This window comes from Furipterus horrens, unplaced genomic scaffold, assembly GCF_987537825.1.
Source record: "Furipterus horrens unplaced genomic scaffold, mFurHor1.1.pri manual_scaffold_1, whole genome shotgun sequence".
Lineage (NCBI taxonomy): Eukaryota > Metazoa > Chordata > Mammalia > Chiroptera > Furipteridae > Furipterus > Furipterus horrens.
The window spans coordinates 1,072,096-1,209,767 of record NW_028327171.1 but is presented as its reverse complement, the minus strand read 5'-3'; the positions used below and the strand labels follow the sequence as shown (position 1 = coordinate 1,209,767).

At 62.8% G+C, this 137,672-nt stretch overlaps 1 protein-coding gene across 1 annotated transcript; it reads left to right on the top strand.

Annotated features, from left to right (window-relative positions):
• The first annotated feature begins 32,013 nt into the window (after positions 1-32,013).
• TIAM1 (TIAM Rac1 associated GEF 1) lies at positions 32,014-116,706 on the top strand. The gene is given in 26 exon segments (XM_090271355.1): positions 32,014-32,947; positions 45,224-45,689; positions 48,624-48,796; positions 59,973-60,197; positions 61,717-61,902; positions 65,224-65,370; positions 66,312-66,386; positions 68,606-68,776; positions 73,976-74,080; positions 81,101-81,182; positions 83,944-84,030; positions 87,818-88,042; positions 90,391-90,494; positions 96,989-97,025; positions 97,028-97,167; positions 97,987-98,055; positions 98,290-98,415; positions 100,827-100,935; positions 101,614-101,793; positions 102,061-102,179; positions 105,549-105,657; positions 108,869-108,927; positions 109,340-109,442; positions 110,883-110,970; positions 112,642-112,814; positions 115,741-116,706. Coding segments are annotated over 26 exon segments (4,770 nt in total). The 5' UTR covers positions 32,014-32,020; the 3' UTR covers positions 116,226-116,706.
• The last annotated feature ends 20,966 nt before the right edge of the window (positions 116,707-137,672 follow it).

The window sequence follows — 137,672 nt, the reverse complement described above, 5'->3', positions numbered from 1 at the left end:
GCCCCGTCAGTGAGACCGCGCTGACATAGATTCAAGGGGACATGTGCTGGCCCCAGATTGGACAGGGACGGCTGGGCTTGGGGACAGGCAGACCCAGTGAGTGGCCACAGAGAGGCCTCCTCTGTCCTCCGTCCCGGTGTCCCCCGTTTCCAGAGTCGTTTTTCTCAGTCTGGCTTGAATTGGCAGCGACGCAGCTGCCAGAGCTTTAGGTGGACGGTCTCGGTGGGGGCTCCCAGAGGCCAGCCCCTGAGTCCGGGGCTGGGGGTTCCGTCGCTCCCCCGCCGGGGTGGCCGGGGTGGGGAGGAGGGGAGGGTGGAGTTGCACTGAGCACAGCAGGTTAGTGATGCCGGAGGGCAGGGGACAGCCCACCCAGTCCCGGCAGCACGGGCGCCAGAGACCTTGGCGGGCCCGCTGTGCAGGCTGGAAACTCCTCAGGAAATACAGCCACCGCCGCGTGCAGGTCAGAGGGACAAGCTCAGTGCCCCGAGCCGTGATGGGTGGGCCTTTCTTTAAACATGGAAGTGTACCATCTTCATGGGTAACGGGTGCGTCCATGGGAGACAAGGGGCAGACCGTGCTGGATGGGTAGCTGGAATCTTGGGGCTCAGTGTGGGGCTGACCACATGCCCCCCCTTCTTTCTGGTGCCCGTGGGTGGTCAGCATCAGGTCTGAGGCTCGTCCAACCAGTGATGCTGGGGGCGGGGGAGGCCGCCGAGCCTGCTCTTAAGTGCTTCTCGCTTTTAAGTGAAGTCCTGGCGAAAGGTGTAGTCTTAGGCTGGGCCTACACACACACCCACACACCCACACATGTATATATATGTCTGTGTCCATACATGGGCATATACATACCTGTCATTTACTCATCCATCCATCCATCCACCCAGTCATCTTCCTGATGATGTTCCTTAAAGGAGAGTCACCGAATGTGTAACCGTGCGGCCCCTCCCTCCTTCCACGGTGACAGGAGCTGGCCCCGTGAGCTCAGCATCGCCGTTAGCCAGCGTGTTACCTGCGCATCGGCCGCCGCACTCGCTGAACTGGCAGAGGTTTTATGACGCAGGGCCATTCATACAGGGTTTTGTCTCTACAACTTTCTGTTTGGGGAGGGGCTGATATTTGGTGGGAAATGGTTTTCTCCCAGGTCGTTAATGTTCGTGTGGATTTATGAACTCACTTGGGTCGAGGAGCGGGCCGGCACCCAGAGAGCCTGCCTGGGATGGGGTTCCCCCCAATTCCAGAGACACAGACCTGTGGGTGTGTTTATTCTTCCTCTGGCCACGCCAGCTGGTGGGGCCTGCACCCGTGCCAGTCCGTGCCTGCGGCGCTGGGCGGACGGGCCGCTCAGTGGCGGCTGGACTGGACCGTTGGGGGCGGGCCCCCGGCTGGTGTCCCTCCGGCCCGGCCGCCCCGACCACTGTTTGCCAACAGAGAGTTGCACAGGCAGGGCGTCCACGGGCCGCATCCCCCTGAGGCCAGAAACAAGGACTAGGGTTCTCGGGGCGCAGGGCTTTGGGGGGATGGAGAAGGTGGGGGCCTGAGCCGGAGCTGGGGCGAGGTGGCAGAGATGGCTTATCAAGGTCTCGGCTGGGCGGCCGGTGGCCCTGTGCTCGGATGCCGGGAAGTTCATTCTCAGGACCTGTCACCTGGGAGTCACCGGGGAGGGGAAGGCCGCTGTGGTCACGTGATCTGAGGAGGTGCACATCCGCCTGCTTCCTGGCCCCCCCCACCGACCTGCAGGCATGTGACGCGAGCCCCTGTGCGCAGACCAGTGTCAACAGTGAGTCACCTGCTTCGTCTCAGTGGGATGTCTGGTTGAGGTCGCACAAGGTTCTGTTCATCATGGGTTTCCTTGGATTGTGAATGACCTTGAAGCAGGTTGGTGTGCACTTCCAGGCGGCGGTGAATGATGTCGGTCAGGCCTTGAACTTGCTCCTCGCAGGAGACCGTGGCTCTGCGCCGGGACCTGGTGGCTCCGTGTGTGAGTCCCCTGCACAAGCATCATGCACGTTCTTCGCCGCTTGCCCAGTGGGACTTGCTTATCCTGGAGTCCTCTTCAGTCATCTTTCCCAGACTGAGTGGTCACCTCCCCGGAGCCTCAGGACAAGCCCTGCCGCTCACCGCTGGCCTCTGTGTTGCCTGGACAGCGCAGGGAACCCCGAGTGAGCGTTGACTTCGGGGACCCGCCTCCACCCTCTGACTTTGTCAGCCCAGAACCTGTGACGGTGGTGACGGTAATAGAATCAAACGGGACCAATGCCAGGGCTCCCAGGTGACGAGACGGCAGGCCAGGCGTGGCAGGGAGGCGGGGCGGCGGGGTCCTGGCTCCCAGAGACCAGGCTGGAGCTTCAGAGGCCACCTCCTGTGGAGCAGCGGCCTTGGGGGCTTACGCTGCCCTTCTGGGCCTCAGTGTCTCCTCATCTGCACGTGGCTCTAGGGACAGTTACCCTGCGGACCGGCCCCCCACCCCGGGCCGTCCCAGGTGCGCGCTCCGCAGGGGGTCCTGACAGGGGAGGCGCTCCGTGCCCCCGCCCACTCCGCAGCTGGCGTCTGCGGCTCCACGGGGCCTAGGTGCCGGGCTTGGAGCTGGGAGCTCTGTTCCGTGCGTGGTGTTTAGTAGCCTCAGTGGCCGCCGGAGTTTGATGTTTCCCCCCACGTGTCTGGTTCTGGACTCAGACCCGGCCCTTTCTGGTTTGTGCATCTGCTTTGGGGCTGGGGTCGGGGACGGGGACGGGTGGGGGAAGCAGACCCACGGCGGGGGCGGGAGGTCCCGTGCAGACCGAGGGCTCTCGCTGGAAGGCGGTGCCTTGCTCTTGCCTCGTCACCACAGGGGTTTGACCTGAGACCTGGACGGCCCCCCTTCCTCTCGTAGCCGGAGGACCTTGCTCCTCCGGGCGGGGTTCAGGCGAGGGAGCTGGGAGAGGGAGGCGCGCTTCACAGCTTCGCCGCTGTGCCTGCAGCCAAGTTCGGGCGCCTCCTTGCTTTCGGCGGCGGTATTTTGGAAAGCTCCATGTACCCGAGCCAGCGTTTTGAAAATGATGTGGCTTTTTTTAATCTTAAAAAATTGTGGTGAAAAGTGTCACATAAAATTTGCCCCTTGAACCACTGTGATTTGCCATCCGGGGGGTTCACGACGCCCGCAGCACAGTCCCATGGCCAGCGCCGTGCGGGCCCGGAGCTCTTCCGTCGCCCGGAACAGAAACACGGCAGGAGCTCCCCGTTCTGGCCCCCCCGCCCGTCAGCCTCCCGCAACCTCTCCTGTCCTTCCTGTCGCTCTGAGTTTGACCGTGCTAGGTGTTCCGCGTGCCCGAAGTCCTGCCGCGGCCGTCTGTTTGTGTCTGGCGTCCTCACGCCATAGGACATGCCAGCATTTCACCCCTTTTCCTGGCTGAGTAATATTCTGCCGCCTGCTGGTGGCTGCCTGGGCTGTTCCCACCTTCGCCTGTTCTGAGTAGTGTCCCCGTGGACAGTCGTGTACAAGTGAGAGCGATGGCGTTGTGCAGCATCTGCAGACATGTTTTAACTCCCTGGCACTCGGGGAGCAGGGCTTCCGTCACTGGGGGGGGGGGGGCTGTCTTCGTTAGGGCGCCCGTGGGCGTGTGTGGATTTGTCCGGGCTGTGTCTGCAGGCTTGCCGAACCTGTCCCTGCGGTTTTCTGGGAAGTGCGGGCGGGTGACTCAGACGCTCTTGGCCCTCGCAGCGCGGCTGCGGCCTCAGCGTGGTCTGCCGTCGGGGCCGAGCTGGGCGACTGCGTGTTCGCCCAGTTATTGGGGCTTCTTACTGGTTTTAGAGGGGCTCAGTGGCATCTCGTTAAATGTCTGTGTGCCCCCCGTAGTGTGCGGGGCCCTGAGGGGTGTCAGCACGTGCCGCAGCTGATGCTGATTTCAAGGAGGCAGGGACGGGGGGGCGACATGCACAGCGGACCCCCTTCCGGCGAGTCTGCCCTTGTCCCTGAGCCCAAGCAAGTCCCTCAGCCCCTCGACCCCCATGAGGGGCCGTCGGCGAGACCCCCTTTCTCCACTCCGGGGCCTGTCCCACCTCAGGTTGTTTAATTGTGGGGGGGATGCTTGCTTTGTTTCCTGATGGCATGTAATCTTCGCAGGTGGGTTTTTATAAATCCTCACCTGAGGACATGTTTTTATTGATTTGAGAGAGAGGGAGGAAGGGAGAGGGCGAGAGACAGACGTGAAAGAGAAACCAGCCGGCTGCCTCCCGTGCGCGCCCTCGCCAGGGCTGGAACCCGCAGCCCGGGCCTGTGCCCCGACCGGGAATTCAACCGGCGACCACTCGCTTTTCAGGGTGGTGCTCCAAGCCACTGAATGACCTGCCGGGGCTTCGGTGCTGAATCGGGGAAGTGGCACCTGGCGCTCCCAGCACCATAAAACCTGCCACCTCGTCCCAGAGGGAAAAGCAAGGCAGGCGGGTTCTCGCTGGCGCGCGCCTCCTGGCCCAGGGGTCCCCTCGTTCCCGCGGCTTGTGCGCCCCGCACAGCTGAGGGCCCCGCGAGGGGTCGGTGCTGCCCCCGGGGGCGAGGCGTGCCCGGGTCCTCCAGCCTCAGCGCATTCCCACCGCCCTTCCCTCAATCCGTTTTGGTCCAGAATATATGAACTATAAGCACCAGTGCATTTTTATCCAAAGTAAAAGCAAATGCCATTCACCTACGTAAATAACAGAACCGAAGGCTGCTCTGCTGCTCAGTCCTGGTTCACGCCCAGGGCCCGTGTGCCCGCCCCGGGCCCCACTGCTGCCCCACGACAGGGACTTGCTGGGGACGGCGTTAAGGCTCGCGCGGAGTCTCTGTGGCCTGAGGCCTTGGAAGGCCCTTTCCTGAGCGGAAGCTGGCTTTGCGGGTCCGGTGCCCCTTTCCGTGTGGGGCGAGGCAGGACACGTGCTCCAGCTCCCTGCCCCACGAAGGGGCATCTGCCTGGCTTGTTCCGAGCCCGTCGCGCGCTGCCCTTGGCGCCTGGACTTGAACACACTCTTGTGTGTGTCGTGTGTCTCCCGTGACATCGTGTGGCCTGCGCTGGGGACGCTCCCTGGCCTGCTGTGTCAGGAGCCGGACCGAGGGCAGCACAGTCTTTGGGGACCAGGCAGCACTGGAGTTCGAGCTCACGTCAGCGATCCAGCAGGGTCTGCCCTAGTGCCTGGGACACTTACTAATGTCATTGCTGCTGAGCAGGGAGGTGTGGGGTCCCCGAGCGGTGAGGACCCAGATGCTGTCGCCGTCGCCGTCACCCCCGTGAGCCACCGGGGCCTCTTGTGCAGCACGGGGCCCCGGAACCCGGGCATGTGGGCGGGACAGCACCTGGCCCACACGGCTGTCGTCCCGGCTGCAGAGGGTCCTGGGCTTGTCCTCTGCGTCTCAGTTACCTTTGTCCTCGTTTGCGGGTCCTTCCTCCCTCGAACCTTCCAGTGACAAGTTCGTGGGCTACCAGTGGGCGCAGAGGCAAGGGGACATTTCCAGCTGTGGAAGCGGGGACTGGACGGTGGACCTGGGGAGCAGCAGAGCGTGGGCCTCAGCGTCGTCTGGAGGTGGCGCAGCCCGGAGCACCGGACGCCGCTCTGAGCTCTGAGCTCTGAGGTGGCGTCAGAGGCTTTCGGGCTTTTCTCGGCCTCTGCCCGGCAGACGTCGCGGTTCTCAGGAATGTTTCCGGTGGTCTGTTATGCGGTCAGGTTTCAGGTCGGGTGTGAACTGCAGCGCGCCTCTAAGTTCTCCCGGCTTGTTTCCGTTTTAGGAGGTAAAACGTTCTCGGACCAGATCAGGGTGACGGGGGCCCGCGCTCCCAGGTGTCGCCTGCAGGGTGAGCCTTGTGTTCCTCTCAGGAGAAGGAGAGCCTTGTTCAGGGCGGAGCTGGGGTCCTCGCATCACCCAGCAAGGAGCGGGTGGGCGGATCCGTATTTAGACTTCTAGTTGGTTTCAAATATAAAACATTGATTTTGGCAATCAGTCAGTAGCCAACTGCAAAATGTATTCCTGAAAAAGTTTCAGTTTCCATAGCAACACACAGGACTAGCAGGGCCTGTATTTGGAGCCACGGTGACGCCGGGGCCTCGGCTCTGTATTTGGACTTGTTAATTTGTGTCACCGGACACCCGTGACGGGCTTCACCTGGCCCCGGAGAACGCAGCGCAGGGGACGGTTAGAAGTCCGCGCTGATGAAACGCAAGGCGAAGGCCGGGCCGTCCTTGGAGGGGAGCCTCGCATCGTGTTGGTTTCTGGGGAGGGACGCGCCCTTGTCCCCAGGCGCTTGCTTCCTGCTGTCCTCTCAGGTGGCTCTGCTGGCCCTTGTGGTTCATATCCATGAACAGGGCCGACACCTGATGAGGCTGCCATGGCTCACACTTTCCCATAATGCTTTACCCACATCTTCCCACGCATGTGGGTGACTCTTCTGTCCCTGGTTCCCCGGCCATGCCCCCGGCCCTCTGCTGGCTGCACCTCTTTGGAGCAGCGACCCTGCATTTCGTGCCTGAGGCCACTGCTCGTGGCTGGGCTCTAACCCGGCTCCCACGTCAGTGTCCTGAATTCATGGGGCGCTTGGTGAGCAAAACACTTGGCCTGGGAATCGCAGGTCCAGCTGGTGCCCCGGTGAGGGCAGGCCCCCCAGTCTGGTGCACCCCGTCTGCTGTCCTTCCGCTCTGGGGTGGAGGCTGGCTGCTGTGCGTAGTGCTGCCTGGGACGTGGCTCCGGGGGGTGGCGGTGGCTGCTGGCATCTGGGACCCCGGATGGAACCCACAGGTGTCACGTGTCCGCAGGGCGTCCAGGCTCTGGGCCCGGCAGGCCCCGCGGATGCCCCTGGAAGCAGCCGCAGGGGCTTCGTGTGCAGGCCAGAGGGGCGCACTGTGGGGTGGGGACCCGCTCAGCTCAGCTCCACGCCCCCTCCTGTCAGGCTCCAAGGGGGCCCAGAGGAGCCGAGCCCCTGCCCCCCCGGAGGAAACGCTGAGCAGCCACGGAGCCCCCACCCCCTCTTCCAGCAGAAATGAAACCAGAAAGCACAAAACCTCCCTGTCGTCCATCGGGCGGAGCAGACGGACCTCAGGTGCTGCCGAGACGGGAGGCCTGGAGCGGCGCCGCCTGCCCGCGGAGGCCCTGCCCTGCCCGGCGGACCCGGTGCGGTGCCGCCGTCTCCCCGGCAGGGCCGGTGGCGTGTCGGTGAGCGGTGGGGCTGTGGCCCCCTCCCCTGCCCGCTCTGGGGCAGCTCCCGCCGATGCTGGGGGGAGAGAAGCGACTGCTGCGGCTGAGACACACCTGCCCTTGTCCCCGCCTCTCCCGCCTGCTCCCTGCTGAGCGTCCCCTCCAAGCCCTGCACAGGCCCTCGGCTCCTGGGCCCGCCGCGGGGCCCCGACTGTCGCGTGCCTCCTGCGTCTGAGCCCGGTGTCCCCTCTGTCCCGAGCCCACCCCGTGGGAAGTGGGGCTCCTGTAGTCCCCAAGTCCCTGCGGGGCCTCTTCACGGTGTGGACAGTTGTGCACAGAGACGGCCCCCCCGACCCCATCACAGGGCTCGGCACCTGCAGCGCTGCTGGCCTCTTGGGCGCGATAATTCTTGGTTGTGGGGACTCCTCTGCGCCTTTTGGGGGGCTTCTTGGCACCCTTGACTCTGCCGACTACGTTCCCGGAGCACCCCCAGGTCATGGCACCCGAACTGTCCGCAATGTATTGCCGGGCGTTCCCAGGGGACAGAGCCACCCCCGGAAGGGACGCTCCCTGAGTCTTCGTGGCCGCTCTGGGGTTTGTGTGTTTGGTCCGTTTGCCAAAGAGTCACTAGGTTTCCATGGACGCAGCCCCCGTGTGAGGTGCTGGCACTGAGTGGGGGTGCCAGCCCTGGCTTCCGCTGCCCACGGGTCTGCAACACGCCCTGCTGGGGCCAGTTCTTGGGGTCTCACGGCCTGACCATCTGATCTTTGTCATTATTGCCTTGGAAGTTCCCTTTTCTGAGTCTCGCTCCCGGCCTGTGACTGACAGGCATTTGAGTCACTAGGGCTTCTTTTTATAAATAAAGATTTTATTTATTTTTAGAGAGAGTGGAGGGGAGGGAGAAAGAGAGGGAGAGAAACATCCATGTGTGGTTGACTCCCGTGCACATGCCCAAACAGTGACCCGCCCACAACCCAGGCCTGTGCCCTGACTGGGAATCAAACTGGCGACCCTTTGGTTTGCAGGCCGGCGCTCAGTCCACTGAGCCACACCAGCCGGGGCTTTGCGTAACCAGGACCTTCTTTAACGAACATTGTGCTTCTCTTTCTGTCACCGGAGCCCTGCAGTGAGGATCCGCGCCCTTGGCTTTGACACAGCCACTGACCGTGGGGAATGATAACGCCTGCTAACCTGCGATGTCACCTGTGATGCGTCCACCCTCTGCCTGTCCCGCAGGCCGGGCCCCCTGTGGCTGTGGTTGCCCTGGTCTGTGAGCAGCCGCCTGCGGCTCCGCATAGGTGCGCCCGTTTCCAGTCTCTGTCGGACACCTGTCAGGGCGCAGTGGACGGGCGCTCGCGGGGCTGCGTCCGGGCAGACTTGAAGTCAGGCTTTGTAGAAACTGCCGTATGGAGATGGCTCCTCGGAAACAGAGTGCACGGCAGCCGCTCTTTTAGGAGGAGGGGTGTGTGCGTTTCAGGACGAGTTCCCGGACGCTCCCACTGGGCTGGAAAACCTAATTTCTTATCCTGCGTGGTGGGTGCCTGGGGGCTCCTCACGTGGTTTTCTGATATGTTACTCTGTCCCTGGGATATTATCCACCTTCCAGAGGAGAGGCGGCCGGCCGAGAGTCTGCTCTCTGCGCCTCTGTCTGCCACGCTCCTGAAAGAGCCGCTTCGAACCTGGAGTCCGCTTGCTGAAGGGCCACGTCCTGCCTCAGCAGAGGGGTGCGCGCCTGCAGCGGGTGGAGACTTCCAGGCTCTCATCAGGGAGGTGGCCCTGCCTTCCGCCGTGGGAACCAAACCCGGCAGGCAGGACGCTGTGCAGAGCAGCCAGGTTGAGACCTGTTAGGGAGCCCCCCCCCACCCCCCCGCCCCGCCCTGGATGCTGGAGCGGAGCAGAGGCAGGCTCAGGGAGTGTCTCCCGGGGAGGGAGGGGGAGGGAGGGGGAGGAGCCACCCTCCCTCCCGACTTGCCCTGACGCCCAGATTGGTCTCCACAGAAACTGCTCCTCTGTGAGCCAGAGCCAGAGCCGGGAGCCAGGAGGCTGCTGCCGGCCCCTGTGTCACCGGGACTCCGGGATGTGAGGCGGGACAGGCATACGGACCGGCCCGTGCCTTCCCAGCTGGGTGAGCTTCAGGGTCCTGCTGGGCGGGTGGGAGCTGGGGCAGCCGCGTGGGACCTGTGCTGGGCTGTCCTGGGACCGGGACAGCATTTCACGTCCCCTGGACTGGACTGTGGCCGGGACAGTGGGGCACACAGGCAGGGAGGGGCCTGGGGACCGAATTACCTGCTGAGACGCCCCGTCCTCCTGGCCCAGCCGAGCGTTCCGTGCCTGCGGGTTGAGGTTGTGGGACCTGCCCCCGCAGAGGGCTTGGGGTTCAGGGGAGTCCCCCCCAGGAGCGCCCTGGGGGGCTGTGGGGGTGGCAGACAGTCTGCCCACGGGGCTCTGGGTCTGAGCAGGTCAGGGCAGCGCCTCGCCCCGGCCCGTGGGGCGTGCATCTGGACGATGTTGAAATGGTGTGTTTCTGCGGCAGCTGGTTATCTCCAGGATGATTGCCCAAGTCCACTGCGGGCGGGGGCGGGAGAGGAAGCTGGGGGGCGCGGGGCTGGGATCCTGGTGCGCATTCCCGAGCGTGTGCGGGCTGGCGGGAAACTTGGCCGCAGGTACCGTTCCTGGCAGACTTCCTTCAGGTTTCCTTGGAGCCTCTCAGGCAGCTGTGAGTGGTCAGCGCTCTCCCATTTCCTGTCTGATGACCGGGCTGGTACAGAGCTGTGTGCACGTGTGTGCTGTGAGTTGATCCTTTATCAGAATTTTTAGAGTTCTTTTACTTTTAGGGCAGGAAATGAAGGTAAAAAAAAATGTATGGCTGTTACGTTGTCAGAAAACCACAGTTCATTTTACGAGTGTTTCTCCCCAGGCTGGGTGGGGGCGGGGGGCCGGGGGGACCTCAGGGGAAGCTGGCTGATCCCCTTCTTCCTGACAGCGGGTGGCGTGCCTTCTTCATGAACTTGGGGGGTCAGGGCACAGGCTGCTGTGGCCACGGCTTTCTGTTTTGCTCCCTGAAGTTGACGACACAGGAGTAGATCGAAAGGGCTTTTAAACCGAACCAGACACGTCCCAGGGGAGCACAAGTGGGCGGTCCGGCTGCGGCACCTGCCGAAGCAGGTTCCAGGCTCCCAGAGAACGCGGCGGGGAGGCCGAACTTGACTCCCAGTCCTCACCCCACCCTACGGAGCCTGCAGCGACTCACCGGGCAGGAAAGACGGGCGGAGCGTGGGGGGGGTGCTGGGGCGTCTGACTAACAGGTCCCGCTCCTGGCGTGCGGGCCGTGATCCTCCGCCAGAGGGGGGCGCGGGTGCTGCTCGAGAAGGGGCCCCGAGAACACGGACACTCGGAAGGGGTGAATCTCTGTGACCTCGCAGGTGATCGTCACTTTTTCGTTATGGCCCCTTGCCTGTGCGGTGGATAACCTGCTCTGGCTCTGTGTGTGCGTGTGTGTGTGTGTGTGTGTGTGTGTGTTTTAAGTGCAGGCAGATTCAGTTTGGTACAGGGCCATTAACATTTTATTTCCTGTAAATTTTAAAACGGATGGGTCTAAAGTTGCGTACAGTACCCTTTGGCGATATTTTACGGATTGTGGCGTCTGCAGAAATGTTGCCGGTTTGTGCTTCCCGCCGACTGATGTATTATCAGTCCTCGTGGTCTGTGGGAAGAACCAGCTTTGGTTTTTATTTGTGTTTTAAATGAAGCAAAACCAGCATTACCTCTTCTCTTACGTTTGTTTACATGTTGAAAACGTTCTGCCCTGTGGAACTCTCAGAAGAGACTTCAAGGGCCGTTGAAACTAAGTAACCAAGTCTCTTAGCTGTAAGGAGCAGGCCTTGTGTATTTATCTTTGTATTTTGATACAATGTATTTCGGCTTATGAAAACATACCGTGTGTTCTTGAGTATCGTCCATGCTGCACCAAATTTTTTTAAGGTGGGTTTTGTATACTCACTGGGCACCCTTGTGAAATTGTTTTAGAAACAGCTAACTAGGATTTACAGAAGGCTTAGTGCTGATTTCACGTGAAGTGTTCATGTGCATTGGCTTGTACCGGAGCAGAGCACATTTGCTTTATTTTGGTTCATATTTGGTACACACGTCTTGCGGTCTCAAAGGTTTCTCAGAAGATCTTTGAGTACGTGGCTGGGTAAGAACCGGGACTTTGGGGTCAGAAAGAGCTGGGCTGGAGTCCCGCTCGGCTGCGTTCAGCTGTGCGGCCTCAGGAACACCGCCCAGCGCCTCTGAGCTTTCATTTCCCTTCTGCGAGTCAGAAACCGGGAACACTGCTCGGGGGCCGGGCGGCTGCGCGGGGCGTCTGTCTGCGCGTGCCCACCGGCTCTGGCCCAGAGCGGGCACTTGGTGCGTGCCGGCGCGCTGAGCGCTCTCCCGCCCTGTCTCCAGCCTCACGACGTCCCCCCGCCTTCCTTGCAGAAGTGGGAGAGGTGACACAGCGGGCTCAAGCTCCCACTCATGTCTCCCGTGTGCCGGTGGCTGTGGGCAGATGTGGTCAGGCGGGGTCCCTTCCCGTGTTTCCATCCTGTCCGGCTGATCGCTAGTCAGCCGGCCGTGCGTTCTCCCTGCAGCTTCTGTCTGCCCGTCCCGGGAGCTGTTTCCTCTTCACTTCATTTCGGCCCCTTGACGGCTCTGTTCTTACCCCTCCCTCCCCGCCCTGCTCCCGTCTGGAGGGTGGAGAGGCAGTGGGTGCTCAGCCGACAGCCTGTCACGGGCTGGACCGTGGGTCAGCGGGGCTGCTTCTCTGAAGGGGAGGGTGTGACGTTCGGTCACTTCAGAGAGAACTGGCCGGGGCGGGCACGGACGGCCGCAGCGTGGATTTTGTGTCGTCCTTGTGTGTCCCGACAGCACCTGTGCAGAGCTTGGGCTCCCTCGGACTTCGGGGGAAGTGTGGGTGCCCCGTGCTGTGGCTGACCTCGTCGGGGGGGTGGGTGGGGGTCGGCTGGTCAGCGCTCCTCACAAGGGGGCACAGCTTGTCCCCGCTTCAGGTCCCGCAGAGGCTCTGTGACGGGAGCAAAGTGTCGCGTGACGGAAACAGGAGTCGCGTTCCCATGGCAGCTCAATGTTATAATGAAACGTTAAACGCAACCAAGGGCCCGCTGCGCAGCCCCGTGGGTGTCACCCAGGTCAGTGGCTGGCTCTCTGGGGCGCTGTCCCCCGCAGAGGTCCCTGGGAAGCTGCGCGTAAGCAGTGACGTTTGCTTAGAGAGCCCATGCTGCGGGGCCGGCCCCGGTGGGGCGGGGCGGACGGGGAGGGCGCGGTAGGTGGGCAAGGGCTTTATTCCTGGGCTGGTGCAGCCCAGTTGCTGCCCTGCCGGGGGGGTGGGGGGTGGCAGGGAGCTGAGTCTGGGCCTCCATTCGGGGCGGTGAGCGGCCTGAGCTGTGGAGTCTGCTGGGCTTTGCGACATCGCTTCTCCACTTTATTTTAATGCTGTTTCTGGCCAGCGGCTGTCAGCTTGGTCGTCACGGGTGAAACTCCTCGGGGAGAGACGGTCACGTCGGGAAGGCTGTTTGGTTGAGATTCCGGCCGCCTGCCACGAGGAGACGCGGGGAGAAGCGTGGAACAGGCGCGGCCACAGCGCTTCCCCCAACGTCGCGTGGACGCCTCAGGAGTAAACACTGGTTCCCTGAGCGGGTGCCCCTCCGGCCGCCCTTCCCAGGGCTCTCGTCCCACTTCCGAGGGTGCGCGCGGGACCTCCGGGCGTGGGTCGCTGTGGGCACAGACGCTGTGGCCTGTGTCTGCCCTGCAGGACGGCCACTGTGCACGGAGGCCAGCGGTGGCAGAGGGCGGTATGGGGGGGCGCCCCCGAGTCCCAGTCTCCCCGCCAGCAGGGGAGCGGCCCCTGCAGAAGCCCTTCCAGAACATCGAGTCGTTTTCTCCTTTTGAAGAAGGAGCCTCTGAGCCGGACTCAGGGCTCGCGGTCACCGCCTCGTCCACAGCCCGTGCGGCCCTGGACGCTGGTCCTGGTCTGACGCGCGGCTCAGCCTTCTGCTGTCCTACCCTCTCCTGCCCGTGCCGCGTAAACATTGGCATGGCAGGGACAGATGGCCACGCCAGGGCCCCGTCAGTGTCCCATTTGGCCGCCCGGGCAGGGGGTCGGGGTGGGGAGGGGAGGCTGCCAGGGAGCCGCTCGCTCCGGTGGCCGACAAAGGCTCAGGGCGGGCGGGCCGGGCGCACAGAGGGTATTTGGCTTGGGACGGGGCCAGCGGCGCGGAGCACAGCCCGTCTCCGGGCGCCTGATGGGTGGGTGTTAGCCGGTTGTGGGGATGTGAACGGACTGTGCGGAGGGAGGGGCGGGGAGGGGTGATGGGCTGCAGATAACTTATTGTCAGAGCCAGAAGGTGCTTCGTTCCGGCGGCCGGGGCCGACTTTGCCAGGAGCTCAGGTGACTGTCCCGGGGCCACGCAGCGGGGCGTCCTCAGCGGGGGTCATCAGTCTCTGTAGCAGGGCAGGAGGCTCGGCAGGAAACAGGAGGGACGGTCAGCAGGACCAGTGCCGGCAGTGCGGGAGGCCACCGAGTCCCCACGAAGGCGCCATCTGGAGGTGGCCGTGGGTACGGCCAGGGGGTTGTTGTGGTCTTGTTTTGGGGGGACCGTGCAGGCCTGTTGCTGACCGAGCGCAGAGCTGCAGGCTCTACAGCCTCCCCTCGGCGGGTGTGTGGCCCTGCCTGTTGGACACGCCTCCTGAGGTCCCAGCAGGCCGACGCGAGGCGCCGTGTCCAGGCGGCAGGAGGTGCCCAGGCCTCACCTCAATGGGGAGGCTGGGGGAGGCGCCGGCCCCTTGACTCATTTTCCCGCAGGTCTCTCCCTGGGCAGCTGTGGGCGGGGTCCTGGGCAGCGTCGTGGGGGGATGTGGTGAGGGGACCTGGAGCTCACACGCCCTCGCGAGGTGGCCAGTGTGGGGGGCAGGGCTGCCACGTGGTAGGTCCTGGGGCCCAGGAGAGGAGCCGAGCCCGGGATAACCTGGAGCATCGGGACATTGGCCATCCCCGGGGGGAAGGCTGCGGGGAAGTGTCCTCACGGCGACATCGTTCCTGATTCTCCTCCCTACTAAGCGTTCACAGTGCTGATGTCGGAACACGGGCTGACGTGGTCCAGCTTCCTGGTCGCCCACGGGCTGTGACAGCAGGGGACGCTGAGGCCCAGCAGTGGCCCGGTGTCACAGCCAGCGCCCAGCAGACGCAGGCAGCTGCCGCCACCCCGTCTCTGTCTGAGTCCCCGCGTCCCTGGGACAGGCAGTGGGCGCCTGTGAGAGTCGGGCTCGCAGCCGGGTGGGTGCCCACGCCTCGGGCCGCCCCGCTGCCCAGGGGAACTTCGTCTGTCGTGAAGGGGTCTGGCCGGCCTTGGCCTGGCCCTCGCAGAGTGGCGTGACGGCCCCGTGAACAGCAGGCGTGTGAGTGGGGCACTTTGGTTGCTCGCCCGCGGGGCGGGCCCAGCTTTGTCGGAGGCTGCGGTGACTGCGTGGATGCTGCTAGAAATGGCCTCTTGCTGGGGCTCGGTGGTTTTCTCTTCAGGCGAATGGTCTTTTTTTTTTTCCTTTTTCATTACAGGAGCGAGCGTTGTTTAGAGCAAGCTCAGTCCCTTGTGTTGAAACATAATGATCATCGTCATGTGCCAGTTACTGTTTATCTCCCAAAACGTGAGGGAGGGGCGCGCGCCGAGCTGGCGGGCAGACACTGGCTCCCGACTGGCTCACCCCAAGTGCGCGGCCGGAGGCCATGCTGAGGCGCCGGGTCCTCAAGGCGCACACGGTGCCTCTGCTGGGGACACGTGGACAGGAGTTAACTTTTCGGGTGATGTGACCACATCCTTTGTGTAGGCAGATGTGTCATCTGAGACTCGGGCGCTGTGGCTGGATTCTCCAGCTGTGGTGCTGTGTACTTCGGTGTCTTCTGGGTGTGTTTTCTTTCCTGGGCAGGATCGGGGTTCCACTAGGCAGGACGGGGCCTGGAAGTAATTTTCAGCAGGAGAGGCACTAACCATGGTGGAGAGATGCAGCATTTGTTGCAACGGATGAAGGGCCGCAGTAACTGCAGACGTCAGTCCTCACTGGGGCTTGCAGTGAAGAGACCGTGAGAAGCAGATCTGAATGGGAGACGGTTTCCTCTTCTCGAGTGGGCGTGTCAGCTCGGTTCCTGGCCTCTGGTTTCTGGGCAGGTGCTCCCGTAAGCCCGTTTCATTGTAAGCTGAAAAGATCGTGCGTCCAAGCGCACTGCCTGCATGGGGCCTCCTGAGTGCCGTCGCTCGGCCGGTCCGCCCCGGTGTGTCCGGGGTCTGTACTGTAGCCGGTGGGGGCGGGGGGGTTGGGGACAAAGCCCGTGTTGTCACGAAGTGTCCGCGGTCTTGCGTAACTTATTGTGCGTCTCCCTTCGCCCCACTGTAGGTTGAAATCAGATTGAAACCCTTCAGGTGGGGACCCCAGTTCAGTTGATCGCCGTCCCTTCATCCATGTGGCCTCCCCGCAGTCGTCCTTGCCTGCCGGCGCGGGCAGGGGCGCGAGAGGGAGGGGCCCCTGCGGGAAGTCTGCCCGGTGGCCTTTCGCGAATGTCCACACCCCAGCTGTGCATGGTGACCTTCTAAGGTGCCTTGTGGTTGACTTGTTTCTAAAGCTGGGGTGGCATGCCTGGGAGTCCCCGTCCCCGGTGGTGTGGGTGGGGGGGCCTTTCACAGCGGGAATGAACTTGGATGGGAGAAATAGCTCAGAAGTGGTTTGTTTGGGGTGTGATGTCTTCACACACGTTTGGGCTCCAGGACGTCACCTCACCTCCCGTGCTCCCTGAGGGCTGTGGGCCGGGAGTCGTTGGAGCTGCGTGGGCGGGGGTCTGCGCTCCGCCTTCCGGTGGCGGCTCCTCTGCCCCGAGAGGCGCAGCATCTGCCGGTAGGGGCCCGTGTTCCCTGGCGTGGTCAGCAGGATTCCTAACTCGTGTCTGTAACGTGTCCGGGGACTGGTGACCCTTCGCTTTAACCGGGCCGCCCTCTCGGCTGACGGCTCGGTTGCCTGTGCAGGAGGCGCTCGGCAGGCAGCGGTGTTGGGCCACCGGGGGCGCCACCGCGTCCGCGAGGGGTTCGTGGTTCCGGCGGGACATGCGGCCGCGGCGGCCCCGTCAGCTCGCGGGCTAGTGGCGCCGGCAGGAAGGGGACATGGGTGCAGGTGACGGACTGGCAGCGGGACCCCCGGTGTCGGCGCCAGGGGCGCGTGGAAGGAGTCAGAGGGCTGTCAGTCTCTGTGTCTGTAAACCCTCTGGAGGGCCTGGCGGGCCCCCGTGTGCGGATCGGACTCCGGTGGCGTGACCCTGGGGGCAGCCGGACAGTTCCATTCCTGGAGCCTCGGAAGGACAGGCTTCCAGGGGGTCTGAGGCCCGTACCTCTCCTGCTCACTGAGGCCGCGCTGTGCACTTCTGCCCGCGTCCCTGTGCTCCCGAAGGTGCTGCTGAAAACAGGCCCCCACCCAAGCGCCTGCTCAGCCTCGGCCGCGGGGGCTTTGCTCACAGTTGCCACAACTCAGAGGCTGCTGGGGCGTCTTTCAGGAGGCAGTGAGGAGCAAACTGGGGTCCCTCGGGCCGCGGAGTAGACGCCGCGCTGAGGAGAGGAGCCTTCCAGCCGCGGACAGACGCGCGGGATCCGAAACGCACATCCCGGAGTGACAGGCCGGTGCGAGCGGCTTTCTCACGCTGTTGAGTCCGGCTACAGGACGTTCCGGAAGGGGCCGCGCTGCGGGGACGGCGAGGGGCCGTGGCCGCCGCGTAGGGACGCAGTGGTGGAGAGGCAGGACACGGGGCTATGCGGGGCAGTGACTGTTCTGTATGATGATTGCAATGGCAGTGGCATCTGCGTCTGTATTTGCCAAAACCTACAGCCGGTGCCCCACCAGCGTGTCTCCCAGGGAAACCGTGGGGTGGGGTGACCGGGACGCGTGACTGCAGGCTCCTTGCTGCCAGCCCATGTCCCGCTCTGGAGGGGTGTTGCTGACGGACAGGGCGGGGTGTGGGTGGGAGCGGGGCCAGGTGAGGGGTCTCTGCTTTCTGCTCAGCTTTGCCGTCCGCCTGAAACGGCTCTGAAGTCAAGTCTGTTGGGAAACAAAAAGGACGCGAAGCCAGCATTGAGACAGCTGGACATCCTTTCCGTGGTTGCAGGTGGGACAGCGTGCGAGCCCCGTCTGGTGCGTGGGGCTGAGGAGCACGCCCTGTCCCGGGCGCTTTGTCGCTGAGCACGGTCCAGTTCGCAGTTCTGCGTTGTCTTCCTGGCCACGCGGCTGCCGGCGCTGTTGGCAGCAGGATGCCGTTCTTGGTGATCTGACGCTGTTTGGCCCTGCGCTGGGGTGGCCGGGAGAGGCTGGCCTTGGAGAGCATTTAAAATGCTGGGCCTGGGGCCCCGAAATGGGCCCCGCTGACCTGAATCCTGTGCCCCTTCCGCGGGCAGTTCCGGGGCCTCTGTACACAGGGCACGTTAACATGGGATCGAACAATCGCAAAGGTGTTTCTGGAAGCTTCGGAGGCATCACGCTCACTTGCGGACACCGAGTGCAGCTGGAACACGGACCCCAGAGGGTCTCTGAGCGCGTGTGGCTGACTCCCTGGGGGCGGGAGGCGGCAGTGGGCAGGGCGCTGGGACGCGGGGTCTCGGTCGCAGTGATGGAGCTCGGCAAAACGGGAAGGGTCCCAGGGGTGTTGGGGGCTCACACTTCTGAGCGGGCACTGGTGACGCTGGAGCAGAGGTGGTGAGGGCTCGGGGCAGTGAGGTCACCGGTGAGCAGTGGGCAGGGGTCTGCGCAGACACCCGAGGTCCCTGCATGGCTGAAGGCCCGCGTACCTGGGTGTGAAGCCAGTTGTCACAGTGACCACGGTGCCTGTCCTTCCGCAGGCCCTTCCCCTGTAAGGTGGGGCGACACCCACCACACAAGCTGGGGTGAGCTGTGAGCGGCGGCCCGTCTCGGCCTGAGTGGGGGCCCCCACCGCATGCCTTCAGGACAGGTGAGCCAGGCCGCCCGTGGCCTCAGGAGGGGCCCGGGGTCCTGGAGGGGCCGTGAACTCAGAGCCAGCCTCCCGTCCTCTGCTGTGTTTCATGCTTTATCACGGTCACGCACATGCGTGACAGATGCAAACTTAGAATATCTAATAAGCAAAAACGGACCGTCAGAACTAGCCCTCGGCTGCTGCGGGAGGCGTCCGTGGTCTGCATTTGGGTGATTTTCCTCTCGCCCTTTCCCTCCTGCTGAGCTGGCTTCTGAAGGCTGTCAGGGAGGTTCGTGGTTTCCTACACCTCGGTCCTTCCGTTTCGTTTCTCGTGTGGTACGTGAGGAGTGACTTCTACTTGCTTCTCCAAGTCCGCCATGAACTACTTCCTGTCCCGGAGGGGCCTGGAGGAGAGGCGGCGTCAGGCCCCGCTGGGCGTTGGCCGGGGCAGGCGGGCTCTGTCCTCAGCCTGTCCCCGCCCCTAGCGGCCTGCCAGGCAGCTTCCTGTTTCCCGACAGCGGCCTCTGAACCCCGTAACCAGGCAGGGTCCCCGAGGTTGGGGGAGTGCCTGGCACGGCAGGAAGGTCAGCGGCACCCCAGGAAGGCTGCGGCGTCACGGGTGGGCACCTGACGTCACGACCTGAAGGCTGTTTCTGTCCACACCTGCTTCGGCCACCGACTCAGCCTTTCCTGCCCAAAGGCACCTTTTTTTTTTTTACTGTTGTGGGTAGTCTCTGACAAATCATCACTGAAAGCATCAAGTGAACAAAACTGAGCTACTTTTCTGTGGTATATAGAGTGTCAAAGTGATCATTTCAGACGCTTTTAACCAAAAATCCCAGCGAACGAAGTGCATTTATGGTGTTATGCAACCACCACGGCCATCTGTTTCTGGAGCTTCTTCTTCATCCTGAGCAGAAACTCCTTCCTCATTGAGCACAAGGCCGCGCCCGGCCTGCCGTTCTCCCCTCTGTCCTGATGGCCGTGCCGGCCCCGGACGGGCCCGAACGCGTCCTCGTCCTTCGTGCCGGCCGTGCCGTCGCCGCGAGTGTCCTGGCCCGTGCACGCTGCGGCGCGTCTCCGAGATGCACGTTTTCTCTGACGGAACACCGTCCGTCCTGTGGTTACCCGTCCGTCCGTCTGTCCGTCCACCCGTCCGTCGTCGGCATCTGTGCTGTGACAGGCGCTGGAAGCGTCAGTCCCTCAGCTCAGCAGCCCCCGTAACGAGACGGGCAGGCGGATGCTTCTGCAGAGAAGACCCCCCGCGAGGAGGTGCCTGATGTCACTGTCATGGGGCAAAAGCCAGTCACCCCGCGGGGAGCGGCACGTCCCCCCCAGGGGAGCGGCTCTGACAGAAAAACAGGGACGTGGCACCACGTGCCACCAACTGAGTTTTACCTTAACTCCAGACACACGCATTCCGTCACCATCGAGCTGGTAAAAGGGAACCTCCCGAGTCTCCGGTTTTTGGTGGGGGGCTTCCCGGGCCCCTGCCCTGGCCGAGGAGGAGCCTGGCGCCTCGTGTTTAATAAACATTCAGAGGCCAATGCGAGCCTTCATCTTCCCCCCTGAAATACGCCCCTTCAGGAAAAGGGGGCACCCCTCTCACCCCAAGGGGCTGCATCTCACGACTGAGTCATTGTGGACCTTTCCTTGAAGTATTTTCGCTCTTTAACTAGGAACAAGTAAGGATAAGCAGTGATTTTTTATTGCAGTCATCTTTTTAAAAAAGATCTAATCTACTTACTGTTTCCCGAGAGAGCGGGGGAGGGAGGGTGAAAGAGAAGGGGAGAAATGCTGACCGGCCGCCTCTCGCGCGCACCCCGACCGGGGTCGCACTGGGACCCTCTGCTTTGCAGGACGGTGCCCAGCCCACCGTGATCTCCATCACAGTCTTCACTGTGCTGTCCCGTCGGGTGTCTGCCGGCGGGTGACGCTCTCCATGCAGAGCCGCACGCAGTGGACGCCGGGGACCCTGCGGTGCAGCCAGGACCCCGTGTGGCCGCCTCCTGGGGATGCGCTGCGGGTGGAGGAACGAGTGCAGGTCCCCTGGCTGCTCTTGGTTCTGTGACACCGTCCCTGGGCCTGCGGCGGCGGGGTCCTCTCCCGACACGTCACAGCCTTTGTGTGTAGCAGAAGCTTCGTGTGGTTTGCGGCCAGGCTTGCTGAGCCTCCGAGATACGTATGTTTGTATGTGAAACTTCTGGGGTCCCCTCCTTTGAAAAGCTGGTAAAAGCCGGGGGTTCCGTCCTCATACAAACCCAGCACGCGCTGCATGGGACTCGGCGCCGCGTTCTGGAAGGTGCAGGGCTGCCCGCTCTCCGGGGACCGCGTGGCAGCGGGACCGGGCTGTGTGTCTGCCGGGCTGTGGCCTGGGCTGGACTGACAGCTACGGGCCGCGGCTGGGGGGACGTCTGCTCGCTTCACTGCGTGCAACGCTGTGTAAACGTGGGCGCAGCCCAGAGACGTCCAGGCCTTTCCACAATGCGCTCCCACGGTGTTGGCTCCGCTCCTTCCACGTAAAAGGCTCAGGAGCGCGGTGTTCCCACTGGCGCTTCAGCACGGAGCCCCGTACCCCAAGGCGGCCTCTCGGGGAAACAAGCACGGACCCGCATCGCAGGAGGCCCCGGGTTTCCTCTGCACCCTCTCCGGCCCCTCCCGCGACCAGGCTCCTCATCTGGGAAGCAGCCTCGTCCACCACAGCGCCCTTCTCCAGGCCCGGGGGGGGGGGGGGGCGCGAAGGAGCTTGTGCACGTGGAGCGCGCAGCCTGGGTCCTCAGGGGACGTCAGCGGCGGGTGAGCTGTCGGTGTGTCGCGCGGGGGGCCCCGCCAGACCTCGCTCAGCTCCCCCCGTCGGCCGTGCTTCCGCGTCGCCCCGCAGGCCGGAGTGTCTCTGTTTTGGAGGAATCTGCCCAGTCTTCCCTTTAGTGTAGTCTGTTTAACTCCTTTTTGGGGGGTCTAAGCTGTCAGGGCCCCCCACGGTGTCTGTGACACAGCAGGAGCCAGCGGCCCCTCCTTTCTCGGTGCCGTGCGTCTGCGCTGTGTTCGCTTGCGGGGGTTGGTGCTGGGGACCCGGGTGGGCGCCCCGGAGCTCCGCTGCGGTTGCTAGAGCCAACGTGGGAAAAGCACACGAGAGGGCTGAGACGTTTCCCTGGGGTTCTTCCCGCTCAGAGTTCCTGCTGTACAAAGCGTGTTAATGTTGAAGGAAGGAGTGTGTTGAATTTCTAGGACTGTCAAACATGTTCAGAGCAAATGTCTACCCCAGATAAATGGGTCCAAGTTCTTAGAAAAGATGATTTGTTCACGGAAACCTTGCTTCTCCACCCGTCTCGACGCCTTGCAGGAGGAGCTCCGCGGGAGCTGGTTGTATCTTCGTATCTCATGGAATAATGTGCTGTGTGCCGGAGCCCCGGTCTCTGCCCCAGGCGGGCGAAGGCGGCGCGCCCCGCCGGGCTGTTAGAACCCGCCTCTGGACACCCCTTTCTGAACACCCCCCCTTCACGCCCCTGTTTATGTGAGGCTCGCGTATTCCCGTTTCTTCCTTCCTTTCGCTCTGGCTACAAAACCCCCTGGGTAGCCGTGCGATGACTGGGGCTGGCGGGACCTCACAGGACAGGGGCCCGACCCGGGGTCCGGGGACCTGGTGGCCTTGGTGCCTCAGCTCCTTCCGAGGGACTCCGTTGACTCCCTGAGCTACGGCTGCTCATCTGTAAACGGGCCTCTTCCCCACTGTGGGCTCCGTGCTGTGGCTGAGCTGACCTCCCTGAAAGGTGTCTTTCGTTAAGAAGAGAAGGAATTAAAGATGAACACCGAGCCATAGGTTTTGGGGTTATTGTTCATCTGGGTAAGGGTGCCTCTTTGTGAACAGGAGGGTCTTTTCAGGACCCCTGAAGTCTTACTTGCCCCCTCCCCCGCCGTTGGCCCGTCCTGACGCTGAGCTGTGCAGCGCACCCTGAAGGTGGTAACTGATTCATTCTCTCCGACGGCCATTCAGCGTTCAGGCAGGAGGCGTCTGGGAAAACTTGTGGGGATGGTTTCTCGTCCTTTTCAGAGAGAACTGGGGGTTGCGTGGGTCCCTCGCGTCTCGTCCTCCTGGCCGCATGGCCGCGTGCCAGCCTCGCGCCTGTGTGCAGGGGGCGCGGAGGGGACGGGCGGAGAGTCAGGAGCACCCTCGTCCTGCAGGGGGACTCCGCCACGGGGGAGGGGCGCTTGGGAAACGTGGGCTCAGACCCTGGGAGACTCGCTAAGTCTCGGGGTGACTCCCCGAGCTGTGCTGGTGGCGGCGGGAACGGCTGTCCTGCTACTGGGCCTGACTCTGCACTGGAGGCCCCAGGGCCCTGGAGGGTGTGTTCACGTGACTGTTTAAAGCTTTGGTCGCTGGGCAGGTGGCGTCTGGAAGAGACAGCAGTTTCTCAGAGGCAGGACCTGTTTCTCATGTCGCCGGCCCCTTTGAGGGAACGGGTGGCTCAGGCCCGGCCCCCTGGCCTGCCCTGAAGGGTTGCCCGGGTTCCCAGCTGGGGAAAGCGCTCCTCTGAATGCCGCGCGGAGGCGTCAGGAGACATTTCCTGCCCGTGGAGGCGCGGGCGAGAGGCCATCTCCTCCCCGTCCCGTGGCTTCCATGGCGCGAGGGTCCGGCGCGGGCGCAGGTGCTGACTCGTCGGGACGTGTAGACGCTCGTTGTCTTCAGAGGAAGTGGAGTGCGGTCCTTTGTCAGAGGGTCACTTGGTGCTGGGCGCTGAGCCAGACGTGGAGACAGAAGAGTGCGGATCGCTCTTGGCTGCAGGAGCCGACAGCTTCCAGCCTGCAGGGGACAGGCCCGGGCCCCCGGCCAGGCGTGGCCGCTGGAACCCTGTGGCACTCGGACCGCTTCCGCGGGGCCGCGCCTGGTCTCGGTTCTCTCGGCCTCGACGCCTGTGAGGAGCTCAGGCGCTCTTGTCGGGCGTCCCTCGGGTTGGCTCCACGGGTGTCCCCTGGCGTCCGAGCCATGCCCTGTGCCCTGCACCCTGCGCCCTGAGCTGACGCACCTGGAGGGCGGGCCCGCGCCCTGGCACCCCCAGTTCTGACCGGCCCGTTTGGGCGACGTCTGCTCAGCTTGGCGTCTCCGCTGGGAGCACCCCGTCCCCTCTGCGGCTGGTCAGTGTTTTATGGAGAGACACTGAAGTGATGTGGACGCCTGTCACCCAGCTTTGCCCTCACACACACGTGTGTGCACGCACATACACTCACGCATGCATGCGCACACACACACGCTCCTGGTCTACTCGAGTCAATGGGCCGCCATGTTAGCAACTGGTCTTTCCGTTGTTACTCACGTCCTCTCTGATGTGGCCTGGGGGTTCCTTCAAGCTGGCTTGTCTGCCCGGCTCCTCAGCCCACCAGGACCCCATGCACCGGCTGCTCCCCCCTGGGGGTGCCCGCCTCCCCGCCTCTCTTTGCCCTGCCTGGGCTCGGACACCCCCACCCCAGGCCACTCCCATGGGTCACCAGGCTTTTAAAAGCCTATTTCACGGCTGTCTTGGGGTCAGTATGCCATTGGCATTTTTGTGAAGGCTTTGGGGGCACTGGCCTGTTACGAAGGTGCCGGGGCACGGGACACGCAGGGGCTTCCCTGCACCCGCGATTCAGAGACTTCTGTGGGGCCGTCCTGTTGAAGCCCAAGTCTTCCCACAACTGGGTGTCCCTGGGTCTCCAAGGCAGGAACCGGGGAGGGGGAGGGCTCCCCGCGCCCCGGGAAGGAGGGCCAGGCCGGCTCCTCCCCCCGCCAGCTCTCTCCCCACCCGGGACCCCCCGACCGCCCCCCACGTGCCCAGTGGCTCCTGCCTGGGGAGCCTCCGCGGCCCTCGGCCTTCGGAGCAAACGCGCCCTCGTTCCCGCTCACTTGTCTGTGTGTCAGTGCGGTGCGCCGCCCTAAAAATAGCCGGTGACAATTCTTGGCTCCAAATTTAAGTTTCAAACCTCGTAGACGGACGGCTTTAAGGGAGCAACATTCTCCTGAAGCGAATGCCGAGGCGAGCACCTCGTTTGCACATCCGTGCTAAGCACAACATTTAAACTTTGTGCCATTTATTTTACAACACACCTCCCCCTCCCTCTCCCTCTCCCACGCCAGGGTGGTGAAAAGACGCACGCGCAGCGGGAGCTGGGCAGGCTTTGAGGCTGCAAAGATGTCAGGCGCACGTGGCAGTCTGGGGTCAGAACCCTCTGAGACTTGCCTTTCAAGGAACCGCGCTCGCGCGGGAAACATGGCCCCGCCTGGGCCGAGCCCAGCTCTGTTTGCTGCAGCAGAGCGGCATCGACGTGGACCCCCCGGCTGGGGTGGGGGTGGGCGTCCCGGCACGGACTCTCCCCGCGGCGCCTCGAGACCCAGAGCACGTGGCAGCGCGGTGCCGGGCGTGGCCTGCTGTGTTCTGGTTCCTTTTGGACCCTCAGCTCCCAGGACTCTTCTCCTTTTCTTCCTTCTTTGCTTTTTTCCGTGTCCCCTCCACACACTGTCTTCTTCACTGCTGGTCGCCGCCAGCCACACCGCAGGTCACACGCCTGCTGCCATCAGAGCGGAAACCTTTGGGTCGGCCTAGAGCCTCCAAGGAGCCGGGAGGGAGAGCCTTCCCTTCGCGCGCAGAGGGCCCCTGCCACTCTGTCGGCCCAGCAGAGACCACCCGCACCCCGGGGCCCTGCAGGGGGCGGGAACTGGGGCGCAGGGTCCTGTGGGGTCACTCTGACGTTGGCTTCGGCTTCGTCCTCGTCGTTTCCTCCCCAGACCGCGTCTGTTTAAAGGTCTCGTTTTACGGTTATAAACCGTTCTGACGCTGATGGCCGCGAGGGCGCTGCTGCCCTGTAACACGGAGGCCGACTTAGGTCCTGGCGTCCTTGAAGGGGGGCCGTGCAGGACGGCGCACGAGGCGTCTGAGCTCTCGGCTGCACCAAACAGGGAGCAGGGACGCCTTTGTTCTCTGGGCAGCAGCCGGGCTGGCCGCCCCGGAGTGCGATTCCTGCCGGAGCCCCTCCCGTCCGTGCTCCCCGGTCCCCGGTGCCCGTACCTCACGAGCTCGTTGGCCCATGGTCACGGGGTCTGGAGGAGAAGAACTTGAGCCAGGGTTTCCGTAGCCCGGCTCTCGGTCCCGCTGTGTTCGTCCAGATCCTGTACACCGGGCCCTGGGAGAACCGGGTCCTGGGAGAACCGGGCCCTGCTGCCAGGCCTGCGCTCTCGGCCTGGGTCCCTCCTGGTGGGTGATGAGGACGGTCGTGTCTGTGCTGCCGGGCGCATCGTGTGCCCCGTTTCATGGCTGCCGTCGACACTGGTTAACAGAACGCGATGTCCTCACGTAGCCTCGCCCTCCAGATGGGCTCCCGTCCACAGCCCATGGCTCAGGGGGACCCTGCTGCCGCTGCCACACGCAGTTGGGGGCCGTCCGCGCTGGGGGAGTGTTTGCTGCCTGCTTTTGGGAGTCAGCTCAGCAGGAAACACGGGCTGGGCCCCTCTGACCGGGAGATGGCAGGTGTCTGGGTTTTCTCCCTCCAAACCGTAACCTTTGAAATCTAAACGTTACAGAATGAGTATTGTCACAAGTCTGTACTCAGTATGTTTATATTCAGTAAATCCTACCTGCTTTGTACATTTCTGAAAGGTTTAGGGCAATAAGTAATTATTGCTGATGGCAGTATCTGTTATCTTTAGTCAACATGGTCACTTCAATTTAGAAGATGAATTTTCTGTGACTTTAATTTTGGGGAACAACACTCTTTTCCAAAAGCTTGCAAAGGCACCAGCGAGCGGGGAGACCGGCCGGGACACGGGTGGGCCAGGGCACTGGCCGGCATTTTGCAAGGCCCTGGCTGTGGAGTGGTAAGCCCCCCCCCCCCCCCCCCCAGCCCTGGAGACCCTCTCGCCGGGCTGCGTGCCATGTGACCGTCCTTGGCGGCAGCCCCGTACGCTGTCGTCCTCAGTAAGGATGGCGACGTCGTACTTTTAGGAGCTCCGTGCACGTGTTTGTTTTCTGGAAACTTCTGATTATGTGTAAGAGCCTGGAGACTGTGATTCTCACCAATAACTGGGGTGATGAGAGACCCCACTTTCTTTTTCAGGCTGCCATGGGTTGGTCCCCGTGGTCCCTAGCAGACTGTTCCATTTGCTCCCCCCTACCCCCCGGGCTTACCAAGGGGGAGCCGGGTCTTCCCGCTGTGGAGGCTGCCCCCCGCCCGCCCTGCCTCTGCAGGCCTTTCCTGAGCCCAGGCTCTGGTCGCAGGCCCCTCATGGCGGGTGACGTGCAGCTGCGTGTGCGGCGAGTCTCGTCTGGGAACAGACGCGACGCTGCGGGTGTCTCACGGTTGCTCAAGACCCGTTCATTATCTTTTCAGATTTCAGTCTGAGATTAATAACTAACCCTTGCGGGCTTTTCCCATTGTGCCAAGTTCAGACAAAAGGCGCCGACCAACTCCCACGATGAGTGCAGCCCGGGTAACGCACAGCAGCGCAGGCCGCAACGGGAAACAGGCGGGCGGGTTCCGCGCAGGCCGGGCCGAAGCCTGAGTGGTGGCCGCGGCGGTGGGTCCGTGGCCAGGAGTGTGGGCGCCAGAGCAAGGGGCACACAGCAGAGCAGGGGCCCCGGGGCTGGCTGGAGCGAGCCTTGGCAGTTCTTTTTCTGGGTCAGGTTACAGTTGGGACGTTTTCCGTGAATTCTTTCTCGCGCACCTGCTTCCCTGCGTTGCCCCTGAACGCAGCGCTTGGCTGAGCGAGGGCACACGCGCCCGGGAAAGTCCGTGTGTCGCGCTGGGTCTTGCTTCCCTGCCGTCCAGCCTTCCTCCCACGTCCGCGAAAGAGCAGCTCTGCTTGAGAGCCGCGGAGACGCCTCCTCATTCCACGCGTCTGTCTGCTGAGACCTTTTCATGACCGAGACGAGCCATGGGCATCACCACAGCGACCTTCTGTAGCCGACCCCTTAACCCCTAGGAACAGGTTCAGATGACACAGTCGCTCAGGCCGGGGCCGCCCGTTTTGCAGATGTGAGTGTGTGTGTGTGTTTACCTGACGGTGCATGTGCTTTTACACCTGCAGCTAAGTGTTGCGTCGTTCGGGGAGGGCGGCGGCACCTCCCCCACCGTGGGCGCGGCAGCGCCGATGGCGGTTCTTGCGTCCTCGCTCTGGCTGACCGTTCCGGTTCCTGTGCTCCCCAGGCTTCCGGTGCGTTCCCGGCCGCCCAGGTGTGACCCCTCCGGTGAGACCGATGGCCGCGCCCAGGAGCAGGCGCTGAGGCGCTTCCCAGCCCGTCGCTGCTGCTCCCGACACCGTTTCCCGCCCAGGACCTCCATGCCCCAGGGCTCCTGGCGCCAGCTGGGCCGGGACTCGCAGCTGCCTCGCGAGGTACGTCTGTCGTGGGCCCGTCCCGTGAGCTGCTGGGAGGGAGTCGGAGGGGCTGGGCCGGGCCCACCTGGATGCCATGGAGCTGCTGTGTTACGTGTAGCGCGTGGGAAAAGGAATTTGGAATCACTTCTTTGGATTAGGGGTTCCACCCATGTAACAATTCAGATGCATTAGCTCTAAAACCTAGAACAAGAGAAAGAAAACCCAGGTGGCTGGGAAGCCTTTTTTCCCCTGTGACTTGCCCTCGGGGCCTTTCCCGTTTATCCCCAGGCTTTACCCTCTTTATGTGGGATTACGTTTGAAAAGGCAAACCCGGCTGCAAAGTCTCACTTCACAGCGGTGACGTGTTTTGTTTCTGGTCTGGGTAATCTTGAAAAAGCAAAGTAAATACCGTCAACATAATAATCGTCCTTAGTCAGAGATCATCTTCTGTCTGCGGCCCAGCTGTCCTGTCTGGTGTCCGTGTGGGTGTCCTGTGTGTGCCCCCGCAGGACACCTCTCGTGGGTTTGTCAGGACTTAGCAGAAGCTTGCAGACCCCTCCGTCTGATCTCAGCTCCTGTTCCCCTGTCTTCAGGCTCAGCCTCCAGGAGGGAAAAAACAGGCTTGAAACCGAGACCTCCCACTGGAATCTAATTTTACATTGGCAATCTGTTGTCTTGTGATTTTCGTTTCAAATTTAACTCCGAAATAAACCCGTTCCATTCTTTCCCCTGCAGCTCTGGAGGTCTGTTTTCAAGTCAGGGGAGGGTCATCATCACGTTTATTTTAAAAAGTTTTTAAATACCTCCGGGAGAGAAACATTGTGTTACCAGTCATAGCGCACGCACACCGTCGGGAGCCTCCTGTGTGGGTTTCAGGACGCCCTCAGCAGGGACGGAGGACCGTGCTCTCCCAGGGGACGCTGTGAGGGGTCCCCCGGCCCCGCACCAGCCCTGGCGCTTTGTGTGGTCGAAGAGCCCCTGCCACCCGGCGGCCGGAGCCGTGCGCGTCCCGCCGAGAGAGCTGCGCTCAGAGTTCAGCTTCTAGAGACGGAGATCGGGACAGACGGGGAGGGTGTGGGGACGCGGGACAGCTGCGTCTGTGCGCAAAGGGCCCCCCACGCCCCAGGCCCCCCGCCGCCCCTGGGCCCGGGGCTGCCTTGGTGCAGCTGTCGCCGCGGTGCCGCATCTCACGCTCTTCAATGAGGCAAAACCCGGACTTGAAACGTGTCAACAGGTTTTATTTATTTTTTCCTTAAAACGAATTATAGGTCCGGTGTAGAGAAATCAGGAAGATACAGAAGATTTATCATCGTGAAAATGACTTTCCATCATTTTATCCAGAATACTTTTAAAGTTTTTGCACGGCTGTGTCGTGCGTCCGTGATTAAGTGAAATCTTTCTTCTTTGTTGACACTATTACAGGCGTCCCCCTCCCCCTCCCCCAATGAATCCACTTAAAGGAAATGTTAGTCTCACAGCCAGTGTCTTGCACGTCCACGTCACATTGACGGGTTCACTTCCTGGGTATACGTGGCCTGCTCTGGAGAGGTTTGACCCTAACAGTAAAGCGACCTTTTGCCCGTCTGACCTACAGGCTGGGCTTGGAGGACGGGCACCTCCGTTGTCCCGCGGAAGGAGGGGCGTCCTCTGTCCCCAGTGCCCCGCCCTCTGGCCTCGTCCAGAGATCAGACCGCCGAGACCCTGAAAATATGGCTGGAACCTCCATGGTCCTGGACGCGATGGCTTATTTGTAGTTTCCCTTGTTCTTCCGAACAGTCTGAGGCCACAGGAGCCTTTTCCTTTGCTCTCTCTGCCCGGAGACCTTGACCGCGGTGGCGGCCTCTGCAACGTAGACCTCAGTGCTGTCTCAGGCCGCGTTGAGAGACACAGCAGTGGCGTGATGGAGACAGGCAGCTTACACGTCACCTCTTGGGTCAGAGAGGCTGTGCCTGTCCTTTGTGTTCTGTTCTCCGCTCCCGTATGATCACGATGTTCCTGGTGGTCCCGGGTGGGAGGTGAGGCACTTAACTTTTCATTGACGTCAGGAGTGTGGACCGTCAGTCACCCAGTGCAGCGCAGCAGCCGCGGGGGAGGTCTTGGTTTGAGGACTCCGCTGTCCGGGCCGCCGTGGGGCGGGCACCTGCGGACTGTCACCCCCTTGAGAGCCCAGGGACTTCCTCGGTCCTTTACAGGCATCACGGCCTTTTGAGACTTACGTGGGGAGAGCTGGGTCCTGTGAAAGTCACGTGGAGACGGACGCTCTTCCTTTGTTGGAGCCTCCGCAGGCTGCCAGCCCGGCCAGGGCAGGGGGCAGGTCCTGTCAGAGCCCCCGCGGGGGCCGCTCCCAGCCGGCTCAGGTTTCAAAGCCGTTGCTCCGCTGCTGTGGGTGTTTGCCACACGGGTGCCACCCGGGAGCCTGGCGGGGGCGTGGCTGTGGTTTCTGGCAGAACTCTGTGTTCAAAGTCTTTGCCGTCTGGGCTGGGTCAGCCCCAGGTGTGCGCACCCGCGAGGTGAGCCCGGGACTCACGTGGATTAGACGCGGCCTTCCGTGTCGGGTGCTCCCCCTTGTGCAAGGCTGGGAGGACACGAGGGGGATGAGAATGAGAACAGGCACTCGCCCTCGTACGAGTGCCTCCTTCTGGGGTGCACCCCCTTCCGCACCCCCCTCCCGCCTCCTCCGCTGTCTCGGGCTCCCAGGCCGCTGCCTCGCTGGGGCCCCGGGTTGCAGTCCTCCGCCGCCTGTGCACGTGCCCGACCCAGCGGGGGCCTGTCCGGCATGTGCTCCTTGACTGCCGGGTCTGTTGAGGGTGTATTGAGCAGCTTTCGATGGTCTTCAGCTATAAAAGGGGGTTAAAGGTTTTGTTTGAAAATCCTCATGTAACCGGAATATGCTGATTCGTTAGGGCTTTGCTTATTTTCACTGTTCCTTTGGAAATCACTTCAGACTCATGGGAAACGAGGTGCAGGAAGCAGCTTCATGTCGACTTAGAAACATCACGGATCCTGGGGAGTTGGTCCTGGTCTTCAGGGTTCCCCAAGGGCTCGTTTATTTTACGTACAAAACGCGTGTCCGCGGTGTTCTCAGGGACGGAGGCTGCGTTGGCTTGGCCACGTGGCCCGCTTGCCGGGTCTGTCCCTCCACTTGAGTTTTTGCCTTTCCTCCTGCTGCTTAAAGACACCAGCCAGAGAGGCGTGACCCTGTGTGGGCTGGTCTCTGGGCTGGGAGGTTCTTCCCGGGGTCCCGCGAGGTGTGGCCTGGCGGGAACATTCGGGGTCTGCGTGCGTTACCCCCGAGCTCAGGGGGACGTGGAGGCTTTCCTGTCATGGGGCCCCCGGTTCCGTTTCAGTGAAGACGCGCCTGCGTGGGTTCCAGCGGGGGTCCGGGCGGCGCGGCTCCCGGTGTGTCAGGCCGTCCGAGTCGGTCGCCGTGGATCCGTCCCGTCCCCTCCGGGGCCTGGCCCTTGCGTCCAGTGGGCCTCGGCGGGCCGGTGCCACCCAGGTCCCTACTGACAGTCTGGCTTCTGGAACACGGCAGGTGCTCAGCGCCTGTTCTCGGAGGCAGCGGCTGCGTGGGTGGTGTGCTGCGGGCTCGGTGACACACGCAGCTGCTCTGTGTTCTCGTCCTGCGCGCTGTCCTCACGCGTGCGGAGAACCTGAGGGGCGTAGGGGCACCTCACTGCAGAGCAAGGGGAGCAGGCTCCCCAGGGCCACGGCTGCTGAGCCCGGAAGGTCTTCCTGTTCCCCACTCTGGTCCGTGGGAGACGATGGGAGGATGTTCAGGGGGGAGTTGGCTTCACCTGGAAGCCCCCACGGCTGACTCACGCTCCCTGGTTCTGCCACGTGAGGCTCTGTGTGCGGGGCGCTCGAGAGCAGATGCGTGTTCGCAGGTTGGCTGTGCTCCCAGAACGAAACCATCAGTCTGCTGAGCGGAGAGCGGGTTTCATTTTGTTCTGCCCACCCCCCCGCCTCCCGCCTCCCGCCTCCTGACCAAAACCAGGGTCTCAGCGGGCCGTGGATTCTTCGGCAGATGCAGCGGACTTATGTCTTCAACATTCTCACTTCTGTTTGATTTCCGAGCGGAGGGTGGGGCCTGAAGGAAGCCGAGAGCCACTAGGAGGGAGGGAGCTGAGCAGGTGTCTGTCTTACGTCTTGTTTTCTGAAATGCGTCAGCCCTCCGATGGGCTCACTTTGGTCTGGGAGCTGGAGCGGAACCCGAAGTCCGTAACGGAGTGTGTAACTAACTCCAGGAGGAGGCAGGGTCCCCCCACACCCCCACCCCGCAGACCAGGCGGCAGGGACCCTCCGGGCCGAGACCCGTGTGATTCCCTAATGACCATATGATGCTGCTTCCCACGCCCAGGAGTCGTCTCAGGCGGCGTTGGTCCTCACCTGCCGCCCGTCACAGTCCGGGTGCCGCCAGGTGCGTGCAGGAAGGCGCCCTGAGCTGGCACGCGCTGAGCCCTTCCGTCCAGCCGCCGGGCCTCTCGTCACTTAGCTGTCCCCCCCTGTCTCCCTCTTTGCTGCAGGCCGCGAAGCCATGGGGAACACGGAGAGCCAGAGCGCAGAGCACGCGTTCTACGGGGAGAAGCGCGCCAGCCTGGGGCGGAAGCACACGTCGCGCTCGCTGCGCCTGTCGCACAAGGCGCGGCGGCCCCGGCACGCGTCCTCGGGGAAGGCGGTGCCCCGCGGCTCCGAGGTCAGCACGCGCTCCAGCAGCACCCCCAGCATCCCGCAGTCGCTGGCCGAGAACGGCCTGGAGCCCTTCTCCCAGGAGGACTTCGGGGGCCCCGTCTGGGCGGACCGCGTGGACATGGGGCTGCGGCCCGTGTCGTACACCGACTCGTCCGTCGCCCCCAGCATGGACGGCAGCCTCGTGCTCACGGCCGCCTCCGTGCCGAGCATGCCCGACGCGGAGGAGAGCCCGCCCTACCTGCCCGAGGGCGGCCGGCGCCCGCACCCCTACGCCTGCGCCGGGGCCCCGTTCGCGGAGACCGCCAGCTTTAAGAAGAAGCGCTCCAAGTCTGCGGACATCTGGCGGGAGGACAGCCTGGAATTCTCGCTCTCCGATCTGAGCCAGGAACACTTCACCAGCAACGAAGAGATCCTGGGTTCCGGCGGCGAGAAGGATGGCCAAGGGGCTTCGCGGGCGGAGGGCCGGCGGGGCGGGCGGCCGCTCAGCGCCGGCCAGCGCGCCAGCTCCCTGAGCGACCTGTGCGCCCCGAAGCGCTCCGGGGTGGCGGCCGGCGGGGGCCCCGGGGGCCAGCGCGCAGGCTACTGTCGGGACCTGGGGTCGGACAGCCCGCGGCTCGCCAACCGCGCGCTGCCGGCGGCCGAGGAGGCCCCCCCCTGCGGCACCTACAGCACCCTGCCCTGCAGGAAGTCCCACTGCCTCTCCGAGGGCGCCGCCCACCCGCAGCCCGGCCGCAGCAGCAGCCTGCGGGGCCGCCGATCCAGGACCGCGCAGGTGAGCGGGGCCGCCGGGGGGTGGGGGTCGGGGGGCCACGCAGTGTGGGGGCGGGGCGGGGCTTCCGCCGCAAGCGCTTGCCCTGGTGAGGTGCCGCCCCCCGTCGGGCCCCCCGTGGATGCTTCCTGAGACTTCGCTGCCGCCGCTGCACCAGAGGGGTGGGGACTACGGTCAGGTGGGTGCCGGGCGGGGGGGCCCGCGTGGCGCGAAGCTGCCAGGTTCACACTCAGACACGGCCCCGCCACAGCGTCCCGCGGGCCCTGAGCTCCCTTTCGGTGGGCGGCCCAGGGGCGGACAGACGGGCATGGGGGGCTGTGGCCCGGAGCGCTCCTGGGCGCTGCAGGTGGCAGCAGGTGGGCTGGAGGCAGCCCCTGGAGGGGTGTCTCGGCCTTGGGGCAGGCTCCAGGCGTCTGTCGGCCTCTCGGAAGCTGGCAGGCGTCCTCCTTCCCGGGAGCCGGGTCCACTTCCCGGGCCTGGCAACGCCCCGTCTCCAGGGGGTGGGTCGCAGAAGGACAGCCCCGGCGGGTCCAGCTCCCGCTTGGCAGCCGCTCCGGATGTGCCGTGGGGCAGACCCTGGCTCCTGGCTGCTCACCAGGGTCCCGTGCACGAGCGGGGGGCGGGGTGAAGACACTGGCCATAGAGCTCGGAAGTCTCGTGCTCACGAACAGAGGCCCCGCCACCTTTCCTGGTGACGGTCGTGCACCGGAGACTGAGAACAGGGGTCGCCAGCCTGCAGCCCGGTCCCTTTCTGTCCCCTGGCCGCCGGGGGCCCAGGGTCGCACCGAGGGGGCTGCAGAGCAGCGGGTGCACCCTGGCCTTGGCTCCGGGGTAGTTGGATGGGTACTTGGAGGGTACGTTCTCTCAGGCCGGGGTGCAGTGGGTGGATGGTGGGTGGGTGATCAGAGTCTGGGGAGGGGAGGGCATTTTGGCAGTAGCCCCCCAGGGCCTGCTGAACAACAGGCTGTTTCAGGTGGTTTGTTTCTAATTTTCAAAACCTCAGGTTTCTGATTTTATTTTGGAATTTTAAATTCTCACATTCAAGTCATTTGGGTATGCAGATTTTTAGCACTCTAGATATGTTTATTAGAATAATAAAAATTTATTCTATATTCCACTGGGTTTATATAGGCTAAAGGGTCCGATCTTTCCCCTTCTTTTTAAAAAATCATTTTAACTTGCGGTAAAAGTGTGCATGACATTTACCCTCTTCTCCTCTTGCTCGGGGGTCGGAAGCACAGCCGCACGGCTGGGCAGCCACTGCCCCTGTGGTCTCAGAACCCTCCGTCTTGCAGAACCGCCACTCTGTCCCCACAGAGCAGCAGCACCCATCCCCCCCCGTGTCCCTAGCACCTGCCACTCTCCTCTCTGTCTCTGTGGAGCGGACACGCCTGCGGCCCTCACGTCACTGGAGTCCTGCAGTGCCTGTCCTCCCGTATTTCACGGGAGGCTCGGCTGTGTGGTGGCAGGTGTCAGAACGTCCGTCCTTCCCGAGGCTGAATAACGCTCCGTGGTGTGGACGGGCCGCGTTATTTTAGCCCTTCCCCCACCGGAGGGCAAGTTTTGCCGACAGAGTCCGAGACCGGCATCCTGGCTGCACCGCTTCTTACCGGGGGTGACGTTGAACAGACGTTTTGTGTGTCTGGGACCTTAATGTCTTCATCTGTTGAATGGGGACAGTAATAAGGCTTTGTGAGTAAACTGAGAGAAATAACGCGTGGAGCCAGGGCCGGTCCTGTGGAGGCCGCCGGGAGGGATGCGCTGTCCGCCGTCGCGGTGCTGACTGGGGTCAGTGGCTGAAAAGGTGGAGCCGGTTCGGAGAAGCTGAGCGTGAAGCTGGCGTCCAGGTGTCCCGCCTGAGTCAGCCCGTCTGTCTTCTGAAGCGCGGCCGCGGTGACAGAAACGGCTAACCCTGCTGTGGTCCGTCCGCATGGTCCACGTGGCAGGTTGGGCAGGTGAGACAGGGAACCCACTAAAGAGTCACCTGCGTGACGGGCTCTGCTTCGGAGACATTGCCAACTGGCCTCGCAGGACGGGTTCAGAGAGATGGAGTCCAGGGGACGGCGCAAAGGTGGAGGCTGTGGGGGAGGCGCCTGACCTGCATTGTCACCTGTGCTGGCGGCGGCGCCCAGCTAGCTCGCCGTCGCTGGCAGATCTGTGTGGGTGCCCGGCTTTGTACTGGCTTGTCTCTCCATGTCTCCGACCCGGGGCACAGCCGGACCCCTGCAGATGGGGTGTGAGCCTCTGGCTGGGGTACCCCAAGGCAGAGCGCGTCTCCCCCTCAGCATGTGGGCCGCTGAGGGCTCTCACGGGCAAGTCTTTGAGAAATGTCCGCCCTCCAGCCTGCCGTCTCCGAACGCTGTGCGTAAACACGTGGCAGAGGCCCCATCCGAGCGTGGCCTCTCCGGCTCGGTGCCGCGCGGAGTGTGTCCTGGCTCGCTGCTCCCCGGCCTGCGGCCGACGGGGCGCCCATCTCGTGTTCTGCAATCCTTCTCCATCCAGATGGTGACGTGGCCTGTGGCAGTGCCGTCGGGAGGGCCTCACCGGACAGCGAGCGTGAGCCTTCTGTGGAGCCTGGGAAGTGAGCAGAAGCGTTTTTCTCATGTTGACTCTGTGTGTTGAGTGAGGATCTCTAATGGTTTAAAACAAACCCCAGAAGTTTGCACAGAACGATCCGCCCACCCGCCCTTCTGCGTCTGAGCTCTGCGTGCTCCTCTGGTGCTGCTCCTGGGGACCCGCTGTGGCTGCCGGGGACCCGCTGTGGCTGCCGGGGACCCACTGTGGCTCCTGGGGACCCGCCGTGGCTCCTGGGGACCCGCCGTGGCTCCTGGGGACCCGCCGTGGCTGCCGGGGACCTGCTGTGGCTCCTGGGGACCCGTCGTGGCTCCTGGGGACCCGCTGTGGCTGCCGGGGACCCGCCGTGGCTCCTGGGGACCCGTCGTGGCTCCTGGGGACCCGCCGTGGCTCCTGGGGACCCGCTGTGGCTGCCGGGGACCTGCTGTGTCTCCTGGGGACCTGCCATGTGTTTTCAGAGGCGCTGGTGTGGGAGCTTCCTTAAAAAGAATTATTTTTTTTGTCTTTTTTGTTGGTGGAAGTTTCTGACCCCGGGACCTCTCAGTGCGCTTGGGTCACAGATCTGGGTCCCCTCCGCAGCCCTGGGGGTGTGGCCAGGCCTCTGAAAAGCATTCCTGGCAGACATTTGGCCCAAGAACATGGCTTCTACCTGGGAGAAAATAATTTTCATCTGAAATAATTGAACAATTTCTTTTTACTTGAAAATGGCCAAAAAAAAGAGCTTCTGAGCGTCCCTCCTGGTTTTGAAATTCTTCAGCAGCGGGACGTGTTACTGAAACAGGAAACACGGAGGTTTTCCAAAGTGACGGAGCGTGTGTCCGCCCCACGGTTGTGCAGAGGAGTCCCGTGTCTGATTCCGGGGACGCGAGCATGCCCATCTGCCTCGTGAGTCCGTCTGGGTCATCTTGACCCGCGGCCCTGGTCCCTCGCTCTCCGGCCTGCGTGTGGCTGTTCCCAGGTCCACGGACAGGCTGGGGCAGCTGGCATCCTGCGGAGAAGAGGTCCTTGTGCCCAGCGGGTCAAGAGGCCTGTCACCTGCCGGTGTGTCACCTGAAGGGGTCTCAGGGCGAGTCCCTCTGGGATGCTCAGTCCTTGCCCACAGCAGAAGCTCAGGACAGGGTGGTCACTGGCTGTGATGCTGAATGCAGCCCCACGTCCCGGGGGCCAGCTCGCCTGCAGCTCTGGGACGCGTGCGGGGAGTGGAGAGGAAGCCTGTCTGCTCTGAGGGGTGTCTGTCCGCCAGGGCCAGTGTCTCCCAGGGAGGCTGTGGCCTGGAGCCACCACGTGGCCGCTGGGGAGATGGCGGGATGTGCGCGGCTGTGCCGACAGGGTCCACGGGCCCGTGGGTCATTGTCCGTCAGGGTCATGTGTCTGTGTCGTATCTGAGCACCTCGGTGTTCTTCCCAGAATCCTCCGCACCGCGGCGTGGGCCAGAGCCAGGTCAGGCCGGGCTCTCAGCCAGAGCCCTGGCTCCATGGGCCACCCAGGGCAGCTCACGGACTGTCCCTGTCTGGCCCCATCACTCTTCCGGGAAGGGGACAGGGCCTCACAAGCGTGTTAGATCCAGATCTTCTGACTCACAGGCCAGGGTCAGCGTCCAGTTTCTAGAAGCCCCCCTGTCCCCCTCTACGGCTTCTCCCATGCAGGGCTCAGCTACATGCTCCCAGATTTTAGGATCAAACCCCGCAATTCTGATACCGAAGCCAAAGAGGGCCGTTGGCGGAAAAGGAACTAGTCCCCGCCCACTCCTGTGGCTGGTGGTGGCTGCCCTGAGTCCTGGGGGCGGCAGCTTCGGGGTGGGGAGTGGGGGTGGGGTGGGCAAACCTGACGTTTTCTCCCAGGGAAGGGAGGACCGGGGCGGGGTGTCAGCAGGTACGGGGTGCGTGGGATCGGGAAGGCTCTGGCGTTCCTGCCACAGTGTGTAAGTGGCTCTGTCTTACAGCTTAGCTGAAACGGCTCAAAGTTAGCGTTTTCCCCGAGCCGAGAACTGGGGATCCGGTGAAAAACGGGCCCCTTCTCCTGAGGCAAACGCCGGGGCTGCCCTCCCTCCTGCAGCTTCAGCGGCCGCAGGGGCCCGCGTGTTCCCCGGAAGCTTGTGTGGTTCAGAACTCAGGCTCACGCTTCATGAAACAGAAGATCCTCGTACAAAACCGATTAACAACCAAAAACCACAAGAGAAACAACCCACGAGCAAAGCCCTCTCTCTCGCCCCTTCTCCCGCGTCTCCCGGCTCGGCCTCCGTCTTTGCTTCCCTCCTGACCGTTGCTTTTCCTGGCGTGTAAGGCCACCGGTGAGATGTTTATTTGGAAAACAAGCCCGTCCCTTTTCAACAAGAGCATCAGTCTCCCTGCCAGGCTCTCCTTTTGGGGGACGGGCGGCTGGGATGTGGGGGTGGGGGGCTGATGGGGGCCGACCTCCGGCGCCTCTGCCGCCCACCTGGCCCGCGGGCTCCGGGCTTCTGCTCACATGGGCCGTAGCCACAGTCTTAACCACGTCAGGAACTGAAACAGATGTGACAGACTTGCTAATTCCCTTTAAAGGGGCAGCAGTAAACCCGTGACAGGATCAGATCAGTTAGTTTACAGTTGTTATTTTTTCGAAGTAAAAATTTGTGAGAAGAGAGGTGTTGTTTCATATTTTTGCAAATCTACACTTGCTGGCTTAACGGAAGACGCCAGTCCTGTCTGCTCCGCGTTCCCTCTCGTGGACGGGCTGGTGTTCTGCTGTGTGTGTGTGTTTGTTCTGACGAGCTGGGGGAGAGCTGGCCGTGCCCAGGGGGCCGGGAAGGGGCCTCAGGACCCCCTGAAATGAAGGATGATCGGCGCACACTGAGAGCTGCTCACGCTCACGTACGGTGGGGAAAATCACACTCGTAGTTCAGGGCACGTGGGGAGGAAAGTCTGTGTCCCTCGGTGTAAACTGTGTCACGACCCTGTGACCTTGCCGGCACCCCGGCGTCACTGGGGAGGAAAGGGCTGGGGTCAGGGGCCTGGCGCCGAGTCCCGAGGGCCGCCCCAGGGAGACCCCGGTGAGCGTCAGAAGCACCCAGCAGGCTCTGCACGGGGCCCTGGGGCCCAGCTTGCTCACCCGCTGACAGAACAGTAGTTTGGGCTGTAAAACAGCCCAGTGTGTCCTATACTCTCTACTTCAAAAAGTAAGTTAAAAGGAGAATTTAAATGAGCACTGCTTTTGTCCATGAACGACACACACGTGGGCGGCTCGCAGCCTGCACGGCTCGTAGCCCCGCGCTTGGGCGCCCTGCTCACTGCCCTGTGGCTGGGCCTGGACGCCAGACTCAAAGGCCCTCCACGGGAACCTGCTCTTCGGGCTTGAGATGCAGGTGGCCGTGGAAGCACCTAAGTCGTCAGCAGCCCCTTTCTGAGCAGCGTCCCCACACTAGCTGTGATTCTCGGCCTTGGGAGGCACTGGAAGAGCAGATCCCAAGGTAGTTGGGGTGCAGTGGGGTGCTTCCTGGGAACAGCATATCAGGAGAAAAGACGGAGCCAGGCTGTGGGACTGCTTCAGGGCGGGTGGCCAGGAGGGTCCCCCGGAGGGCGGCTGTCCAGGGACCTGAGGGGCGAGGGGACGTGCCCTGTGTGGTCGGGGAACAGTGACGAGGCCAGAGTGGCTGGAGCAGAGCTGGGCGAGGACGGGGTCCCGGGAGACGCGGGGCAGAGAGCACTTCCTGGGGGTGGGGGGGTGCGGGACAGCGCTGAGCCCGAGAGCCCGGCATCCGCGGAGCAGGCGACCCTGGGAGCGCGCCCTGCCGCGAGCTCTCGGCATCCCTGGGGCTGGCACAGCCGAGCTCAGGCTGAAGCCGGGCGCCGGGGCCCCCACATTGCTCCTGGGGTCGTCTGGGCAGCGGTGGGCAGAGCGGGCTGACGGGAGGGAGCTGGGGAGAGAGCCCTTGCTGAGCAGGGTGTGGCCCTGGGAAGGGAAGAAGGGCAGTGGGCGTGGGCCATGGTGAGGGCGCGCGGAGGGGAGGCTTGAGGCTCCTCTGCAGGAAGAGGGCGCCGTCCAGCCCGGAGTCCCCTGGGGCCTCTCCTCTGTGTCCCTTTCAGCAACAGAAAGAGCTTGGGCTCCATGGTCGTCACTGGGAGAGCTTTGGGGGGTCCCTCCTGTGGGGAACCCTTGCAGAGGGGAGTGGGTGTTGGAAACCCAAGGACATGGGCAATCGGCCTGGGAGGGACAGGGAGGCAGAGCCAGGTGCAGAGGGGCCACAGGGAGCCAGGACGCGGGCAAGGGGGCCGGGGGCAGGGGATTCACACACTTGAGGAGGGAACGTTTAGGGGCGCGGGGCTTCTGGATGGAGAGCAAAGGGCTGTTCCTGGCGGGAGACGGACCTGACGCTCCCAGCGGATCAGGACAGCGGCCGCTCGTCACAGTGCCCTGCGCTGCGAACTCAGGGTGGAGAAAAGCACCGTCATCTTCGGCCGTGGGAAGAACCAGAGACTGCGGAGGCTCTCCCCAGCCTCCGTCTGCCTGTTCTCCCCACGAGGTCTTGTTTTTCTCCACGTCCCGCAGGAGCGGACTGCGTTTCTTCCGTGTTAGCGCAGAAGCCGGTCACAGGCCAGGCGGCGCCGCTGCTTCTCGGGCGCGGCGTACGTTTGTCTGCAGGTGGAGACCACAGTCATTACAGTCACGTTGGGAGCCGGTGCCGTGCCCTTGGCCCAGCTCTGGGGACTCCTGTTGGGTTAGCTCAGTGTCACAGCATCTCACAAAGCGTTTTAAAAGGTGGATGCTGTTTTTGTGCCCGTGATGCAGACGAGGAAACCGAGCACAGACTGGCTCCGAGCTGCTGCCTCAAGCCGGTGTCTGCTGTGCTGAGATTACCGAAGGCCGTGTGCACATGTGTGGGGGGGTCACTCACACATGGGGGGACAGGAGGCGGAACCAGGGGAAGACTTAGCACCCAGCAAGGCAGAACTCGTTCTGATCTGAGGCCTCCGCGGCGCTTCCAGCTTCTCTGTCCAGGGGGATGAAAGCGAGGCTGGGTTCATCAGGGAGCTTAAACCGAGTGACAGGCAGAACAGTTTCTAACTGCGCTCGGCTTCTAACTACAAGTAGCCGGTTAGTCCTGTGATCCCTGGATGGTCCCAGAGCCCTCAAACTTGATGGCTAATTACGTCTTCAAAATTGTGTTCACTCATCACGAAAACAGAAAGCGTGCGCCTCGGGGTATAGTTGACCCCTGGACACGGCGGGGGGCTTGGGGGCACCAGCCCCCTGCTCAGCTGAAAGTCCACGGATAGCTCGCCTCCCCCAAACTTAACCACTGCTAGCCTGCTGCGCGGACGCCTCCCCAATAGCACAGTCGGGCAGCACGTGTTTTGTTTCTGTAGCATGTACTGGGTTTTTACAATGAACAAGAGAAAGGAAATGTTACTAAGAAAACTGTAAGGAAGAGAAAACACACTTCTGCACTGGGGAAACCCGTGCGTGCCCGTGGGCCTGCGCAGGTCCGACCGTGTTGTCCCAGGGTCCCCTGTAAAACCACCCGGGCCGGGACCCCATGTGCCGTCACCCGCACTCACGCCGGGCGCCCCTCCCGACGCCCAGGCGGTGAGAACAGGCTGGGAACCCGCCTCCATTTCAGGGGAGGCACGGAGGCCCTCGGCTGGCAGCTGCCACCGTGTGTCCCCCAGATGGGCTGTGCTTGTGCTGGGGACGTGCTCACGGGGAGGCGCCACCCCGGGCGGCCAGGACCAGCAGCCTCTGAGCCGGAACGTGGCTGATCGTCGGAAGCCTTCCCGGGGCGTCCCCAGCATGCAGGGTGGTTGCGTGCTGCGCTCAGGAACCCGCGGGCCGGCTCAGGCGCCATGTGGGGTGTCCCTTCTCTGTTGGGCTAGGGTCCCACCCTTTCCCTTCATCTCCTCTGGATTGCACGGCTGTGTTTGGTTCATTATTCTGGGACCGATCAGGTGCCAGGCCATCTAACGAGATAGGAGGGACCCACCCTGTGTGTGACCGACGCTGAGGCTCCTGGGACGGACTCCTCCCTGGAGGTGGCCTTCTGACCTCGTGCTGCGGGGAGACGTGGCCAGGCGGGCTCCCGGCCGGGGTGTGGGGGAATCAGTTTCTTGGGTGAAGTGTCCTGCAGACACACAGGTGGGAGGGAGGAGGAGCGTTTGGGGCCCTGGCCACCTGGAGTGCTGGCATTGCAGGGGAGGGGGCACTGTCTTCCTCTGAGCCAGGGACCCCTGCACAGTGGCCACACCCAGGCCCTCGAGAATGACAGGCATGTGGACGCAGCCTCCGAGGGCGGCGGGTGTCTCTCAGAGCGTGCGCCGAGACCCTCGCGTCTGAGTGGCAGCTTGGTTTGTGCTGCAGAGCCTGTGGCGTGTGGGCTCGTGATTCTCGCGTGGCGCTCAGACCTCGGCTAGAACGGCCCTGCCACGCACGACTCTCCCACAGCCGTGGTGGCGAGGGCAGGAGTGTGGGGCTCAGAGCTCCTGGCGACCGTCCGGGTCTGAGGTGTGCCTCTGGCTGGCGAGTCATCGCTTCCCAGGATGCGATTGCGAGGGCTTGTGGGTTTCTGGGACATCCCAGCTTTGTGACCAAGCAGGGGCTGGGTCTGGGCGGCCAGCGTTTCCTCCCCAACGGGCTGGGTGACATTCAGAGGGAAGATGTGCAGCGCGGAGCCTGCTTAACTGCTCCCGGGGCCGAGGCAGAGTCGGCCTGGACCTCGCAGGGAGAGCGCGGGCTGACGCCGGGCAGTGTGCCTCCACGGGGCCAGGCTCAGCCGGGGCCGGCAGCCCACTCCCCCGGCGGGCTCGCTTCTGTGCTCCGTGCAGTGGCCGCCCCAGAGTGGAAGACACGCCGCCGGGGTCACTGCGAGGCTCCAGCGTCAGGGCGTGTGAGCAGATGTTCAGCTGGGACGAGGAGGTAGGTGTCTGTCCAGCCCTTGCCTCGTGGGTTTGGTGGCGACCCTGGGGCGTTCTGTGAAGGGGCACCTCTGTGGGGACGCAGCCGACTGACTGTGAGAGACGTGTCCTTGGCGGTTGGCCCGTGTGGCTCTGTCCCCCGCCCGCGTCCTCTCTCGTCTCCTTCCTCTTTCCTCTGAGGACAGTTGCTCAGTGGGAAGGGGCGCTGTGGCAAACAGCAGGGGACGTGCAGCTGCCGGTTAACACAGAGTGCGGTCGGGTGCCGCCTGTAGCTGAGTGGCAGGCCTGCCATGTCACAGCGGCACGAGCGGCGGAAGCATGGGTTCCAACCGCCAACCTGCCACCAGCCGGGCTCGTGAGCTTCTGCGCCCCGGTGGCCTGAGCCATTCCTCAGGGGTGGCTCTCCAAGGCTCCTTCCTGTTCCGGAGCCCTGGGAGTCCCGCGAGGCCGCAGGCGACCTCTCCTTTGTTCTGAAGTCTTTTCTTGGGTTGGGGAGGTGTTACCATGGAGCTTGTCCCTCTCTCCCTGACAGAGAGGCATCTCACGTCTGCGGTTCCGAGTTTATCACGGATTCCTTCACTTCTTTCAGAGAACTGAGCACATGCAAACGAATCCGGAAGTTTGGGAAATTCAGTCTCGTTTCCCACGACTCACGGCGGCCGTCAGCAGTCACTGCCGGTCCCGCTCACTGATGGTCTTGTATGGAAAGGGAAGCAGAACGGGGACTGTGGTTTGATGAGTGTGCTCCTGCTTGTACAGAGGGTGTGTGCCCGCTGGGCCCGGGCGCTCCGTGCCACCTGTGGAGGCCAAAGGGCAGGACGCCGGTGGCAGAGTGAGGGCACCAGCAGCCCCCGGGCCCGCGTCCGCGCTGCTCCCACACTGTCCTCCTCCTGCCCTTGCGCGGCTGGTGGCAGTGCAGTGGGCCCCTAACTACTTCCTGTCACTGTCCTCACCTCGTTTTGTTGCCGTTTTTATAACTGTTTTAGACGGTACAGAGCGTTCCTACACGTTCCTACGTGGCTCACACCAGTTAACCAGGAGCACCTGGCCCAGGTACCGTCTGCAGGTGTTTGCACTGCAACGTAACGTTTTTTACCGTTTGCACAGGGTTTTGTTGTTTTTGGAGGATGTACAGTGTGATGACTTAGTAAACGTGCCCACTGTGAAATGATTCCAACAATCAGGTTAATTAGCGTATCATCCCCCACATCAGCGCCCCGTTCCTGGGGTGGCGAGAACACTAGGGATCTGCTCTTAGCAGCTTTCAAGTATAAATACCGTATCGTTAGCTGTAGTCACCGCGCTGAACACCAGGCCCCCGGGACTTACTCATCGCCCAGCTGGAAGTCCGCGTCCTGCCCCCAGCAGCCCCTGGCAACCACGGTTCCGCTCTCCGGCTCTGGGAGCCTGACAGTTTTAGATTCCACGTGGGGGTGAGTCACGCAGGCAGCGTCTCTCCGGGTCCCCTGCTGTGTCCATGTTGGCGAGGCCCACCCCTCCGCGGCTCCCTGGGTTCCGGCCATGCTGAAGGCGACGCGTGCGGCCCCCATAGTGGCCCTGATGGCGCTGTGCAGAGGTGCGGGCGGCGGTCTGGCCGCCGGCGGAGCAGGGTCAGCTGGTGGCTGGGTCGTTCTGCCCCGTTTCCTCTCAGCAGATCTGAGCCCAAAGCATTGGTTTTTGTGGCCGTTCAGAGCATCCTGGTGGTGCTGGTATTTTCAAATCATCATTAACTATTTGCGAGACTGAAGCCTCACACGCCAGCTCGGCCCCCAGATGCACCCTGCCCTCCTGCCTCTGCTGAGCACCGCGTTCCCAGTCTCTGCCTTTGAGAAAAGCCCATGAGACTGTCAGGCTGCCCTGCCCGCCGCTGCTGCGGTCACTATCCTCCCGCAGTTCCCGCCGCTACTTAACTATTGTTTATGGAGGTGCCTGTAGTCCTCCAGAGCAGCTCAAATGCTGAGTTTGGAGCAGACCGGTCTGTGGCCTGGAAATGCTCAGCTCCAGAGCCGGGCAGTGCTTTGCGAGCTCCACATGGGCTGAAACGGGGACCCGGCACCCCCGTGTCTGGGCAGGTCCCCAGCTGTCGCCTGGCCTGGGGCCGTCGGTGGCTTGCTCCGGACTCCCAGCATCCTGGCTCTGAGAGGCCGAGGGACCTGGAGAGCGGGGCCGGGGCTGGGGGCCCCGCAGGCTTGTTTCCCTCCGCGAAGCGAGAGGCTGCGTGTTTTCTGGAAGCGCAGCTGGCGGGGGTGTGCGTCCGGGCTGGGCGGGCATCCAGGCGGCCCCCCGGCTGTCTTTTCAGTCTTGTCGCTACAAAGCAGGCTCCTTCCCAGGCCTCGATTTAACAGCAGCAACAGAAAGCGGGGCCGGCTGCGCCATGGTACCCCAGCTGCGTCCTTGTCCGGCTGTAAGCCCCGCCCCCGGGCAGCCAGCTGGTCGCCTGCAGGTTCCCGGAGCTGCAGGCGGCTGGGGAGGGCGTGGAGCCCGGGGCTGGTGGCCGGGGAACCTCAGGAGCTGATCGGCCAACGAGGTCATTATCCAAGTTCGATCGGTGCAAGCTCTCTGCGGCGTCCCCGCGTCTTTCCCATGCCTGGAACATTTTCCGTGGGTCGCCTCGGTACCAGCGCAGTGGACGGTGTTCTGGGCGTCCCGTGCACGCGGGGTTTGTGCGGATGCGGCTGGGGGCAGCGCCCCTGCAGGAGCGGTTGGGGAGTGGCGCCCCGTGGGTGACGTGCGGCTGCGCAGCCCCCGGCCGCACCTGCCGGGCTGCTGCGCAGGTCCCTGCGTGACGCGTGTCCCCGTTCCCTCCCTTCCACCCCCCAAGGATGTGAACGCGGGCGAGGGCAGCGAGTTTGCCGACAGCGGGATCGAGGGCGCCACCACCGACACGGACCTACTGTCCCGGCGCTCCAACGCCACGCACTCGAGCTACTCGCCGCCGCCGGGCCGCGCGTTCGTGGGCAGTGACAGCGGCAGCAGCAGCACGGGGGACGCGGCGCGCCAGGGCGTGTACGAGAACTTCCGCCGCGAGCTGGAGCAGAGCGCCGCCAACCGTGAGAGCCTGGAGGACGCGGGCTCGGCGCACAGCGACGAGCGCTCCAGCGGCGCCCCGAGCTCCGGCGGTGCCCCGAGCTCTCCCGGCCGCTCGGACGTGCTGCGGGCCGCGGCGCAGGGCACGGTGCGCAAGGCGGGCGCGCTGGCTGTCAAGAACTTCCTGGTGCACAAGAAGAACCGCAAGGTGGAGCCGGCCACGCGCAGGCGCTGGAAGCACTACTGGGCGTCGCTGAAAGGTGAGCTGAGGGCACCCCATCCCTCCTCTGCCCACTGCTGCTTCGCTGCCCGGGAGGACAGGAAGGGAGCTTGGCGATGAGGTGGCGGTTCTGGCCGCAAGTCGCACAGACCCACAGCAACGTGTTCCGCAAGGTCCAGCTGTAGTCCCCTCCCACCTCCCCGGGTCAGACCATCTGAGGCTGGTGTGGCACTCGCTCCTGTGAAGTCCCCGGGACCTTGCCTCTGTCTATGTGACCAGGCTCGCTCTCCAGCAGGTCCACATTCCGGGGGGGGGGATGGGGAAGTAAGGGTGCTACCTGGAAGTTGCCCACATCTCTCGTGCTTCCATCCCTTTGGCCAGAAATGAGTCGGGCCTAGCTGCAAGGGAGGCGGGAATGGCAGCTTCCCTCCCGGGCTGTGTCCTGGGAGCGCACAGCTTGTCCCATGGAGGACCCTCCTGTCAGCTCCTGGGGGGCAGTTGCTGCTGCAGTTGTGGGTGGGATGCCACCTTCCTTTCCACGCTCAGTCATCAGACTGGCTGGGACGTGACTTTTCATGGCTGCACGTCCTAGATGTTTCAAGAAGAGTCAGGTACTTTCTTTTCCTTACCCAAGGGTGTGCTTACTGAGGAGAGAGATAGAGAGAGACAGACAGATAGACAGACGTCGATCGGTTGCCTCTCGTCTGCTCCCAGACTGGGGATTGAACTTGCAACCTAGGCATGTGCCCTAACCGGGAATCGAACCCATAACTTTTTGATATATGGGACTGCACTCCAACTGCCTGAGCCGCCCGGCCAGGGCAAGGAGGGTCAGGGGCTTCCCCTTGTCCTTTCTCTTGTCTGAGTCTACCTCAGGGGCGTGACGCTTGAACAAAAAGCAGAATCCTGGCAGCCTTAGTATCTTCTGTGGAAAACTGCAGGAATGTTGATTTTAAACTTTACATTTTATTCACTGGGCTTAGCTGAATCCCTTATTATGGAGCATGTAAAGTATATGCTAATAGTTTAACACACGTCTGAACCAGGGATGCTCTGCCTGGGAAAAGCCTGTCGGCTTGCCCTTTGCTTTTCACCACGAGCCGGTCGTCCTGCGGGAGAGCTGCTGCTCCCGCTCACGTGGACCCAGCCCGCCTTGATGTGGAGGTGCCGCAGGGGAGCGCGTGGAGGGGCGGGCCAGGCGGCCGCTCTGCTGCTGCGGCCGCTGTGGGGGGAGGGTGGGGTGCAGTGAAGGGGGACGGCTGCTTCTTCACCCCCTGCCCCCCACTGTCCGTAGCGCCGTCACTGCGGCCTCCGTTGCCTGCAGCAGCCTGTCTCAGCGTTTGTGTTGTTGATTCATGCTGACGCTTTAGCAGGCCGATTGAAGGGAGCCCCCTCCCCGCCGCCACCGTGGTCCCCTGGGGCGCTTCCAGAGGCTGGGCTTGGGGCCCTGGGTGAGGGCTGCTTTAGCGAAGTACCAGAGGCTGGGGGCTCACACAGAGGAAGTTCACTGTCCCGCAGCCCAAGGGCCGGGGTCTGAGCCGGTCTCCCCGGCTGGCAGGGGGCCGTCTTCATCGGCGGTCCCTCGGTACCTGTCTGGGGCCAGGTTCCCGGGGTCTCACTGTACTGTAACTGCCTGTTTAGGGGCCCTGCTTCCTCGGTCAGGCACATCCTAAGTGTGGGGTTGAGATTCCAGTGTAGGAATTTGGGGAGATACAATCAGCCCAGAAAGGCTCCAAATTTGTGGTTTAAACCAGCTTCCCGGTGATTCTTGCAGTAAAATCGAGAGCAGCAGGGTTAGAGTAACAGTGATTGGGTGTTCCCGTTTTCAGCTGGGACATGGAGAGGGCTGCTCTGGTTTTGCTGGCCCTGCAGGGAGCTGGTGACGGTGGGGCGGCCGCGCGCGGGCGGTCAGGAGCGCGGCTCCCGGCCCGTTAGGGGAGGCCGCCTTCACGCGCCCGGTGACCCAGATCTGACGACACCATCTGTCAGCACCCTGGCCCAGAACACGGAGCCACCGAGTCCTTGGCTTCTGCGTCCTGACAGGTCCCCATTAGATAGTGACAGTCGGGGCCGCTCCTGCCACTCACCGCAGGGACTGCTGCCAGCTTCTCGCGGCAGCCCTGGGGGGTCGGGAATGAAGGCGGAGGCCGCTTGGGGGCTCTGGGAGAGAGGTTTCTCCGAAGGTCCTTTCACTGCCGACAGAATAATTAATTACAAAGGGGTTTCCTGTAGAACTGGTCTCTGGCCCGTCTCCCTCGACAACCAGGGAGCGCACGTGGTCATCGGTGAGGACGAGGGCAGGCAGCCTGCTGTCAGGGGGAGGGAGGTTTGCACTTCCCAGATGGGCTGCTCCACGCGGGTCTTTTTTACTTTATTTTATTTTATCTTTTATTTTTTAAATTGTTCTATTATAGTTGTCCCATTCCCCACAACCCCCCCGTTGCTCTCCCCTGTCCCGCCCACACGCTCATCTTAACAGCGGAGCAAGTAGGAATTGCGTCAAAGCACATGTCAGCCACCCACTGTCACGGAGGATCGTGAACCAAAGTCGAAAGGTGATGAAAGCAGCCGTTTGGGACGACGTGACATGGTCCCCGTGTGCCCGCAGCAGGATCTGAGGCATCCCCTCACTCACATGCCACAGGCTCCGCTCTTGGTTCTCAGCCTGTGGGACCGCGGGGCGCTCGTCACGGCCCCGTGGGCACGTGTTCACCGTCACGGTGGCCAAGGGGCCCTGGGGCACCCGGGGCCTGTGAGGACACTTACATGAACGGTTCTGAAACAGAAATGCAGCATCTTAAGAGACCGTGGGGCGTGCGGGAAGGAGTCCCGGGGGGTCAGGAGCCGTGGTTTAAGATCCGTGCCCCCAGGCGCCGCCCCCGTGACTTCAGTGCAGGCACGGCCCCCACTCCCACTCCCCGGGCTTCACCCACTTCAGCGTCCGGGACTCACGCAGCCCCTGTTCTGTCCCCAGGGTGCACGCTCCTCTTCTACGAGAACGACGGCAGGTCGGGGGTCGACCCCGCCAGCACCCCCAAGCACGCCGTGTGGGTGGAGAACAGCATCGTGCAGGCCGTCCCTGAGCACCCCAAGAAGGACTTCGTCTTCTGCCTCAGCAACTCCCTGGGCGACGCCTTCCTCTTCCAGGTCGGTTGGGTGTTTCGTTTCGAATCTGAAGCAGATCCATCCTCTCCAGCCCGCACACCCCACCCTGTCCCCCTCTTAGTGGTGGGTCTTGTCGGGGGCTCCTTACAGAAGCGGATGGAAGATGAACGACGAGACCGAGTCCCGGGGACCCTGGGGCTCCTGGGGGCGTGCGAGGTGGGCTGGGAGCCGTGCTGCTGGCTGCCGCGGGCCGGAGCGGTTCGCCTGGGTCTCTGCCGTGCGCGCAGCACCTCGGAAAGGAGGCCTTTCAGGCCGGGTCGGAGCTGCCGAGCTTCCCCTGTCCTGGCGCGCTCTCTTCTGGTGGCACTCGTGACATGAGACGGTGACACTCTAGAGACGGCGAGTGGTTCCCGAGTTGTTCTCTTTGCCGTCTGACCGAGCCTTCGTACCCAGGGTTCTGGAAGTGGGACTGTCAGGTGCCGTAAGCATGGCAGCCAGCCTGCCGATCCCTTTGGGGTTAGCATCTGCTTTAACGGGGAGCCCTTGGCGTGTGCTCAGCTGGGGTGCACTCTGCCGGAACTTACCGTGGTGCTGCTTAGGGGGCTTCCTCCACTGATTTCCATCATCAGATCTCTCTGTGTGCTGAGCACATCGCTCTTAAGAGCGCCGAGGGCCTTTCGACGCAGTTCCTGCACTTAAGGTGTTTCCGTCTAAAGCCGGGACAGGCCCTGGGGCAGACCTTCATCGTGTGGCGGGTCCGACAGTGGGTGTTAGCCATCAGAAGTGCGTCGGGCGGAGCGCACAGTGGGAGGGTTCCGCGCTGGAGCTGGGGCAGCGGCTCGGGGGAGAGGAGGAGGCTGTTTCCCCAAGGCCCTGGGTTTGGTCCCCAAAGTTATTTCCAGCTGTGAATTTAAAGTAATAAATATGAAATAGTGCTTTTGGGAACAGGAAAAACACCTGCTTTTTCTTTCTTTAAATCTGTGATGTAAAACACACATGCAGAAGCGTGCATGAAGTGGAAACGTGTTAGCACCGCACAGTAAGTCTGTAACCGCCGCCAGGTCAAGAAACAGAAGGTTCCAGTGCCGTGACAGCCACCCGCCGCGCACACGTGCAGCCTGCCGGCTGGACGGAGGGGATGTGCGCTTGGTTACTCAGGCCAGGACACGTCCGTTTGTTTGGGAATGTCTCTATTTCTCCTTCCTCGGGAGGGATAGTTCTGCGAGGTATGAACTTAATGGTTGACGTCTCATTTCAGTGCTTTGCAAACACCATCCCACTGCCGCCCGCCCTCCGTGGATTCTGATAAGAAACCAGCGCTAATCTTATGGACGCGGCTTCTCTCTTTTTGCTTTGGGGATTTTGTCTTTAAACAGTTGGGTTATAATATGTCTACGACTATTGACGTCTTTCAGTTTATTCCACCTGGAATTCATTGAGCTTCTTGGATGTGTAGACGTGTGTGTGTGTGGGCTTAAATCACATTTATAGAGTTTTTAGCCATTCTTTCTTCAAATAGTTTTTCTGCCCATCTATTTCTTCTCCTTGGAGCTCTAGCTACGCTGATGGTGGCAGCCTCCGGGTCTCTGGGACTCTGTTCACCTTTCTTCATTCTTTTTCTGGTCGGTTCCGTAGATTGGATAATCCGAGATGACGTACTTCAAGTTCACTTAATTAAAAAAAATTGTTTTTTATGCCAGCTGAAATCTGCTTTTGTGCTTCTCTGGTGAATTTTTCACTTCAGTTATTCTACATTTCAACTCCGGAATTTATATTTGGTTCTTTAAAAATATGGCTATTCTCTACTGGGTGAGATATACCGGTAATTCTCATACGTTACTTCTTTAGACGCGACTTTCTCTAGATCTTTGAAAATATTCGAAGTAGTTGATTTAATGTTTTTGTCCAGCAGTCTTCCATTCGGACTCTCTCGGGGACAGGTTCTCTGGGCTGCTGCTTGTCGAGTGTGTGTGTGATGCTTTGTTGTTTTTCTCCATGTCTCTCACTTTCCTGGTTGAAAACTACGTTTTAAATGCAGCAGGTCCTTGAATACCATCATGTAGTTCCATGTTGTCTTGTTACAACATGGACGAGATGCCGTAGGAGCTTAACTCTTATGTCCATCGTCTGCGGTAAAACCGGTTTTGTTAACGTAGTTTTGCAACAGTTCCAAGAGACTCTCAGTGCCGTGTAGTGGGGACGCACTGTGGTTCACTGCGGCAGCTCTTGGAATCACGCCCCCCACACCCACACCCACACCCACATCCATGCACACACACACGCACACACACCCTCCTAGGGTTGCTTGTTGGTTTAGTGACTTCCCTGAAATTCGTAAAATCTTCATTTCTCTTCATGTGCGGTCACTGAATTGTGAGTTTAGTAGCCAGCGGATTATGGGAGAGGCTGCGTCACCCCCCCCCCCGCCCCCGTCTGCTCTGAAGAGCCCTGTGTGCGTGAGCAGGGCCTCAGTGCCTCTGCCTTGGCCTCCCCTCGGCTCGCACCGGGCCTCGCATCAGCCAGGCGGGCGAGCGTCGGGCCTTCTCCGGGCTTCCCGGTGTGTGCACAGTCCTGCACGTGTGTGTGGCCTCCTAGATTCCCAGGACCGTGGACATTTCGTTCCCCAGATTCTCCGGAAGTTCCTCGGTCAGCTGCTCTTTCTGCCCCCTGTGTCACGGCCTCAGGCAGCTGTGAGATTAGGCAGTTGCTACTGGTGGTGATTCCCAAACCCCGTGGGAGCACAGGCCGTCTGAGGGCGGGGTCTGCGTCAGGTCCGACAGCAGCAAGCCCCACGAGCGGGGCTTTCCCGTGACCTGCCGAAGGGGTCAAATGCGGACATTCCCTGAGGACGGGGTTTGGGGGGGCGGGCTCCGAACCCACCCTGCCCTGCTCAGTGCTCGCTAGGCTGCCGGTTCCCCTTGATTGTGGGGATCAGGGAGATGAGGATGGGACTCGCGAGAACTGAAAAGCTCGCAGGTTTGTTCTGGCTGAGAAACCTCCATGTTTTCCAACAAGTGTACCTCAAACTGTTATAAGCCCCAATTGTTTTCAGAGCTTTGAAAATTTTCATATTGACAGTTTTTGCCAGTGTTCTCATTGCTTTTACAGAAGGGCGGGTTTGTGAGGTCCTGACTTTCCCGCTGCCACTGAGGGCCGTCCCAGGACGTTCACAGACCAGACAGGTGTGGGAGCTACAGCGGCACCATTGATAGGTGAAAGCTGCCGCAGCCCCAGGCTACCCGGGACATGCGGCCCCCTTTTCATGGGTCCATCTGGGTTGATCTCAGTATTGGGGGGCCGCGAGCAGTGTTACCTGTGTTCAGGATACGTGTCTGTGTGTCTGTGGGTCTGTTGGTATGTGCCCGGGAGAGGCGTCGCTGTGTCATGGGGCCCGTGCACACACGGAGGTTTACTAGACCCTGCCCCACCGTCCCAGAGTGACCGAGGTAACCACACGTCCGTCAGCAGCTCAGGAGAACGCCGCCTGCCCCTCCTGCCACCCACGCTGGTGCCATCAGACCCTCCTTCTTTCCTGAGCTGTCGGTGTGGGGTCAGTCCCGCTGTTGTGGGTGCAAGGCCGTTTCAGCGTCACCTCTGTGACACGCTCCTTTCCAGGTCCTGCCTGGCGGCCCCGGGTCGCCTCTCTGGTGAACGGGCCACGGCAGATGCTCCCTTCCCGCATGTGCCAGCTTTGCTGGTCACGCGTGTTGCACATACCTGCCCGTGCTCTGCGGGCGGGAAGGGGCCTTTGTTCTGCTGGGATTTCTGCGTGTCCGTGGCGCTCATTTCTTACGTCTTCCTTGTGGGGACTCCGCTGTGAGTTCTGTTTGAAAAATCCAACCGAAGAGATTCTTCCGTGTAGTTTATAAGCCATTCTCTTCTGCATCTGGTGTTGCTTTTTAGAGACGAGGTGGCAGTATCGCAGGTGAGAAGGCACCTGTGTTCCCTGCAGCAGCGGCGCAATGGGCTGTTGTCACGTCGGCAGCTCCTCCCTGAGCGCTTGGGGGTGGGGGCGCCCGCCGCCCGGGGGTGTTTTACAGTGTGAGTCACGTCTCCTTTCCATAGCAGCCAGGGCGTCGGCCGGCGTGTCCGTATTCCGGCCTCCCGCTCTGGACTGTGCCCCCCATTTGGTGCCGCCGGGGCTTTCCCAGGCTGACAGTTGGACCCTGATCACACAGTGACGGACCGTGGGGTCTTGTGTGAGGCCAGCCTCCCTGTTCCGGGGCTGCTTATTGTCGGAGTGTCTGCTGCTGACACAGCACCAGGGGCTCCACTCATCGTCAGAAGAAGCCGTTCGCTGGGAATGTCCCTAAATCGTAGCTCATGTCGGTCAGGAAATAACAGGGCTGCTTTCAGCTGCCCCCCTTTCTACTCAGACGCCTCTGATGTCAGTTCCTTTCTAAAGGACCCTGCTGGCCCCCAAACTGCTGGTGGGATCGACACCCAGGTGGTCGCACTGAGGAACCTCTTCTGGGGCCGCCCAGGACCCGGTTCCCGCAGCCCTCCGTGCGTTCTTGTGCGGCGACATTTCTGTGCTGCTACGGGCGGCTGGACACAAAGTGAGCCCTTTCAGAGAACACGGCTGTTCTTCGGAATCCGTGAGGGCGCTTTCTGCTCTCTGGTTTTAACCCACCTGGTTCTGGGAGGGGGGGGGGCACCTTTGAAAGGAGCCCCTGTGTGCGGGGGGTGAGGTTCAAGCAGGGCAGACCTACCGTGATGTTGGACATGACTTCTAGGCTCCTCCAGCCCCGGGCTCAGTTCAGCGCGAGCTTCCAGAGCCCGTGATGCTGACTGGACGCTGCTCCCCAGGGGGCCCCCGGGAGGAGGCTCCCCTTGGCACAGCTGTAGGAGAAGGGAGCTTTGTGTGCTGGGCAGGGCTGTGTGCAGGGGGGCAGGGGTGCTGCTCCTCACGCAAACTATTGTAATCAGAGCCCTTCCCTCTGACTGGAAGCCAGGAACATGCCAGCCACCTACAAAGTGCCGTCTCCTCTTGGTCCTGCATTCTCTCGTCACCGGAGGAGGTCACCTATAATCCCTGAAAGCTCAGTGGCTATTTGGGTAACATTTGCCAATATTGGCTTTTAATCCCTGCCGGGAATGCCCCGGGCACATAATTGCTGGGCAGGGTGAGAACGATGGCTGATCAGGTAGGAAATCACGCAGTTATGTGTCTGAAGACGTGTGGGGACTGTCACGGGTCATTGCATCTCCACAGACCATTTCCTTCTCGTTGTTTAAAGTCACTTGTGTGAGGGCATAGCAGGCCCAGTCAGAACAGCCCAGAGAGAAGAGAATTGTAAGTACCTACAGCGTTGCGCTGCCCTGGGGCTTAAATGTGACCGTGCAGGTCAGGGGCTGAGGACGGCGGGTGCCCACTCAGTGTTCCGTGCGGTGGCTGGTTTGGTTCTGCAGAAGAGACTGGCTCTGTCCTGTAACTCACGTCTCTGTCCAGAGGCTGAACGTGGCTTCCCCGGGCAAGTCCAAGGATTGGCGTCTCACCAGGCTCTGGACAGTGTCTTGAAGGGCCGTGGCCAGGGCTGTGTGTCAGTGGACAAAGGTCATGAGGACCTGTGAAGCCAGCTGAGGGGAAATCTGGAAATCCCGTCCACCTGGGGGCACCCCGGGGACTTGGCAGGAGCACCTGTGGGTCTCTCCCATCTGGGACTCAGCAGGGCCCTGCAGCTGGTCAACCTGGGAAGCACCCAGCTCTTCAAAGGTCTGCGTGGGAAGCTACTGCCCAGTTCTGGAACGTTCCTCATCGTGCTGAGGGAATGTGTTCTTTCCGGTGACCTTTGCCATGTCCCTTGCTCCCGTGTTCTTCCCCAGAGTCTAAAGCAAGCCTGCTGCTCTGTTCTCCTGGCGTCTGAACTGTGCAGACAGCTCCCACCTGCCTCCTGCCCGCGTTCAGGTGTCTCTGCCTCACTGTCAGGTGTCCAGCCTGCTCCCCCGCCGTCCAGGCCCCCCGCCCCCGCGCGGCCACCTCCTACGGAGCGGCCCCTGCTCTCATTTCCTCCCCTGCGCTGCGGCCAGTTCCTGGATCTGTCAGAACCCACAGCCGACCGCTGCGCCATCCTGAGCTGGCGGGTGTCCGAGCGCGGCCGCCGCGCGTACCCAGTGGGCATTCTCTGTGTAGCGTCCCCCAAATGCAGGACTGAAGAGCGCCTCTCTGAAACGGTGTCCTTCTCAGGACCGTGTTCAGATCTTCATGGATCCTGATTTCGCCTTCCCTGGTGTTCATGCCCCTCGTGAGGCCACGTCATGTGCAGGTGCAGGGAGCGGAATGTTCGGTCTTTGTTCTCTGTGTGGGTTTCAGCGCTGACTCGGCGTGTCCCTTAGCCCTCCAGCTGCCCTGCCTCCAGCCAGGCTCTGCAGGCTCCTTTACCTTTGGCTTTGGCGGGATTGCGGATGTGGGGGGGGGGGGTGGCCCCAGGCAACGGCGCTTTATCTCTGCAGAGAACCTGACTGCCCGACCGCCTGTCCGCGCCTTCCTGGAGGCTCCTCTCCTGTGATCTAGGGAAAGAGGGAGAAGCTGCTGGGAACGGCCCCCCGGCCAGGGACTCCTGTGGAAACCGCAGAGAAGATGCAGGGTCAGAGCGCGCTCCTGGACGGGGGGCAAGTGCCCGGTGCTGCTGGGCCCCATCGCCCGCTCTGAGGGCGGGACGGGCAGAGAGGAGCGTGTTCCGGTGGCAGGCGCGTCCTGGGCTGGGGTCGTGGACGGCGCTCGCTCCGCTGCCGTGGGTTCTGAGCTTTGCCCACGTGCAGGTCCGGGGCAGGCGCCTCGCGGTGGCGCAGCCGGCCCGAGCGTGCGGTCTGCGTGCTGTTCTGTGCACCCAGAGGACGCGTCAGTGCCGGTCTCTGTCTTCCTTTTTACATCGTTTTACGTTTGTGCCCAGTTGCCACGAGCACCTGGTTTGAAAGAACTCACTGAGCTTTTAACTCTTTAAAGCAGAACCTCTCCCCCCTTACCCCCACGCCCAGCGTCACCCCCAGAGCTCCTCACCCAGGGTGTTCGGGTTAATCCCTGCCACCTGACTTGGGGCGCGCCCTGCTGACTTGCTGTTAAGACAGGTGAGCAGTTCCTCGGTGCGACACACAGGTCCTCCTCGCCTCCTCTTCCTGCCTTGTTCCGTGAAAATCTAGGGTTGGCTCGGTATTAGGGTGAACTAGTATTAGCGGCTCAGCCTAACTACTGTCATTTTATGGCCCTTTTGAACCGCTACCGCTCCCGCCCCCAGTTGTGACCCCCCTTTCTTCTCCTCCCCAACTTGCTTATTTTTCTGGTGACTTAGCAAGCTTCTCTCCCTCTCCAGGGGGCCGAGGGGAGCCGTTGCCCCCCCTCCCGCCCGGCAGGCTCCGCCCCCACCTGGGGGTTTTCCTGTGGAGCGGGGTCACCTGGTGCGATTCCTGGGTTTACCGGACTTCCTGTTCTCTTCACAAACTCCTTCGTTCTCACTGGAAACCCTGAGCAGCGCCCTGCAGTGGTTCAGACTTGAGCGCGCCCGCCTTCTGCCCTTTATGGGAGCAGCGTCCGAGTCCTCGGGGACCGGCGCAGAGGTCCCCACCCCTCGGCTCTCCTCCCGAGCGTCTGCTGCGCTTCGCGTCCTCTTTGGCAGCTTTAGAATCACGCCCTTACCACGGGTGCTTGGCCTCTTCATAGTGTAGTGACCTGCCTTCTGTTGAAGCTTTAACTTTGGTTATTTTTTTCTTTATTCCTGAAAGCGCGCCTCCCTCCCCCTCCCTCGTCTCGTTCCTCTTCACGGCGAGTGGCCTGGCTCGTCCCACCTTCAGGTTCTCCGAGTCCCTGAGGATGAGCAGAATTTTGGGACGTTCTCCTGCCCCGGGACTGTGTCTCTCCTTCGTCCCGGTGTGTCTCCTGCAGGCGCCGTGGTCGCCGCCCTTCACGCCGGACGCGTTCGCCTGTGTCGGGGGTGCCCGGCGTCCGGCCGTATTTCAGCGCCAGAGGCCGCGGGGCCGTGCACACTGTCCCCCACGGTGGCCGTTAGCGAGGCCAGGGGAGGGCTCGTTGTCGGGGTCGGCCCCTCAGCCGTTCCCTGTGGGCAGAAGCGCTTCTCCCTCTGGGCCCGGCTGCTCCGTTGCGGGCGCCTCCGCCGGGCGGCGGGGAGGCCGAGGGCAGGACCCGCGGCGCAGGGACAGGGACGCCCGTGCTTCTCCTTAGGGGTCAGGAAGCACGTCGTAGGCCAGTCTGTGTGCACCAGCTGACCTGCATTCAGACCCTCGGGGCGGGGAGGGGGGCTTTCAAGAACCCTCCTGGAACTGGATTCCCATGTGGCCTCTTAGAAGCACACAGCTCTGTTCCCTCCCCCTCTGTTCTTTTATTTTTTAATTAATTAACTTTTAACATTTTAGTTCTTGTCTTAGAGGGAGGGGGAGAGGGGAAAGGGAAGGGGAGGGAGGGGGAGGGGGAGAGGGGAAAGGGAAGGGGAGGGAGGGGGAGGGGGGGAAAAGGAGGGAGGGGGAGGGGGGGAGAGGCGGGAGGAACGCCGATGATGCGCTGCCTTCCATTCACACCCCAGCGGGGCTGGGCCTCATGGGCCCCGACCCGGCATCGAACCCGCGGCCCTTCAGTTTGCAGGACGACGCCCAACCCCCGGAGCCACACCGGCTGGGACTCCTTTGTGTTCTGACGTGGGGAAAAGTTCAGCCCCTTCATGGCGATTCCGGTGCTTCCGGAAAGTCAGATCCTCTGCAGTTTCAGTCTCCTGGATCTGACTAGCTTGTCTCTGGTTAAAACGAATTTCCCCGGTTCCTGCCGCTCGGAAACCTCTGATTATCTAAACCACAGGGGAGCAGGGGCGGGTCCTCCCTCCAGCTGCGTAATTGGAGCCAGATCTCCGTAAAGACATAACAAAGCCCTGAGCTTCCTCCGAACTCTGCCCTCAAAGGCGGCCCTTGTGCAAAACGCTTTTTTTGCTGATTACTTTCTTCTGCTGGGAAGACCTTGGCTCACTCCTGTCTCTGCACTTCGGGCAGCCCTCACGGCACCCCCAGGGCAGAGCAGGAGTCGCGAGGCCCTCCCTCTGCACCTGTCTGGTGGTGGGGGGAGAGGGCTCCGGCGGGTGTCCCCGCTTCCCGCCTCTCCCCGCGGGAGGGACTCTGAGGCCGGGCCCACAGCAGACTGATATCCAGGACTAAACCTGCCTGGTTCAGGGAGGGGACGCAGGTGAGCGCCTGGGGAAAGCTTTTCTGTGCAGCGGGTCAGGATTTGGACCCTGGAGAGGCCGTGCTGGAAAGCACTGGCTCCAGTTGGCGGGCGGCTGGGATCGGCTCCAAATACATTAAGCCTGCGTGCTGCCCCCGAAACGCTTTGAGAGTTTACTGCACGCGCCGTGGGTGGCAGTCCCTACAGCCTTTGCCCACTGTCATCCACACAGCGTGCCGTGAAGGCCACCAGGAGAGGACGCAGCTGGGAAGCCACTCAGTGGGCTGTGCTGCCGCATGGAGGCCGCCGGGAGGAGCAGGAATGCTGCCTGCAGTGCCTGCTGCCCCGGCCCTGACGGACCCCTCCTGGGCCCCCAATGGGACGGGCTGTGCAGGCGTGGGCAGCACACGGCGCCCCGTGGTTAGAGGGCTGAGGCTGCGAGCACACTTCTCTGTGTCTTCTCGAGATCGTGGGCCTTGGCGCCTTTTCTTTCCTTTGTTTTAAGACATCTTTGATTGTGGTGACCTATGGGTGACATCCCACCCCGGCCACATGTGCGTGCACAGCTCGGTGGCGTGAAGCACAGTCAGGGTTGTGCAGCCATCACATTCGCCTCTGGGATGCATCGTCCCGCACACCTGAGACCTGTCCCATGAAACGCTGGCGCCCTGTTCCTCCTGCGCCGGCTGCTGGCCGCCACCACCATCTTCTTGTTTTTTAATCCTCCCTGAGGACGCGCCCCCTGATCTCACACACGCACACACACACCCCCATCGGCTGCCTCCGGTACGTGCCCTGACCGGAGATCGAACCTGCGACCTTTCGGTGCACTGGGGTGACCATCAGCCTACTGAGCCACCTGGCCAGGGCCCTCATCTTTTTATTTAAGTCGGAAAATTCCAGGGTAGCTGCGTTGCGAAATTAAGTGTAATCCGTGCAGTCTTTCTGCGTCATCTTCATCGGTGGGTGTTGGCTCCTCCCATTCCCGCTTCCTCTTGGGGAGGTGCAGCCCGGCCCTCGGCTTCAGACGAGCCGGTTGCCCTTGGCCGAGCCGGGCAGGTGGGGGCAGGCAGGCTCACCTTTACCAGCTGGGAGCACGAGCCTGTCGGATGGGGGCTCCGCCGCAGGCAGAAGGCGCACCCACGGCTCTTCCCTCTGCAAAGGCCCCGGCACTGGGGGTTCTCGCTTTGCTGGTGCCAGGGTCACGAGGAGCACCCTGCCCTGCGTGTGGCGGACGCGGTGCTGATGTCTGAGCAGTGACCCGCGTCACCTGCTGTTCTCTGTAGACGCCCCTGTAACCCCGCCGTGCCTGGGGGCGGGGGTGCTGCTGGGGGCCGCTGTGCCTGGGCGTCCCCGCGTGTCCCCAGGGCACCCGTGCCCGGCTGCGGCATCGCTCCTCGCCCGTGGGGTCAGCCTGCGGTTCGGCCGCAGCGGCTCGGGGGGCGGGGCACGCGGGAGTGTCCCGGGCCTCACTCTCACGCTGGGCCCCGCTGTCCTCTCTGGAAGCCGACCTTGGCTCTGCAGCCGCCCGCTGTCTGCGAGGGGTCGTCACACGAGTGGGTGTCTGCGCTCCGGCCAAGGTGTGCACGCCCACAGCCTGGGTGGTGGTCCGGTCATGGAGGCTGGACATCTGAGGTCAGCTGCCGGCGTGGCGGGGGCGTCGGCCTGCTCCCTGGCTCCTGGACGCGCCCGGTCTCCGTGTCGTCACGGGGCAGAGGGTGGCCGGCTCTCCCACCTCTTGTGAGGGCACAACTTCCTGTGCCTCCGGATACCGTCACGCTGGGGGGACTTAAGCGTTTGAATCTGGGGGCCGCATAAACATCTCGGCTGTGGCAGCAAGCGGTTCCGTAAGTGTGTGGGCGGGACGGACGTGGTGGCTTCGCCCGGACTGCCCGTGGGCACTGTGGGCGTGGCGGCCGGCCCGAGACCGCTCACGGTAGCAGCGACACGCGGCGCGAGGTCAGGACGGCGGGTGGTCCGCACGGCCCGCGGACCTGCCGCCCGGACGCAGCGCAGCACAGCGCGCCCCCATAACCTCAGGCGCTGTCTCCCCTGCAGACCAGCAGCCAGACGGAGCTGGAGAACTGGGTCACCGCCATCCACTCGGCCTGCTCCGCGGCGCTGGCGCGGCGCCACCACAAGGAGGACACGCTGCGCCTGCTGACGTCCGAAATCAAGCGGCTGGAGCAGAAGATCGACATGGACGAGAAGATGAAGAAGATGGGCGAGATGCAGCTGACCTCCGTCACCGACTCCAAGAAGAAGAAGACGATTCTAGACCAGGTACCGCGAGCCGTGCGCGCGTGGGAGTGCCGCTGTGGGGTGCGGGGTCCATACCACTGCTCCTGGCTGTGCTGTCACCGGCAGTGTCCTCGGTGGCTCACCGGTGACGGGCAGGGGCTGGGGGAGCTGCCCCGGGTGCGTGGAGGGTGTGCGTCCCCGTCCCCCGTCAGCGCGCAGACCGGGGGCCCAGCGGTGGGGCTCCCTCAGCCCGCCCAGAGCGCCCCACTGGGGAAGCGGGGCCTCTGCAGCTGCCCCGTGCCAGCACTGACGGGCCCGTCTGACGAGGACGGCGCAGGGGGTGACACCACAGTCTGGCTCTCTGCGCGTCCGTCAGCGTCGGGGACAGCCCTCCACGCCACGGCCCGGGGCTCTGTCCTCGCGTTCAGGACGTGATCCGTGTTGGAAGGATACATGGGAAGCCACGTGGACTTCCGCGTTTTTCCCCCTTTATTTTTTCCTTCTGTACCCGACACGGTGTTTTTTAAAATTCAGGTGAAATTCACCTCACGGTAGACGTAACCATTTTAAAGGGTCCCGTTCACAGTGGTGAGCAGCCGTCACCTCTGCCTCGTGCTCAGCCCTGTCACCCCTCAGAGTGAGCCCCGGGCCTGCCAGGCACCTGCCCCCCTGCCCCGGCGTCTGCCTCGGGGGACTGACCAAGGCGGGTGTTTCTGTGAATGGAGCTGCGTGCTGTGTGACCTTCGGTGTCCGACCTCTGCGCCCACGGGCTGCACGAGGCAGGGGTCACACGAGTGCTGTGTCCCACGGAGCGTTATGCCACACAGGCACCGTTCTGTCATGCGCATCCGTGCGTGCATGGCCTGGGCAACGCCTGCTCTGGGCCGTGGCGGATGGCGCCCTGAGCACACGTGTGCACAGCCCTGGGCTTTACATCGGAGGGAAGGGCCGGCCCTGGTCGTTCTCCCCCCGGCACTGTCCCCCTCGCTGCCACCCCCGTCGGCCTTCGGAGACGGCGCGATTTGCTGCTGTGAAACGTGAGGAGCCATCTTGGAGACGCCCACTGCTGGGACTGTGTCCCCGAGTCTGGGTGTCCACGGTCTCCACACCTCGTCTTTCCCAGGCCCCCCCCGGTCCCCCCCCACCGCCCAGCTCTCCCTGCAGCCCGCAGTCTGTGGGCCTCTGGCCTCTCGTCCCCCCCCCGCCCCACGTCTCCCGTGGGCGGCAGCTCTCGGTGCATCACACGTTCTGCGGTGCCGGGGTCCTGCCGTCCGACCTCTCCTGCCTTGGGGCCCAGAGCCTGGTGCCGGTGGATCCGCGCCGCTGCGGACGTGAAATGCGAGCCGGGAGGCGCGGGGAGGAGCGAGGCGCTTTCTGTCACCCACACCAAGCGTACGGCCACAGACCTTTGCAGGAACACACACGAGCTATGCACTAGTTTCCCTAAGAAACGGGGCGCCTCTCGGGCCCCCGAGGATGGAAGTCAGGGCCCTGCCACATGCAGCTCTGCAACACGCGTGTGGGGGAAACTAAGCGCTGTCTCCCGTCTGCTCCCCCGTAGATCTTCGTCTGGGAGCAGAATCTCGAGCAGTTCCAGATGGACTTGTTCCGGTGCCGCTGCTACCTGGCCAGCCTCCAGGGCGGGGAGCTGCCGAACCCCAAGAGGCTCCTCGCGTTCGCCAGCCGGCCCACGAAGGTGGCCATGGGCCGCCTGGGCATCTTCTCTGTGTCGTCTTTCCACGCCCTGGTGAGTCGCGCCAGTGAGCTTCTGCGGACGGGACGGCGCGTCCTGGCGGGGGACGCCCAGCAGGACGTGCGTGGCGAGGCCACTCTGCCGCGGGTGCGCGCCTCCCTTGACTTCGTCCTGAAATTATTCCTTCAGCCCCCCCTTATGGGGGCCAGGACTGTTTGTGTAAAGAAAGAAAACATGAAAGGTGTCGTCTTAAGGGGTCGCTCTGGCACGTGGTGTGTGTGGGTAGCTCATGTCGTTCTTAGGCGCGGTCACGTTTTTAACCCAAGCAGGTGCTGTTTGTATTAACCTGACGGAAGTGGTCCGTGGAGGCCTCCTGCACGGGTGGGTTTGTCCTCTGTCCGCCCGCCCCCCTGCCCCCCCCGCACACTCGTGCCGTGGACATGGACGCAGATCTCTTTGGAGGCCCCTTTTCACTTATTCTCATCGTCCTCTTCGTGGCCACAGACGCCTAGTGCGTTAGCGGAGCGCGGGCCTCTGCTGGCTCCCAGCGCCCAGAAGCCCCTGCGTGGGGGGCGAGGGCTCAGCGGCCTCGGAGGGGCGGGCGGAACAGCCGTGCCATGTGCCGGCAGCCGGGACGCCTCGTGCTTGCCAGGCTGCGGCCTCCTCCGTGCACGTGGGTCCTTCCCTCTCAGAACTCGCTGAGCAGGTACCGTGGTCTCAGCGGATCCGAGGCGGCGCACCCGGGCGCGTTCGCTGGGGCACTGCGGGTGGGGTCGCAGGGTCCAGAAGCTGCTGTGGAGCCGCGTGGCCTCGCCCACCTGCTGTGCGCTGCGTGCCAGCTGTGACGCAGCCGGGAGGCCGTGTTCTTCTTTATAAATAGGTGCCTCGTCATCAGATAATTCGGGTGGATTCACACTTTTAAAACAAGTCCTACCCCGAGCCCCTTTCTGGAGCCCTTGGAGCCAGCGGCTGGTTGTTCTGCCAACAGCCGGGCTGGAGTGGGGGTCTCAGCGTGAAGTTCCGTTCACGGGGGTCTCTGCAGCCTTCGGGATCTGCAGTCACTAATGGAGGGTCTGGCCGTGAGCTGCGGGGGAAGGTGACCCCTGTCCAGTTTGTGCAGCGGGGCGAAGGCCGCGGCCTCAGGCCTGGCCTCGGGGGGCGGCCTCCTGGGGGAGCGGTCAACGGAGCAGCTCCTGCGCGCTGCCCACTGCGGCTTCTGCTGGCTTTTTTTTTCTTCTCAAAATCCCTCCGCTCACTGAGTCATCGCTGTCTGGGGCCACCGTTTATGAGGCTCCCACAGTTCAGAGTCATCACCCGTGAGAGCCGCCCGTGCAGACCCCGCTTGTGGGAGAGACGGGGACTCCCCGGCCGGCTGGTGCCTGAGGAAGCTGACAGTGGCGCGGGCGTCTCTTCTTGCCTATTGGTCTGCGGCGGTGAACCGAGGAGTCTCCGTGTCGTGGCCGCAGCCCATGTGATGTCTGTCCACTCCAGCCCACAGGCCTGCGTGGGGGCCGCCCAGGGTCATGGCAGCCAGTGCCCCGAGGCCCTGCCCCGCGTGCTCCCGTGGGCTAGCGTGTAGCCTCCCGTGCTGGTGGGAGAGGCGGGGGCCGCATGGGGCTGCGGCTGACTAAGCACGGCAGTGCCGGTGGGCACGCGTGGGGCGGAAGGAAGCAGCGGCCCCCGCGGAGGGGCGCCGGCGTCTGGTGGGGGCGTGTTTGCGTCTCATCGCGTTGCAGACAGATGTCAGCGGCGGGGCCAGGCCGGCATGGCTTCCTCTCCAGGGCTTCTGCCGATAGCGTCATCTTTCCGGGTTCTTAGCCTCGTTTCTGACGGCGGGCTTCCCCGACTCTGGCGCGGTCACGCAGGCGCACGTGTGAGCTCACTGTGAGGTTGCCCCCGACAGCCTCTGCTCACCTCGAACTCAGACGGAAACGGAGGAGAGGCTCCCGCGTCACCCGCACGACTGCCTTTTGTTCTGCGGCTTGGGGTCCGCTGCCCCTGCGTCCACTCCCACCCCACAGAGGGGCCCCCGTGCGTGCCAAGCGGAGGAAAGGCCGGACCGCCCTGGCAGCTGCCTCGTCTGTGTGTCCTCACTCGGGACCGAGGCCTCCCCGGAGCCCTGCAGAGGGGCTGTGTGCGTTCCTGTGGGGACCGTCTGGGGGGGTCCTCGCCAGTCTGCTCGTGGGCTTCGAGGGCGTTTACCCTGTCACTGCCGAAAACCCCAGCGGGGCACGCCTTCCCGCCGGCGGCCGACGGACTGCTGGGGGCCCCTCGTGTGCCCACCACACTGCCCCCCGAGAGTGCTGCCGGCTGGCAGGGGCACACTGGGAGCTGCCCGAGACGTTCCCCTCGGGCCCCAGGGGACCATGGTGCTTCCATTTCTGGAAGGGGAGCCGCGGTGTCCCAATGGGACGTCCTGGCAGAGCGTCTCGTCGCCGGGACGCTGCGTGCCCGCGTGTGTGCCGGGGGTGCAGGGCGAGCGCTCAGTGCTCGGTGTCTCCTTGCGCAGCTGGCGGCACGTTCACGCCCGAGTGTCCCCTCTGGAAGCACTTGTCTGGGCGCTGGCCCCCTGCACAGTGGCTTCGCTCCTCGCTCAGAAGCAGACGAAACGCAGCGTCCGTTCCTCTCGTGCGCACCATAGGGCGTGCGCGGCCAGCAAGGGTCCCCCACTTCGTGGGCCCCCCGCCTCGTCCTGCCATCCTCGGAAGTGCCTCTGCCCTGCGCCCGAGGCCGCTGCCGTCTGCGCCCCCTGTGCCAGGAAGGGGGACCGGGGAGGATGGGGGGGAGACCCCTTCTTTTCAGGGATGGCTCCTGGCTTTGCCCATGAGGCTCTCACCTCGCTTCGCTCAGAGCCCGGTCCCCGCACCCCGCGCCCTGCGGTCTCTGCTGGGGGCGGCGGGAAGTAGTGCTGGGGGACAGCTGCCACCTGTCCAGCCAGGAAAATGGGTTTTGGGGCTTCCGAGGAAATGAGGTGGAAGGGGCTGGTGAATTGAGATTCGGCGTGGACTCGCGGGAACCAGACCCGCTGCTGCGGTGGGCCCCGCTGTTCGTTTGCAGGAAGCGACGGCCCTGGGGCGTGTGGGGAGGGTCCCCGTGTGGCTGTGTAACTTGGTGCGGGAGGTCAGGCCCATGGCCAGCAGGCAGCGAAGGCGGAGAAACAGCCCCCACACTCCGTGACGGTTTTCCGTGCCTTCCCCGCCGAGCGTAGCGGGGCCTGGCTTTGTGAGTCCTCTGCTCACCCTCGGAGTCTGCGCAGCCCCGGGCCCGGGCCAGGGCTCAGTGCTCGGCTGGTGGGTCCCTGTGGCCGGTGTGGCGGAGGGCTGGGGTTTGAGGAACACGCCTGATGCGCTCCTCCGTGTTCCCCGCCGTCCGCAGGTGGCAGCGCGCACCAGCGAGACGGGAGTGAGACGGCGGACTCAGGCCACGCCCCCGCCCACGAGCAAGCGGAGGAGCAGGTTCTCTTCCCTGTGGGGTCTGGATGCCACCGCCAGGAAGAAGCAGGGGCGCCCCAGCATCCACCAGGTGGGTTCCGGGGTGCGGGAGAGCAGGCCGGTGGCTCCCGCCTCCCTCTGGCGTGTGTGTGCACGCGTGTGTGCGCGTGTGCACTTTCCTGTGGAGGCCGAGTGCTATTTAAAGTCAGTTGCTGACACGGAAGCTTTGGTTGTGCAGGTGCTCTGACAGGCACTGCGTGCCCCTGGTGCTGACCTGGGCGCTGACCTCGGCGCTGACCTCTGCTGCCAGCCCACCCAGCCCCGGGCTCCCGGGAAAGGCAGGGCTTGATGATGATGTCAAGGGGCACCGGGCTATGGAGCCTTAAGTTTTTAAGGAGTAGACAAATTTCTATTTTATGTATTAAAGAAAAACAACCCTTCCTGTGGCATTGTGGTTAAAAACTACATAAACGAGTATTAAGAAGTGAACTTGCCTCGGCTGGTGCGGCTCAGTGGACTGAGCACTGGCCTGAGAGCCGAAGGGTCGTCGGTTCGATTCCCAGTCAGGGCACAGGCCTGGGTTGCGGGCCGGGCCCCCAAGTGGGGGTGCACGAGAGGGAACTGATTGATGTTTCTCTCCCTCTCTTTCTTCCTTACTCTTTCTCTCAAAATAAGTACGTAAAATCTTTAAAAAAATCTTTTAAAAAAGCGAACTAATTATTACTGATACCTGATCATGCATACGAGTCTATCACAGAAATTCTTCCTTGTGAACGAATCTAGGTCGTTGCTTTTGCAGGTTTATTTTGAACTGTAGGTGAGTTATCCAGATGTAAAAGCAGGCATGTTTTGGCTGTCACAGGCGTGGGGGGTGGTCTGGCTAGAGTAGGGTGCGTCCCTGACCCATCACCCCAGAGCCTGCACTCGGGCCTCGTGTGGGCGGCTCTGAGCCTGTCGAGACAACTGTGTGTGGCCGGCCCATGTGCCACCCCCTCCTGGCCCGGACTTCTCATGATGCTAGTGTGTTTGCAGGTGTTTGGGGACGGACCCGATGCTGTCAAGCAGTCTTTGGAGGGAGCCTTCGATGACACTGTCCCAGATGGCAAGGTAAAAATAAGCACACGTTTCTTTTCTGAAAGGGCCGCCGAGGCACCCACATGACCCAGTGCAGTGGCTTCGTGGGCTCCTAAGTAACGGCACGCGGTGTGAACAGCTGAGACGGTCAGATCTTTACCGTCAGGGGACAGGCGCGCAGGGGAGGGCAGAGCCTGCTGTGTTTGAATCCCAGTCAGCACGAGAGGTGGCATCTTCAGTACGTGTCCCCCGAGGGTGGGCACCCCCTCGGGCATCAGGGAGGACGTGTGGGCTCCAAGCCACGGCTGATCGCCTCTGCGTGGCCCCCTGTCCCGAGGCGAGGAGCTGCCGACGTGCGCTGTCTTCTCCTAGTGCCAGAGGACTGCCCTGAGAGCAGCTTCCTGGCTGCCTCCTGCGACACGTGTTCAGTGAAGGAGCCCCAGACTCGGTTCAGTCTGCGCTTCCAACCTGCTCTGAGTGAAGGCCCATAGAGAATATTGATTGTTTTCTAGGCTGTTGTTTTAGCCCCTAAATAAACGGACGTGCCGAGAGTTAAGACCCAGCAGCCTCTTTGTCTGGGGCGCTCTGACGTCGGTGCCGTGACCTTGTGGGACCCTCTGGGTGTCAGAGTTCATGTGACAGAACTCAGTGCCCCGGTGGCCGGTGGTGGCTCAGCCCCACCGTCTTGCTGAGCTGGGCCCTGGAGCCGGAGCGCAGTGGGCAGCTCTGGCGATGGGAGCGGGCAGGTGCCGTCCCCCCATCGCCCCAACAGTGTTCGTACCCAGACGGCTCCTGGATTCTGTCCTCACGGATTCAGAGGCGGCGGTCCCTGGAAATAGCCGTCCGCGGCTTTCTCTCTGCGCCTGTCTGTCTCTGATGAGTTTAAGTCGCTGACCTGTTACAATCCCGGCAAAGCAGCCATTTCTGGAGTCAGCTGGTTCCTCCTGCCCTGCCCTCGTCCCCGCACCTCCAAGGCTGGGTGGGGCGTCCTCTCCAGGCATGGGCGCTGGAAACTGCAGAGGTTTCCTGTTGGATTTCTGTGTTACTCCCCCCCCCCAAGATCCTTCTCTAGCCCCAGGAGCACTTTGTGTGGCCCTCGGCCTGACCCAGAGCCGCAGGGGCACCTGCTGACCGCGGCGCGGGGCCGGGGGTTCTCAGCTACAGACGGAGACTCGGGCCCGCCGACTGCTTTGGACGCTTCCTCTCCCGGGGGCAGTTCATCTGCGAAGCCGACCCACTCAGAGGCGGGTGGAAGCGTCTCCCAGTCGGACTTGGGCTAGTCGTCCGCACAAGAGCTGCTCACCCTGCTCTGGGGTCTGCGTGTCCGTGTGTGGACGCGTGGATGGGACCCCTCAGCCTTTGTTTGGGAATCTGCTTCCGGTTGTGATTCGCGGGTGCCGGCCTGTTTTGGGTCGTCTGGTGGGGGGGGCTGCCCCGCGGTGGCCGGGCTTCGCACCAGGCCTCCGGCTGCTCACTGGGCGCGTGTCCAGAGTCCGTGTTGTTTTCACAATGAGGCCAGGCCCCAGTTTCACGCGTCCACGGAGCGATTCCTGCTTCAGGGGTTGAACGTGCTTCAAGCCAACCAGCTGCGGAGCGTGAGCTCGAGACGCATCTCCCGCCCTGTGGACTGGGTGCTGGGGGCCCTCGGGCAGGGCCGGGGAGGCCGGGGCGTGGCAGCAGCCCCAGGCGTGTCCTCGAGGCTCCCGGCCTCGTCTGGGACGTGGGGCCGGCCCTCCCAGGGTTGTGCCAGGGCCCTGTCCCAGCGCGAGGGCGGCGCCTGCCGCTGGCAGCCCTCAGCCCTTCAGCGCCATCTTCTCTGTGCAGGCCCGCGGGCCTCGCTGTCACCTTTGACCACAGTGTGAGCTGGTGAGTGTGAGCTCACAGGCAGCCGTTCTTGCTGTAGGAGCTCCCCTCTGAGAGTGGAGCGGGCTCCAGGGAGAGCCGGCCGCAGGAGCCGAGCTCAGGGGGCTCATCAGCGCGCGCGCGTGCCCCCGCCCCGCTATATTTCGTACCCACTCGTCCACGCAGGCCCGCCTGTGCCTGTCCTTGACCAGGTGTGAGCCCGGGCCCCACGTCCGCCCGCCCTGCCCACAGCGCTCCTTCCTCTCCCCGGCGTGGCCTTTGTCCTTCACCGTCGCTGCCTCCTTCGCTTTGGGCCCTTTTCCTGGGACCGGTCATCGCCGTGCGCTCTGGGGCCCGGGGGCGGTGGACACCGGCCGCCGCCGCCCCGCTCACGTGGCCTCTCGTTGCAGATGGAGAAGGAGCTGGGCCTGCCCGGCGTCCACCAGCACAACCCCGACTGCGACATCTGGGTCCACGAGTACTTCACGCCGTCCTGGTTCTGTCTGCCCAACAACCAGCCTGTTCTGACGGTCGTCCGGCCGGGAGACACCGCCCGGGACACGCTGGAGCTGATCTGCAAGGTAGGCGGCTGCCGGGGCTCGTGCGCTGGAGGAGCGCGGAGGAGCCTGGGGTCTCGGCGCCACGGCGTGTCCCGCGCTCCGGCTCCCTGGCGGTCGGCGCGGTGGAGTGGGTCCTTCACCCGGAGAGGCCACGGCCTTTCATGTCTAAGGAGCGTCTCTCGATCCGTGCGTTTGATTTGTAACGAGCCCACGATGTGCGTCACGTGCTCCTTGCGACCTTCGTTAGGAAGTGAGGTCGGGAGCCCTCTTCCCCACAGACTGTGGGGCCTCAGCCCTGCAGCCCGCTGTGCACGTGCCCACGCACACGCATGTGTGACAGTGTCACACACATGCAGTGCTGGTGACCTGAGCAGTAACGGACACGCCACAGGTGTCTTCAGTGCAAAACTGAAATAAACCCAAGTCTGACGTCCGGAACGGGAAATTCCTCTTCCTTTGGACACAGATGAGCGTTTTTTTGTTTTTTTGTGATAAATGATTGAGCTGGAGAGACATCTGTGTCCCTCTCAGGTGAGCCGGGTTCGTCTCCTCCCCCTGAAGGGGGCTTGGGCGGCCGGCCTTGGAGCGGGGAGCGGACAGGCAGTCCCACCTTGTCGTGCCCTCAGGCCTGGGAAGGAGCGGGGCCCCCCTTGGATGGGGAAGGGGAGGCTCCGAGGGCCTCCCACAGTCGGGTGCAAAGGAGGGGCCCCCTTCTCTCTGCTCCAGATGTGGGTGCACCCCCGGGTGCCTGGAGGGTGGTCACGGACCTGTCAGAGCCGGGTCAGCATCAGGAACGACTCGGTCCAGGAGGAAGGTCTGTGGGTCCATCCTCACGGGAGCGACGCGGTCTTCCTTGGGGCCAGAGAGGGGGCGTGGGGAAGGCTTCTGTCCTGGAAGAAGCGGGTGGGCGCGGGGACATGCTGAGGACCTCCTCGATCCGACGGCGTCCTGTGGACATGGAGGAGCTCACGCTCCCTCAGCCGGTACCTCTGTCCCAGAATTCTGCACTCAGCAGCTTCTGCGTTATTTCAGACACCCCCAGGGCCTGTGCAGAGAGCAGAACGTGGCTCTTTCCGGGAGCAGAGGGGGTGCCCCGTCTCCTGGGTAGACGTCGGGGGAGGCAGGCCGGGCCGGCCGGCGTGAGGGGTCCGTGCGAACAGCACGTGCTCCGTGCTGTGAGTCCTTCAGGTGCTGGGAGCTCGCTTTTTGAAGATAATGGTATTTTTTGTTCACAGCTTTTTGTTTTAATTACTGTACAAAATTGGCCTCCTGGGGACTTCTGCCGTCTTTAATTTATAGATGAGTCCTGCCCTTCACGGAGCATGAACACTCCGCGGAGCAGTGCAGGCTGCTCGGAGCCCTGGCCAGGGTGCCGGGGGCCGGGCTGCAGCCGGGGGCGGCGGGGGCCGGCGGGGGGCGTCGGGGGCCGGGCTGCACCTGGGGGTGCCGGGGGCTGGCGGAGTTCTCCATTAACGTGATTGGTGGGGAATTGCCCCCTTTTAGAGACTTGTCAGGGAGTTGGGAGTACCACATGCCCTGCAGCCGGCCCCTCTCGGGGGGCCACCCCTGTCGCGGGGAAGGCTTTGCTGCCTCACGAGGGCACACGCCCCTCTCACCACAAAAGGTCATGGCACCCAGTTTTCCCTGGATCCTCAGCTCGTTCTCCCAAAACTTAGAAACAAAGACAGAGACCGGATGGAGTGGAACAAGCTTATGTCTCGTGAGCTGAGAAAGGAGAACTCTGGGTGTCCTGGAAGCACCGGTGGCCTCTGGGGACGCAGCCCGGTGGGGTAACTTGTGCCACAGCCGGCGCCGCGCTGGGGAGCCCGTTGCAGTCGCTGACGGAGCCGGTTTTATCCCCGAGAGGATAAAAGACACGGAGGAACAGTGGTCCGGGCTTTTCATGATTTAATCGGTGGAGAGCGTCGTGTTTCTGTGTCTTGGAGGAGGGTCTGAGAGCCTCAGAGGCGGCTGTCAGGACGTCTCCTTTGTTTCCTTGCTGTGGCTCCGTGCGGGCGACAGATGCCGCCTCTGACATTGCGCATCGGTCCCTTTGTTCTGCCTCTGCATCCAGCCCGCCCTGTTCCTGCCCTCTGACCCACGTCATGTCATGCCACGTCACGTCACGTCACGTCACTGCCATGCGGCCCGGGCTCCCGACCTACATTCCCCGTGTGCTGTGGGTGCCACAGGAGTGACTGGCGCTGAACAGCACGGTGGCCGTGTCAGCCAGGGTTTGGGTACTTTCTGGTCGTTGCAGGTAATACTGTAATTGCAAAAAAAATTCCTGCATTCACGGCCCTGTCGTCACGCGTGTGTGAACGTAGGGTCAGTTTTATGTCAGGGCTTCCCTGGGGGCCCGGGGCTTTGGGTCGTCTAATAATCACTGACATGTGGGAGCTCACAAGGCCCCCTTGAAGGGGAGGGGGTGGTGTGTGGGGCCCTTGGTGTGTGCGCCCGTGTTTCCGTGCGTGGTCCCCGCACACGCACGCGCCGACGCCCCGAGCGGGTGGACGGAAGGGAGCACGTGAGCAGAAATGGAGACCCGCAGCCTGTCTCACTCGGCTCAGACTGGGTCCTGAAGAGCTCTGCGTTGGGCGTGACCGTTGCGTCCACCAGCGCCGTCGAGGTGAGATGCAGGTCTGCAGGCCGCGCCGGCTGAGCTGAGTCCTGCCCTCGAGGTCCAGTCTGCGCGGCGCCGCCCCGTCGCGAACCCGCTGCGATCTGAGGGCCCGGCGCCACTTCCCCACGGGCAGGTGTGACCCGCTCAGGTTTGTCTCCGCTGAGCTGCTCCCGAGTCACCGATATTTCTGGGCGTTGACAAGCCTGAAGCCGGCCAGGCGCTCGGAACGACGCTGAGGGCGCCACTGCCGCTGGGGACGCTCCCCCCCCCGGCGCTGTGCTGTGAACACGGGGTCGCTCCGCCTGCTCGGTCGCCGACTCGCAGATGCCGGAGGTGTATGAAGCTCTTCCTTGGAGCTCCGATGACCTGATGCTGGTTCTTCAGGGTTTTCCCTGACGTGACACCGGCCGCAGCTCACGGGGACGTGTAACAAAGACGCATTTACCAACGGCGCCACGTGGCGGCGGCGACGGCGGCATGGTGACACAGTGTCACGTGTTCAGGGTGACTTCTTACCGCCCAGGCCGGGGGCTCCCGGGTTACAAGACCGTCGCGGTTTTTACGCGTTGCACGCGCTCACTTTTAATTTTCGAAGTTGTGCAGATGCAGCTGTAACGGCAGGGACAGCGTGGGGGCGGGGCTGGGGAGAGCCGCCCTCAGCACCCGGTCTCCTCGCTGTCGCTCGCTGGGAGGCGGGCCCCTGGCAGGCCCCCTGTGGCCGCACTGTGTGTATGGCAGTGACAGGGGGTGATGGGGCCCTCCAGTCTCACCAGGACACCCCAGAGCTCGGTGGCTGACCGTGGCCCACCCCCCATGAGGCATCAGGACTGGAGGCTGGTTGCTGGGCGTGTCCCTGGGTTTTCTAACGGTGACTCCGGATTTCCAAGTGGCTTTGTTCCGCCACCAGAGCCCACTGGGTTCCACTTCCCTTTCCTCCCACCTCAGTCGGAACCAGCGGTTTGCCAGGGTTTTCGCTTCTGCTTCAGGACTCCAGCGAGGCCCGGGTGTGGGGACGCCCCCGGCTGCGTCCTGGGGGGTGCGTTTCTGCTGTCACGGCACCCTGCCCGGCTCGTCTGTGGGCTCAGCCGCTCTCCTGAGCAGCAGGTACCCCCACCCCTGCAGGTGCTCCTGCCTTGGGCTTCCCTGCGTGCCCGCCCCCCACTGTCCCTGGCAAGGGCGGTCGGTCTCTCGGACACTGGGCATCCTTGACCTTCAGAGCGGACAGTGCAGACTCTGCCGTGACTCCCGAGGACGCACACTGGGCTCCCCAGGACTCAGTACAGAAAACGCTTCCCCGTCCGGCCGGGTGTTCACGTGAGCTGACGTCCACGCTGCAGACCCGGCGGTGCCCATCCCGCCTGTGGGTTTACCAAAGGGCCCCTGTCCCCGCACACAGCCCTGCAACCGCGCCTGTGCCCCGGTCGCCCCGTTGTGTGTCTCACGCAGCGTCCGGCGCCCTTCAGAGTTTGTTCCCCTGTGATTCGGTGACCGTTGTGGAAACAATTATGGGGATATTCTTAGTTTGGCCTTAAAAACTTACTGCGGGAGGCAGGGAAGTAAAAAAGAGTATTAAGTGAGTGAAAAGTTAATTTTAGGTGGTTGGAGTAATTGTCCTCAGGAGAGCTTTGGGTGTGAAGGTGTTTGTGAAAAGTGTCACGCGTCTATGAGCGCGCAGAGGAGACGTGCCCCCGGCCTCTGTAATTGCCGCCACCCCCCCCCCCCCCCCGCCCGCCTGCCTCCGGGTTACGGTGGAAGCACAGTCCAGAGTCGTGTCTTTACCCAGCAGCCTTCAGGCTGAGCCTCCGAAAGAGGAGCCTGACCTGCTCCAAGCCCGTCCTGTCTGTGGCCCGCGGCGCGTCGCTACGGGGCTTTGGAAGAGCGTTTTCTTTCCTCCCTCGTCTTCCTGGCGGCCTTGGAGGTTGTTTATAGGACCACGGCGCTGCTGGTGCTCTGCCTGCACATGTTGTTCCAAGATAAATTGCTTCGGAGAGAGAAGGGAGTTCAGCTGGCCCGGCCCGGGCCACAGGGGAGGCCTGGGGATTTCAGCCCGCGGCTATTTTTAGGGTCATTTCCTTTGGGCGTTTCCGAGGTCGGCGCGGGTGTGTGCGCTGCCCCCGGGGGCCGCCCTCGAGTGGATAGAAGTCCGTCCAGAGTCGGACTGTCTGCTCTTCACACAGACTCGCTGGCAGAGGAACTCTCGGCAGCTGTCCCCTGTCCCCACGCGGCCGGAACCGCGTCCCTGGCACAGCTTCTCTTCGTCACTGTCAGGCCTTCCTGGCCGTGCCTGTCACTCTGTGCTCTGACCAGCTCTGTGTGTCTGGAGCATGTTGGTGGGCCTGCTCGGTGGGGCGGCCTTTGTTGCGAAGCCTGTGGAAGGCTGACGTGACTCAGAGGCAGAAGTGAGTCACCAGCGGCCATGGGTGTCAGTAATGTGTTCAAGGGAAACTCTTCTAGGGTTTTAGGTGTAAACATTTTAGAAGCCTTACCCCCCACCCCCATAACAGTCTCGATGGCTCCCGGGGACCGCGTGCTGTGTCCGTGCACACACGTGACCCCTGTCCGCTGCTGAACGTCTTCTCTTCTTCCTCTCGTCCCAGGCGCACCGGCTGGATCCCTCGGCTCATTACCTGCGCCTGAAGTTCCTCATCGAGAACCACGCCCAGCACTACGTGCCGCGGCCCGAGGAGGACGTCTACGAGCTGGTAATGCCTGCGACTTGTCCAGGCCACGCTGCAGGCTCTGTTTACATGATCTGTGTGGCCCTGCTCATGGGGGTTGGTGAGGCTCTAAAACAAACAAATGAGCCTTGCGGAAGTGCGGCGCTGGGGGTGCGGGGCGGGGGGCTCCCCATACGGCCTTTCCCGAGTGGAAACGCTGCCTCAGTTTGTCAAGGCTCCGAGGGATGGAAGCCCCGAGCTGCCCTTGGGGACAATTCCCAGCCTTCCCGGTGGCCACCCAGCGCTTTGCCTTCATTTGGTGACTCAGAGGTCAGCCTCCTGCCGTCAGGAAAACGGCGCCACCTCCGGTTTTGTGGGACGTCCCGCCTGCGTGTCCTGTGGGAGGGACGCTGCCATTTAACCCGGTGTCCCAGCCTTTGGTCGTGGCGCTTGCACAGAGCCCTGGGACATGGGTTTACGTCTTGGGTTTCACCGGGGATTGAGTTCTTGACCACCTCTGGGGCTTTCTTTGACTCGACTGCTCCCTGATGAGGTGCTGGCCAAACAGGGAGGAGCCGACGTAGATTTCCAGGATTTCGTCAGGAGCAGAGTTAACGGTTCCCACAGCAGGTGCTCAGTGAGTGGTTGCTCTGGTCACAAAGTAGGGGCGCGTCCCTGGCTTGTGAGCCCAGGGGTGTCTTTCCAGTCCCAGGAAGGGGACCTTGGGAGCAGGGCGTGTCTGTCCTGGAGTTTGTCCGGCCCTGCTGGGCTCAGGCGTCCCTCCCGGGCCACCAAGCCGCCTGCCTGGGCGCAGACACATGTACGGAGCTGGGGGGCCCGCAGGAAGCAGAACTAACAGCCCGAACCGCGGGAGTCCCCGTCTGAGAAGGAGGGGAACGTGCGGTTTAAAACTTAGTAGGAATTCTATTTTTAGTCAACTTTTTGGACGTGTACTGAACACACAAGAAAACTCGCTGGTTTTAAGCGCCCAGTGGACTGAGTTCTGACGCATGAATAGTCGTGACCTAGAAAGTCTCTGTTCTCCTGTGAAGTGTCCCCGTGCCCCTTAAAATACTGTGAGTGAAACACGTGACAGGGGGTGTTGTTTGAGACACTCCCGTCACGTCTTACATGGGAGACCGAAGTGATGAGTCCGTGTCAGCTGCTGCTGGAGTCCGTGAGGGTCAGTAGGGGGGTGGCCGGGGACGGAGCGGCCGACTGAGCTTTGCCTCGGCTCAGGGGAGAGCCCGGGCGTGGCCCTCTGAGCGGGGAGGCCCTGCGTCCTTACGCAGAAGGGGAACTGCTCCGCGGAGGCCCCGGCAGAGCTGCTAGAGCCACACTGTGCGTCCTGGGGTCAGGGCCCCCCGCCCTCCAGGATGGGTCAGCGCTGCGCACCTCCCTGACCTTCCTGTGCGGCGCGAAGCAGCCACTGGGGACGTGGTGTTGCGATCGTGTTACTATTTTTTAGTGCTGGCCACTGTGTGGTCTCCCCCACTGAGGGGACCAAGTGCTTGTCCACGGACGCTGTGCAGGGGTGACACGCACCACGTAGGAAGGAATCTGTAACCCAGAGCCCAGGGTGTTCTTTCGTGACTGTTGCCAGCGGTCCCCGTGCAGAGGTCCTGGGGGCGCCGATGCCACCGCCCAGACGGCACCTCGATTTTGCCAAGGTCCTTAACGTTTGGATTCTCGGGTGCCTTTGGCCGCCCGGCGCCGCCTCTGAACCCCACCTCAGAGTCGCGTTTTCAGTGGCCGGAAATAAAGTTCGTGGCGTTACCTGCGTTATCAAAAACATTTTTTAAATGATGGTAATACAAGTGCTTACCTGTCGCCTCATTGACTAGCTAGACCCGGCGGCAGGCCCGACTGCTGCCGTGGACGTGGGCAGTGATGGGCGGGAGCCGCAGGCAGACGTGTGCGCGGCGGGGACCTGGGGCTGGAAGGAGCTGGTCTCTCTCTGCGACAAGCTCGCGGTCCTGCGGGTGCCGCTGTGCCTGCTGCCCGAGTGCGTTCCCGGCTGACGTGACGCTGAGCTTCACTCGCGGGTCAGGTTCCCGTGTTTCACTGTCCCCGTCCCCGGGCCCCTTGAATGCCGCCCGTGGGTCCCTGTTTGCCCCCTGCTCCAGGGCATTAGCTGCAGGTCCGCCCTCCTGCTGCGGGGTTTCCAGGTGCGCGGCCTCCGGGGGCTGGTTGGGAGCGTGCGGGTGTTCCGTCTGCTGCTCCTCACTGACCACGCACGGGCCGCGCACGGCCACCGCTGTTAGCTTGTGACGGACTGGGGACGCTCGCTGGTGTTTGAAGTCATGTCCTTGAAAATGACCTGTTTATCAATGACTGTCCCCAGATATCTTATGTTCTAGTACTGGCTTTTCTAAAAGCCATGTAAAATGTGTTTTTTTTCCCCCCAATTTTATTTTTATTTATTTTTAGAGAGAGGGGAAGGGAAGAAGGAGGAGGAGAGGGAGACAAATATCAATTTGTGGTTGCTTCTTGCCTGCCCCCAACTGGGGACCTGACCCACATCCCAGGCCTGTGCCCTGACTGGGAACCGAACCGGTGACCCTTTGGTTCGCAGGCCGGTGCTCAGTCCACTGGCCACACCAGCTGGGGCCTGAAGTGTGTTTTTCTTCCAGTGACAGCTGGGAGTGAAGAGCTTACAGAAGCCCCGACTGAGCGGCTCATCCGTCCAGCAGACGTATCAGCACGTACTGTGTGCCGGGCACCAGGGCAGCCGCTCTGGGTTCCGGGACACGCACAGAACGATCTCTGCTCTGCTAAAAGCAACGTGCGAGCTTGGGGAGACAGATCTAAAGCGTGTGAACACGTGTGGCGCTTTAGGGATGTGGGGAGAGGGGAGCACCGGACCCAGGGGTTCTGCTCTCTCAGACGTGACGCTTGGATGGAGCTGCCTGAGCCACAGAGGTGTTGTTTGGGAGGGAGGTGTCGGGGGCGCAGGAGTGAGGGGCGGCGCAGGCCCTGCCCCGGGGTGTCTAGGTGAGAAGGGGCGTCTTGGGCGAGGCGGGACATGGTTAATTCAGCTCTACTAGCTCGCGGCGGCTGGCGTGTTGCCCGTGGCCCGCAGGGCAGGCTGTGCGTGACAGTGGCGCTGGCCGAGGTGCCCACGGGAGGCGTGAACAGAAAGGGCCGCACCCGGGCCGCAGCTCAGGTACCGGCGTGATCAGTTGTTCCTTCTAGTCCGATGCCCCCTTAGCCCGGCTTTGCAGACAGGGAGGCGCGCAGCGTCACGGATCCGATAAAACACAGGGCGCGGGCGTGAGGCCCTCTGTCAGGCGTTTGTGCGTGAAGTGGCGGAACTGCCAAAGGGCCCGTTTCAGATACTGGGGTACATGGAAAATGCACTTGGAAACACAGACCCTTCTAGACATTGTGTGCATTTCAGTGGTGCTGCTCCCTGATCTGAACTTCAGCCTCAGGCCGTGTTGCGGCTTCGGGGCCTGTCTGCATGGCTCTCAGTTAGTCGTCTGCGGCTTCCCAGCCCGAGGACCTCAGACCAGTCCCGAGGCAGGAGACTCCCTGCGACAGGACGGGACAGGACGGGAGAGGCGCTCACAAAGCTGAGCCTTTGGAAAACCCGGGACGTTCCGGAGGCTCTTGGAACAAGTGGGGATCCGCTGCCACCTAGAGGCAGGGAGAGGCTCGCAAGGAGAGCGGAAGAACGACGCCTAAGGCCCAAAATAGGATGAACACGCCCAGCGTTTTATTGGTCATCCTGTGGTCTTAAAAAGTCTATTGTAAACTTCACTGTATTTGGTATTTATAATGTTGGTGGCCATATTTTCTGAACTAAAGATCAGTATTATAATTGAAGCTTCTAATTTCAGAATTTATTTGTATGAAAAATATTTCTGAGGTATAACAGTAAAACTCCTTTGAGTCATGCTCTCCCTTTTAAGTATATTTTATTGATTATGTTGTCACAGTAGTCCCAATTCCCCCCCCCTTTGCTCCCCTCTGCCCAGTACCCCCCTTCCCTCCAGCAATCCCAACCCCCTTAGTTCATGTCCATGGGTCGTGCATATAAGTTCTTTGGCTTCACCCTTTCCTATATTATTCTTAACTCCACCTGTCTATTTTGTACCAACCGATTATGCTTCTTAGTCCCTGCACCATTTCCCCATTTCTCCCCCTCCCCCCTCCCAGCTGATCACCCTCCAAATGACCCCCACACCTATGATTCTGTTCCTGTTCTGGTTTGATTAGTTGGGTTTTGTCTTTATTTTTTAGATTCAGTTACTAATAGTTGTGAGTTTGTTGTCACTTTAATGTTCATAGTTTCTATTTTCTTATTCTTAAGTAAGTCCCTTTCACATTTCATGTAATAATGGGTTGGTGATGATGAGGTCCTTTAGCTTCACCTTGTCTGGGAAGCACTTCCTCTGCCCTTTATTCTAAATGATAGCTTTGCTGGATAGAGTAATCCTGGTTGTAGGTCTCTGCTTTTCGTCACATTGAATACTGCTTGTCAGTCCCTTCCTGCCTGCAAGTGTCCTCTGAGAAACCAGCTGATAGTGTTATAGGCATCCCCCTGTAGGTAACTCTCTGCTTTTCTCTTGCTGCTTTTAGGATTCTCTCTTTATCTTGAACCTTTGGCATTTTAATTATGGTGTGTCTTGGTGTGGTCCTCTTTGGGTCTAGCTTGTTTGGGACTCTCCGTGCTTCCTGGACTTGTACGTCTATTTCCTGTGCCAAATATGGGAAGTTTTCCTTCATTTTTTCACTTAAGCTTTCTATTTCTTTCTCTTCCTCTTCTCCTTCTGGCACCCCTATGATTCAGATGTTGGCACGTTTAAAGTTGTCCCAGAGGTTCCCAAGCCTCTCCTCATTTTTTTTCAGTTTTTGCTTCCTCATTCTGTACTGGTTGACTGTTTATTTCTTCCTTATGTTCCAAATCATTGATTTGAACCCTGGCTTCCTTCCCTTCACCACTGGTTTTGTGTGGATTTTCCTTCATTTCACTTAGCATAGCTTTCACTTCTTCTGTTATGCATTTGCCGTACTTAAGTATATCTGTCAAGCCTGTGAGCATCTTTATCACCAGTGCTTTGAACTCTGCGTCTGTTAGGTTGGCTATCACCTCGTCTGTTAGGTTGACTCTCCTCGTCTGTTAGGTTGGCTATCTCCTCATCGCTTAGTTCTCCCACTGGAACCTTGATCTGCTCCCTAATTTGGGCCATACTTCCTGTCTCCTCAACTTGACAGGCTCCTGTGTATGTTTGCTTCTGTGTCTTAGGTAGAGCTGTCACACCTGTCTGGATGAGTAATTGCTTCTTTATATCTTTCTTTGTTGGGCTTTCATGCAGTTCGATGTTCTGGTAGTCCTGGTTGTTTTTTTTGTTCTGAAGTAGATGTAATCCTTCTTATGGTTGTGGAAGGAGGCAGAGCATGTCTGCCTATGGCTCCATCTGGGCCAGAAGTCAAGTCGTGCTGTTAAGACATGGCATTTGGAGGGAGCTGCGTTACGTTCTGATGTGCAGAGGACTGGCCGTGTGGTCATGGTCGAGACCCCGCCTCCCTTGGCTTGCGGTTACAGGCCGTGTTCCAGTCTCCTGAACCCTCATCGTTATGGTGACCTGGGCTACCTGTCAGACGCCATAAAAAAGTGGACAGAGAGAAACCAGCCTTCTTTCCTCCTCGCCCAAAGGAGAGGAGATCTGACTGGATGGCTGTGCTGTCAGAGACGGGCCGGCTCCGACAGGCCCGAGACGCCTGCCCCGGGCGGCACTGAATGTGGCCTTGCCACTGCGGACGAGCCTTTGGCACCTTTATCTGTCTTTGGTTTCAGAGGTGGCTTGCGGCCTGCGCATGTGGGAAGGCTGTTCCCTTCACGGTGGTCTGGAGTCTCGGCAGGAGCGGCTGGGCCGAGTTTCAGTGCCGTGGGGCGGTCGCAGCGGGGGGCAGGGGCAAGGCTGGATGCTGCTACGCCGTCCTGGCCGTGCGTGCTCAGGGAGGACGGGCTTCCTCTGTGGCCGCGGCCTCTTCGGCTGTTGTGGGGCCGCTGCTGCATTAGGGGGCCTCCCTAAGTCACTGTCCCCGAGACAGCAGTGCCAGCCGTGCGGAGACCAGGCATTGATGACAGTCATTGAAACGAGACGTCCGGCTCCTCTGATCGCCTTCCTGGGCCTCCTGTTCTCTGGAGTTGGTCCGAGCGCGTCCCTAAGTTTTCTAGGGAAGATGGGTGCTGTCCGGTGGCCGAAAGAGGACACCCTCTGTCTGTCGTGAGTCATTATGGCCTGTTTGGTGCTGTGATTTGTCTCCACCTCCTTGTCCTGCGTGAACTTTGGGGGCAAATCGGTGTGTGAACAGCAGGAACGGAAGCCCGAGGCCCCTCCCGTTCCCACAGGTCCCATGCCAGCATCCTGGTGACCTCTTCCTGGTCTCGTTACTTTGGCATTTATTTAATTAACCTTTTATTGAGGCAGGTTGTATAATAACCTTGTTAGAGCGTCAGGGGCCCGGCATCACAGCTCAGAGCGTTATGCACCACAGTGTGCTCACCAGACGTCTGGTTTCTACCCGACCACTTCCTGGTTTTGTTTTCTTTTCTTTTTTCTTGTGATCCGCACCCGAGTCATTGATTTTCAGAGAGGAAAGGAGGGAGGGAGGAGGAGGGGCTGCAGAGAGACAGAGACAGAGACATCAGTTGGTTGCCTCTTGCATGCACCCCGACCCGGACGGAGCTTGCGACCCCTTGGTGTCCTGGGTGATGCTCCAGCCACCTCAGCCCCCTGGCCGAGGCCTGCTCCTGGTTTTACTGCGTTTGTTCCCAGTGCTGGCGACTTTTGATGCTTTAGGGTGAGGAAAGGCGTCTAGAGTCATACAGAGTTCTGTCGGGGACTGACGTGGAAATGGGAACTGTTGCTAAGTTTGGGGCATGAGTTACAAGTTCCTACTTTGGCTCTTAAGGAGTTGGATAGAAACACTGGGATGTGATGAAGATTTGCTTTCAAGCCTTGATCGTGAAAAAGCAGACTCACACAATGACGACTATTTCTGAGGTGCCACTTGTAATGAAATCCTAATTAGATTCTTCTCTGTAATTTTCAGCTGTACAAAGAAATTGAAATCTGTCCCAAAGTCACTCAGAACATCCAGATCGAGAAGTCAGATGCGGCCGGTGAGAACTATGGTACGTGCATTCTCCTTTGGTCTTTGGTCTTTTTCAAGTTAAAGCCGTTCTTGGGTGAGCACGCCCACACTTACCGTTCACCAAAACGCCTCCGGCCAGGGGTTCAGCCCAGGACCGCGGGGGGTCCCCAGTTCCGCTCACGGGGCTTTGACAGCAGCACCTGCAGGTGGCGCCGGCGGACCCTGAGTTCAGTTTGCGTGCAAGTCACGGCAACGGCCGCACCCCAGGGGCTAACCACAGACCGGGGGCCGCCGCCTCGTTCCGAACGCTGGAGGGAGGAAAACGTGACGTCATCAAGCCCACGGAACAAACGGAAGGATTGACATGCGCTTCTTGTCTCTTGCCCCTCCGCGCCCCTCAGCCACCAGAAGCCAGACAGACCGTGTTGTTGCAATTCCTGGGCACAGTCACGTGGGCGACTGGCTGCGGTCCCCTGGCTGCTCCGCTCAGCCACGCAGCCCCCGTCTCTGGGGGTCTCACACTGTCACCTGTCTGTCCCGGTCCCGTTCTGTCCCAGGGGCGGCACGCACCTCACTCTGAGCATCGGTGCTCCCGGGACCTGGGCCGAGCCCTCTGTTGGTTAAGCCGTTCCGGTGTCCGTGGGTGTCTGGCAGCCCGGCAATCGGGCGTGTCTCCTGGGCGGCCCTGCTCAGTGGCCGCCGTGTCCTTCATGGTCAAGACCATTGCTCGTGGTGTGGGCTGGCCTTCACCACGAGCTTGCGGGGGTGGGGAGTGGGCCCACGGGCGTCGCTCCCTCTGCCCCTGGGCAGCCGCCTTGGGCCAGGTAGCACCCGTGTGCCGGGGACTGGAGCGTTGCCGGCCGTCCGGAGGGAAGCGGCCTGACCGGACTGGACGCTGGGACCGCCACTGTTCCTCGGGCTCCTCCAGCTAGTGCAGCCGTAGCAGCTCCGTGCTTTCCCGGTGTGTTCGTGGGGGCTGGTTGGACCCCCTCCCCGAGGTGCGCACGTTACTGGCCTCTAGACATGGAGGCCCCCCTTGGGGATGCCGGGGCCCGGGGGTGGGGGCTGCGCAGCCCATGTGGGGAGGGCTGCCTGCCGGGCGCCTGGGCCTGCGGCCGGGTGGGGGTCCTCTGCAGGACCACCAGGGCGGCGCTGCGGTGCGTCGGCCGCTTCCCCTGGAGTGAGCCCCTGAGGGGCTGAGGTCACTGTCCTGTCCTCAGTCCTCGTGCCCCTCACGGAGACCCCTGCCCGCCTGCTTCTCAGGTCCACAGCGGGGTCCCGGGCGCCCAGCGGAGACGTCCCGGGCGCTGCAGCCCTCAGGCCAGGTCTCCTGCCCTTGTGCTGCCTTTCGATGCTGAGAAGGAAGACCTGGGGGAGAGGCGGGGGCCAGCGCTGTCGCTGGGTCTCTGACGTCACGCTCTCGGTGTGGCGCCTGCCCTGGCCCCTCGCGCAGGCTGCGCCCCGGCCGTTGCTGGTAGAGAAAGAGTGTTGGTCTCAGCTCTTGGCGCACGTCTCAGTGTAGGGAGAAAGCGGTGCGTCTGAGTGGGTCCTGTCCACTCCTGCCCTGGGCACAGCTCTGGGTTCTGTGTCTGTCCTCACAGATAAAAGGAAGCGGGTTCTCTGCTGACGCGCAGACAGACACCCCTGTGTTGAGCCGGGCTCGTGTGCAGAGTTGTTTTTATTTGGCTGGGGGCCCTGAAGGCTCCTCTGAGAGTCCCAGGCCGCTGTGGGGACGGAGTTCCGCAGGAGAGCGTGAGGCGGAGACACGGGCCGCAGGTGCTCCCCCGCATCCGGGAGCTCCGGGCCCCGCGGGGGCGGCGGCGGTTGGCAGCTCTGCCTGCGCGTGGGCATCTGTTTCCTGCACCCGTGAACTCAGCACAAACAGGTTCATGCGGCCACAGCCTGAGGGGTCCCGGCCCCGTGACGAGTTGTCCTGCTCGCTCCTGTTGGCCTGCTGGTTGTTGACACCGGGTGCTCTCCTCGGCCGTCAGCCTTCGGACGGGCCCCGCGTACGGGGCTGTTTCCCTCCCGGAGCTGCAGCCCATCACGTGCTCACAGCGGCGCCCACTTCTCTTGCCCGTCGCAGTACCTGCGCGGTGTTTCACCCGAGGGCAGCCGTGGGCTGTGGACGTTCCGGGGGGGGTCAGGAAAGGTGTCGCGGGAGGCCCGCTGGGAACAGAGGGGCCCAGGCCTGTCGCCAGGGGCTGGGGGCACCCGCGGTCCCCAGGCCGCTCACCGTCGGTGGCCTGCTGGGCCCTGGTGTTGGAGGCGGGAGCAAAGCCCAGGAGTCCTTAGTGAGGGGCTCTGAGCCCGGGGACCTGCCGAGCACACGGGAACCCGACGCTCGCAGACTGTGGGGTTGAGCGGGTCCGTGTGGAAGTGGCCGTAAGGGGAGTCGCTGCCTCACCGTTCGCAGCGTTTTCCTGGGGACAGCGGCATCCACGCGGCAGTGCGTGGGGAGGAGCACCCACCGTGCGGTGGCCCGGTCGCCTGTACCCCGGGACGGCTTCACTGCAGCATCGGGGGCCCACCCGCGCAGGTCTGTCCTGTGCTCGGGGAGCCCCAGAGAGGCGGGGCTGGGCCTCCACCAGCAAGCCGGGTGGTCCCCAGAGCTGTCTGCCCCGGAGGCGACCGGCGGCGTGGGGGTGGGTGCACCTGGTGACTTCTTTTAGAGCCGTCTGAAAACCCTGTTTTCTCTCCTGTAAACAGTACGAGTAGGGAAGACGGCCGCTCCGAGCCCCAGGCAGACCGCACGCACCCCGCAGGCCCAAGCGTGAGGTCTCCTCTTTCTTGTGTCCCAGGGTTTTCTCTGTCCTCTGTGGATGAAGATGGTGTCCGGAGGCTCTACGTGGACGGTGTGAAGGACACGGGGCTCGCGGCCAAGAAAGGTGAGTCGCTCTATTCTGTCTGTCTGTCTGTCTGAAACTGCCTTCTGGGTTCCCTCTAGTGGGCGCCCAGACACCCGTGAAGCGTGTTCGAACACCGTCTCATTGCAAAGCTGGGGACGGCGGCTATTACGCCGTAAACGCCGGCGTGTAAGAAATGTCACGGTTTGGGGTTTTAAATCTGACTGGTGGGAGGGAAACGCATGCTCGTCAGAAGTGGCCGTCCTTCCCCACCACCGGCCAGACTGCGGGTCCTGGGGCAGGAGTTGGGCAGCCCCCCGTGCTCTGGCCCCACAACGCTCCCCAGGGCAGGTGTGCGCGGCTGCCGCTCCTGCAGAATCTTTGCGGACGCTGCGGGCCGAGGGGTCGAGATGTGGCCATCTTAGCACCCCGGCTCTTCTCGGCTGTGTCTGGCCTGCGCCCGCGCCTGCGGGGGAGCCCCGACTCGCCAGCCTCTTTCCTCAGGGAAGGCACCTTTTCAGCCCAGATTCCTGGCTGCCTGGAGTGAACGGCCACCCGCTGGGTGGTCACAGCAGCAGGAACATGTCCTCCCGCAGTCCACGAGCCGGACGTTCAGAGCCAGGTGTCAGCCGGGCTGTGTCCTTCCGGAGCCTCTGAGGGGGCCGTCCTGCCTCTCCCAGGTCCCGGCCGCCGGTGCCCTCGCCTCGTTCCGATCCTGGCCTCTGGTCCCATGTCCTTCCCTGCGTCTCTGCGTCTTCATGTGGCCGCCTTCTGAGAGCACCAGCCACTGGGCTGAGGGCCCACCGGGTATTAATTACACCCGCAAAGACCCTCTTTCCAAGCAAGGTCCCACTCGGAGGGTCTGGGCGGACATGAACATTGGGGGACTCTGTGGAACCCACAGCCCTCATGTCGGGCAGGAAGGCAGGGCTTCACGCCCACCTCCACTCTGTCCTCTTGGCACGGACATTTCAGGTTCATCGGCAGCGGCGGCAGGGCGATGCCGTTGGGTGTGAAGGCCAGCGCGTGGGGCCGCTGGGCTCTGACGTGGGGCGTGCGCCCGCCCCTGACCCACTCGGGCTGCCGGCTGCGCAGCTGGGGCGGCGTGGGGGCGGGCCTGTCCCACGTGCCGGGGCTGGTCAGCTTGGCTCTTGCATTTGAGGCCGCAGGCAACCTGGGCGTGTCAGGCCTGTGCTGCCGCCTGGGGTGGGGGAGGGCTGCTGGCCGGCGGCCTGGGTGGGGTGCGGCCGGAGCGGCCGGTGCGTGGGCCCCGTCATCAAGCTGGGCAGACACACGGCTGCGTCTCCGCTGCGCGCGGATGTGACCGTTTCTTCCCCTGGACTCAGGTCTGAGTTGTGTGTTTTGCTCAGGGCGGGGCAGTGGGCAGGTGCCAGCGGGAGCCGGCTGCCCTGCCTTCACGCGCGTCCCGTGTAGCTCTCTGAACCTGGCGTCAGACAAGACACACAGCCATGGCTCCCAGCCCTGTGCCCGCGCGGCTCTGTCCTCTGCAGGGCACCGAGTGCCCCCTGGCCACCGGGCGCAGACCCCGCCGGATGGGGCCCCTCGCGGTGGGCAGCGGCAGGGCAGCGGCGCAGGCGCCCGTGAGCTCAGGTCTGGGTGTGGGGGCCTCGCGGCCCCTGCCCTCCTCCATGTCCGCCCGCTTACAGCCGGCCTTGCTCCGGGCGTCGTGGCTTAGCGCCCAGCCCCGGGTTTCCCCCGCCGGCCACGCCAGCTGCTCCGGCTGCTCATCAGAGGGCAGAGCACGGTGTGAGCCTTGCCCGTGGACAGTCGGAGGCTGGACTTCCCCCCAAAATGACCAGATGCGGTGCAGCCGGTGGGGGTGGGGAGGGCGGGGTGAACGCGGCCGCCTCAGAGCTGAAGGCCCCGTGGGTGCTGACGCAGCCTGCGTTCGGTGTCGTTTGGTTTTGTGAGCCGTCACGGGCTCTGGCCGCCGAGGGGCTTGTACGTAACCCCACGCGCCCGCCCTCCGGCCCTGCGTGCGCCTGGGTCTGCCCTGGGCAGCGCTCGTCCTGTCGACGTTGCCCCGGAGTGTGTGCCGCACACTCGGCTCTGGTCACCGGGGCGTGTCGGCCTCGGCCCTCGTTCTCTCGTGGCCTCGGCTGGGGCGGGCGCCTCCTCCCGTCCCCTCGGGGCCTCCCTGGTGGCCGCGCAGGACAGCGCCGCGGCCCAGGCAGCTGTGCCAGGTGTGGTATCTGAGCGGCCGGCTCTCTGCGAGGGAGGGCGTGTCCCTGTCCCCTCCACTGGGCGTCAGTGACGTCAGTCGGCTGCCCCAGGGCTGCCCCGCATCTCCTGTGGATTGTTGGATTTGCTCTCAGTTAACCATCATTCCTCTTTGTCACGAGGAAACTGGGTGACGTCGTGACAGAGGACCCGACAGACATGTCATTACTGACCCTGCGGGGCTGCCTCCCCTCCCCTGGGAGCCCCCATATTCCGTTCCTGGGGTTTCCGTAACAAGTTGACACGAACGGCGGGGCTTAAAGCAACAGAAATTCACCTCTCAGAGCCCTGGAGGCCAGAAGTCGGAACTGCAGGCTCTCCGAGGGCCTGGGCGGGGGGATCCTTCCTGCCTCTTCCAGCTTCTGGGGGGCCAGGGGTTCTTGGCTGGTGGCCGCGTCACCCCGGTCTCTGCCTCCCGGCCCACATGGCTTCTCCTCTCTTTGTGTCTCTGTTCTCTGTCTCTCACGAGGACTTTGTCAAGATTACGAGGTTTAGGACCCATCAGGTAGTCCAGCACGACCTTATCTCAAGACCCTCAGTTACAACAGCCCCTTCCCACATAAGGTCACGTTTGCAGGCTTTGGGACCCCGGGCAGCCCACGGTGCCCTCCAGAGGTTCCTACACAGGACACTTCCCTCTCGGTTTTCCCTGTGTTCCCTCTGCTACCATCGCACCAAAGGGCCGTCTGCAGGAGAAGACGTAGAAGCACGTACGATAGACGACTGGGAGCCGGGGTGCAGACGGCCGGGACGGGGGGACTCCCTGAGGCCTGGGTGGCCGGTCCTTCCACAGGTGTCCTTCCCTTTGCTCTCCACTCGCTGCCTGTTCAGGTTTGGTTTCAGGCGCGCCTGTAATATAGCAGACTCCTTTCTTCTGAGCTGAGGGGACACTTTCACGTTCGTCCCTAACCTCCCCGTCCTCATACTTCTGGGATGTTCTTTTGCTAACGGGAGGGGCTGCTCCAGGGTCGGCCGCAGCTTCTGGCTCCCCCAGGCTGGGCTGCTCCTTGGGTCCCAAACGTGGGTGGCTCTCCCAGCCTGCTTTGCAAGAGTCACAGAACCCCTGGGGACTTTCCCCAAGATACTCCCAGTCCGGATGTAGTTTTAAGAAAGGGAGGGGCCGGCAGATTCTAGAAGCTGCTGTCTTCCAACGTGTTCGGAACAGGGCGCCCTTCTCTCGTGGCCAGAGCATGCTCACAGCGTTCTGATTCACAGACAGGATCGGGGGACGGGAGCAGGCCGAGCCCGTGGGCAGCGTGAGCGTGGACAACATGCCCGCGTGGTAATCAGGGGGCATCTCTGCTTTTCCCTCGAGACGCGGGGTGACGCCCGGGTCAGCTTGGTGAGGCATCGGCCTAGAGGGGGTCTGCAGGCCCGGTGCTCAGGACAGGGCGGTCCCCACCGAGGCTGGCCCTGTGGCCCCCGAGGCCCGTGGCACCTGCGGCGCGCTTGCGGGCCCACATCCGTGTGTGGGCGCGCCCGGCTGCGGGGCCTGCAGCAGTGAGCTCGGGCGCCCTGGGCGGCGGCACTTTGGGGCCCCCTCCGCGCTGACGCCGCGTGAAACCGAACACTTCCCGTCGCGTTGCAGGCGTGAGGGCGGGAGATGAGATTCTCGAGATCAATCATCACGCAGCCGCCACCCTGAGCTCCTCGGCCGTCAGAGACTTCCTCTCGCAGCCGAGCCTGGACCTCCTGGTGAGGACGCGCCCCGTGCTGGAGGGGGGCGCCCCGCTGCTGGAGAGCCCGCCCCACCGTGCTGACGGCCCCGCCGACCCCAGCCAGAGCCCCCTCGCCTTCCTCGCCGGCAGCCCAGGTAAGGCGGGGACGTGTGGCTGCGGCCTGAGCCCGGGGCAGCCCGCAAAGTGGACCACGGGGCTTGCACGGTGCGGGAGTGGGGTCCGGCAGGTCGCCTCCCGTGTGTGTGTGTGTGCGTGTGTGTGTGTGTGCGCGCGCACACGCGCCCGAGATGAGCTGGTGACTGAGCGTGCGTTTCCTGTTGAGGTGTCACGGGGGCAGGGGACTCCCGTGTTGGGGGGACTGCTTTGCTACAGATCTGCCTGTCACGTGGGGCCAGCCTCATTGTGCTACTGTTGGGGGTCATTCTGGAGGAAGATACTTGGGAGACCCACTGTCTCGGGGCCATGGGCAGAAATAGGGGCACCGAAGTGCCGGGAATCCCGGGAGGGTCTCCCGGTCCTACCCCTGCTGTGCATGTGACCGTCCCCAGCCATCGAGCCCACATCCTCTCTGTGATGGAGGACGGGAGACGCCCAGAGTGGACAGTGCTCGGGGCTCTTCCACTGCAGAGCCAGGGTGAAGCATCGGTGGCCCCTGCCCTGCCCGCGGGCCGCCTGCCTTCCTGGGGCCGCCTGGCCTCCCTCCCGTTCAGGCACCCTCGCGCTCAAGCGAAGGGGGCAGCTCGGATGCACCTGCTCTGGGCGGCCGTCCTGGGACCCACGGGGGCAGCTCCCTGCTGGGTCTCCGAGCCCCGCACAGGCCCTGTACCTGCCCCTTGTCGTGGGCCAGGCTCTTCCCGCTGGTCTCCGGGCCCTTTGTCTCCTGTGACTGGCCCCTTAGGGCCGCTTGTCCCGAGCCGCCTGGGCTGGGCTCCCCCAGGAGGCCGACGTCTCGAATGCATTTTCTTTGAAAAACTTGGGTTGAAGACAAAACGTGCTGTTTCCAGCATCGGAGCGGGGGCGGCACCGGCAGGACGGGGTGCCCGTCGTGCTGCTCGTGGCTCTGGGCGGTTTCCGCAGGTGCCGGCGCCAGAGGAGCAGCTGCGCCTGCTGCTGCGCCTGCTGCTGCTGCTGCTGCTCCGACGCCCACGGCCGTGGCCACAAGGGGGCAGCTGTGGGCTCGAGCCTGCAGCCCGGCGCCAGCAGGTGTGTCTGCAGCAGGACGGGGGGACCGTCCCGTTAGGCTCAGCGCCTCACGGGATTGCATGAAGCGGCGCAGGGAGCAGCTTAAGTGGCCAGAGGGCTGTTAGCTCACGTTGGTGGAGGACTTGCCAGGCGTCAGGGACCCCGGGAACTCGGGAGCTCGGGAGCCCAACCGGCCGCGTCTGCGGAAGGGCGCCCTGCAGCCGGCCCGGACAGCCCCGCCCCGAGGGCCCAACGGGGACACACAGCGCTGTCAGGTGGGGTCGTGGCTGCGCGTCTGTTTCTCCTGCAGACGTCCGCTCGCTCTGCGTAGATGCACCTCAGCCCGGTGGCCGAGAGTGGGCTCTGGAACCGGGCTCCCCTCCATGGCCCAGTCGGGGTGCCACAGGGCAGGAACCCCAGTACACGAACGCCCGTCTACATCCAGATGGGTTTTGGGAAGTCAAAGTCCCAGCACGGAGCCCCTTCCCTGGCGCTTGCTTTTCCTTCCTGAGACGAGGGACAGCTGAGGCCTGTGAGGTTCTGGTCGGCGGGGGGGCTCTGCCCGCCCGCAGAGGGCGTCTGAAGACAGGGCGCAGCAGGGAGGGGCCGCAGGGGAAGTCCCGCCGGGGCCTCCTCTCCTCGAACAAGACGCTCAGCTCCGTGGATTCGAGGGAGCAAACACTGTCTCCTTTGGTTCCCTCTGAAAGATCATAGTGGGGGCTCTTCACAAGGGGCACCACATCCCCTCCCCCCATAGGCACCAGCTCATAAGAAAGGCAGGATGTGAGGTCCCCCCCAAATCTGTCGTCTGAACCTGCATATGAGGGTCCCCGGGGCTCCAACGCCCTTCAGCTTTGGGAAGCCCTGCAGGGGGTGGGATGGCATGTCCGTCCCTTCGCATATGTGTGTGTGTGCATGCGTGTGTGTGCGTGCGCATGGCGGGGCTGGGGGGTACGGAGCTCTGCAGGTCGCTGGTCTGCCGGACCCTGGTCTGTCACGGATGCCTGGGACCTGGGTCCACCTCCAGGTAGTCGCATGGCAGGGCTGGAGCTTCGGGGGTCAATGTAACTGTGATTATGCGTCATAGCAGCAATAAAAGCGTGCTGCTGTGTACGGTAACGAGCTCAGTGGTGACAACACAAATAGTGGGAACGGGCACGGGGCCCCGACGGCGGAGCTGGCACTCGGAGGGCGTGGCAGCGTGCGGTGGGCCGTGTGGGGGACTCGCTGCCCCGCCCCCGCAGGCAGCCTGCGGCCGTGACCGCCCTGTGACCCCCGCGTGTCCCGATTCCACCCGCAGGGCACGGCCTGTGCGGCACGCAGGGCGGCAGCGCTGAGACCGCCTCCGAGGAGCCCGACGGGCCGGACGCCGACTCCTCCGATGACACGGACCACAGCAGCCAGGTGAGCGGCTTCCACCTGTACGTCCCGTGCGCGGCGTGCGGCGGAGCCCTGTCACAGGCCCCGGTGTGCTCACTCCTCACCTGTCGCTGAATAAATAGGAAATCCCAGCGACAGCCTGTGTCGCAGACGCACAGGAGGCAGAGCAGGGCAAGCGTCCTTGTCCCTGCGTGGACGCCCGTGTCCCTCCGTGTGCGGGCGGTGGGCCTGCGCTGGGGCCTTGTGACTGGCGGTCTCCGTGAGGCGCTTCCCGACACTGGTGCCTGGCTCTCGGGACAAGCGAGCGTCTTCACGTGACAGGGAAAGGCTCGGGCTCGAGCGGCCCCGTGAGAGCGTTCCTTCTGGCCTCCGGGGCGGTGGCTGCGTCCTGGTTCCTCACGGCCTTACCCACGTCCCAGTGCGTTCATGGCCGGGGCCCCTCGTCCCCCGTCTCCAAAGTGCTGTGTAAATGCTCCATTCCCTGGGCCCAGAGACCCCCTCCCCTGCAGAGGCAGCCGGGAGACGCTCTTCCTGGCTTTACTCGCCGCGTTTGTGTGACAGCGTTGGCATCTTCACGCTGACTTCCCCTCCTGTCTCCCGGTCTTTTGTTTGACACCTGCTCTCACCCTCCTCAGTATCGGGGTGACTCTCGCCTCTGCCTGGTGATGGGCGGGGACGTGGACGATGGAGCCGCTGTCCCAAAGCCGCGTTTCCCCGTGGGCTCTGTAGACTCTGCGTCTGGGTCTCTGCAGGCCTCCCCGAGGGCGTGATTGTCCTCGTCACAGGCTCCTGCTCGTGGTCCCTTCTGGGCCGAGCAAAGTGTGAGAGGGTTTGCAGGTTTATGAGTTTCATGTGTGTGGACTGACAGGCTCTGTGGTGCCGATTACGAATGGAAGCACCAGTGAATGGGACTATGCGTCTCATTTAAAGCCCCCCCCCCCCCAAAAAAAAGCCAACATAAACTTGTTCAAGTTATTTTGTGGCCCTTACTTTACTTATGGTATTTTGGGGGAGGGGCGCCCCCCAAGAGAAGCAAGTATTTCCCTACCGAGTTAGGATATTTTGAAGGGTGTTTATTTAGTTCTTTCGTTATTGAAACTAAAAATGTTAATTTTTAGTTTCTAGTTTGGTTTAGGAATGGGGCTCCTTTTCCTCTTTCTGACGCTTTGTTTCTGAATACTTGCTAACTTGGGTGCTTTTTTCCTCGCTGTGGGTTAGAGATGTTTCCAGTGAGAGGCAGTGAGTCACGGGGTCGGGGGGGTCGAGGAGGGGCCCCTGGGTTTTGTCCACTGACCCCAATGGGGTTCTTCCTCCAGGAAGCGAGGCAGACGGGGGCCCATGGGGTGCAGACGCCCCTGCTGCCTGTCACTGTGGAGTGCCCCAGGCCGAGTGACGCATGGGACCGTCCCTGTGTCTGGGGTCAGAGCAGGGCTGCACTGGGGCGCAGCTCCACGTTCCTTTCACGAGGGGGAGCGGGGTGCAATTCTGGGCTCAGAAATGCTCCCTGGGTTTTGTCTGATTCCCGGTGAATCTTCTTCATCTGAATTAATTTGTCATGCAACCCAAGTTTCTTAACTGAAATCGCCTTTTGGTGAATTAAATTTCCAGCTCAGGATATGTGGAAGCAAATGCTTCAAACTGAGTGAACCAGTCTCGGAGACGGGGCCCTACTGTGTGTCATTAGGACCGTGCGGTTTGTCAGCGTGTTGGGCGCTGCTCCGTGTTGACTGCCCGTCCCCCAGGGCCCCGGGAGGCAGCTGGACAGGCCCTGTGCCCCGTGGGAACAGGGAGGTGGCGCGGAGACGCAGAGCCAGGCGGTGCCGTGTGTGAGCGGCGCGGGGCCGGGGCTGCCTGCCGCCAGGGCTCCGAAGGGAGGGAAGGGTCCGCGCGCCCTTGCTGCCCGCCCGCCCAGCCCTGCGCGCCCTGCGTCTTCCCCGGGACCTGGAGGGAGAGCAGCCCCGCACCCTGGGTTTCTTGGTTAAGGCTCAGCGTGTGTTTGCACCTCTCACGTCAGCGGGTCATTTTTCTCGAAACCAGAGGGAAGCTTTTTGCGTTGGGAGGTGCCTAAGCAGGCAAGGGCGGCTCTGAGTGCCGCCGGTGGGTGTCGAAATGCGTAAAGACGTGAATAAACGAACGAAAAAGAGATAAAACGGAGCGTCACTTCTCACTCTGACAAAATGTGTGGCCGCTGCTGCTCTGACAGTTTTGCTGTTTTTCCTCAATGAGTCGTTTTAGGGAATATTGGGGCAGGAGACAGGGAGTGCTTGTTGGGTTTTTATGTTTCTTGGTTTTATTTTTGTAACAGTTTTTGCTGCCTGCGGTCTTTTGGGGCTGAGCAAGGGGGTCACTGTGAGCTCGCTGGGGTGGCGACCCAGGACCGTGGTGTCTTGAGGCGGGGGCGGCCGGGCCTCTCTCTCTGTCAGCCTCCTCCTTCCCCGGGCCAGTGGCCCGGCCGGAACCTCCAAGGGCCCCTCCCCACCGGCTGCTGGGTCCCTGCTTTTGGTCCCAAACGCTGGTCCTGGAAGGGGCTGCCATTAGCGCAGGACACGTGTGTCCCGGTCCCCGCCCTGTGGTGGCTGTGATGTTATTTTCCACATAGCAAACGTGTTAGAACAGTTTCCAGAGCATTTTCACTCTGAAAACGTCCTTTTTCTCTTTAATCCGCAACGTGCCGGGGTCGGAGGCGTCTGCTTTGGTAGCAGTCGCGTTAGCGAAGGCGGGAGACTATCAGCCGTGGGAGGAAAAGCCTTGTGTTTTGGGTGCCGGCGCCCGCCCGGCGAGGGGCGTCTTCAGAAGGTGGCCGGTCAGCTGGCCGGGTCCGCCCAGGAGACACGTCTGGGAGGCGTTTATGTTCTGCTCTTACGTGTTTGCCTCTCCCTTCTTCCTCTCTGGAACTTCGGCTGGCTAGCCCGGCGCCATCAAAGCGTGAGTTCCCGTGCACGGTCCGGCCTTTGACACCCTCGCCAAGGGCGCCGGCCCGGTCTGCTTCCTGCAGAGTGGCGATGGGGCCGGGGCGGCAGGGCAGGGCCATCTCCGTGGGAACGTGCCCTCTGGGGAGCGGGAAGGCGCTGCTGCCGCCGCCGGCTTCTGCGGGGAGCACGCGGGTGGGGTCGCCGCGAGGGGGTTCTCCTGAGCATGTCCGTGCTGTGGAGAGTGAGACGCAAGCCCGGGACGGCCCCCAGGGACGCGGCGGGGGACGCTGTCTGCCGGTCCCTTCCCCCGGTGAGCACGTTGGCATGCTGCCCTGCTGGTAGGGTCCCGAGGCCGGGGGGTGACTGGGCTCCCCCGTGTCTCCTTGTGCTGCCTTTGTGCCTCGGGCGTGTGTGGTGGGGAGCAGGTGCTTCGGCCCCGGTGAGGGGTCTGTGTTTTCTTCCTAAACGGCAGGAAGATGTGGCTTCTAAGTGTGGTCTGCGTCTCCCCTTCCTTTCTGTCGCTGAGGGGGGGCATCTGTTTTGCGGGCAGGGCAGCGTCCCGGCCCGTCCCCGCCCCCCTGGGTGGTGGGTGGTCTGAGCCCTCAGCAGGCACCTGCGGGCGGGCGGGGGGGGGGGGGGGGCGTGCGGCTTGGACTCTGTGGCTGAGCCCTTCGGGGGGGGGGGTTGAGGGTTAGGGTTTATGCACGAGCTGCATTGTTTCCTGCGTTGCGATCGGACTCCCTCCCGGAGAGGAAACTCAGGGGGGCCGTGGTGGGGACGCGTCACCCAAACCACACCAGGCCTCTCAGGGGTTTCCTGTTAAGCTGGTGGCGGCCGGGGGTCGCGGTGCTTAAGGCAGCTTTTTGCGTTTTGACAGTGAGGACATCTGATTTCTCTAAGCAGCCTTTGTCCTTGGAGGTGGCTTTTCAAAGTTCTTTCAGAAGGACACCGGCTGGTGACCGGGAGCGGCAGGGACCCGCCGTGTCTGTGGGCTCTGCGGCCACAGCAGGCACCGCTCTGCTCTTTGTCTCCAAAAGCTGAAGTGGAGGCTGTTGGATTTTAGGTCACTTGGCCCCTTTATGTCTGCGGGACTCAAAGGGACAGATTTGGAGCTCAGCTCACCCGCCGGGAGGATCTGCCTGGGGGGCGCAGAGCAGGAAGCGCTGGCCCGGTGGCAGCCAGTCCTCCCCTCTGTCCTTGCCTTTCATCTCAGGGAGGAGGTGGCCTTGCAGACGGAGTGCTGTGCCCCCCACCCTGCCGTCAACCTCGGTCAGCTCGGAGGGGCTGGTGGGCTTCTCTGTTTCCAGAGCGACCGGCTTGTCCCTCTCCCGTTGGGGAGCCTGGGCGCGTCCCCTCAGCAGTCCTTGCTTTGGGGGCGTCGGGCGCCTCCCAGGACAGCTCTCTCTCTGGGGCGCCTGCCTCCTGTGCTGGCTGTCGGGGGACCAGGCTGCCAGGCAGCCCCTAGTCAGGGTCCTGGCCCAGCCACGCTGGGGAGTGCCAGGTGGACTCTGACGTCCTTTCGTCCTTTCGCTGCCTGGGTGGGGGGGGGGGGGGTTCTCAGGAGCTGTGGGAATGTGTGAAGTCGGGTAGAGGCGGCTGAAGCAGACCCGCACCCCCTGCTTCCTTCTAAAGATTTTTTTTGGGGGTGTGTAATATTTTGGTAAAGCAAAATTCTTCTTGATGACATCTTTTTAAGTTGCTGACAAGTTTAAGAGCCTTGTAAGAAGCCCCTTTGAGGCAACACGCATTATAACTCATAATCCCATGTGTTGCAGTGTTTTACTTTAGCCAGCAGTAAAAAGGTGGCGTCCCTCTGGACTCGGTTCCTGTCATAAACCTGCGAGTTGTCACCTGGGACCAGAGCCCAGAGGTTGCAGTGGAGAAACTTCAGAGACCGCCTGGCTGTCTGTCCTCAGGCAGGACCGTGTCTAGGAGGAGGGGTTGTCTGAGGCCCTGGGCTCTCGGGAGAGGGGACAAAGGCGTGTTAGCTGTCCCCTGGGATGCTTGAGGTGCGTCCCGGTGTAACCCGGGACCTGCGAGGGGCCTGGTTTGGGGGTCACGGTCGGGGGTCGAGCGGTTCAAGGTCCCCCTGAGCTGAGCTTCCGCTTGGTCTGTTTGAAACGAGGGCCGCAGACCTGAGAGGAGGCGGCCAACCCGGACTCGGGTGGAGTCTGGCACCTGCTCACATGCTTGAAAATGGAGACCTGACGGTATCTGTGGTGAAACAGAGGGCGTGAGGACCTGGAGCCCCCAGCGCTGCTGCCTGCTGCTCTGCCCGTGTGCTGGGAGCATTGGGGGGCGGGGGCCGTGTCTTCCGGAACGTCCGTCTTGGTTATGCGCCCAAACCCCCAGGCTGTAACTGCTGCCTTTTCTCTAAGTGCGGGGTGTCCTCGGCCCGGACACGGGACGCGGGATTCCAGTTGGCGGCGTGTCTGATGGCAGGCAGGGCGCTGTCCCAGGTGGGTGCTCTCCCTGGAGCAGGTTGTGCGCACACGGGAGGCAGCGTGGTATTGCGGGCCCTCAGCCGGTGCTGGGAGCCGGGCCAGCGTCCGCTCCCTGCGCGCGGAGCCTTTGTCAGGCTCAGTCACAGCAGCGGCCGAGGTCGGGTCGCGGGGTGGCCCCTTCCGGTCTCAGAGAGCAGCAGCCTACATAGTCACCGCTGGATCATCTAAGCACGTGTGGGCGATTTTGTTTAAGTGGATCTATGGTTTTTTAATTTCCAAGGCAAAGCCGTGCTTAACTGTGTGTTTGATGACAAGGTTGCATTGGTAAGACCCGCATGTGCCTGAGTGACACTGTCTGCAGCCTTGCTAAGACCCTGCTCACCTGCAGTGCAGCCCGTTCGGGTGCGCGTCTGCTCCGTCCCCGAAGGGAGAGTTCTTTGGGGGGTACTCAGGGTCTGAAACCGACTCCCTGGGGGGAATGCTGGGCAGTGCCAGTGACAGATGACTGGTCCCTTCTGGCAGGCGAGGCCCATGCCGGCGCGGGCAATGCTGCTAGGGCTGGAGTGGTGTTCGGGGGTGGCCGCCGGCCGCCTCCTCCGGTCAGGCCTCTGGTGTGAGGTGCCTTGCTGGCCGTCTGCCACTATTCTCCACATCAGTTCTAATAGCCAGGGGGCTTCCTGTCGCCTTTAATGTGACCAAGGAGATGTGGCACGCGCCCCAGGGGGTCTGGTGATGAACCGGCGCGTTGCATTTGCGAGGAGCTGCGCTGACATCCTCTGTCCCTTCCGCATCCTGATGGGCAAGCTCCCGCCTCGTGGCTGAGAGCGCAGCCTTCGTAGCTCCTGCCTGGCCCAGAGGCGGCGGGCCCAGGCTGGGACGACCTGGGGGGTCACGCAGCCCCCTGCGCCGCGCCATGTCCCTGCCGCACGGGAGTGAGGGCTGTGACTTCCCGAGTGGGGGGGGGCACGTCCGACCGGCCAGCGTGCGGGCGCGATGGTCGGGTGCTGGGTCTGAGTGTTGTGAGCTCGCATAGTGGGAGCTGTTTGGGGACAGGAGAGCTGGCGCTCGGGGAGGCGGCTGGCAGCAGGGACGCGCAGGGGAGGGGAGGGCCGGGTGCCAGGGAGCGCTCGCCTCACCGCCCACCCTCCTCTTGTGCCTGGAGAGCATGGAACAGGGGGCCGCGTGCTGCCGCAGCCTGCACCCGCGGACCCCAGCGACTCGGGCCCACGCCCCCAGGACGCCGGCGGGCCGCAGCCGGCCGCCACGAGGCAGCTGACGGACGCCGACAAGCTGCGCAAGGTGATCTGCGAGCTCCTGCAGACGGAGCGCACCTACGTGAAGGTGAGCACGCTGCCCCCCCGGGCGGGGGCTCTGTGTGTCTCCCCCAGAGGACAGACGGCAGAGCCGGGCCCGGGACAGCCCCGCCGGCCCACCTGCTCTCGCCCGCGGAGCCGGGCCTTCTCGCTGCGCGTCAGCCTTTCCTTTTGTGTTTTAAGGAGGCAGATCCGTTCTTACAGCAACGCGTTGCGATATCCAGGGCAAAAGATTTATAGTTGTTCACATGGGAAATGATACAGCAATTAACCAATGATAACACAGTAATAAACTTTCCTGTATTCACAACTGTAAAAGTTGATTTTAGTTTTGAAACATTTATTACGTTCAAAATCTAATTTGAGTCTAGACAGAAAAGTAACAGGTCTGTTTTCTTTGTATTATTCCTTGTTCTGACATTTGGTTACTTCTGTGTAATTCGTGCCATATTTTTATGTAACACAAATTACTAATTTTTATTAATTCCTACAACTGTTACAATGGCATCCTGATGTGTAACTTAGTTACAAACCGGAACAGCACGATCTGTTTGGAACGATCCGTTTCAGTCTTTCAATCAAGGGTCAGCCGAGTCCCGCCCGCTGCCTGCTTTGCAAACAGCTTTATTGGGACACAGCCCTTCCTCACTTCTGTGTCACCTGCCACTGGCCATTCCTGCGGCCTTGGGGTGGGGGGGCGTGAGGGAGATCGCGTACCTGGAGAGGGTCCCGGCTCCTGCGCCGGACCTCGGTGGCCGCCGGCCCTGGGGCAGGGACTGTGTTTCCTCTTCAGGTTCTTTAAAAACCTTCGCCCTGTGTGTTAATGAGACGGTCTTCCCACCCGCAGGACTTAAACTGCCTCATGGAGCGCTACCTGAAGCCCCTGCAGAAGGAGACGTTCCTCACCCAGGACGAGGTACGGGGGCAGCGGCCCCGGCCCGGGGGAGGGGATGTGGGGCGGCGCAGGGGCGTGAGCAGATAGGAGTCGTCACTTAATTGTAACGACCAGGGGTCAGACGGCCGCCCCCCTTGGCGGGGGCCTCTGATGGTGACGGGAAAGCGTTGATAGCAACCCTTTGGGACCAGAAGCGAGGCAGGCAGTTGCGGAACAAGGGAGACGGGAAAGAGCAAACCAGTCTCCATTTCCTAGCTTGACGTGCTCTTTGGAAACTTAACCGAAATGGTCGAGTTTCAAGTGGAATTCCTCAAAACTCTGGAAGACGGAGTGAGGCTGGTACCCGATCTGGAGAAGCTGGAGAAGGTCGATCAGTTCAAGGTGAGTCAGCCCTGCACAGGCGCGAAGCTGCGCCGCTGGCCCGGGGCCGTCCCTCAGTCCCGGGAGGCGGCGTGCCGTGTCTGGGGCCTTCTCGTGCTCACGCGCTGCGTCTCCGCTGGTCTGCCCGGGAGGGTCGCCTCCGTGGGGGGCTCTGGGCAGCCGGGCTGGTCTGACCGAGACGGAACCCAGTGCCACCGACCTGCAGGGAACGGGCGCAGCTGCGGGCTTCTGTGACCGCCCATTCTGTGCACGTGGGGCCCCCGATACTTGCTGTTAGCATCGCAGATGAGCAGCCTCGGCTCCCAGCGAGCAGACCCATTTATCTTGTCCTGGGAAATGCTGCCGCGTGGGGACGCCTGTCACTGTGCTGGAGGGACCCAGTCCTGCTGCCACTTCTGGTGCCGCGTCTGTGGGACCTTGGCCGGAGCCGGGTCAGAGCGATGTTCGGGTTACGCTTAGGGTTCTGACTTGTGTTGCGCTGCGCTTCTGTGGCGTGATGTGGGTCCAGGTGAGCTTTCCACAGGGGACTGTCACTGCGGGTGACATGCCAGCCCTTCTGTCCTCTCCCACTGGGTGACGTTGCTCTCGGGTCAGACGTGGGCTCAGTTGTCGTATGTGCTGGCCCCACGCGCTTCGCCCTTCTGCCACCTGCGGAAACCTGGTCACGTGGTGTTGGCACAGCGGGGCGTAGGGGAAGACCCCCCGTCTAAGTGTTTGGGGTCCCCTCTCCCTGGTGTCTCTGCAGGGACCTATTTACAGCACACACATTCTCACACTTGAGCATACATGTGTGCCGTCTGTTGTTACGTGTTTTTAGTTGGGTTAGTTTGTCAGAGCACTTGGTTTGGCTGGCAGGTCCAGTGCTGCAGTCAGACCCTGCCCCGCGCTGCGGGCCTGCTTGTGGGGCTGGGCTCTGGGCACGCACTCCGGGCGGCTCTGGCTCCGACGTGGGTGGGGCTGTGTCAGGAGGCCCCAGTCTCGTGCCTTCGGGCTCCCTGTGCCGTCCCACCTCCACGCTGTCCGTCAGCCACGCAGCTGCGGCCGTGGGGCCCGGCCGCGTCCCCAGCCCTCTGGCGGGCGCGCTCAGCAGCGTTCGCCCCATTCACCCCCAGCCTGCTGCTCCCCGCGCTGCGTAGTCAGCCCGCAGGACAGCACCGTTACAGTAGAGAGACCGGGTCAGGCAGGACGCTGCTCCTGAGGCCGTGCCTGACACAGGATTCTGAGGGCAGATACGTTTTCATAACATTTCCCCTCGGATTTCGCAGTGTCTGCCGGCAGCGTGAGGCTCCGGGCGGCCGCACCCCAGGGAGCCGCAGGGGAGCGCTCTCCTCGGGGCGAGACCCCTGTTGGTGCCTGCGACCCTGGGGCGGACCCCACGCTCGCTCTGGGCTGCTGCCTGTGCACGGTGGGACTGTACTGAGGGACCTGATAGGCTCAGGTGCAGGGTCCCACGGAGGCCTTTCCCTTCCCACGCCTTTTCCCGCCTAATTACCGAACGTGGCTCGAAGGATGACACCTGCAGAGCCACTGTCCCTGCCGATGCCCCTCGGTTGGGGCCGAGGCGGGGCCGGTCAGCCCGGGAAGGTCCAGGCGGACGTGGAGATCCAGAGGGAGCGTCACGAGGCCTGTCGTCCCCAGCTGACATGCGTGGTCCGTCACAGACCGCTTTTGACAGATGACCCCCGTCAGCCAAGCCACACGCTCGGCAGCCAGGCCGATCCTCAGACCCAGCGCCTCCCCGTTTTGCTTGGAAACTTACATTTAATTCTAAGCCCAGATCGACGGCCTCTCTCTCCCTAAAGAGCAGAGTAGTGTGAGGCCTGTGGAACATTCTCTTCTGAGGCCTGTCACACATTTATGTAGGACGTGGGATGGAAGCGTCATCTCCCAGGGCCAGGAAACTCCTGATGGGGGGGCCCCCGACCCCCAGTGCCGCTCGCCTTGGGGGGGTGCAGGGCTGGTGCGAAGCCCCCCTGCCCCGGTCGAGCCTGCTTCTCTGGAACACGTCTGTCCCTCGCCTCCGATCCGCCCCTGCGGGGCCAGGGTGCAGTCACGTCAGGGACTGTGCTCTCCAACTCGGGGGCAGGGGCACTTCCTGCCAGCGGCAGCGAAGGAGAGAACTCAGGTTTCTGCCTTTCCCCAGACGCCCTCTGGGTTTCTTACGGACGTCCACACGTCCCAGGTGGGCCGCTCAAAGCGCCGGCCTGGACGGCAGGGACGTCTGCACTGTCACTACGCGCGGTCGTTCTGGTGGCCGTCTCAGGCTGTCCTTGGGCGGGGTCAGGCGGGGGCGGGGGCGGCGGGTGCCGGCATGTGCGGAGGGTCAGGCGGGGTGAGCTCCCGGGGCGCCGGCCGGTGTCCCCAGGTGGGCAGGCACGGGCCCTCACCGCGCTTTTTCTCGTTCGATCCAGAAGGTGCTGTTCTCTCTGGGGGGCTCCTTCCTGTATTACGCCGACCGCTTCAAGCTCTACAGCGCCTTCTGCGCCAGCCACACGAAGGTCCCCAAGGTCCTGGTGAAAGGTACGGCCTGTGAGGGCGGGCGCCTGGCGGGCTTGGGCACCGTCGGCTCACGGGTGTGTGGCCAGCTCTGCTGGGGCTTTTGGTCCAAAACCCTGGAGTCCGCGATGGGGCAGACGCGTGGGGCTCAGAGGGAAACGCACGGACAGCTTGAGCGAGCAGTTGGTCAGTTTCCTGACGGCGCAAGCCTTGTCCCGGCTACTTTGGGCCAGGAGGGACGGGCCGTTCTGCAGTTACGCAGAACACCCGGGATTTAGGCGTTCCCGGCTTTGATTTCGCTGCCTTCTCGTGGACCGTCGCGCTCCCCGCACCGCTTCCGGCCCCGGGGCTGTGATAATAGCCACACGCCCACCGTTCCCGCCGCGCCAGGCACTCACGCACTGGCCCCGGCTGCGGGCGTGCGCTGCAGAGCACAGAGCAGGTGTGTAGGTGGGGGCCCCCTCCCTGCGTGTCTGGACGCCACTGAGTGTCTGCGAGCGTCCAGGAAGGGGCTTCACCTCCGCAGGTCAGCGTGAGGTTGTCAGTGACGGACGAGTAACCAGAGAGACAGGTGCTTGGAAAACTGTCCCTCGCAGGAAGTCCGAGTCCAGGGGCTGTCGGGACACCAGCCGCATCCCTGTGCTTCCCTGTGGCTGCCGTGCGCATGTTGTCCCTCACTCCGTGCCGCGTGTCCCTTCGCAGCCCGCACGGACACGGCCTTCAAGGCCTTCCTGGACGCGCAGAACCCGCGGCAGCAGCACTCGGCCACGCTGGAGTCCTACCTCATCAAGCCCATCCAGCGGGTCCTCAAGTACCCGCTGCTGCTCCGGGAGCTCTTCAGCCTCACAGACGCCGACAGCGAGGAGCACTACCACCTGGACGGTGAGCCCCGCCCCCACGGCCCCCGCCCTGTGAGAGCCCCCCCGCCCCTGAGAGTCCCCCCGCCTTGTGAAAGCCCCCCCAATAGCCCTCCCACCCGTTAGAGGCCCTCCACGGCCCCCTTTCCCCCGTGAGAGCCCCCCCACCCCCATGAGAACCCTCTGCCCCCATGAGAGCCCCCCCACAGCCCCTGCCCCTGTGAGATCCCCCCCCGCCCCTGTGAGACCCCGCCCCTCCGCTCATGACCCCCCACGCGGCCCCTCGTTCCAGTGGCCATTAAGACAATGAACAAGGTGGCCAGTCACATCAACGAGATGCAGAAGATCCACGAGGAGTTCGGGGCCGTGTTTGACCAGCTGATCGCCGAGCAGACGGGTGAGAAGAAAGAGGTGAGGGCCGCCTGCCCCCTCCCGGCCACGGGCCCCAAGGGAGGGTCGCTGTGGGGGTGTGTTCTGAGCTGTCACTGGTAAGGAGAACCGCCGTGGGCTCCTTCAGCCGAGGTGCGGCGTGGGCGTCCTTCTGAGTTGGGTGATCTGTCCCCGTGGGAGTGTGTGCCGAGACCCCCGCCCTCCCGCGCCGGACCTCCGCGCCCCGGCCGTGCTCATTGCCCAGCGGGAGGGGACTTTGTGCCACGGCTGGGCCGCCATTTCTAAAGGCCCTGGAAGCACAGACCCCATGTCCCCAAGGGTGGAACCGGGACGGGCTCACAGCAGATGCTCACCCATGCCCGCCGAGGGGATGCGACTGACATCGTTTCACAGTTACCTGGACACAGCGATGGGATGGGGGTGGGCACGTGCCCTGAGCGGTGCCTGCGTCACCGGGGGAGCTGGTGGCCCTGAGACGGGCCGAAGGAGGGACACTCGTCAGGGCACGGCCTCGGCGTCCCCACCGGCCTGCAGGGCTGACCTCGGCTTTGCTTTCTGCCTGGGGGCGTGGGGGCCTGGAGGGAACAAGGGGGCGTTCCTGCTGGAAGTGGGGCTCAGGGCGGGCGGTGCAGCGTGTGCTCGCTGAGGACCCGAAAACCGCTGATCCAGAGGGTGACCGCGCGGCACCCAGGCGGGCCCTCAGCCACCCAGGCGGCACGTTGGGGAGAGGCTTCACAGAAGAGGCCACACAGGACCCTCCGTGTTCATGTGGGAGTGAACAAGAAGGGGGGGTGTGTGTCTTCCCTCCGTGACGGGCAGGGGGTCAGCGCAGCGTTCCTGGGGGCGACGGCCGTCGGGCAGCATGTCAGCGCCACCGCCCGGGCCCCCGCCTGCCGCTCACTCCCAGACTGGACGGGATCCCAGCCCCTGCAGAGCACGTGGGTGCGCGCAGGGCCACCACCTGGGCCCCGACGCGTCTTCCCCGCTGAGACGGTGTGTTTCTCGCGTTGCGTCACCGGAGGCCAAGGGAGTGTCCCCGTCTGCAGGGCAGGTGCTGTCACCGCAGGCAGGAAAGCGGCCGGCGTTGTGCTGGGCTCTGTCCCCGCTCCCTTATAAAACTTTTCTGAAGAAAAACGTGTGCTCATTGAAGAAAAGGGGGAGCCCAGGGAAAGGCAGGAAGCGGGCTCCGCAGCCTCAGGGTCTGGGGTTTGTTTTCATCAAAAGTTAGGTCCTCGTGTGCTCCTGAGTCATCGCCTCTCAGAGGCGTCTCCTACGTGGGGGCTTTTCTACTGAATGGGGAACGTTCCTGTTACTTTCAGTTATTCACAAGAATTATTTAAGTTACTGTGTGATGTTCCGTTATGGGTGGGACAGTGACTTACTTACTTCCCGCCCCCGGGTGAGTTCCTTGGCTCCTTTGTTGTGTCCTGAGAATAACACTGGCCGCGTTTTTTATCGTCAGACTTGGCCTCCTCTGTATTTTAGATTATTTCATTTTGACAGGGTGGATTTCATTGGGCCATGGAAATGACGATTTTCATTATATTTTGTTCTGTTTTTAATTTTGTGCCAAATTAATTTCTGGATCGTAATGATCTTGAGAGCAAAGGATTGTTATGCGGAAGAGTGGCAGGCGATGCAGGTAGTGAGTTGCCAGGAATTTAGGGGAAGAGCCGAGGAGGACCCAGAAGTCAGAGAGGAAGCTGCCCGTCCCCTGAACTGAAACCCTGACTCAAGTACGAAACCCGCGCAGCGCGGAGCAGAGGCTGCCGTGTGCCCAGAGGAGTCTGTGAGCTGAGCTTCTGGGGAGAGAGCATGTGAGAGGCGGAGGCGGGACGGAGCAGGTGCCGGGGGCCGCGGCCAGTGTTCAGGGGCAGGACCCCTCCGTCGGCGTGAGGCTGCACGGAGCCCAGAAAACTGGGCATTTGGACAAGATGCCCAAGAGCGACCAGAGACTCATCGGCGCGGAAAGGAGCGCCAGGGAGGAAGAACGCCCTCCACAGACGCCAGGGAGTAAAGAGCCAGAGACAGCTGACTGCTCGAGGAAAACAGTTCCTTCAAGCTCGACTGTCCCTCTTCTGTCCTCTGTCCCCGCGTCCCCGGGAGGCGGCAGCCGACGCAGACACGGGTCCCGCTGAGGCGGGGGGCACGGTCCGACACCCAGGACGACTGTGGCCCAGAACGGGGCGGGGGGTTGCCTCGGGGTTCCCCTGCTTGTGTGTGGCGCTTGGCGTGAGCAGTGGAGCCGGACAGGCCCCTGAGCCAAGCCTGCCCGGTGGGGGCGCGGGGCGGGGGCCCTGGCCACCCCTCCCTGCGTGTGAACAGCATGACGTGACTGCGTGCGCCCTTTAGTCCCTGGCTGCACCGCTGCCAGGGCTCCGTGAGAGCGAGCGTGACCGCTGTTACAGCGGCCCCGTCACCGTAGCACCGGCAAGGCCCCGTCTCCGGCCTGTGGCTGGCGTGCTGGCGGGGGAGGGGGCGGGCGTGCCGGACGGCGCTGTGTGTGACCGAGGGCCGCTTGGTGCTGCTGTGCCGCAGACCCAGCAGGGCCCCCTGCAGCAGGACAGGCCGCAGCTGGTCCTGGAAGCTCAGCCCCGAGTTTGCAGACACCCCAAAGGCTGTCCTGACAGAGGGGGCGTGGCGTGTGGGCACAGCACGTGGCAGCCAGAGCCCCGGGTGGGTCCTTGGGAGGCAGGGCCGCAGTGCTGCCCGGGGTGGGCCACGGACTCCGGCTGCAGCAAGTCCTGTCTCCTGTGTGTCCGCGTGCAGAGCCGGGGCTTCCGAGTGCCGGGCAGTGGGCCGAGGGCCACTGTGAGGGAGGCAGATGGGGCTGCTGTGGAGGAGGGTCGCCCTGCACCGGACCTCCGGCCTCCCGTGTCCGGGCCTCGCGGTCCTGAGGTCTCCGAGCTCGCGCTGCTGGTGCGCAGAGAGCACCTGCGACCTCTTCCGCCGACTTCCCTCTCCTCCGCTTGAGTGAAATGCAACCCCCCGAAGTGAGCTGGAAGAGGACAGTCGCTTCCTCTGCTTCCCAGAGGCGCACGGCCGCAGGGGCTTCCATCCCGGGTGCAGTCGCCGCAGGTCACCGGTGGACCCTTGCCTCCCGTCCTGTCCTCTCTCCGTGGGAACGGGCTCTCTTGAGACACAGACGTCTCCAGCTTTGTGACCAGTGTGGACAGATTTACTGCTTGTGTGGTTTAGAGCCCCCATCTGTCCCTTTTCCCCACTTTATTGAAATTCTGGTTGACGCATGGCGGGAGGGGACAACGTGACCAGGCGATTTTAGGCAGTGTTTTCAGGAGGAAGCATGGCCTCCGCCGGCCAAGGTTAGAGCGTCCCGAAGGTCTGAGCGTGGCCGGCCCCGCCCAGCGAGCTCCCTTCCTGTCGCCTCAGGTCGCGGACCTGAGCATGGGGGACCTGCTGCTGCACTGCCCCGTCCTGTGGCTGAACCCGCCCGCCTCGCTGGGCAAGTGGAAGAAGGAGCCGGAGCTGGCCGCCTTTGGTAGGTGCCGGGCGGCGCGCGGGGGCGGAGCTGGGTCTGATTTTCAAAATAACGTGATTTCTTCCCCAAGACACCGTTTGTTAAAATACAGTCAGTTACAGTTACCTGCCCAAATAACCAGCACGTCCCAAGTAGTGACCTGTCAGCCTGCAGTTACGGGCGTCCCGTGGGGGAGGGGACGGCCGGGCCTGGTCCGCTTCGGTCCCAGCGTCTGGGCAGAGGGACGGACCAGGAGCCACCGAGCAGAGATGCACGGGCATCAAGCAAAGCGCGTTGCTGAGCCCCAGGTCGGAGGCCTTCTGTTCCCTGCCGGGTGTGTCGCTGGCCCTGGGGCTTCGTGGCGGGTGCCGGAGACCCTGAGCTGCGGGGGGCTGGCGACGGACTGCACAGGCCCGTCGAGGGTGCAGCCGCTCGCGGGGCTGTGCTGTGCTGTGAGGCGGAAGCTCCGGGTAGCGGGCTCGGAACCGTGCAGAATCCGGGAATGTGCTGCGAGTGGCCATGCGAACACCCTGCGTGTGGCGTGCAGCGTTGCCCCGGGCACGGCGCCGTCAGCGCGCGGGCTGCGGTTTCACGTTGCGTTTTTTAGCGTCTCCCAGAAGCCCCGTGGTCGGCAGCTGGGGCCCAGAGGTCCAGCGTTGCCCTTCTCGCAGCTGGGGCGGGAGCAGGGCTCGCCGGTTCCTGCTCTGTGAACGGAACTGTGTTTTCCTCCGTGACGTGAACCAAGTGTTCCCAAACGGGACGTCCCGGTGACGGGAGATGCGCTGGCCTTCCTGCTTGGGGCCCTCCGCTCTCACGGAGGGACCTCGTGGGATCCCTGACGTTGTCAAAGGGCCCCTGGAAGGAGCGGAGGAGCCGAGACGCGTGCAGCAGCGTGGACTCCACATGCTGCACCACGGAGTGCTGGCATCTTACGTGGTCGTGGCTTCTGACCGGTGGCGGCGACGGGGAGAGGATGCGTTTTCAGCATCTCCAGTTGTGTTTCTCGTGTTGCACTTCCTTCCTGGAGAGAGTGGGGAGGGGGGGACGCAGGTGTTTCTCGGTGGGCGCTCACGGCCTGTCGGTTGTGACATACGTGACCCAAACCCCCGCTGTGTGGACGCCAGGCAGGTCAGCGGTGGGGCTGCTCGGACCGTCTGCTGGACGGTACAGACTGCTCGCCGTTAGGGAGAACCGGATTTGGAGCGAGGAAATCACTTGCGAAGTAGGCTTGCACACTCGGTCTGCAAAGAGCCACGTAACTGAACCCCAGGCCAGGTGGCGCCACGCAGCGCGGGCAGCGTGTAGGTGAACGGGTGTCCTAGGAAGCCGGCCTGGTCCCATTTGCCAGCCGGTGGCAGAGGGTTCAGGAAAGTCCTGGCTTTCCACCCACTCACAGCCCCGGCGCAGATGGGGCCGTGGGTCACTGCGCCCTGCCCTGCAGGCTTTCACAGCGAGGTGTGCGGTCAGTGGCCCCTGGGGCAGGGAGCACCTGTCCCGGCCGTGAAGGGCCTCTGTGCCCCGGCCCCCTGGCCGCCCTGCAGTCACCTGTGGTCACCTGCCACAGACTCGGGTTTTGGTAGCAACGGCCCAGAGAGGCCATGAGGAGCCGGGCCGGTGAGAGCCTGGCAGGCGCTGGTCACTGTGGCGAGCTCCCAGGCGGCAGGCTGGGCAGTTTCGGCAGGACGTCCCGCAGCCAGGGCAGCTGCCGGCGCCTGGGAAGCGCGTGCTGAGCGGGCAGAGCCGCTCCGAGGGCGGGGCGAGCACTGGGGGGCGGCTCTCGGGTGAGACGTGCCGTCTTGTGTTGGGGTCAGAGGCTCTGATCTCAGGAAGCGTGGCAGCTTTCTTCTGAGTGGGACGCGAGCTTCCTGCCAGCGGCACCTGGCGTCTCCCTCCGGAGGGCCCGCGCACTGGTGACTGTCACCTGTTAGAGGGAAGCAGTGCTTGTCCGGGCTTCCACCTCCTGGGGCGCAGGGCTGCTCCTGCTGCCGGGGCCTGGGGGCTGGGAGTCCAAGGCCGCACTTCAGGGGCCCTGACTCCAGGGAGTGAGGACAGCTCCCGGGATCAGCGTGGGCTCGGGGGGGCGGGGGTTTCCCAGCCCCGCTGGAGGGTCACCGTCATGGTGGCCCCACTCAGTGACCCCCGTGTGGTTGAGGGTGAGGTAAACCGAGGCAGGCCAGTAACCTTGGAGGCATGGCAACCTCGCTGTTGAGTTCTGGTTCCACTAACGCAGTGGGTCTTGTGAGACCGAGGTCCCCGGGTGCCCGCCCCGCGGGCAGAGCGGTCCTCCTTCCTGAGGGCCCTGCCGGCCCTCACGCCGTGACTTCTGCAGACTCCGTGGTGGGGGGCGGGGTGTCCCCCGAGTGCCTGCGCTGGGCGCCCCTGGGGGAGCAGTGCCTGACTCTCCTCCGGGACCTTTGAGACATGGAGTGGCGTGAGGCGTGGAGGCCGTGGGCGGCTGGTGTCAGCGTTTCTGCCTTTTAAGGCCCTGGTCCCGCGGAGGTGATGAGGGTGTGGAGGCCTGCCCGCCCGGCGCAGGGCAGGGGTGACCCAGGCCCGTCCTCTCCAGCTGCTCCTGGCTCGGCCCCCGCTGTCCCCAAGGTCAGAGCGTGAAAGCCACAGAGGTGGCCGGAGTCGGGGTCACTGAGTGTGATGGGCCCGGCCCCTCTTCAGGACCTGATGGGGATGGTGCCCAGGGGTCTCCCCGCCCCTCAGACAGCGCGAGGGCGCCCCCACCCCCGCTCCCGAAGAGCTTTCGGGGTTCGCTCTGTTCGGAGGGAGTGGACTTGCTTCTTCCTAACCATCGGTCACAAATAACAAAAGACAAGCTCACATCCAAGTTGTGACCCCGTGTGGCGTCCGCCTCACGTGCACGAATATAGGGCCCCTTCAGCAGTTCCTTCTTCCTGCTGAGCTGTCGGCATTGTTCCTCCAGCTGCCGGACGAGGCCATTTTGGTTAAACGTGTGACCGGCTGAAGCCTTAAACGTGACATCATAATGGTGCCCAGAAGCCCCCGGTGGGGCCGGCGGGGTATTTCCTCCCTCTGGGTCTGCTGTGTCTGTTTTGAACCTGGGACGCTTTCTCTGAAGTGGCTTTGAGCTGCACAGACGTGACGGGGACGGAGGGCGGGGCGTCCTCTTCGTCACCGATGTGCTGGTCACCGCAAGGGGCTGAAGCGGAGGGGAAGCCCACGCGCCCTGCGCCCTAACCGCCGCTGTTTCATTTCCCCCCAGTCTTCAAGACCGCTGTGGTCCTTGTGTACAAACACGGTTCCAAGCAGAAGAGGAAACTCGTAAGGAGCTTGCCTTTCACCCCTTTCTCCCTCCTCCGCTCTGTCTGGGGTTGCAGCTCTGCCCTCGGTCAGACGCCTGGGCTTCCTCTCTCTGTCCTTGTGTGTGATGTTGCTCAGGCCCCAGGAGATGGCCCGTCCTGCTTCCTTCCAGGCCCAGGCGGAGGCGGGCTGCTGGGCCGGGGGGGCTGGAGTCTTCCTCACACTGGGTTCCCTTCCCCTGCCCTTGCTGGGGGGCCCCCTGTCCGCTGTCCCGGCCCCTTCTGTGTGGGCTGCTTAGCCGACTCCCACGCATCCTCAGCGTGTTCCCCGCGTGGGCTCTTGCTTTCTGCCCTCGGCATCACGGCCACGGGCTGGAGGAGGGGCAGGGCCAGGCTGCAGAGACGGCTCTCACCCCGGCCCGGCTCTCCCGCAGGTGGGACCTCACAGGCTGTCCATCTACGAGGAGTGGGACCCCTTCCGCTTCCGGCACATGATCCCCACCGAAGCGCTGCAGGTCCGCGCTGTGGCCAGTGCAGGTAAGACCTAAGCGCGCGCGGCCTTCTTCCTCGCGCCCCCTTCCCTGTCTCTGTACCACAATCTCTGTCTTCCCTCCGTCTCTCCGCCGCCTCTCGTCTGCCTGCCATTTGTTACCTGTGAGCGCGTGCGCTGAGGGCATGGATGCGCCGTGCGTGTTGTTCCTGGGAATTCTAGTCCTTCTGTGACATGCGTGACTGTCACAGGGACTCACGTCCGAGTAGCAGTGAGTCCCTGAGCGAATCCTGGAGCCCATGCGAGACAGAGCCGTGCAAACAGCTCCTCCGCCTGCTCACCGAGGCCTGAGAAGACCACGCAGTGCGTGTGGCCGTGGGACCCGTGGTCCCCAGAGCCCGCCAGCTGTTACCTTTGCGTCAGCGTGAGGCTTTGAAGTGTCCGTTCTTGTTCTGAGACCCGAGCGGCAGTGACTGGGCCGGACGTGGTCAGCGCTGTCGGCAGGGTGTCGGCCGGGGGCTCCCTGGGCCCATCGGGAAGGAGCACCCTGGGGACCAGGTGGATGCGCTCAGGTGTCCGGCAGCAGAGAGGCCGTGGGAGGCTCTGCGTGTGGAGGAGGACAACGCCGTGTTTCACGGGAGCCCGTCTCTGCCTGGCGCTTCGTGCCCTCGTGTGTACAGCAGGCTGGACGAAAGCTTCATTCTCGGCACCGTGACGACCAGCCTGCCAGCCCCCGTCGCGGACTGCAGTCCTGGGCTGTGGGATCAGACGTGGAGGGACGAGATTTCTGCCTCAGTTCAGGAGACCAGTGGGTCCTGGGGGGGTGACAAGTGGCCCAGTGAGGGTCTGACAGGCTCTGAACCCCGCGAGAGTCGGGAGGCTTGTGCCCGGATCGTCCCCCACAAACACTTTATCTGTGGCTTCAGACGGCACGGAGTCGCAGGCTTGTAAAACGGTCAATAAAATAACTCCGTGTTGCAAGGCTTAGCCTGCACCCTAAGACGCAACTGCCCCTCACGTTCTCGGCCTGCGATTGTTGCTCCCTCCGAGTGGGCAGCGTGGGGGGCTGAGAAAGGGGCCTCGTGGGTTTCCGGGGCCGGCCGCCAGCCCAGGACCCCCCGGCCTGCTGCTCACGGGCAACCCTCGCCCCCGGATGGCGAGGGCCTGGGGAAGCTTCATTGGGCTCCTGGGCTTGGTCTGGTCCGACTGGTGCCAACGCAGCCCTTCACGTCGTTGAAACAGTCCCGCCAGACGCGCTGCGCTGCTCAGAGGCCCGCTCTCCCGTCAGCTTCCGTGGCTGGGAGTGTTCCGCGCGCTCTCCCTGAGCACCCACTGGGCTGTGAGCACCCTGCCTCTCACGGTCGGGGTCACGGTGAAGGTCGGCACTGCTCTGTTTCCTCCCACGCCAGAGCCGGAACGTGCTCTGTGAAACGCAAGCCGGCCCCTTCGGAACACGCTGACCCGCGCTCCTTCCTTACTCCTTCTAGACGCAGAGGCCGACACGGCGTGTGAGCTCGTGCACGTGAGGTCGGAGTCGGAAGGGAGGCCGGAGCGGGCGTTCCAGCTCTGCTGCAGGTGAGCCCGGGGCCGCCGTGCCTGGTCCCGGCCCCTCGGGGCTCCCGGCGCCAGCGGGCTCTCCGTGCGCCTTCTGAGTAACACGGCTGAGAAACTGTCGAGCGGGTTGGCCGGCAGGGACTAGACCACAGACAGAAGCCTGGCTAATCGACTGCCCTTGTAAAGGAAGCGGGAGTTTTCAGACGTGTTTAGTGTCTGCATGTGGGTCTCTCCCGCATTTGCGTGTGGGGATTGGAGGGACGTGGCTGTGCTAGAGAGTCCCGTGTGGGCGCATGTTTACCCAGGCGCGTCTCTGAGGTGCGGCCCGCAGGCTGGAGTGCAGGAGGCGAGAGTGGGCAGGTGCCTGGCCCCGTGTCACACGGGGGGGCGTCCATCCAACACGGGGGCACGCACCGCCCAGGTCCACTCGCACGCGGGCTGGTCCCGATTTCATCTTCCCCTCCCCACGCCTGTCTCCACTCCTCGGCCAGGAGAGTTTGGGGCCTTTTCTCAGATGCAGCCAATTCTCTGTCTCTTGCTTTTTGCCTAAAAACATCAAGATGGGTGGTCCCAACAGCCCGCACCTGGATGAATTTGTCTTTAACGATGATCCGTGCTCAGTTATGCTTTAACGGAAGCGCAGGCCGTGAGCTGTCCCTGCAGCACTTACCCAGGGTGGCTGCGGGCTGCCCAGGAAGCCACAGAGTCAACAGCAGCATTCGGTGGGGCGCTGTCCCCAGTGCTGCGGGAGCTGCGCTTGCCCGGCGCGGGCTCTGCCAAGCTCTGGGGTGCCTGTCTCAGCTAGTCGCACTGGGGTACCGCCGTCCCACTTAACACGTGGGGACCGGGCTCATGGAGGGTCCCTGCCTGAGACCTTGGAGCACGCGAGCCCTGAGCTCACATGCAGGGGCTTCAGAGCCGGCGTTCTGCTGCGTGAGTGCTCCGTGTCGGGTGACCGGGTCCATGGCAGCTGTCCCAGAGGGCTGTCACCACGAGAGCTGAGACTGTCCCCAGGTCACCCACAGGGGCTGTGCGCAGCATCCTCACCTGAGCTGTGTTGGTGAACACGCGGGGCCCATGGGAGGCCTGGAGAGGCTGTGCCCTTTGTTAGTAAGACCGGGCGCGGCTTCCTGGGTGAAAACCCTGCCCACGTAGCGAGAACAGTGACTCACCCCGGGGGCGCTTTTACTCTGGCTACTGGGACACAGGGAGAGCTTTGAGTTCCTAACGGTGGAGCGTTAATATTTACACGTTGGAATGTGTCGTGGGAGGGGCCGGTGTCCGACAGAAGGCCAGCTCTGGGGGCGGCCGAGGACGCTGGGACGGGCTCCGTCACTGGGTGCTGTGTGGGAGGCCAGCGTCTTCTGGGTCGTTTGTAAAAACATTGCAGAACGAAGCTCTGCCCTGCGTCTCACGAGCCGAAGTTGGCAACTCCTTGGCGCAGAACCCGGCTGTCCGCCTGTCTGCGGACACGGGGGCAGCTCCGTCTCAGACCGAGGGCAGGGGCGGGCCCCACGGAGGGGCGTGGCCAGGAGCTCGTCCCTGGCGACGCAGACGCAGCAGCTCGGTGGGGAGACGGGTGGGGCCCCGTCTCTAACCCCGGGTCCTTGGGGTCGGTGGGGTGGCTCCTGACGCCGCCGCAGCCCCGCGCCTGCAGCGCTGCCCCCTGACGTGTGCGCCTCCTCCCCGCAGCTGCCCCAAGAGCCGCAAGGACTTCCTGAAGGCCGTGCACTCGACCCTCCGTGACAAGCACAGACGGCAGCTGCTCAAGACCGAGAGCCTGCCCTCGGCCCAGCAGTACGTGCCTTTCGGAGGGAAGAGACTGTGTGCACTGAAGGGGGCCCGGCCGGCCATGAGCAGGGCAGGTACTGTGGGGCTTCGGACGTGCCAGGTCCCCGTCAGCCCCGCTCCCCGGTAGCCCCGAGGGAGCTGGCCGTCCTGGCGGAGTGAGACGGAGCCGGGGCCCCCGCGGTGCGAGGCCTCGCCCTGCCCGTGGGGCCCCGGGGACCTGCCCGTGTGCACCTCTCTTGCTCCCGCTCGGCTGTCCTCTGCTGCTGCTGCTCCTCCTCCTCCTCTTCCTCCTCCTCCTGGCTGGTGAGCGCCTCTCCCACCCGCAGCCCCGCGCTGAGCGCTCTGGGGGTGCCGTCCCAGCCGTTGGCCGTGTGGGTGTCGCTGCTTGCATGACGGCTCTGCTGAGCAGAAAGCGTGTCGTGTCTCCGCAGGGTCCCAGCCACCCTCCTGAGGACAAGGGGGCTTTGTGACCGGGAGCGCAGCCACGCCTGTCCTCGCAGGGAGGCCGTGTGGGGGGGGCGGCCAGCAGAGTGGAGGCCCGTGCCGGCAGCGCTGGGTTAGCTCAGGGCAGGCCGGGCGCAGCCTTCAGCTGCTGTGGAGACAGGAACAGGGAACTCGGCCCCAGAGCAAACGTCCCTTTGAGACGGGAACGAGCCCCTTGGAGTGCGAGATGGGAGCGCCACTGCTGGCGCCTCCGCGGGGCAGGTGGTGACAGGTGCCCGGGAAGGAGGGTCCTTTCGTGGCACGTGGGCGGTAATGACGTCCAGGGAGCCATGCCCTCGCCCCTCTTCCGAGCAGCCCCGAGCGTTGCAGGGTCCAGGAAGAGAGGCCTCCTTGGCCTCTGTCACGAGGGTGTCTGTCTGTCCGTCCGTCCGTCTGTCCATCTGTCCACCTGTGCTCAGTTGTGCTGGAGAGCGGGAGCCCCATGGCTGCCCCAGACACCTCTGTGGCCGCGCGTGGGCATCCCAGCCCCCGGCTCCTTGGCCTGGCGAATGTTAGGGGCTGGTTCTCTAACCGGTCGGTGTTTACTGGGGCCCCGAGTGGTGAACACCCAGCGCTCTGTAGGGTCCTCCAGGGGTCCCTGAGGTCGTGCGGACCCCCAGGCCCACGACTGCTTCTGGGTCCCGCTGACCTCACAGCAGAGCTTTACCTGGGGGCCCTCTCACCTGCCCCTCCCGCTCACCGGGGTCGGGGGCGGTGGCCCAACCTCAGGAAACCCCGCCCGTCACTGGCCCCCTTTCAGCGGCCGGTCAGTGAACGGAGTTTACCTTGAGTCTGTTGCTTTCGCGGGAGATCCCTTCGGAAAGAAACGTCACCCACCCACACCCCACAGCCCCGCCACGAACCCAAGAGGAAGCCGGAGGTCAGGGCTGGGGCAAGGCCTCTCTGTCCGGTGGCTCGTTTGGCAGAAGAAAGCCTGTCATTCTGCGCTTGACGCTCCTCAGCGTTTTCAGCATCTTCGTGGTGGATGATTTAGAAACGGTGCCCAAGGGGGTCAGCACGGCGCGGGCGGGCCGGTCTCCACGGGAGCACTCACACCGCAGCGTCCCCTGAAAGGCACGAGGCCAGCCGGGGGCCCGTCCCCTGTTCACTAGAGAGGGAGGCTCACACTTCGGGACGCGCTGTCACGGACACCAGGCAGTTTGTTTCTCCCCCTGTTCTGCCTGAACCGGTTGGGGACGCCACGCCTCCGGCCGCCATGTTGTAGCGCTGAGGGTGGTCGGAGCGCGCTGCGAGTCCCCAGCGGCCCAGGAGCTGGGTTTGCTGCTGGATGCTCCCGCGAACGTCCTCCGAGGGAGAGAGCAGTGGGGAGAGTGGGGCCCGTTCCCGCCGGCCCTCCGCACTGCGCATCTGTCTGTTTCCATGATCACACGTGTGTCCACCCATCACCCACCCACTCATTGGTGACACGCTGCGGACATGCCGACATGGGCGCATGTGGCCCCCGGACGCGTCAGTGTGCACGCGATCGACCCCGTTTCCAGGGTCCCGGTCAGCGGCCGCTGGTGAAACCGAGCAGGACCGTCTGCCTCTCCCCGAGGGAGGAGCAACTGGCCTTTCTCCTTTTTCCGTTTTTCCTGGAAACGGGGCTCCTTCCGCTCCTGCACGTCCGCTCTGTGTTCGCACAGCGAAGGCTCCGGGCGGGGCTGGGAGCACAGCCGCCCCGTCCTCGCTGTCCAGCGGCCGCGTCTCACCGGGTGGGTGGCAGCATCCCTGTCCGCTGTCTGTGCGTCTGCGTGTTTGTTTGTGTGGGTGACTGGGCGGCGTCTTCTGTGTGTGTGTTTAGTGACCCTGGCTTCCGAGGGGGCTGTGGGGCAGCAGGAGGAACTCGGGGTTTGTTTCTGTTAACTGTCGGCCCCCTGACCTGGCGCGTGCCCACCAGCGGCCCAGCGGCCCCGTGACTCCCTCGTGTCTCCGTTGCTCTGTGAGCGAGAAGTTGCCGACGTAAAGGACCTTGTCAGGAGGGACTGAGGGGCCCGTTGGCTCAGCCGCCCAGTTCTCTCGGGGCTGGTCAGAGGACAGGGACTGACCGGGGCTTGCCGGCCCTGGCTGGGGGCTGCTCTCCCCACGGCTCTGTTGGCGGGGCCCGCCCTCAGCCCTGCTGCGGGTCCCAGGAAGCAGGACAATGGGGACCAGCCTGGAAGCCCCTGAGCCCTGTGCCCTGGGGCGAGGTCAGGGGTGGGGCGTGGCTAGCCCGGGGTCAGAGGTCTGTGGGATTGGCGTGGGTCACTGTGTCACCTGCCTGCACGGTGCACAGGTAGAGAGGTGCCCTCGCTCCCCGTGACCGGCCCCATGTCCCTCTGTGCCCCTCGCCCTCCCGTCAGCTGCTCTGACGTCCGTGTGAGCTGAAGGCTGAGGCACAGACTGGCGCTGCCTGGGCTTGGGGTCCCAGGGACACCGTGGCACCTGACAGGACCGGCTAGCTCTCCCGGGCCTGCGCTCTGGACTCCGGGCCGTGTAAAGCGTGGGCCTTGTTTCCCTGTCTCTGTGTGTGCGCAGTGTCCGCCCCGAGCAGGTCTCTCGGCAGGAGGAGGCGGCGCCTGGCTCGGAACAGGTTCACCATCGACTCGGACGCCGTGACGGCCAGCAGCCCAGAGAGGGAGGCCACGCCGCCCGGCGCCGGGGACACGGACCGCTGGGTGGAGGAGCAGTTCGACCTTGCGCGGTACGAGGAGCAAGATGACATCAAGGAGACGGACATCCTCAGCGAGGACGACGAGTTCTGCGAGTCTGCCAGGGGCGCCGGCCTGGACGGGAGCCTGCCCGAGCGTCTGCAGGCGGCCTCGCTCGGCCAGCGGGACAGTGGCCGCCCGGGCCAGGACAGCCGCGCCCCCCGCATGGCACAGCTGCAGAAGCAGGCGGCCCTGCCAGGCGGCGGCGGCGGCGGCAGCGGCAGCAGCGACCCTGAGCCCGCGGGTGAGGAGGTCATTTGGGTCCGGCGTGAAGACTTTGCCCCGTCTCAGAAGCTGAACACAGAGATATGACTGTTTGCCCGGAGCCCCGGCGTAGATGCTCGTCCCCACCTGCCCCTCCTGCCCCCTCCTGTCCCCTCCAGGACGAGAACGCCCCTAGTGCCCCCTTGCACACACAGTGCAGGCCGCGACCTTTGCTCGGGAGCCACGTGCCGCCAGCTCGTCCTGACAGCGTCAGAAGACTCATTCAGACCCGCAAGCAAGCGCGGTCCCGCCTTCCATGTGTGACCAGCGGCTTTGAGTGACTCCCAGTGCGTCGGGGCCAGAAGAGGAAGAAGAGGCTCTGTAGCCCCGAAGTCACGTGACCTGGGAGGCCAGGTGCCGCGGGTCGTCGAAGGGGCAGCACAAAGGGAACGGTGACGGAGGCCACTCTGTCGGAAAGCGGTCGCGGCGTCTGCGGGCTGGGGGACACGCAGCGACGGGGCTGGGGGCCGGCCTCCGAAGCCAGAGCCTGCGTGTGCCCTCGGATGCGCAGGCGGCTGGGGGACGCCGGTGTCTCGGCGAGCCGTCCCCTCCTCCACGCTGCCCTGGCGGGTCTCAGCGACGGCCGGGTCCGGAAGTTCTAGTTTTGCAGAGAATTCTAAAGATGCCAAACCCTTTGAAGAGAGACCCAGATTTATCACTTGAAAAAAGAACGTTATTTTTTTGTATCTTCCCTGAGAGGCAGGGCACAGAGGACCGAGGCTTCCCCAGTGCTGGAGCGCCTGCGCAGGAAGCGAGGGCTTACCTTCTGCAGAGAGTGAGGCGTGTGGTTTCATATTTATAGACGTGACAGGCTGACGGGATGCTCGCGCTTCGGAGACACAGCTTCCCCAGAAGACTGTTTGTGCGAACCTCCGTTTGAGATGGGCGCTTGGTGGAACCAGACAGGACACCCGAGGGGAGAGTGTGTGTGTGTTGTTGCCGTGAAGGGGGCGGGGCTCCTCAGGCGGTTGCCGTGGGGATCGTGAGTCGTGCACCCCGAAGATCCCCTGCCCTCCCTCACACCCCGTAACCAAACCTCTTAACAAAGCCACCTCTTCCCAACATGTCTCGTGTTTAACGCTTTCTTCATGCCAACGAAACAGGGTAACATGCTAAAAATCTAACATGCTAAACAGATTTCCACTGAGTGAGAACAAAACCAAGTTAAAGCACTTTCGATTTTTTTTTAATAAAAAAAAAAGGTTTATAGCTCCCCCTCCCCCCACACTTTACAATGTCCACTTCCTAAGAAGCATTTAAATAATATGAAAACTTTCTTTTTGGGGAAAATATCTATTTGGTGTTTGACACATCAGTAGGTACCTTAAAGACCGGCATTTTCTAGTAGCTTAGGGATTATATTTTATACAAACCAGCTGTGACTTTGTATTTCCAACGTGGAGGTCAGACCCCTCGTGCCGGGCGCCCTGCTTGCTTCCTGCTCCCCCCCCGCCCCGCACCCTCCTTGGGTTTCCAGGGCTTTGAGCTTGATCCGCTGAAAGTTTTATTCTATGAGATTTTTGCTCTACCCTCTGATTTTCTGAAAAAGCTTTTGAGTGGTTTCTGTCCCCTTTGTGTCCCGCACTGTGCACACCCCCCCGGCCCGCTGCCTCCAGGCCTGGGGCTGCAGCGTTCGGGCCCCGGGGCCGCGGGCCGGGCGCTCACGGAGGGCGCGTGCCGCCTGTCTGTGGGTCATGACGTGTCTGTCCAGAGTTCTTATATATTCCTTTTATAAGCTGAGAGAAGGTCTATTTTTATGTTTCTAGGTCTATGACTGGAACGTTGTAAATGCCTGTCGGACAATAAAAGTATTGGAAAGCGTCTGTGGAGTCTGGGCCTTTCTGGGTCGATAGCGGCCATTGGTGGGACAGAGTCCACGGGAGGAAACCCTGGTGATGGCCTTTTGTCCCCTGAAGGGTTGTGCTCCCCAAGGGGCAGCTGAGTTGTAGAGCCTGGAGTTGTTTTCATTAGTGTTGTAGACTTACTGTCTGTTCAGGCGTCCCAGGTAACAATTCAGTGTTAGTGTCCTTGTTAGCATGTCACCACACACGCCTGCCGAGCTCCCATGGTGAGGACACGTGACATCGGGTCTCCGTGCCGCTTTCAAATGCTCCACACCGTTGTCAGCTGCGGCCACGTCCCGGGACTCGTTGCTTTTGTCACCGGGAGCTGCTGCCTTCAGCCCCCCTCCTGCCCCCCTCCTGCCCCGAGACGGCCACCAGCCCGATCTGCTGCCGTGAGCTCAGGCTTCGTGCCTGTTTCAGGTTCCACGCAGCACATCGTGTGACATTTGTCTTTCTCTGTAAGTAGAGCTGGACGTTGTGACCAATAAGAAAAAGCATCCGAGTTACCATCTTGGTCTCCTGATTCAGGGAAGAGAACCCGGCGCGGGTGTGGGCCAGAGCCGTGCTGAGCCCGGTCTCCCTCCTCCATTCCCTGCAGGACGGGCGCGGTGCCCGGGGGCTGGGGGCCTGGGGAGCTGGGTGTCCGGGGTTGGGTGCGGGGCAGACCCAGGCCGGCTCGGGGGGCGGGCGGGCTCCTCAGTCCAGGCTCAGCCTCTGCGTCGGGTCCCTGGTCTTCCCGCCAGGGTCTTGGGCAGAGTCACACGCAGGAAAGGTAAGTGGAGTCCTGGGCTCCCCCTCCCCTTCGCTTCCCACTTACCTGGAGCCATGACCACTGTCTGTGTCTGTGGGCCCCCCAGGGTTTCCGTTGCCCAAGTCCATTCCCGTAGAGGATGCCCTGCAGGCGGGGACCCCGGGGTCCACACCAGACCTCCCTGGGGCGTTGTTGGGATGCCTGGCCCACGCGCAGCCCTGCTGTGCCGGCTTCTCTCTCTGGCCTGGGCCCTTCGGGAGTGGGGGGGGGGCAGTGTAGACAAGCCCTTAATTTTTTCTGGGCTTTTTGTGGATAGCTACGCTTTCCCTGAATCTCACACGCCTTTCCATCTTGCCACAAACTACCCGAAAAGATGGGAAAATGAAAATACAGAGAGAAAAGTGAGAACAAATCCTGAGAACAGCCACTTAGTTACAAAATGGGGGGGCCCGCATGGCAGCCCCACGCCCCCCCCCCCCACGCATCTCCAAAAGGCTCGCTGTTCGAGGGAAGAACAGAAGATTCACAGTGAATCCTGAGTGTGCGGCACGCGGGCGTCACGGGCCAGGTCCTGCCTGCGGCTGCCGCAGCCCAGCCCCTGCCGGCCGAGTCTGCGTCCCTGCCCTGCGGCAGTCACGCCCGTGCTCACGTCCCACGCCGCGAGGCAGGCTCTGCTCTCCATTGTCCCGCGTTAGTGGGCGGTGTCTGCCCCCACCCTGTGCCTGGGCACCCTGACAAGCGCTCACGCCACGGCTGCGAGCGGCTGACCTGCTGCGGGCAGGGGTTTCGGCCTGGACAGCAGGTCACGCGCCACCGTCACACCAGAAAATGTGTGGTCAGCCGTTCTCAGGGACGGGAGGCCTGGGGGTTTTGAAAAAAGCTAAACCCAGGGTCCTTAATATCTTACAAATGAAGAACCATTCCAGGTCGTAATCCCTTAGGAGGGTTTTTATTCTGCACGTTGCTTCAGCGTGCTCCATGCCCCGGGCAGAGCAGAGCGGGGGGCTGTGCCAGTGGGGCCCCCACAGCCGCTGTCCCGCCGAGCCCAGCCGCCTCCTCCGGCTCAGGCGGAGCCCCTCTCCTGGGGTCTCCTGGGGTCGCCTGGACTCCTGCCGAGAGCTGCCTGGTGCCTGAGCGCGGAGCCTTCATTTTAACCAGACGTCGGCCCCGGGCGCAGGTGCACCCGCCTGGTCACCGATTCTCATGCCTTCGCCTTCCACCAGGATGCTGATGTGGCGGCTGTGTTCTGGGGCACGTGCGAGGCGTGCGTGTGTGTGGGCGCGCGGGCGTGTGTGTGGGCACGCGTGCGTGTGTGGGCGCGCGGGCGTGTGTGTGTGCGCGCGGGCGTGTGTGTGGGCGCGCGGGCGTGTGTGTGTGCACGCATGCGTGTGCGTGTGTGTGTTCGTGCACACACGCAAACACAAAGTGGGTTTGCACTGTTTCATTACCCTGGGTTTTACCCTGAAACAAACATGGACGCGTCTCTGTGACGCCATAAAGAGGCCTCCAGCACCAAGGCCTGGCCGCACGGTGACCCCGGGCAGGTGGACCGGAACTGACCACAGTGACCATGTCCCGTCCCTGCTGCTGGACGCCGAGGATGCTAGTGTCGATTCTTCTTAAACGAGCTCCGTGAGCGTCACCCGCGTGCTCCTTGGCCCGGGTCCTCTTGTGTCCTGAGGTCCAGGTGCCCCGGGGAACTGCTGACGCGTGTTTCTAGACTGGGCAAGAGGTCACGGTCCCGTGCCCTGTCTGTGCCTTCTGCTGGTCGCACGTGTGCCCATGGCTTTGCCGTGGGAACCAGCCTTCCTGCCCGAGCTGTGCTTAGACCCCGGGGCCGGCCTCCCCGCCCCTCCTCCCCCAAGTCCACCACGGATGTATAGGAGTGTTCACCCCTCGTCACGGGGTCAGGGGCGTGTACAAGGCGTGGGTTGAATGTCAGCGCGTTCCTCCTGTCAGAACCCCGGGGATCGGACGGGTCCCTCCCCCACCCACGCTGCTTTGCGGTGTCTCCAGATTCAGCGAGGCCGAGCTTTTGTGCTGGCGAGAGGAGTTCTATGCCTCAGACACGCATCCTGCCTCCCAGCATTCCACATACCTGATGCAAAGAAAGGGCTTTTCGGGGGGAAAAGAGGCACCTGTAGACCTGTAGAGTAGGAGTCAGTAGCTGAAGCAGCCTGGGCCCGACAACCCACGGTGGCCTTGGCGGACGGGGGCGGTTCTGGGCCCGAGAGCAGCCGCCTGGTGAGGGGGGTGGGGGTGGGTAGGAAGGGGGGGTGGGCCCGGGGCCTGTTCACGTGAAGCAGACCTCGCGGTCTTTACGGAAAGCCGTCTGGGTTGGGAAGAACCGCTCTGTCTCGGGGAGTTTCCCACCCGTAACGAGAGAAGGGGAGCCAGACGCCACAGAGCAACGCCCCAGAGTTTTGGTCCAAGGACACGGCATGGAAGGGACGCCGCGCCCAGACGCACTCAGCGTCCACGGCCCTCCCCTACACTTCGTTCCCCCGAGACCGTGCTGGGACGGACGACCCGTTCTCTCCCTCGTCCCCAGCCCTCCCCACTTTACGGAGATGTTCCCACCTTCCGGATCGTGCTCCGTGTGAACAGCAGCGGGACGCCGGGCAGAGGCGCAGAGGCTGCGGGCCTTGTCTGCTCACACCCGGGCCAGGAGGGGCGTGCAAGCGTGGAGTTTATAATAGCAACGGGCGAGAGGGGGAGGGAGAAGTGAAACAAGCGGCCTGCGCTGAGCCTCCCCCAGCAGCTCGGAGAACAGGGTGGCGCCTGCGCCGGCTTCCGTGTGTCTGGCGCGTCCAGGTGAGCGATGCTCCGGTCGCCTGGGAGCCACGGGGCTCCGTCCACCACAGGCAAGAGGCGCCTCCTTTGCTGACTCTGGGGAAAAGTATTGGGTCTGCGTTGCCTTGGTCACTTGAAGGTCCACAGACCTAACATTTCCCGAGCACTGACTGGGCCCTAACGTGGACAAGCCCAGCTCCTGTCCCCAGGAGCTCTCGTCTGGCGGGGGAGCGCGGGCAACCTCGGGAGACGCAAGCTGCCAGCGGTCCGCGCGGCCCTCCCCGAGCCCGTCCGGAGACCAGCAACGAGAACGGAGGCAACAGGCGACCTGGGGACCCTCAGGGGTGTGCAGTCTAACAGGCAGGCACTTCCTCAAGTGCCTTTAGTTGGTTTATTTTTTGTTTTTGTTTTCAAATTAAAAGTTAAGTTCACATTTATTTAGTTTATTTATATCAATGTAAACCAAGAATGTATTAAAATGAAGTGAAACCCATTTGGCTGTCCCATTAGCCAACCTCTCGTTCTTCATCCGAAAGCGACAGCGGCCTCTTGTCTGGCCGTGTTTGTGGGATAGACCCCGGGCCCCTCCCCCCACTTCCACCTGAACGTGCCCCTCTGACAGGTGCACAGACGTGAGCATGCACACATCTGAGTGGCCGCGTCGCACCTTAGTCCCCGGTGGTCTGGGGCACGTCACGCCCACATGTCACATGTCCTTCTTGTGCAGTTCTAAGGGCCACAGAGACGTCTCTTCACTGGACGACGTGGGCCCGCAAGTGTGGGCTGAACACGTGAGCCTCAGCCTGAATCCTGTGATTAGTGTTTGCCGGGCGTGGCTCTGGGCTGGCTGTGAACGGGGTGCTGGGCAGACACGCTCTGTCCACGGCAGACACGTGCTCTCCCCACGGCTCGGGGGAGTGGTGACTCAGGTTTTCCATTCGGTGTGAACAGCCAGGATTAGACCCCACGCGGACACAGGCGGCCAGCCCGCGTTTCCTGCCGAGAATTCCCTGACTGATAACAACGCCAGGTAGTCAAGGGCCCAGACGCTGTTCCTGCTTCTTTGAAAAGGAGCAGAGGGAACATCCTGTTATCCTATTAATGAGGGGAGGCCCCGGCTCGTAGCTCAGGGGGTTGGGCGTCCTCGCGCAAAGCAGAAGGTCGCCCGCTCCATCCCCGGTCGGGGCACAGGCCTGGGCTGCAGGTTCGGTTCCCGGTTGGGGCAAATGAGAGGCAGCCCACGGCCGTTTCTCTCTGTCACTTCCTGCCCCCCGCCCCTCTCTCTAAAATAAAACGAAATCTCAAGAACAGTTAAGGAGATAGCAGAACAAGGTGTCTTCACCACCAGGGTCAAAGCTTTTTGCCGAAAGAGCTTTCCCGCAGGTGAGCGCGGCAGCCCCTGCCCAGCTGGGGTCCTCGCCGGGGCTGACGCGCAGGTGAGCCCACGGGGTGAGGCGGGGGGCGCGGGCAGCAAGCGGCACACCCCACCCTTTGAGCCGAAGGGCAGCTGGGGCTCCCACCCGGCTCTGTGTCCCGTCAGGGTGTCCAAGGCGCCCAGGTGCCCGGCCCAGGGCGCGCACTGCCCCGCAGCCCCGCCTCTGGCGCCCCCGGCGGTGGGTCAGCCAGGCGCTGCGTCTCATCCAGATCCCGGGGACTTTGGGGGGCGCCCCCCCCGCCCCGTCTCGTCTCACACCTGAGCTGCTGTGCGCAGACGCTGGGGGCAGGGGCACGGCTTGGGGCAGAGCTCGGGGTGCGGGCCGCGCAGGGACTCCGAGGGGGTGGGAGTCGCGGGCGACCCCACGGGCAGGGCCCCTGTGCGTGGCCTGCGTTCACGGAGCCTGAGCACCTGGGAGCGCCTTTGCGCTGCAGACTTACAAGCGCCTCGGGCCATTTCCAAACCAGACTCCTCGTCCCGACCTGCGCTCGGTGCTCCTGGATCCCGTCCCGCCTCGGGGACAGCGTCAGCGGCTCTCGGGTTATCAGGGGGGGTCAGCTCCCGTCACCGACGTCCGATCGTTGAGTGTCTCCTGCCTTACAAACCCTCGGGAACGGACGCCGGCCCGGTGCCCAGCGCCACCTGCACTGAGACCGCCTCCCCAGGTGGGGTCGGTGCGCCGCCTTCCCCCGCACCCGGGACGCAGGCCTGTGCTCCGCGAGGTTTCACCAGCTCCGGGCGAACCCCGGAGGCTTCAGGGTCCAAGTGGGCGCGGGGCGGGGGCTTCCATCCCGCGCCGTCCGCAGGGACAGTGACCCCCGCGAGGAGGGCCCGCGCAGCCGGGAGGAGGCGCTGCCGTGCCCGAGAGCACGCGGGGAGCGGACCGCAAGGCTCTGGCTCAGCCCCGTCCGTGTGTCCCGTGCGACCCACCGGGTGTCCCCCGAGCCCGCGCGGCCTCCGCGCCCCGCCCTTCCCGCCGCTCCGCAGCAGTGACTGCGGGCTGCGCCCCCGAGTTCCGTTCTGGGGGCGCTGCTCCACGCTCGGGGTGCGTCTGAGCCGACTGGACGGGACTGAGTTGCGGGTCGTCGTGGGACGGGCACCAGCCCCCCCGGCGAGTTTGCTGGTTTGTGGGGCTCATTTTAGCCACACGGGCAGCTTTAATTTTGAAAGCAGTTATTTTCCTTTTCTTTTTGAAACTGACTTTAGGGAGAGAGAGGGAGAGACACCAGTTTGCTGTTCCGCTCATTTATGCGTCATTGCGTCTTGAACGTGCCTGACCGGGGATCGAACCTGCAGGTCTGGGTTGAAGCGACTTGAGAGCAGGAGCCGTGCTTGCAGTTCCCCGCGGCGGCCAGCAGAGGCCGCCCTTTCACCACGAATGTGTTTGGGACGCGCACTGGGGCCGATCAAACGCCGTCGGCCGCCGCCTCCTCCTCCTCCCGCGCCCGCCCCTCCCCCACCCGGGTCTCCGCCCCTCCCCCACCCCGCGTCTCCGCCCCTCCCCCACTCCGCGTCTCCGCCCCTCCCCCACCGGGTCTCCGCCCCTCCCCCACTCCGCGTCTCCGCCCCTCCCCCACTCCGCGTCTCCGCCCCTCCCCCACTCGCGTCTCCGCCCCTCCCCCACCGGGTCTCCGTCCCTCCCCCACCCCGCATCGCCGCCCCGTTGTTTCAGGGCGTCAGTGTCGCACGTCCCGGAAGACAGTGAAGCCACCGACCCTCACGCCCCTGTGGCCGCCGAGTGAGACCCCCAGGGACGGACTCCCCGAGACTGTTCCCCGGACTGTTTCCCGCGACGGCGACGTGGGGCCGCAGAGACCAGACCTCGGGGGCTGCAGCGGGGCCCCCAGGGTCTCAGCGGACAAGCCACGCGAGTCCCCGCCTGTCCGGGTGGCCACCGGGGCCCGCGCGTGGGGAGCAGCACCTCGCTCACGACCTGCAGGCGCTGCGCCCCCTGAGACGCCCGGGACCTCTGCCCGCAGCGCGCACTCGGCCTCGGTCCCCGGACGGCGGCCTCTTCCCCGCGGTCCCACGCGCCGCCCTGGCCTGGCTGGCCGGTCCCCTCCCCAGGGCACAGAGCTCCGTTCTGCTCGGCGTGTTCCCCGCAGCTGGCAGGTGGCTCGGAAAGGCCACTGGGACGCTCGGTGGTCGCCGACGGAGAGCCGACAGCTGGCCTGGGAGCCCCTCGTGGCCAGACTCGGGGGAGGGCTAGAGACCCCGACCGCCGCGCAGGGAGAGGGGGCTCGGGCTTGTCCTCTCGGTCACTTTTTCTTGGTCAAATCTGGAAACTGCACAATAATAAGAATTATTCCTCAAATAAACATTGACTTTCAGGCTGTTCTTGCAGAAAGGTCTCAATTTTCATCGACGCTCTTGGGGCCTGTGGTTTTGAGTCCAGAATCTGTCCCTTGTCAGTGAAAGTTCTCCAACTCAAGTGAATTTACAAAGGACGTGTTCCCCCCACGCCACCAGAAGGTGCAGGGGTCACGAGCTGAGCTCGATTCAGGGGTCTCAGGGTGTGGCCTCGCCCCTCTGCCCACCTGGTTCCCAGCCAGTGTCCCGTGGTCTCCAGACGGCTGGTAACAGCCCCCGAGCCACTCATTGTATCGGAAGATGTGCAGACCGGCCATGCGCCGCCTTCCAGGCTGACTGAGAAGGAGGAACCATGGTCACCGCCTCTCCAAGGCCCCAGCGAGACTCCCGTCCCCACGGGAACACAAAGCTCACCACCCTGTATCCCATCAGCTAGAGGGCAGCATGTTTCATTTGTAATAGATTCATCCCTGCCCATCACAGGCTGGCCATCATTCCGGAGAAAGATAGTTTGGGGGGTGGGGTGGATGCCACCTTGCTGAGGAACATGTCACCTGCGTTTTACTTTAGCTCCGCCCCTCGGGCTGGCCCAGCTGCACCGTAGGCTCAGTCACTGCCACCTGCCGGGCTTGCACCTGTAGAGCCAGGGCGGAGCCTGACCCCCCTGTCCTGCGCCTTGGAACCAGCCCCTCAGCCGCAGCGAGTGGGAAGCGCCACGCCAGTCGGAAGCCTTCGGGCTCTTACGTGCCCCGGCTGCCGGAAATAATGCAGGGAACACGGGGTGCTTACATCTCTTTGAGTTAAATGTTTTTTCCATCTACAAATACCCTGAAGTGGAATTGCTGGGTCACAGGCAGATCCATTTTTAGTGTTTTGAGGAACCTCCATGCTGTTTCCCACAGCGGCCGCCCCAGTCTGCGTTCCCACCAGCAGCGCACGAGGGCTCCCTTTTCCTCACCTCCTTGCCAACACTTTATTTTTTGTCATTTTTGTCATTTTGACAACAGTCATACAGACAAGTGTGAGTGACCTTATTGCAGGTCTGATTTGCGGGGACAGTAGGGGGAAGTCGCAGCCCTCGGAGGCGGGCCTACCCGGCCGGCTGCCCCGCAGCATAAAGCGCATGCCACCCGCCACATGGTCTCAGATGCTGCCGGGAAATGAGGACTCACACCCCCCGGGGGGACGAGCAGAGCCGCTTTCCCGGCGTGTCCTGTCTTCTGCCTCTCATGGGTCCAAGTTCACCCAAGTTGTGTCACCTGCCGCCTCTGGGGACCACCGGGGGCCAGAGCTCACGGCCTAGACAAGACCCCTCAGCTCCGCTCTGCTGCGGTGGGAGGGCCGGGGCCCGGGGACAGTGGGCCGGCTCCACAGCCACCCCCGCTGACCCCCGTCTCTAGCACCACCTTTGCGGGCCCCAAGTCTGCCTGGCCTCTCTCCTGGACGACGGCCTCCAAGGCCTCTGCAGACTATGTAGGACAGCTGTCCCCAGAGCCCAGATCTGCCTCCCGCGAGCACGGGGCCTGCCGTGGCCATCGCCGTGGCCCCGGGGCGTGGAGGAGGTAAGCCGGGCGGCCGGGCCAGCACACGGCTGCCGGAGACCCTCGCCCCAGGGGAGCTGCGCTCTGAGGTGCGCTGGAAAGGAGAACGGGGTGTGGTGCCAAGGTGCCTCGTCCCCACTCACCGTCACCCCCCAGCCTGCACCCTGGCTCTGTGGCCCGGCTTCTTCCTGGGGGGCGACTCCCAGGCCAGCAACGCGGGGGCTGTTTGGTGCCGGCCCACTGGGAGTTCTGAGGCCTGGAGGGGTCTGGCTGAGCGCTCGGTGGCCCGTCCCTGTCCTGGGGCCTCCTTCTAGTGACCGGGTCCCCAGTCCATTCTCATGTGTCCGAGCCTCTGGTTTTCCCTCCTGCGCCCCCGTGGCCCCCTGGGTGGAGACCCCGTGGTGGCCCCCTGTTTTTCCTGTGGAGCATCGGCCCCAGCTCTTCTGCTCCCCCTCCAACTCTTGGGGGCTACCTGTCACGGGTCATTCTTTAAAAACCTCACATGTATTAAGTACTGAGATGAAAATACTTATAAACTGCGCACAAACCATAAAGAACCACAACACAATGAACGCTGACGGGTTCCACCCAGTTAGCGCCGCCCCGAAGGGTCACTGCCACCTCGGACGTGCGTGCCCACCCGCGTCCCGCGCCGCGCAGAAGAACCGCCGGTCCCCTCTCTTCAGTTCCCTCACATGGGGTGTTCAGTGTTGGGGGGCTTGTAGCACATGTCCTCTGCCCTGTGTTGCGGTTCAACATTATGCTCCTGAGACTCGTCCGTGTTTTACAAATCCCTGTAATCGTCACTCTTCACGGCGTTTCATTGTGTGACTGTCGCGGGCTTTGCCTCCTGTACAGCTGATGGCTGTCTGGGCTGTTCCTGCCACGGAAGGCGCTGCTCTGAAAACGCGCTTGTCCTCTTCGAGCTCAATACTCGCTGGGCGACAGCGTTTGCAGAAACGTCGGCCTTTATTTTCAGTTCTGCCGGAAGGGTAGGCCCAGGCCCTCGCCAACCTCGGATTTCTCCAGACTTGACCTGGCGCTCGTCTGGGAGTTGTAACGTGCAAGCTCGTGGCGGTTTACCTGTTTACGTTCTCGGTGACTTACGAGGCTGAGGACCTTGCTCACGTCTGCTCTCTGAAGACCTGCACACGTCTTTTGTTTCAGGTTTCTATCGGCCTTCTGCGTTTCGGTGATGATTCCTAGGAGTTCCTTACGTGTACAGTCCGGACACTAGTCCTGTGTCAGGAACACGTACGTCGAACATTTCTGCGGGCTGTATTTTGTGTTTTACTTTTGGTAGCCAGACAGAAGTCTGACTTTTAATCGAGCTAGTTTACCACGTCTTCCTTTATGATGGACATTTTTGGCCTCTTGTTTCAGAAAATTTTCCCTGTCCTTAATGTCACCAAGAATGTCCCTCTGTTATTCCTAGAAGTTTTATAGTTTTGCCTTTTCTGTGTAAGTCTTTAGTCCACCTGGAATTGGTGGAATAATTATCACCGATGATAATGATTCCAGTCATGTTTTAAAAACATCTGCTCTTCCCCAGGGACGTGCGGCGCCGGCTCTAACATCCATCACGTCGCCAGTTGGTTTCGTGCTTAGCAAAGCGAGCCCCCCTCACCCCCTCCTCTTAGAGTGCCTCGCGTGTTCTCGGCCTTAGGTTCTCGTACGTGTATTTTGAAATTTTCTTTTGACCGGGGGCATGCACACACAAACGCATTGTAACCTGGAGTAAAAGGACTGACTTGCTTTGATACCGCTGCTTCCAGTCTGTAAACGCGGTCTACTTTGTACACCTCCCCATTTAATTAACCCCGGTGAAGTTTTTAAAATAGTTAATCCCTATGTAACGTTTTTATCCCTGTTTTGTTAACTTCCTTCCCAGGACCCCGCGCGGGCACACGCGCCTTTGCTGCGATTAGCCGTTGGGACGCCCTCCTGAGAAAAGACTGCGGCGCGAGGCCTCGTTCCCTTTCCCTTCTCCTTTCAGGGGCCGCCCTTTCTTTTCCTCATGGGTTCGTCCTCGTTTTTAAAGCTTTTAATTAGGCCATGGATATAAGTCTCCTTCTTCTAGGGAGACTCTTTGACCGAGTCAATTTTTAAAACATTAATAAGCATATTCACTGTCTTTCATTTCTCCTTTAGGCAACTTTTTAATGTCTTGGCGTAAAGTTGTTATTATCTTTGTAATATTTGTGGCGTCTGTAATTTTGCCCTCTGTTCATTCCAGCATAATTTCTTTTCCTTTTTTCTTGCACAGACTTGTCAGAGATTCGTCAACTTTATTCCATCAAAAAGAAAACCTAGCTTTCCCATGACCATTTTTCCCTGTTGTATGTTTGCTCTTTATTATTTTATTTTCTTGTCTTTATTTTTTCATCCTCCAGTGTTATTTGGATGCTTAGATAAATTTTCAGCTTTTTAACTTTTCTGTTATAATCCATCATACTACAAATTTCATTTTAAGTACTACTTTGCTTTTATTTCATAAGGTCTATGAGACATGTGCTATTTTTGTTATTATTCCAATTCTATTTTATAGTTTCCCTTGTGATTTCTTATTTGACCTATGAGTTATTAAATATGTGCTTTTATATTTCCAAACACATGGGGATTTTCACTTATATCTCTGTTATTGTAAGTAATGATTACATAACTGCTTTGTATTAAGAAATGACCCATGTGACACCAATTCTTTGACACTTTTGAAGACTATCTCCGGTGTTTGTTTTTATATTTTTTATGTGATTAACGTGTGTATTCTGAGGACACTGCGGTCACTGTATGTGCATTAGATGTTTTGTGTATGTTTTGTTCAAATCTATATCCTAATGCATTTTGTATTTCACTTATTATTGGGAACGTGTTAAAATCCTGGCCCCTGCTGGTGGAACTGCCGATGTCGCCGGCTCATCTGTCCCTTTTTGCAGCACACGGGTGTCTTGTATCCTAACGCCTGGAGGCTGACACCTGGGGAACTGAGCTCATGCCGTGGCCACGTTAGGGTTAATTTTTAACGAACAATTATCAGCTCCGCCGAAGGCCCTTCCACTGTCCAGGAGTTTGAACCAACAGGCACATCAGCCGTACAAAGCAAAGGAGCCTGGGTAAGTGCGGTGCGTACGGAGCACCAGCGCGGTTTGTGAGGGTCACTAGTGGGCTTCTTTCTTCCTTTTTGGCAGTGGCAAGGCTGGGCGTGTAATCCTCTTGTTGGATCCTCTACATGAATTTAACATTACTTAAAAAATATTTTATTTATTTTTAGAGAGACGGGGAGGGAGGGAGAAAGAGAGGGAGAGAAACAGCCATGTGTGGTTCTCTCTTGTGTTCCCCCAACTGGGGACCTGGCCTGCAACCCAGGCCTGTGCCCTGACTGGGAATCGAACCGGCGACCCTTTGGTTTGCAGGCCGGCGCTCAGTCCACTGAGCCACAGCAGCCAGGTGTGTTCATGACTCTGACTCTATCTCAGAGGACACATGTGACGTGAGGCCGTGATGGGAGGAAGAGGGACGGGGCCCGAGGAGGGCCCGGTTGGTTGGTGTCCTGTCCCTCCGGAGGGTCCCCCAGCGTCTTCCTTCTCCTGTGCAGCTTCTTGCCCCTGGAGGAGGCAGGGACGGGACGGTTTCTAGGTGCTGCCCGGCCTCAGCCGCCGCCCGGGAGTCAGCCCGGAACTCGACACGCGTGTGGACGGGAATCGCACTCAGCCCGACCCCTGGGCCAGCCTTTCACAAAGCCCAGCTTCCCCTGGATCGTAAGCACGTCCAGAAGGCGACAGCGATAGCCCGTAGTTCTGAGAGCGGAGCAAGCCCGATGTGAGCTCGCCAAGAGGGTCCCCCGAAGCGTGCCGTCGGGACGAGGAGGCGGGGTGACGGAGGGCAGGAGACGCGCTCAGGGCGCCCAGTGAAAGCCCGCCCTGGCGCCGAGGACAGCGCACGCCACTGGGGCCGAGAGCGTTGGCAGGGGGACTTCAGATCGGTAACTACGATGACACGACTCTGAGAACAGCCGCCGGTTCCCGTTTTCATCTGCTCTTTGAAATGAAAGGGGCTATAACGGTTTAAAATGGGCCGATTGCATGTCAGACACGCAGGCACGGGGGCCGTCTTGGGGAGCAGTGTCCCGAGAAAACCGCGCGTGCAGAGAAAGGCTGGTCCTGCTCCGCAGCCCCCGCTCCCAACCGCAGAGCAGGCCCCCGCACCCCGTTCCAGTCCACACGCGCTCCCGGCACGGCCCCCAGGCAGGAGGGGGGTGCTGGGCATCCGTCAGTCCGGCTGTGCTGTCCCGGAACCCACGCCCTGCCGCTCGGCCCCTTCCCTGAGCTGGGGGGCTACCCGATGTGGGGTGTCAGGGGCCGACGCTCCTCATCCGTGGGTCATTTCTGCTCAGCTTTGGGGTGGCTCATGCTGAGCAGACAGCCTCCTAATTCAGAAATCAGGCTGATGCCCACGGGGCGGCTTTGCGGGGGTTCAGGGGGGCCGGCTCCAGCATCGGGGCGGCCACGGAAAGGGGGCCGGCGGGAGTGGGTCTGTCTCCGCCGGCAGTGGGTGGGCTCTTGACTCCCTGCGGGGAAGATTTCACGACCCGAGCCCAGGTGGGTTTGAGAGCGTGCTTATCAAAGCTGGGGGTTTAGGGGCGATTTTAGGGGGAATCTCAATAGAATACTCATCGGCTTTGTGCTGATGTTTCCAAGTGAGGTTTACTCCCTGACTGCACCTGCCCCTGGGTGTGGCTGGCGTGGCCCCCGCTGGGTCTCCGTGCCCTGTCCCCGAGCGGGGCCACCGAAGCTTGTCCCCTCTGCTGTGCCGCTGACACCCCCGGCGGCCGTGGTGAGGGAAGGTCGGATTTTGTGATTCACTCGGTGGCGGTAAATGGCGTGGCTGCTCCCTGCCTCTGTTTCCCCAGCCCGCTGGTCCGGCTGCTGCCTGCCCTGGCCCCTGGGTCCCTGGGAGCTCCCAGGCCGCTGGCTCGGTGGCTGGACGTCAGTTCACTCCCTCCCGGCCTGGCTGCGGCTTACGTAACATTCAAGTACAGGCCTCACTGTTCTCGGGAGGATTCAGGCAGGAGGTGCCTCTGTAGTCACAGGTCCCGTGTGTGTGTGTGTGTGTTTGTGTGTGTGTGTGTGTGTGTGTGCCCGCTGCCACGCAGGCAGGGGTTTGGGGCTTCCCTCCACAGAGTCTCGGCTGAGACCAGCAAGCCCTCTGGGCGCGTCTGACTGTCCGTGTTCAGGGTGATGTGGGAACCCCTCTGCTGTTTTGAAGGTGACACCTGCCGTTTGCTCGGGCCCGGCGGGAGCCGTTCCTGCAGCCGTGCCAGTCTGACAGGGTCGCTTGGCACGTGTCCTGCGTACAGGACGGGGTCAGGTAGAGCAGGGGTGCCTGCGCTTCCTGACAAGTTCGGTGGGGCTGCTGTTGGTAAAATGCCGCAGACACGCGCGGTCTCCCCGGCTGGAGGCCACCCGTCCGAGGTGAGGCCCTGGGCCGGGCCGGCCCCTGAGGCTGAGAGGGGCCTCCTCCCGGAGCCCGGTGGGTGCTGGCGACCTTTGGGTCCTGGGCTTCTGGGGGCCTCACGCTGTTCTCTGTTCTCATCTTCACGTGGCGTCTCCCTGTGTGAGTGTCTGCGTCCCCATTTCCCCCTTTCTGAGGACGCCAGTCCTTGGCTGGGGCTCCCCTGGTCAGCACGACCTCGTCTTCACACGTGACATCTGCGGCGACCCCGTTCCCTCCTCAGGTCGCCTCCTGGTCCCGGGGCTGGGGCACCAAACCCAACCCAGAGCCCTTCTGTGGACTTGCGGTCCCACTCTGCCTCTCCCCTGGGACCCCAGTCTAAGAGCTCAGACGCGGTGATGCAGCCCCGGGCCCGCTTTGCTGGTGCGACTCGCTCCGGGCGGGCAGCGTGCTGATGGGCTTCTCAGGTAGCGGGGGCTTCGTCCCTTCTGCCCGGGAGGGTCTGGAAGGTCAGGGCCTCCCTGGGGGGCCTCACCCCGGGGACCCTGGTCAGGTGCACACAATTGTGGTAATTGATCTGTTTTTGGAAACTAGCATTTTTATAACCACCCGGATTCAGGCTGCTAATCAGGCTCATTCAGCTCTGAGAGGCACCGAGGGAGAAAACGCTCCTGCTGAATTTTAACTGCAGAAGAAAGCCGGCGGCCGCGGAGGGATAATGATGGTCTTTAGAAAATAAAATTGGGAAAACCAACGGGAATTTAGAGGGCACTTGTTAAAATACTTAAAATAATCAGTGGTAAAGCTCTGAATCTCAAATTAGTCCAAATTGTTTGCAGCTTGATTAACGTGCGTCAGCTGCGTCCATGTGATGCACGAGGTGCTGGTTTTCCCCATTGTGTGTGTGTGTTTGCGTGTGTGTGTGTCTCTGTGTATGAGTTTGTGTCTGTATGTGTGTGTGTGCACACGTGTGCAGCCTTCACCTCTGAGGGCAGAGGACTTTCTAGTTGTTTCTTCAGGGGTCCTCAACTGGGGGTGCGTTGCCCTCCCCCAGGGGTTGTTTGGCGGTACCTGGGGACATTTTGTTTGTCCAGCTTGGGGCGGTGCTGGTGGCACTCGGTGGGTGGCAGCCCGGACGCTGCTCTAACCTCCCCCACGGCCCGGGACGCACCCCCCAGCCCCCACCCCGAGCCCCGATCCCCCTCAAGCGCCAGTCGCGCCGAGGTTCAGAAGTATTTCCCCGCGTGGTCCTGGATCCGTCCCTGTTCTGTGGTGTCACGCTTCCCTCTGTGACCTGCCTGCCCGCTGAGACCCACCCTGTGCGGGAGTCAGGGGACATGCTGTTGGGGTCCAGCCAGTCACCTGAGGGAGGCCCGGCGTCCCCCTGAAGACCCCGGAAATGTCTGGGAGCGCGTCCTCCAGGCGCACGGCCCCTGTGGCCGGGGGACTCATGCCGTCCCTCCTTCCCTGCCTACGTGACACCCTCTCTCCTGGGGTCACAGAGGCCTTCTCAGACGGGCGTCAGTGGCGCGATGCGGCTGGTGTTGGGTCTTCGCCGTCGTGGGAACAGCCGACAGGCGGTGACGGTTTCTCGGCCACGCCCACCTGGGTGAGCTGGCCCGCGCGCTGCACGTGGCCGAGGACAGGGCCGCTGGCTCCACGCTCCCTTCGCCTCCTCTGCGGTGACGGTGGCGCGTCTCCTGGGTCCTGCTTTCCTCGCCCAGAGGCGGATGGAGGCTGTGACGGTCTGATTGCTTCCTTTCCTCCTCTCAGGCCCGTCCCCAGCGCAGGCGGGCAGAAGGAACGCGGAGAACTGGGGTCCCGCTCAGGGCCGATGTAGCCCCGCTTTGCAGTCTTCCAGGCCCCTCCCAGCAGTCGGGCTGGGCTTTCTCACCCTCCTCTCGGGTCCCGTTGTTGCCAAGTCCCTCCACTCAGACTCCCGGGGCGGCAAGGCCAAGGGCCCCACGCACACGTCTGTCTGAAGCCCGTCGATTTAAAACCAAGGGTTGCGTGAGAGCGACCTAAGTGTGGTCACTGGTTCCTGGGACCCGAGCGCAGGCGCGCGCCCTGGACCGCGTCACGGGGACTGGGAGGGCAGGATCCGGCCCCGGCCTCCCAGGAAAGCTCCTCGTCGCTCTGAGTGGCGGGCTCCTCGCGAAGAAGCAGGACGGGGTCAAACGAGGTGCTCTCCAAGGCCCTCGATGCGAGCAATCGGACGGGTACCGAACGCTGCCCAAGACCCTGAACCTCCCCCGAATGAGCAAAACGGAAAACCAGGTCCCCGCCCTGTTGAAAGTTTCCCTCGTCACCCACGGGACGTGTGTAAAGAAACATAACAGCACGGTGGGCAGAGCCCAGACGCCGGCGCTGGACTGTCTGGGGGGAGCCCAGGCTCAGCTGCGTGACCTCGGGACAGCTGCTCAGCCCCTCTGGGTCCCGTCTCATCATCTCTGACAGGGGAGGAGCGTCGGGGGCGCCAATGGCTGGGGAGGGGGGCACTGGCCCCGGGCCGCCTCAGCCTCCGCCAGCAGGCGAGGGGGCGAGTGGCAGCTGCGGAGCCACCAGGCGGCCGGAGGGAGGGTTCGGGCTTTGCCGGGCGGCGCCCCTGCGGGCAGGGAAGGACAGCCAAGCCCCAAGGTGTCCCTGTTCCAGACGGTGCAGACACCCATCCATCAGTCTGCACGGGGCGGGGGGGCGGGGGGGGTGCACAGGCTGTGGAGTCGGCTGCTCTGTGCCCGGCACGAGGCTGCAGCACGAGGAACAGGGTCACAGCGGGCGGGGAGGGCCAGGGTGAGGACCGGGCCTCGGGCAGGGGGTGGGGGGCGGCCCGGCTTCCTGCAACGTCCTCTTCAGGGCGTTAACTTCTGGGCTCCTGTCCTTTTCCAAGCTGACAGCATCACGCCTCGGTGGTCGGGGGATGCACACCCCGGCCCTGTGTCCCTGAACGTGACCCTGCGCCCTCGCCTGTGACAGCATTAGGGGGTCACTGTGGTTTTGGGGTGGTGTCATCAAGCCCCAGAAGCTTTCCTGCCCTCCAGCCCCATAGGAGCTTCCGGGGCTCCCCCGCGGAGGGGGCCTGGGGAAGAGACGTCAGGGCTCAGAGCTCTGTCCTCCAGAGGGCCGGCGGGACGCGGGGACAAGCTCAGGCCACGGGGAGTGGGATCCAGAGACAGGGGGTGGGGCCGGCCGGGCAGGGCGTTGCTTTGCAGACCTGCGGGGGATCCCCAGCATGGCCGGGCCCCTGAGTCTCCAGCACTCGCTCACAGAACGCGGGTCCCTCGCTGCCGGGCTGATGGGAACGCTTTCCCTCCGTGCAGCACGGCGCCCAGCTCTCAGGGCCGCCCCCTCCGCCCTCACCGTGCACCGTCCCCCGGCCCTACGGGGCCCTCATCTCCGTGCTCCCCAGTGGGCACTGCTGCTCGGGGTGGCCCCCTGCTCAGCCCCCGGGCCCCGCCTCCCGCAGCACCGAGTGCGCCAGGGTTCCGCTCTGCCTGCCTGGGCGCCCCTGGACGGCACAGCCCTCGTGAACCTGAACACGCGTGTTCGCGCTTCAGCCCGTGCGGTGCCTGACGTGGGGGAGGCTCTGTTTGTTTGCGAAACAAAACCTTCTTCCTCGTTCCCCAGGAAAGGTGCCGCCAAAACCGGCTTCATTGAGAACAGCGACGCTCACGTGAACATTTACTCCAAAACCACAGTTCTCGTCGGGCAGGGCGGGTGGTCCGGGGTAAACCCTCCCGACCCCGGCCCCGGGAAGCGCTTTCCACTCATTCCCGCATCCGACCCTAAAACTAACGTGCGGGGCCTGCTCATCATTTCATAGATGAAGAAACCGAGGGCCCGAGCGGAAGCGCCGGGCCGGGGCAGCTGGGGATGGCTTTCCGCCGAGCGGGGAGCGTCCGCCCTGCATGTCCGGGGCCCCGGCTGCTGGCGCCCAGCGCAGTCCTGCCCCCGGGTTCCCGTGCCATCACGTGAGGAACTGGGCGCGTGGGCGCGAGGCGCTCGCAGAGACCCAGGCGGCGGCGGGGATCTGCGCCTGAAGTGCCCGAAGCTTGGACAGGCGCTGCAAGGAACCGTTATTCCCCGTTTCATTTCCTTCTCAATCTCGTTGTTCCCTCAGCCACGGAAAAGCAGAGAAAACGCCGAGTGAGAGGCGGGACCTGAGCGGCTGCTCGTTCTCCTGAGCGCAGCGATTTGTCTTCATTAGTTGCCCAGTTTTTAGTACGCAGACTCCCCTTTCCCCGGTTCACACCAGAGGTGAAGTACGACTCCCCCCCACGGAGGGAGGCCGCGGGCCGCGCAGAGCCCCGTGCTCAGAGTCACCCGGACTCCCCCGGGGAGCACCCACGGAACGCGGGGCGTCCACTGAGGACGTGTCAAGGTGTTTCCCGGCCGAGGAGCCGCGTCCGTACCCTGCTTCCTCCCCGCCCTCCCAGGTCAGTTTCTGAAGCCGGGCGGCGCCTCGCTGCGGACGCGGGTGTTTGAGGGCTCACGGCTCTGCGTTTCCCTCGGCGGTTTGGTTCCGTCCCATACCCGCTGGTCGCTTAGGACCGAGTGAGTCCGGGTGTCTTCACGGGGGCGTTCGGGGGCTTTTCTGGGGCTCTAACCTCCTCCCCCCAGGGCGGGGTCTGACTCCCACGTTCTTATCCTGGTCGGATAATGTCACAGCCCCCCGTCCTCATTTTGCGCCTTGTCTGTGAAATGACATCACCCCGCAGATCCGCCGCTCCCGTGTCCTCACTCACGCGTCCCGGGCGAGCAGGAGGGCGCGCGGTCCGGACGGTCTGATCTCCTGCTGCTGCTCCGGCCCTTCGAGCCGGAGGGACTGCATTCCGGGTGCATGAAGCCACCTGGCTTGTGTCCCTCTCCGTGGCCACCCTAGAAGGTGAGATAACCAGGTGGCCAAGGGTGTTTATTCATTTAGGGGCTGAGTATGTGTCACCCAATACTATGTTACTTTAATACACAGGGACTTATACAATTTTATAAGAAAGCAGTGAAGGCTGCTGGGTTTGGACAAAGGCTACAGTGAAAAGTTGTCAATAAAACAGAAAATAAAATAAAAACCCAAGTCTCTGCCAAATGCCAGTCACTCAGAGGAAAGTCAGCCATGGCCAGAGCTGGGGTCCCTTTGGAAATGATGTCCGCGGACAGCGCCTGCCCCCGGAATCTTCCCGAGTCTCCTCACCCACCGGTGTGGTGGTCACGAGGGGTCTGAGCCTGTGGGGTCACTGAAGTATTTTCTCAGTTTCTTCTTGGGGCTGGAGGGGCCCCTCTTGCGCATCTGTGGGTGGGATCGCGGCCCCAGCGTTCCTTCTGGGGTGTCCGCACCGCCCCGCGGCTCTCCGAAGTCACCTCAGGAGCTTGGGGGCT